General features: G+C 54.5%; 2 protein-coding genes across 4 annotated transcripts; both read right to left on the reverse strand.

The window, feature by feature from the left end:
* Positions 1 to 2,595: 2,595 nt before the first annotated feature.
* KCTD5 (potassium channel tetramerization domain containing 5) lies at positions 2,596 to 26,225 on the reverse strand. Its single transcript, XM_004750659.3, has 6 exons — positions 25,932 to 26,225; positions 16,154 to 16,262; positions 14,454 to 14,545; positions 12,614 to 12,709; positions 9,792 to 9,917; positions 2,596 to 4,267 (listed from the first exon to the last, which is right to left on the reverse strand). The coding sequence occupies exons 1-6, from the start codon at positions 26,181 to 26,183 to the stop codon at positions 4,238 to 4,240; spliced, it is 705 nt and encodes a 234-aa protein (XP_004750716.1). The 5' UTR covers positions 26,184 to 26,225; the 3' UTR covers positions 2,596 to 4,237.
* A 279-nt stretch (positions 26,226 to 26,504) lies between these two features.
* On the reverse strand, positions 26,505 to 106,963 carry PDPK1 (3-phosphoinositide dependent protein kinase 1). Of its 3 annotated transcripts, none has more exons than XM_013055220.2 (14): positions 106,415 to 106,963; positions 69,596 to 69,862; positions 66,177 to 66,219; positions 65,780 to 65,917; positions 61,439 to 61,583; positions 60,337 to 60,434; positions 50,084 to 50,159; positions 46,332 to 46,400; positions 46,031 to 46,127; positions 44,849 to 45,022; positions 41,648 to 41,865; positions 33,476 to 33,533; positions 32,446 to 32,598; positions 26,505 to 32,190 (listed from the first exon to the last, which is right to left on the reverse strand). In XM_013055220.2, the coding sequence occupies exons 2-14, from the start codon at positions 69,803 to 69,805 to the stop codon at positions 32,074 to 32,076; spliced, it is 1,596 nt and encodes a 531-aa protein (XP_012910674.1). In that variant the 5' UTR covers positions 69,806 to 69,862; positions 106,415 to 106,963; the 3' UTR covers positions 26,505 to 32,073. The 3 variants fall into 3 exon arrangements, with proteins under 3 accessions (XP_012910674.1, XP_044927937.1, XP_044927936.1); XM_045072002.1 differs by lacking the exon at positions 106,415 to 106,963 and adding an exon at positions 101,162 to 101,322; XM_045072001.1 differs by lacking the exons at positions 26,505 to 32,190; positions 32,446 to 32,598; positions 33,476 to 33,533; positions 106,415 to 106,963 and adding exons at positions 36,870 to 41,029; positions 101,162 to 101,300.
* Between the last annotated feature and the right edge of the window lie 4,878 nt (positions 106,964 to 111,841).

Genomic DNA, 111,841 nt, shown 5'->3' on the forward strand with positions numbered 1-111,841 from the left:
GCAGACATGTGTGCACATGTACGCACACACACCTCTGTACAACACATGCACCTGTGCACACACTTGCCAGCGTACACAAAGGCACAGCTTGCCCAGGCCTGGTGCTGGGAAGAAAGCGGACCTGGGTATTTCTGGAATGGATCCACAGCCACTCAGCAAGCACCTGCTGTGAGCCAGCCCCAGGGACAGGGCGCAAACAAATACGAATTCCCTTCTGTGCCCCACTTTGTCTGGGCACGTCCCCACCACCAGGCAGGAAGGACTGGGAGGGGAGGCACTGGGGAGAGGCTCAAAGGGCCCCACGTCCCTGCTGGCTGCTCCGTGGCCCTCTAGGGAACAGGTGGCTTCAAGAGCTCCTTCTCCAGACCAGATGGCCTCCAAGTCCCTTGGGTGGGGGCGGGGGTTGTGCAGCAAGTGCACTGATGGGGTCTAGGTCAGGGTGGGGGGAGAGGGTCTAATCTGCGAGTGTCTTGAGGGGAGCCCTAGGGATGAATTCTGGGTCATCCTGGCTGGGAACAGGGGCTGGTCTGGGTCCTGCAGCCTTGGAGACTGGCCTGGGTGAATCCACCACTCCACTGTGGGGGTAGAAAAAGAATTAGGCCCTGGGCTGGGATGGGGGGTGCTTCGAGGTTAACTGGCTTCTGGAGGGAGGCCCCTCTGCTGTCTCTGTGCTGAGAGCCCAGGATGAAACCGACTGTGGGAGACGGGACAAGGACCAGGTTCCCCTTGGAGGCCGTGCCACCCCACCTCTGCCTCCTCTTGTGGGCTGTTCCAGCTTTCTACTGTCCTGGGGCACTCCCACCACTCCCATCCTCCCATCTCTGCCACAGGGCAAGGGTCTGATCAGGATCCTTTGGGACACGGCCCCTATCCCCTGGCCTCCCCAAACTTGAGACTGGGGGCAGACATTCAAGAGTGGAAGAGAACAACAGGCTAGGAGCCTGAAGGGCGAGTGTTGGGACAGGAGCTGAGAAACTGCCCAGCTGTCACCGTCCCTTCTCCCACCCTGGGCAGGGTGGCAGCTCATGCAGAACTTTCCATGTTGCTGCCAAGCCTCGGAGCGATCTGCCAGGGTGTGGAGGGGGGCATCAGAGAGCGGACGGACAGATGGACATGGACTACAAGTCCGTCCACTGGCCTAGGCCAGGGCCCACAGAGAAAAGCCCATCTTGGGGCAACCACAGGAGGAGGAGAGGGCTGACTTCTCTTCGGGCTGCAGTCAAACACAGACATCCACACCCGCGCGTGCACGATGATCAGCACATGGGAGCCCCAGGAAGGAAAACCGCCGGGCCAGCTCCCCAGGCCCCTTCTGGCCTCAAGGGCCAGGGATCAGACATTGCTCTGAGGTCCCAGAACTGGTCCTGGAGCATCTGTGCGGGGCTGGCGGGGGTAGGGGGAGCCTGATGCAGCTACGCCAAGGTAAGGAGCTCCGAAGGCAGGGCAGGCGGCATGCGCAGGAGGAAAAGGGGTATGTGTGCAAGTCAAAGCCAGAGACCAACTCCCTTCCAATCCAGGGGCCACTGCCCACACAAACTCTGAGGCACACGCACAGGGGACTCGGTGCCTGGCCGGCCTAAGGGCACAGGCTCACAGGGATGGACAGATAGCTGCAGCCTGGGGCCCACTGAGCCAGCCACTGCCTCCCACTCTGGGGAAGATGGTAGAAGGCCAGAAAGACCTGGGGGGGCAAACAACAAAGCTTAGGTGGGAGAAGCCAGGCCAGGGGACCAGAAGGTTCCAGACACAGGCTCAGTAGGGGTCCCAGCAGCTGCACACTCCATGTGCCCGCCCACCTCTTCTGTCCTGCCCGCTGGAGCTACAGGGCTGGCTGCCCAGAGAGCTGTGCCCCTGCCCTCTCCACACCTTCCCCCAGCAGGTGGGCCGGAGGACAAGTTTCAAGAGGCAGGGCTCTCTCCCTGCCTGGCGCACCCAGAGTAAGAACCCTGTGTCGGGACCTGGGCTGGGCAGCTGGCTCCCCTCCAGTCCTCTCCTGGGACACGTTCAGATTTGCTGCTGGCATCAGAGCTGAGAGATGCTGAATCAGCCTGTGCAGAAAGTAAACTCTCTGAAGCAGGATTTGGAGTCCTTCCCTGCGTGTCCCCGGCTGCGTGCTGACTGCCAACCCCCCACCCCAGGCAAGCAGGCCCCGCGCCCCAGCCTGGGCCCGCAGGACAAACCACCAGGACCCTGGGAGCCCTGGCCAGGCCAGCAGCACACCTGCAAGCAGGATGGACGCTCAGATAAGGCTGGGGGTCTGTGCAACCTCAGGGAGGGCGGAGCTCTCCAGGGAACACCTGGACAGGAATTTCCCCCAAGGATAGGGGGCACGGCTCAGAGCATCCCAACAACAGCCAGCAGGGGGAGCCCGAGCAGCTGTGGGGCGGGGTGGGGGGGGAAGGCGCCCCAGGACCCACGCAGGTGGCGCTTCTGGGTGGGGTGGGCAGGGCGGCATCACTTGAAGAAGATCTTTGGATCTTTGTCCCCTGGGGATGGGGCAGGAGGCTGGCAGGGGGTAGGCCGCCGAAGGTGGGGGAGAGCCTTTCAGTGCTTGTGCAGCAGCCCCTTCTGTGTGTTTTGAGACACTAACAGTTGTTGTCATTCATAAATACACAATTTTATTTGCTATTTTCAGGGGAAACTTAGGCATTAAACTGTAAGCTGATAAAATACGGATACCTAAAAAAGTATAAAAGTATAAATATCCCCTTAGAATAAATTTTAGTGAATTAAAGTCTTAATATCTTTAAATTAAAAAACCACAAGCCTATCTATTATGTCAAGGTCATGAATCAAACGACGCTACGTGGCCAGCAGCGCCCACAGATACACCCCAAGGCCAACGAGGGGCTGCCCCTGCCCCAGGCGCACGGAGAGGATGGGTCGCCGGGGCCTCAGGGCGCCCTCTAGAAAGGCTGCGATGAATCTGAAGCCAAACATTTAACAACGTACGAGAGACCTTACAGAGAGGAGGAGGTAAGTCCTGGGCGCCAGAGAACCTGGTTCATCAGGTTGTTGGCAAAGAGGAGGGCACAGGCAAGAAGCCTCCGGAAGCACTGGAGACTGAGCACACCCGAGCCAGCCCCCACCCCACCCCACCCCCCCGGCTCTGACAGTCCCCCGACAGCTAGGGAAGGCCTGTCTTCAGAGCAAGCGGGCGGCGTTGTTTACAGGGGTTCTGGTCCCTCCGGCGTCGTGTCCCGCGGGCAGAGCCTGTACAGGGCGCATCTCAAACATCCCAAACCCCAGAGAGAACTGCATAGTTAGACGAAGAAAACGAGCGAGCCGGCAAGAGGGAGAGACTGGTGATGCACTGTAAACATTCGGGTTTCAGCGTGACCTGGAGTCTCGGCTCCGGAAGCCAGGCGGACAGGCCTCCCCACCCCGACCTCCATCCCAGGCGAGACAAAGGCACTGACAAGCAGCAGCTCCCCACAGGCCCACGGCCGGGCCACACCGAACTGCTACCCCCTCTCAATGACGTAATACATCCGTCGGAACGCAGCTGCGTTTGTAGCCGTTTCTAAGGACTAAGCACTCTGGGTAGTCCATCCACACTGGGGAAGAAGGGATGCAAAGTTCTCTTGCCTGGAAAACACAAGTGGAGAAGCCTCGACTGTTCCAGGTGGGGTCAGGCCAGGGGAGCCGGGCTCTGAAGGAGGCCAGGCCTCGGGGGCGAGGCCCGGGAAGTAGTGAACACGCAGAGGCTGCCTCTCTCAGGAGCCACACGCCGCAGCTGCGAGAAATCGCCAACCATTCCTCCAGGGAGGTTGCATGGACTCCAGGGCCTGGTGCGTGAGTGGACCAGGGCCTGGTGCGTGAGTGGGTGACCAGCGGGCACTGGAGCCTGGGGCCACGGCACTGCAGCCACGTCCTGCCAACAAGGCCCGGGCTCCGTCAGACTGTTTATGTTAGCACCAAGAGCGCTGTCCTTTAAATGACCTTCGGTGATCACAGGGGTTGGCTGGAAGCATCCTGCCTCAGGCCCGTGCAGCCTGGGGAACATGGCACGGGGACACCCACCTGGCCAGCAGGCCTGCTCCAAGTGGGGACGCCCGGCCTCAGCGGGTCCCGTCTCTCACCGCCCACCTCAGAGGCAAAAAGGATCCACACCCAGATCTCTATAGATAAATTGTCAAACACAGGTTTCTTCTCACGGCCAAGCTTCCTCCACATGGCAGATCGTTGCAACTTGGGACAAGATAAAATGCTTCTTCAGTCGACAACACTGTGCTTCTCACATCCTTGAACCCCGTTCTTGCAAAATCTGAAAACGCCAAACACAGACAGTGAGGTCCTGGATGCTGGACGGTGCTGCAGCCAGCCGCCAGCTGGGAGCCACAGGGCCCTGAAGCAAAGCATTGCTCTGGGAGCAGGGCCCAAGACCCCAAGTCCACCTGCAGGGAGCTCAGGGGCCAAGAACAGGCTGAGAGACCCTCGGCTGGGGGCCCCTCCAGATCTCCATCCCAACCCACGGCAGACACAGACGCCCCAGCCTCCCACCTCTGCAGCCAGCCTGTCCCCCACCAGGCGCCTCTAGACCACCTCGGGGAGGCCTGAGACGTGTTGGGGAGGTGCACCTGGGACTTGTCTCCTTATCGAGTGCCCAGAGGTCCCTGGCAGCACCCGCTGATGGTTGCCGCTGCTCTCCTGCAGGGGCCAGAGCCTGGCTGCCAGGCACCAAGTCCTGAGCCTCCAGCCTGGCCAGGTCTGGGCTGCAGACACAGCTGCTACACCGCCAGGGGCCTGGGGGTATGTATCAGCGGGCCCCACCCCAACTTGCTCTCTTTCCTGGTCCCATCACAAACCAAGTCCCCTGGGTGTCCCCTCAGCCCTGCCCCAGTCACACAATCCCTAAGCCTGGGCCCCCAGGACCACCCCATCACTGCCACACCCACCAGTTCAGCCCAAACGCTGCCACTGCCTGGCAGGCCTTGCTGCCTCAAGGCCGCCAGCCTCTCCTCACTGCACCCCGCAGAGTCCCCTGCCTCTTGGCCACCATGCCTGTCCCTGTTCCTCTCATTCCTTAGCGACAGAGAGGGCCCCCAGCCCCCCTCAGCCCTGAGCACGGGTGGAACCTGCAGAACCAGCACATCTGTCGCTGTTTCGACGAACACACGCAGTACAGAACCATGAGATGTGCCCAAGTCCCAGCCTGGCCCAGCGCAGCCAAGACCAGTGCTGTATGGCGGCCCGTGCCATCAGCCGCGGACAGCTAGCCTCCTGGGGGCATCTTCTGCTTGGATTCCAGAGCTGAGCCACATACAGCTCTGGGGACACTGTTTCTGAGCCCCAGACCTGGGCACAACGTGGGGCTGGGCCCTGGGAGGGGCCAGCTTGCTCACGCCAGGTCCAGGCCCACATAGACCCTCTGGCCAAAAAGCAGCTCCTGGCCACCTGCTCCCAGGCTGGGCGATAGGGGGGATGCCCAGAGCAGCAAGGCCACAGGAGCTGGGCACCGATCACTCACAGTCATGGAGGGCTCATTCGGAACCACTCAAGAAGGCCCAAGCTATTGAGGGCCACTCAGCCTCTGCCCTGGTGCCTTACATACCGCTGTCGACCTCTGGGACTGCACCTGCCACGTCTCAGAGGACTCCGGAACACCTGGCTGGCATGGCTGCGTGCTCTCCTACCCTCTGCGCCCACCTCCTGGGACCCCACTCTTCTACCTGTAGGATGCACCTCCCGCTGTGATGGGGAAGCAGCGCCCCAGACTGAACGTCCCTCCTTGGCCCATACCACGACAGGATCTTACGTCTAGTAGGATTTGCCAGCTGGCTGGGAAAGCCCAGGAGGCTCCTGTCAGAGGGATGCGGTCTGTGGAGGGGACCTGGGACTGTCACACACAGGTCCCTGCTATTCCCACAGGGCTGGGCTCAGCCCCACCATCTTCACTGTTTGCTGGGCAAGCTGGGATCTGTGGGCGCCCACGAAGCAGAGTTGTCTCTCACTCAATGGGGGCCCAGCAGAGAACACAGAGTGTCTAAGTCTGCAGGAGAGAGGATGAAGCCCTTGCCCCCAGAACGTGGCCACGCCAGAGGGGCTGCCCCACTGAGTCAGTCCCAAAACTATCTCCTGATGAGGACTGAAAACCAGTCCTAGACCTGTGACAGTCACAGCCCTTCTGCCCGGAACAGAATCTTACCTGGGCCACCGCCCACAGGGGCCCACAGCATCCCCCAGGCAGCAACCCCTTGGACAGGCCTGGGGAGGGGAACACTGTCCAGCCAGGTTCCTGTCACAGGCCGGGAGGCGTGCTCAGCAGCCAGCCGGCCAGGTCAGCGTGGCCACTCCGAACAGAGGTGGGCTGCAGATGCAGGCCATGCGTCTGCTTCCAGGGACTGACTGAGCGAGGACAATCAGACACCTCCGTGATCTGAGGTTCTGCACATACTCAATTGATAGCATTAGCTTAAGTCCACATTGCTCTTGACTTTCTCAACGTGGCTACCAGAGAGTCTGAAGAGGCAGGCAGACTCGGGCTGTGTAACTCCTGGACCGTGCTCGTCCAGGCCAGGGCTCGGCAAACTGTCTCAGGGAGCCGGGTGACGAGTGCGTGAGGGCTGGTGGATCAGGAGGCAAGACTGAATACGCTGTATGTGTATGTAGTCACCAAAAAGTGACCGAAAACATAATGCCGCTCTCCGTCTGCAGTCCCAGTTCAGACCTCTCACAGCCGGCGGTCAACCTTCCGGGGAATGGCTGGTCACACACTTCCTCCAAGCGGCTCCTAGGACGCAAGCTGAGGGCCCCGAATTGGCACAGCTTGGCCCACGACTAGGGGGGTCTGGAGGGAGCAGGGGACCCCGTGATCAGCGCGTGGCTCGCCCAGCTGCAACCTGCCCTCTCTGGGCCTTGACTCCCTGTGTGCAAGCTGAGGGCACAGAGCAGGCAGCCCCGGCTCACAGGGAGCATTCGGGCTCCGGACCCATGCAGCAGGGAGCAGCTGGGGCGTGAGGAGCGGCCGGGGCAGAGGGGTGTTTGCGAAGACCCCCCGCACAGGGCAGAGACAGAAGGTCATCACAGACCCCCGTCTACCAGCATCCCTCTCCTGAGGCTCGGGGCAGAGGTGCAGCCCTGGCTCTGGGGCTCTGAGCCCATGGCAGAGAAACAGGAGGACCAGGCCATGTCCCTGCCCATGGACACCAAAGGTGATGAGGGCATTGTAGGGCCCGATGCACAGGGTTCTCAGGCCCCCCAGCTGAGGTCCCAATGCCACCCGCACAGAGACCCTAGAGGAAACAGGCCAGCAGCCCCCACCCCAGACAGGCTGGCTCCACTGCACGTCTACAGTCAGCGTCTAGCGCGGAAGGTTCTCTGTCCACTACAGGAATCAGAAAGCGCAGCGGAGGAAAGGCTGGGGTCAAGGAGACTAAAGTGAGTGGTCACTAAAGGGTGACAGAGCTCACCATGACATTTACACTTAATCTGAGTCATCCCCATCGTGACCCGCGTCTTCATCGTCACTCTGGCCCGGCACGCAGCATGCGGCAAGGGAGAAGAAGAGAGGGCAGCGTGAGCGCGGGCTGGGACGGCGCAGCGGCTGGGGAAGGCCACGCACAGAGGCCAGGACCCACCCGCCACCCCCGTGCTGGGTAGTGAAGCAGAGATGGGCCAGTCTCGTGTGGGGGTCCTGGGCCCCAAACCCACACACCCAGACGTGCCATGGAGGGAAACCCTGGCCGGAGATGCCCCCACTGCCTCCAGGCCCGGCGCTCCCAAGGCTCCAGACCTTCCTGCCCTCTTTTTAGTGAAGAGCTGAATCTTGCCCAAACTGCGGTGAGGCCTTTGCTACTGGCCCTGGAATGGCTGTGACCTCCAGGCCACACAGACAGTCTAAGAACATGATGGGGTGGGCTCCACTGGCCGGGGGCCAGAAGTGGCGCTCAGGCAAGTGGACGCTCAGTCACCGATCAGTTCTCTATCGATCTTGTCTGTGTCACCGAACAGTTAAATCCTGCACGGGGAGGCAGGGACACCCCCAGTGGGCAATGTCGTGTATGCCCCCACCTGTCCCAACTCGGCAGAGGAGCCCTGCGCTGACACAGGGCTTGTGGCTCCAGGCCTCAGCCCCACGCTCTCCCTCTCTGTCCCAGTGTCCCCTCAGTAAGTCCTGCAAACACCCCCAGCTCAGCTCGGATGGGCAGATGGGTTTGGGAGGCCCCTGATCTGGCGGAGCTGGTCCACCCTCGTGTGCACCACTGCCCTCACTAAGCTGCCCAACCGATCCCGCCCTGCGCCAGGAGGCTGGCCCCTGGCGCCCTCCGAAGGCGTGGCACTGTACAACCAGGCTGTGTCTGGTATCCCCAGGTCACTGGGCCTGCCTGGCGCTGCGTTCTGGAGGTGCCAACCACGTTCTGCCTCCTGGGGAGCTCCTGCTACTGTCCCCGTTTAGGAGCCACAGTGACAGCCATGTTTCAGACCCAGGTATTTTTGGAGAAAAAAGCAGGGCACGTTTTCAAAAGCAAAGGATTTGGGGTCACACCTGGAGCTCCCTCAAAGCAGAGACGCAGCCACAGAGCTCCCGGACTGACAAGAGCGCAGGCGGCCATCCCGCTCAAGCACAGCGACGAAGACTTCAAGTTCAGAAACCAGAGCTTCCGCAGATGAATATCCCACACCAGGATTCTGCAACTGCTCAGAAAGATGTGGCTCCTCACGACACTTGGGGCCCCTGGGGCGGGGGTCACTTTCCACCCCAGACTCAACAGGAAGCATGTCCCTGGGCTGAGCACCGCCACCCCCCACCGAGTCCTGTCCTGGGCGGCGGGGGAGTGGCCTGGACACGCTGGGTGCCAGACAGTTGCCCCATCGTGAAGACACGGGACCGCTTCATGCTGCCATGAGCCCCGTGAGGACGGCCACCACGGGAAGGTGAACACGCACGGGAACTGTGCTGTTTGCTCCTAAAGCCACACCTCCAAGGAAGGCCCTGAAAGGGTCACAAGGCAGTTCTTGGTCAACAGCACCAACCAGGGGCCACCTGGGGCGGAGGGAGGAAGCGGAGAGTCAGGAAGCATCAGGAGCCCCCAATTTAATGTCATTGTTTATAATGCTCTGGGCTGGCTCCCCTCAGAACTGGCTTCAGGGCTGACAGGCCACCACCAGCCTCCAAGGCCCAGGAGTCCCACCAGGTAGAGCCAGCCCAGGGCAGAAGCATCAGGAGTCTGTGACCCTAGGAGCATGAAGCTAACCTGAAACCCGGCGTGGCTGCCCTGCGTGAACCCTGGGAGCCCCTGCCCTCCTTGGGAGATGGAGGTGCCTGCGCCCACCAGGGAGCCAGTTCACACAGGGACAGCCCAGACGGAGCCACTACTGAGGAGCCTGGAAATCAGAGCCTCTGCATGATCTGCTGCTCCCTGTCCAAATCAAACACGACCCCCAAGACGTGGTCGGATGTGGCTAAGACAGGGACCACTTGGGAGACCCTACTCTCCAGCCCAGATGTCCCAAGCCCCAGGAAATCCATCCACACTGGCATCGAAACACAAACTTTCAGAAGCAACTCTGCCTGTCCAAAGAGGTGTGGGCAGAGGGCATGGGCTGCAGATGCCACAAGGGCTCGCCTCAAGGGGAGCCCCTGCTCCAAGACCCCTCGCTCTGCCACCTATGGCACTCCCACCACCGCAGCCCGCAGGACCCCTGTGTCGTCCCTGTGGGACTCTGTGGATGCATCGGGCAAGACCTCTCAGGAAGGAGAGCACAAGGCAGACAAGGCCCCCCTGCAGAAGGAGCTAGAGGGTCAGCGGCTGGGCCCAGAATGCCAGCGCCTACCGGCGGTCACCCACCTTGGCTTTCTCACTGGGCTCGCTGGTCGTGCCGTACGGGGAGCTGTGCAGCTCCTTGGAGACCACGCACAGGAACTCAGCCTGGTCTTCGCTCCCGTAGTTGTAGGAAGAGCCGATGCTGACCAGCTGGGAGGAGAGAAGGGCAGCACCATGGGGGCCAGTGCAGCACAAGCCCAGCCCTCCCGCTGGCAGGGACACAGCAGCCCGGGAGCCCATGCTGGGGACACCCAGCACAGCTTGTGGCCAAGAGGTTTCTTTTTTTTTTTTTTTTAAAGATTTTATTTATTTATCTGACAGAGAGAAATCACAAGTAGATGGAGAGGCAGGCAGAGAGAGAGAGAGAAGCAGGCTCCCCGCTGAGCAGAGAGCCCGATGCGGGACTCGATCCCAGGACCCTGAGATCATGACCTGAGCCGAAGGCAGCGGCCTAACCCACTGAGCCACCCAGGCGCCCCAAGGTTTCTAATTTCTAATGAAATCCCCACACAGCCGTACACAGCACAGACATGCACACATGCGACCCCATGAGGACACCACGCACGGGACAGGTCATCGCGGCTGGGTCATTCAGCTCTCCCAGACATTCTGGTGGGGCCTGTGGGAGAGGAGGGCCTGGTGCTGGGAGGTGGGGGTGGGCAGGGGCGGCTGGCTCAGAGCAGGTGGTGAAGTTGAGGCCTTTGGCACAGGGACGATCCCTACGCATAGGCTGAAAACAAGCTCCCAGGGAAAGCCTGAGCTGACCTTCTCCCAGCAGGGCAAGTAACTGGAAAGGGCACACACTCTGGGGTGGGAGGGGAGGGAGGTGTGGGCGCCAGGCTCAAGGAGCCTGAATCTCAGAGATGGACACGGGCAGGACCTCAGGGTGAGCTGGTGTTGGTGGCGTGCAACAGGGACATACACAGCCGACCGGTCTGCTCCAGCCCGCCCCAGAGCCAGCACAGACTCATGTACTTCTGGAAGCAAAATGAGGCCAGAGGGAGCCTCGCACCACAGAGAGGCTTTCCAGGGCAGGATTGCTGAGCTGACGAGTGACTTGAAGGGCCCTCGCTCTTTGGCTGCACACGCTGGAGAAGGCCAGGGGTGGGGGGACCACGAGGCGCAGCGCAGGAAGGATGAGAACAGCGTGGGGGCGGAGGGCAAGGCCGAGCAAGCAGAGTGTGCCGGCCACGCAGCCTATCTGGCCAGAGATGGGAGAGCATGGCGGGCCGGCCGCTGGAGGGTGTGCCCCGGAGAGGTGTCTCCCTGCCTCTCTGGACAGATGTGCCCTGCCCCCTGCAGACCCCAGGGCAGCCGAAGCAACCTCGGAACTTTGTTCTCGCCTGCGCTCACCACGGGCTGACCCCGGGCTTGAAGCCAACACCTGTCAGGGCTCCTACCCCACTGTCCTACAGCAGGCCTGGCTCCTGCTTCTGGGAAGCAGAGCACTCCTCATCAAATGGGACTGGTTCTGGAGTCTCGCGGGCAGGAACTGGGAGAAGCCCATCCTCCAGTGACAACGACTTAGGGACAAGAGAGGAACCTGGCGTGTGTGAGGGGTCTGGGTCCTATTCAGGGGACCTAAGGACAAAGCCCTTAGGCTGACCACAGAGAGGAAGGGAGAGGCCCACGCAGGAGGCAGGAGATTCTCCTCCTCAGCCAGAGAGGTACAGAGGGGCTTTCCTCCCAGCGATGGTGGCCAGGTCAATCCCCTGACCGGTTTGCCTTCTCCGGGCCGCATGGCAAGGGAGGACGCCAGGGGCATGGGAGGGGGCCTCTGTCTCTGCATGGTCTCTGGCACAAGTATAACGAGGTCAGACACTACCTGGATCCCCAGCACGCAGGCAACACCGTGAAAGGACATGGAGAGCAGTCCTGGTGGACGCAGGGCCCAGCTGCTTACCCTGCTACCCTGCCAGGCCCCCCCATGGGAGGGAGAACGCAAACCCTGCAGTTATCTTCGTGACATTTTAAGGGGACTCCAAGCATGCTCTACCACATGACCCACTGTTTCAAAGGACCCAAAGAAAAGATGTGGCCTAATCAGAAGGGAGGCTGGGATGAGCCTGTCATTTCCCACCCTCTCTCCCACGGGACTGCTTGCCACAGCTGGAACCTGCACTGGACAGAAGCAGAAAGCTCAGAGGCCTGAGGGGCCTGGCGAGCCAGGCAGCTGAGACTGGGGCTGGGGGGCCAGGCCGGGTCACAGGTCCAAGCCTTAGTTCCAACCTGCCTGAGGGACAGGAATAGTGGGCACTTTGTGGAAAAGGTGCCCGCGAATGAGTAAGCATCCTGGACGTGCTCCTAGGCCACACCTAGTGGGCCACAGCTGCACAGACGGGGAGCCCGGGCTCCACGAAGGGAAGGAGCACTCGCACACCCCTGCATCAGGCCGGCTGAGTGGAGGGCACAGCTGCACCAGAGCCGAGGGCAGGAGAGGGACTGGGGGCCACAGAGCAGCCCCGTTGGGAAGGGCATCTGTGCCAACCGCAGCATAAAGGAGCCCAAGCCGCCATCTGCTCAGCCAGCGTGGGAGGGGATCTGAGGGGACGGGAAGGTGGGGTCGGGCCAGGACGCACTCAGGCTGTCAATCCCACACGCACGGAGAGGCCAGATGGGAGTGAAGAGAAGAGTCCCCGCAAAGCACGCTCAAGGAAGACGGAGAACTGGGGAAGCGTGGACGGGGACTTCCACGGGGGGCCCTGAGGAACAACTCCACCCGCCCCACCCGAACCCACGACCAATCCAGTCAGGACAGGGCACAGGCCGCCGTCTGCGAGGTGTCGGAGGACAGTGACAGGCTGCCACAGGCCCCCGACACCTCACGACTGGGCCCCGGGCATCACCTGCTCGAACTTCCAGCCGTCGGACATGGTGGACACCATCTGCGTGAGCTCCTCCTCCTGGCACTGCAGCACGCGATACACGTGCTTCACCGGCACCTGCCAGAGCGAAAGCCACGCCTGAGACAGGCCGCACGTGCCCAGCCTGGGAGCCTGGTCCCCGGGCCCATACCAGGGACAGTCCCACGGGGGACCTGGGGCAGGCTCGCGCCCCTCAGGCTCAGGTCGTGGTGTGCAGAGCGAGCCCAAACGCATCCAGCAAAGCAGAACAGGCTGAACAGGTGATGTTGTCCTCATCCACCATCAAACATCCTTCTACTTCTAAATCACAAAGTTCCGGGAGTTACGATCCTCAAACCCCAACGTACCCCGAGCTAGACGTGAGCACGCAAGGATGCGGTGACGAACGGGGACAGCTGGGAGGGCCGGCGCGGAGGCCTGCGGAGCCTCAGACCGGGCCCTCCCTCAGGTGAGGCAGCTTCCCCAAAGCTGGTGTGTCCCCCAGTGCGGCGGGCACCCACCCACCACCCTCCTGAGCTGTGTGCCGGGCACACTGCCTGGTGCGCACAGCACCCCGGGGACGTGCCCACTGGCAGCCTGCCCTCACGGCGCTGCTCCTGTGGTGGGAGGTGGCAGTTGTAACGGAGGGCTTGCACGTGCCGGGAAGTCAAGGCAGTGGCTCATGCCACAGTGGTCACAACGAGAGGGCGCTGTTGCACAGCCCCAGTTCGCTCATTCATGACAAGAATGACCTGGTGCTCCCACCGAAGGCCCTGAGGAGGGGCTCTACTACCCCCACCATGCAGAGGGGGACTCTGAGGCCAATAGGCCTCAGTGCTGCACGCGTGGGTCAGCCCGTTTATTAAGCAGGGTGACTGGACAGAGGGTAAAGTGGCAGCAAATGGCCACAGATGACCAGGGAGCCGGTGGTCGGTCTCCCGCCTCCTCCGTGGGCCCCTCCCTGCTGTCCTGGTGCCTGAGGGGCACCCAGAGGAGGGAGAGCTGGGGGCACCGTGGCCCGGGACCGGCCACTCTGAGTGGCCAGGCTGTCAGCGAGCCTCTCACAAAGGCTGACAGCTCTAGTTCAGGGCCCACCAGACACCTGGCAGGACAGCCCACGATGGGACAGGGTGGCCAAAGGGCTTCAGGTGGGTGCAGACTCCAGATACCCAAGGCGGCCCTGAAGGCACGTCCAACGCGTGGCATCCCCCCAGAGGTGCTGCTCAGCGGGAGTCGGATTGGCGCTCTGCCAGTTGCTGCGGCGCTGGCGTGTTAGCCGCATCGGCACCTCTCTCTGCAGAAGATGACAAACTGGCTCCAGCTCTGCCGACTGGCCAAGTGCACATGGGCTCCCCGAGGGGATCTGCCCCGGAAGGCAGGCACACAGAATGCTGACTGCACCCTCCTCTCCCAGGAAAAGCCAAGACTTCGTGGAACCTACACTGACCTGCAGGACTCCCACCTCAACTGTCTACCCAAGTTCACTGCCAGCCGCAGGCCCTTTGCACTTGCTGCACCCTGCTCCAGTATGCTCCCCGGTATGTCCACACCTGCTCCACACTGGAAGCCTCCCTGGAATTGCCCCCATGGCACTGTCTTATCCCCCTGGAGTAGGGCTCCCACAGGGCTGGCTGGGCAGGAACATGTGAACATACCCAGCTGGCAGAGCCACGGGAGATGGCTAGTGAGCCGGCTGTCAGGCATTAGGATGATTCCCGAGGAAACCCAGTGCGACAGGGCCAGCACTGGGGCCTCCTGCAGAGGCTGTCCCTGGTCAGCGAAAAGGGAGGGCGGGAGCTCTGCCTCCGTGGCAGGCCTTAGAAGCCACAGCCACGGGTCTTACCTGTGATGTTTTGCTGTCTCGTTCTCTAATTTTGTCCTTTACAAGTTTTATTAGTGAGGTGATATTGTAAAACTCTGCTTCCTCCAGTACTCCTAGAATAGAAAAAAGTAATTTCCAGATCCAAGAATAAACCTGCCCCGTCCCTCTGTGGACCCAGCCTGAGCCCAGCCCAGCCCCCAGCAGCTCCTCAGCTCTTCCCCACGGCCGCCGTGCAGACATTGTCGGCTCTCAGTGGGGCACCCCGGGATAAAAGGCAGAGGGCCCATTTCCTGAACACAGCCCTAGCACGTGCCACTCCAGGTGGCCTACCGGGCACACTGTCGCACACGCATCTACTCTGAGCTCTGCCCGGGGCACCCCCGGATGGAACTCAGAGACTTTCCCTCTCGCCCGCGGGTCATCTACTGCCTTCGCAGGAGGCCCGGACGTGGCAGATGGCTTCACGCAGGTCTGTCACTTGGTGCCTCAGTTTCCCCGTCCAACCGGAAGACAGGCTGGTTGAGAGGGCTGCTCCCGGCTCCAGGACTCATGCCTCTCTTCCCAAGGCTGCTGCTTGTGCTGCACCCTTTGAGGGACTCTCCGGGCCCAGGACCCCTCCTGCACATTCTGGAAGGGCCATGCTGGCCGCCGTATCCAGGCCTTGCTCTGTGTGGTGTCCCCACAGTGGCAGTGCCGGCAGCCTGGGGCTGTGGACTCTGCTCAGGCGCATTCTACCCAGGTCCCCAGGCAGCAGGGTCAGAAGAGGAGGCTGGCGGTGGGCAGCCGCACCTCCATTGTCCGTCTCAGGGTGGCGTGTGGCTGTGTAAGTCAGGGAACACGGGCCTGGCACCCACAGCTCGACACCTGTGGGTGAGAGCTGGGGCGCTCCACACGCTGTGCTCCCAGGGGCAGGCAGGCAGCCATGGCGGCCGCATGGGCCCTTCTGAGCACGTGCTGTTTGAAACTGGCCAGGAGGCCAGGGATGAGGCCGGGGGTGGGGGCCTGTCTGCAGCAAGAGCCTGCCTCTGAGCAAGCCGCCCCAGGAACCGGCTGTGAAGTCCCGGCTTGAACCATATGGCTGTGCCAACAAGACAAAAGAAGGTGCCACACAACGTGAGTGCACGTGAGGGCCAAAAGGTGCAGGCTCCGGGCTGGAGGCCAGGAAGGAAACTGACCCGGAGGCAGCAAGAGTGCAAGGAGTGAGCCCAGTGCAGTCCCGCGGTGGCTACAGGACCGCAGTCCAGCAGAAGCCAGAGCCCACACGGAGTGGAAGAGCCTGGACCGCTCAGGGCCGCGGATGCGTGAGGCTCCCCACTCGCCGTGCCCAGTGCCGGAGTGCGGAGGCACAGATGGCACTCAGAGGTGAGGCTGCAGATGGCCCTGGGAGGAGCGTGCCCGGGGCTTACCCAGCAGCCGCATCCCATGCTGTGCGAGCCAAAGTTGCTGTGAGCGGGAGCGCTAGCCCCAGCGGCATCGCTCGCCAGGCTCCTGATGCGGCCCAGAGCCTATGGGCAGTCTTCACCTCCCGGAGACCAGTGACCACTGCCCTGTGGATCACGGGAGAGAGGCAGCCGAGAGCCAGGGAGGGGACGTGGGCACCGGGGATCTCTGCAGGGGAAGGTGTGTCGGGCCTGCTCCTCGCACCCCTGTCGCTCGGGCTCCGAGGGGTCTGTGTCAAGTGACCAGTCAGCTTGTCCACTGGGCGCCTGGCCCCAACTCACCTTCCTCTGCGAGGTCTTTGTTGACGACCAGTTTCCCGTGTCTCAGGTAGTTCAGCACGGGCCCAAAGTAGGTGGGGTCTCTGTCGATTAAATAGGCCCCCGTTTCATCCTACGAGGAAGAGAGCATCCTGAGTCCTGGAGGGCAAGGCAAGGGTCCCCCAAGTGACACCAGGCCAGGCCGCACAGAGATGGCTGTAGAGGCACGCAGGTCCTGTGTCCCTTACCCCACAGGCAGACGGCCACGGCACTTCGGGAGGCAGCTGTGCACACCTCTGGCAGTTGGCAGCCTCGCACCCTCGTCTGTCGCCACCTCATGTCTCGGCCAAGTTCACCTCCCTTTATGTACTGGGCAGCATGGTGACAGTGGCTCAAGGCACGGTTTGGCCTCCGTGTGGCTCAACGCTGCCCAGCACGAAGGACCTAACACACACTCTCCCCCTGGGCACCTGTGGCAGGGACTTCTCATCGGGGGAGGGGATCAGAGAGGCACACAGAACCGTGTGGAGAGGCCTGTCTTCCACGGCAAGGTGGCCCCAAAGCCTCCCAGAGATTGCTGACCAAATGAGCAAGGACACTGCACACCTGCCATGGGTCTGCTGGGCAGGGCCTGGCCCAGGCTGCCTTCCTGTGGGGCAGTCCTGCAAGGACAGACCACACAGCAGCTGCATGTCCGCCAGTGCCCTCGGTGGGTCCTGCATCTCCCGTGAGCCCACCTCCCCTCCCCGTGGCCCCAGGGAGGCCTCCGAAACAATAGGGTGACTCCATGAGTCAATGGAGCGGTCGGTGTGGTGGGCTCTGGGGGACCCTCAGCAGGAGCATGACCAGCTGAGACAGTGTGACATGCAGAAGACAGTGTGTCAGCACCTCTGCAGGGCGAGCATAGTGGTGGGAACACCTGGAGCTCTTGGGTGTCTGTGCCTACGGACACCGGCCACAGACCCAGGGCAGCGGGAAGTGTCCTAACCGTAAAGCAATAGGCCACATGAGGGACCTACTTCTCACCCACATGTGCCAGAGGCTTCCTGACACCCCCCCCACCCCCGCTGCAGACCTGCTCTTCTTATATTAAGTCAGTTAGGGCTCTGGATGTGGGCGTGCTGTGACCTGGACCCTTGATGTTCAGTGGGCAGGACCCGGGCACTCAGCCCAACTTCCTGGCAAGAGAGGCCATGGCCTGCTCCCCTGTGGGCTTCTGTTCCCCAAGGCGCTGTCCCAACCACACACAGACTTCCTGAGTTCATCCTCGTGCTCGACCCCCTCCACCCTGCCATGGACCCCTGCCTCCCATCTCTCTGGACCCCTACCATTCTCTGAGCAAGACCAAGGAACTTCTGGAGGAAGGATGCTCTACCAGTCTCCCTACTGGCAAAAAGTGGCCATGAAGTCGGGGGCTTGTCCCAACCCTGGCTCAGGTATGAAAAGAGCCCAGTGTAAGACATCTGTGTCACCAAGCTCAGGATGACCCAACGGCTCACCACTACCTTGACAGCTGGCAGAAGGACAAGATCAGACAGGGACAGGGCTCGTGTCTGCCCTCAGGGCACCCAAGGAACCTCCTCGTCACACTGGGCCCAGGTCCCAGCAGACCCAGACTAGGGGCCCAAGAGGACCATCACAGTAGGCCTGAGCTCCGGCAGGTCGAGGCAGCATGCGCTCAGCCCTGCGACTGTCTTCATGTTGGCACCACTGTGCCGGCCCTGGAGGGAAGGCGGCTCCACTAACCAGTAGACCACCAACGCTGCCAGCCGCGGAGGGACACGCGGAGCCCGCATCCCGAGGCTGCCCAGGTGGACCCAGAATGGCGGGTTCGCTGAATGGCCTTGGCAGGCTGTGCCCTGAGTCATCTGACACCGGGGACGTGCCACCCCCTACCGGTGACAAGCCGGCCTGCCCAGCCCTGCCACCGAGGAGCAGCACTTACAGAAACTCAACAGTGGTTTCTTCCATGGAGGCCCGCCGAGGCTCTCGGACCGGTTCCTTCCTGGGACTTTGTTTGGCTCTGATGGAGTCCGAGGTTAGGCGGGGCCAGGCGGCAGCATCAGGACGCCCTACTCTCTGTACTCAGACCTGTGCTTGTCGCGGGGGTGGGGGTGGGGGGGTGGGGGGGTGGGGGGGTGGGGGGGTGGGTTTAGCCTCCACAGCAAATGCGGGGGCCCCAACGCCAAGACCCCAAAACCCCAAGACCCCACTGGGCTTTATCTCAGAGGCTCACAGACTCTCGCCGAGATGCGCAGAGTCTGGAAAAAGCTGACACGGCCCCTCACCGGCTGAGCTGGGCGTGCAGCCCTGGGTCCTCCCGCCCACAGCAGAAATAAGGAGAAACACACAACCCAGAAAGAAGAAACAAACAAAAAAAACCCAATTCAGAATATAAATCTCGGGCTCACTTCTGCAAAAGCCCAGAGAACAGCATTTCGGTGCCACCTACACTGGCGACGGGTGTGTCAGTGGGGGCAGCAAGGGCCGTACACAGTCAGCTCCACCGTGTCCGCACGCGCCGCGGGGACCCCGGTCTGCTCACACTGGCAGTGGACAGCAGGGAACGGGAGCAGGACACAAACTCTGGCTGGTGGGAAGACTTGCGAGTCCCTTGTTTCCTCTTGCCATCCTGTCCTTGGTTTATGCAAGTGTGTGCTACATGTGTTGAGTGGCCAGATTTGTGTGTTTTTTGTAAAAGAGCCTGAATTAAGCCTCCTTTCTTGACAAATCATTTCCCTCTGTTGACCTTCCCCACTTCTCACTGAATTAGCGTCTGACCTACTTGTGAAGTGCCAGCTTTAAAAATACACATGCACCTTAAAAACTTGAAACAGGGGACGGTGGCCCTGGCTTAGAGATACGTAATGAGGGCCAACTCCCCACAGACTGTCAGTCCGCAAGCTGCTGGGAGCAGGGCAGCCCGAGGATGTCCGGGTCGCCTGGATCCCTCTCCTAGGGAGACCTACTCCAAGGCCAAGCTGCTGGCCTGCACGGCAAGTCTGAAGTCTGGACCCCTAAGCTTGGGCTGCTGGGCCACTGGCACCAGGCAGGGAGGTGGCCAGGCCGGAGATCACGCCCTGGCCATGGGCCCCGCGTGCAGAGTCATTTCTCTGAGAGGAGCCAGTGAGCAAAGGTAAGGCCAAGCCCACATCACATGCTCTCGTAGGAGACACCTAACTGTGGCCCCAACAAGGACGGAGGCAGAGAGGACATTCCTCACTTGAACCTCCTATCCCCTCCCCACCCTGGCCTGTTCTTTCCTTTCCGGGCCTACTCAGCATCCTCAGCCCACACCGCTGGTTAGGAAACAACGTTCTGCAAGGGGCAGAAACACACCTGCGCCCCTCGGGAGGCAGCCCCCAAGACCTAGGGTCTCCCTACTCACTCTGCACCCAGAAGTAAAACTTCTGGCCATGAGGGGCAGGGGGCAGGATCGCACACACTGCCCAGCAAAGCACCATGGGTAAGGCGGGGGCTGCTTGTCCCTCAGGGCCAGCCGGTCCTGGAAATGGTGATTAGGAGTGAGGGTCAGGGATGCCGAACTCTCCCCAAGATTCTAAATGGACAAGAGCTCTGGGAGCGCGCGCTCTGTGGAGCCTCTGCACTTGGCCCCATTCCACCACCTCCAGGGCCTCCACAAACACGCCGGGAAGCAGGACTCTGCCACCACCTTGTTGCGGGAGGAAAAGCACAGCCACTGGAGCCTGGAAATGAGGAGGGCTGAGTGTCCTGAGCTAAATGGGAGAAAAATTCTGTCACATCTCCCTGTGAAAATCTAAATGTAAATGCACAGAATTCTCTGTGCACCGACATCTGCGATCAACCTAATTAGAAATACTCAGCTTTTACCCTAAAATGATTCGTTTCGAGGGACTGTTCCAAATTTGCACAAGAAACCTTCAACTTCCACCCTCTCCTCTGTTTCATTTTCTACAGTCCGTCAAACCCTCCATCCAGGAGAGGCCTGGGATGTCACCAATTAAAAAGGAGAGGCAGAGACCCGGAGACCAGAGAGAGCTGTGGCCTGGGATCCACCAGGGCAGGCCCCTGCGCTGCCGGGAGTGTCAGCGGGCTCTAACTATGCGTTCCCTGCGCGAGCCCCCAAGACACCCGTGTGTGCTGAGATCAGGTGCACTCCCACTCCCTTGCCCACCAGGGGCTGAGGCAAAGGTGCGCACGTCCGGGTTCCGGGTCATTCCCAACCTCAGTGCCGGCCCTGGCAACAAACCTCCTCAGACCTCCAACAGCACCCAGCTCCCAGGGCCCTGACCCCCAGAGTGTCCCAATTTAGGATGGCATACACGACTCAGATGAGGCTCGCCCAGACGCAAACAGGGGGGCCTGTATGAAAGGACCCCCGCAAGGCCCAGGCTCCTCCTGCAGCAAGCATGTCTCAGAGTCAGCTACAGCAGGTCCCCTGGGACCCCAGGAACCTGTGGGGGTGGTTCAGAGTGACCCACTCAGTGTGGCAGGACTGGGGGCGCTGACAGCAAATGCCAGGTCACCTGTGCATACACAGGGGCTGGGTCACCCTGGGGCCAAGGGACAGTCCTGGGCAAGGTGCTCAGTGGACTGGCCAGCCCAAGAGCCAGCCATCAGAGTCACAGCTGCTGTGAAGGTTCATGTCACAAAGCCAGGGACAGAGTGTCTGCCAGGCCTTTGCAGGTGCTCCCCTCCCTAGAAGGTCTAGCCTCAGAACATCTGCACCTAAGTCCTCTACACATGTCACATTACTGACTCTGGGGTGAGTGTGTGTGTTTAACATAAATCTGCTGGCACGAGAAAGCCAGCTAGTGACAGAAACGGCGGGGGGGGGGGCGCACCACAATCACCTAGGGCAGAAGCACCACACAGCGACTGACCCAGGGTCCCCGGCTGCAACGCCCCCCGGCCACCTCAGAGGGGAGGCCTCCTCAAGCCCAGAGCCCCCAGGTCCCCAGGCGCCACGCTGCCCCCACCTCACGCCTAGCGCACTGCTCCTGGGAGGCCCTCGAGCCTGCCCCGCCAGCTGTCCCCGCAGCCACCGCCCTGCTGGCTCCAAGACGGCCTCTGCTCTCTTCCCACACCCAGTCCCATGGGCAGATCTGGTGCGGAGTTCACCCTTCCTTCTTGCTGGGGCCGAAGGGCAGGCCTGTGGCTCCTCTGCTACCTCGCCGCACCTCCCCCCTCCTTGCCCACTGCACAGTGCTGGGGCTCGGCCAGTGCCCCTGCGGCCTGCCTCTCCCTGACGTGTTTCCAGAAACCTACCTCAGTCTCTCTGCTGGAGCTGACCCAGCTCACCACCTCCACAACTGGGGCCACCCAAGCCTGACTGGCAAAACCAGGCCAAGATCCAGAAGCCCAACAGCCGAGGAAACTAGAACCCACTGGAATGCGGATGATGGGAAGAGACACTCGTGCACACCCACACGTGGACGCCTCCAGCCCATTCTGAACACGCGGGCAGATGGACTGGAACCCTGAAGTATGCTCACCAGGCTCAAAGACCTCGTTTCTTGCAAGAAAACTCGCTGGCTGCCCAGGAAGCTGTGTCCCTCCCTGACGCCCAGGCTCCAGAGCTGGGAAGCCGCCCTCAGGCCTGTCCTCAGCTCGGCCAGGAGCTCTGGGTGGAAGAGACCAACACGGAGGGCCGGAGGACAGGAGGACGGGGCTCGCACACAGCGTTCGAGGCTGGCAGCGCAGACCAGACTGTGCGGAAATTCAGAGGCCGCATGCACGACACAAGCCGCAGTGAGGACAAATTCCGAAGCAGAGAGGAAAGCGCCCTCTCTAAGAACAAAACAGGGAGCAGTGTGAGGCACCTGCTGCTACAAGGACCCCGCACGGAGCCCTAAGCGGGCTGGTGTGGCCCGCACCGTCTTCCTCAACCCTCACAACTCCTCCGTACCAGCGTTGCACAGCGAGTTAAGTTCTGGTAAAGGTCCAAGTCAGGCCCAAGTCCCCAGTCTCGCTCTGCCACCAGAGAAGACGCCCCGTCTCCCAGTATCCACAGCACACCGGCACCAGCCCGGATGTTTCTGGAGCTCTGCAGCCCAGGGGGAGCCCCCCAGCCACGCACAAACCTCCCTCGGTGCAGAGCCGGCTCCTTTACGGGACTTTAGGGACTGCTGACCTGCAGCGGCCCTGGAAGGGAGCTGTGAGCACCCAGCCGCGGGTGAGAGCGGCCACGGACACCCTGTCAATGAGCCGGAATGAAACTCGATTAGCAGCATCAGCCAGGTGGGCCACGGGGTCCTGTGGTTGAGGATGTGGCTCTGAGCACAGCTCCAAACCAAGCCTAGTCGCCATGCAGGGCAGAAAGAGGAAGTGCAGTGATGACCCTTTCCGCCTGGGCTGCCCCTGCCCTCAGGCAGCTGACGGCAGGGACAGCTGCAGGCCCGTGTCTGATAACCTAGAGAGAGCTCTTCTCCCTTAATGCAAGTCCTTTCCCAGGATGGTCTGGACTAGACTGGACTCACAGGCTGCTTCGGGTCTGGGGCTGTCCACTCAGGTGCCCCGTGGAGACGTACCGTGGGCTCTGCCAGCGAGCACCTGCTGCACAGCGGGGAGGCGGGGGCCCCTCCCTCGGCCTGGGTCCTAGGCCAACCACGGCACGTGGCCAGGGCTAAGAACATGCTCAGAGCCACATCCTTGACCACAGTGGGAAATGAAATGCACCAGAGTCTCCGGTCACCCACTCCGGGCCTCAAACAGGACAACACGGCTCTCACGGGTGCCCGGGATGCCCTTCGGAATTTGAGAAGTTAGCCTTTCGTCTCTGACTTAGTTCCCTGGAGCATAATCTGCTCTTTCCACTCTAAGGAATCCCCACTTCTCTTGCCAAGCAACTTAAAAGTTTGTACTTCCACCCACATCCCTCATCGCTTGGCCGTGCCTGTAAACTCCCTTCCACTCTCTCTCCAATCCCAGCACTCTTGCCAACACCAAGCGCACCCAGAGTGAGCCCAGGCAAAGAGCTGCAAGTGACAGGTCACCAGAGGCCCTGTGATGGCCCCACCCCTCAAAGACCCATCTGCACCACAGTATCTGCAAGGACAAAAGCTCAGGTTTTCTCTAGGCCTGGCTCAGGCAGCACGGAACCCACCTCAAATCCTACTTAATCTGAGTGGTTTCCAACCACCAAGCAGCAGTATTTCCTGTTTCAACTCCTAGAGCATCTCCACACCGAAACAGGGGCTGATTCAGCTTGGAACAAATGCTACCCTGTTTTCAGCTGTGCCCGATGGGCCAGGTACCATGGAATCCAAAGAGACTTAACCCAAATGAATCACACATCAAGCATTCACCAAGCACTTCCAGGAAGGAGTGTCACACCCCGCCCGCCCCTTACGAGAACCTGGGAGAAAGATGACCCAGACAGCAGTGGGGCAGAGGCTGAAATGAACACCCCAGACGCAGCCCCACTGAGGAAGTGAGAATTCATACTTGACCGGTCTACAGAGAGCTGCACAGCAGCCATGGGGCTAGAGTCAGCACTGAGACAGGAGGGTAAGCGTTTGGAGCCCAGAGCTGGTCTCAGGCTTAGTTCCAAGAGAGGGAACACGGCCTTAGGGGTAGGGGGACCACCCTGCTCCCCACCTCCTAACAACCTGTTCATGGCCTTCAGAAAACATTCCATCACTCCACCTCTCCCACAGGCTCCCGCAGTATTTAAGAGCAGGCTCCAGGCACTTTCCCAATGAATTTCAACCCATCAGGCTCCCAAAAGGTTCCTGGTCTCCCCTTCCATGGAAAACACCCCCCCCGCCCCAATTTCCCCACTCAACCCCTATCCAAGCACCAGCTTGCTGGAGTCCAGGAGCTCAATAAACACTCACCAGGTGCCCAGCAGGAACCTTCCACCAGGTCTGTGCTGACGTCCAGCCCTAGGGACATCTGTCAGGTATGCTTTCATCCATTTTAACTATGAAGTGAGGGCTTCGAGGTTTCTACAAGTGAATCAACATCCTGTTTCTCTTCCATCATGTCATAATCACTGGTTGTCCCACTCCTCCAAACACCCCTTCCCCTCCGCCCTCAGCCTCCACTTCCTCTCACACGGGGTCTAATTATCTAGGAGTGAATCCCTGGGACATTCTTTCATCAGAGAGGCAGAGCGGGGGAAACGGCACTGAGGAGACCCAGTATCTTACACGTTGCAGCTCATCTGAAGTAAAGAACTCACTCTCTGGCCCTGACCGATGTGAATCAGCATTACTCTTTCTGGCAAACTCCCATTACGCTCGACAAAAACTCACGCTTATTCACTAACAACTATCCTATGAGACAGAAACTGTATCTATCTGCCGCATTTCCTTCGTGTTCTAAATTTCACTCTTAAAACCTGCAGATCAAATGCGGGGAAGCGCCCGACAGTTACAAGAAGCAACCGCACCAGATGCGTTCCAGTGGATTAATTACCTCCCCCAAGAGGCTGTTATTACAGTAAGCATGTTTTTTTTTTAAGTCGTTTTGAGACAGTAAAACGAAGGCACGAAAGGACTTAACTGCGAGGGCTATCGTTCGTTGGCTCTGAATCAATTGTTTTAGTGAACAGAGAGACTGGGCCTCAAAAAAGAAAAAAAAATGCAATGGACAAGAGAAATTTTAAAAAATCGGATTCAATCTACAAAACAGGAACTCTCGAGTAGAATTCCCACTGAATGACCACTGTGGCCCCGGGTTTTAATACCAAGCAAGCAACCAACCAACAGTAAAACGTACACCCTCACCATGAAAGGAAAATCACAGCAAACAAAAGCCTATTTCTGTCCTGGAGAGGTCTGCCATTTTCTGGGAGGTCAGTTCTCCACCAGCGGAGAGAGCTGGGTCAACCCGGTGGAAGCAGCTGGGGGCAGCGGCGCGGGCAGGGGGACGAGTGGAGCGCTGGCATCTCAAACCCTGATTTCTGCCAAGGACAAGTGGTCTTGTGGTGGCTCAGGAGCTCGCCTTTCCTTATCGTAAGGTCACGCCACCAGGAGGATGGGTTCCGTCAGCCTTCCCAAACTTGAAGAGGGAGCTGCATCTCTCTGGGAAGACTTGTGCCTGGCAAGCTTTGAGCCGGCGAGGCACAAAGCCAAGTGTAATTATGTACGCTCCACTGAGAAGACCCAGGAAAGTTAGAAGGTTGTGAACCGCCTGGGATAAATATAGGTGACAACTACTCTTTCGACTGAGCCTTTCCCAAGTCTCAGCCGGTACAGATCCTGAGCCGCTCTTCTCAGCCACAAAGGGTCTCACAAAGGGAATAATACAGTTTCCATTACCATCAGCACCACCGGAGGAGCCCTTAATGCAAGACAAGCTCCCCTTTCGGGAGGCCGGTGGGGACGCAGCCCGGAAAAACATCCCTACCTGGTCCCTCCTTGCCACCCCTCGGCCCGCGCAACCTTCGCTTTGAGAAATTACTCCACGGACGGCTCCTTCTGCGAGTGCTGAGTGGGCGCGTGTTGTGGCTGTAAACGACGGAGCGCCAACTCTCTAAATGCAAGTCACTGGGAAAGGCAGGTCACCCGTGTCAACACCCCCCCCCCCCCCGCCAACGTGAAGGCAAACGTCTGGAATGCGAGAAGATGAGGAGGAGGCCAGGAATCTCCGATTCCAGGGCCACGAAGTACACGGGGACACAGACGAGGCGCTCCCACGGGGGAAAAGAAAGTGGATCCCCAGCAAGGTCCGGGGCGTGGGAAAGCTCCGCCGGGGGGCGGAGGGGGCGAGAGCGAGCCGAGGCGGGCCGGCCGCGCGTCCTCCAGGGCGGTGGGCGCCCGGGCAACCAGCCGCGGCCTCCCCGGCCCGGGACGGGGAGTCGGGCGGCCCTCACCTTGTCCGAGTCCAGGTCGGGGTCGGCCTGGCACAGACGGTACAGGAAGGATTTCGGGTCCCGGCACAGCGTCTGCCGGGTGGTGAGGAAGTAGGTGCCGCCGACGTTGAGCCGGACCCACTTGGACACCCCGCCGGGGCGCTGGGTCAGGGCGCCGAGCCCCGCGCTGCAGCGGCGGCACAGGCCGGCCCCCAGCCCCGCCCCGAGGCCGCCCGGGGCCAGCGGCAGCACCTCGCAGTGATTCTCCGCCATGATCCCAGCAAGCCCCGCCACAGATCCTCCCCACCGGAAGCGTCCGGCCTTTAATACCGTCCTCCTCGCTCTGTCCCGCCCACGGGTCCGCCCTCATAAAGCGCCCGCCCTGGTGTCACGCGGCAGGCGGAAGTTCCGGTCCGGAAAAGCGGCCGGCCGAGCCCCCTTCCGGCCGGAGCCGGGCGTCGGGCTCGAAGGGCTCGCCAGCCTCCGCCCAGCGGGCTTGCGCCGCGCAGACGCTGGGTTCCGGGCCCGGAATGCAGGTGGCCACTGTGCCCGACCCGCGCCCCCGGTCAAAGAAGAGTTACGCCAGCGACCGTCTACACTCTACATGCTTTTTTATTACAAGACTACCGAGCATACGTGGAAAATTCATCATCCAGTAACTACATCTAAAGCACAAATATTTGAAAAAAAGAGAAGAAACAGATTCATTAAATTATATGATTAAATCATTGACCAAATAGAAAATTTATATAATAAAGCCAGAAAAAAAGTTGTAAAATATAGTTTACAATAATTATTCACATTCAAGGCTGTACATCAATACATACAACAACGTGGCCCCGAACATGAATTCAATCCAAATAATTCATATATTAGATTTTAAATAACACAGACTGAACTAGAGGCCAACAATAGCCAGCAAATAACCTTATATAAGAATAAAAATACAAAAGTGTATATCCTAATATCATTGCATTATTTGTTTTCATGTTTTAAATTTTTGCTTTGCCTGTACATCACAGTTACAGCTACAGACCAGGTAGAGAATTTTACACATGTTCTAACTGACTGCCACCAACCTGAAAGACAGCTATCATACTATTGATTCAGCCTATTTTGTGTAAAGGAACAGCTACAGCAGCTCTAAATACTGCAAAAATTTATTTTTGTCAACGTCCAATCAAACTTCTGATAAGGATAGAGGCTTTTCACCAGCAAAATGACCCCTATCCCTAAGTCATTCTGCCAGACGGGTTGGGACTAGGGTGCATCACACACTAAGAAAAGGTCTGCCTTTGTAAAAAGTTCTCTGCACGGGAAGGTTGGTGCTTCTTCATACTGAAGAAGTGGGTTCTGGGGAAAACAGGTACATATGCAGGCCGGTTCAGCTGCCTGTCACAGCTGTCTTGAGCCACAGAGAAAATGGCTCTTCGCTGCAACAGCTCCTTCCCCAAACCAGTTTTCCACAGGCAGTCTGATTTGCAACTCCGCAACCCGGGCCAGCAGCCTGCACCCCTCAGACGCTCTGGAAGGGACTCCTGCCCTGATTTAAGGCACTTGCCATATAGGCTGCCTAAGAGGGAAGGGCCACACCCACCTGAGTCACCGTCAGCTCACGTGAGCTTTGGATGAAAAGAAAGGATGTGGAAAGACATACATGGCGACATCTCTAAGAACAGTACCTTCATCGTATTCTGGGAAGTGGCTGCAGCCTCTGCATCTGGGGAGTGAGCTCCCTCAGTCTGTGCATCGGACAGGGGGGCGGGGGACCCGAGGTGTCAGGGGAGGGCAGAAGTCCAATTCTGCACAATCCAGCCAAAATCTCTAGCAGACTTGAGATGCTGCGTACAGCACCTGAAGAAATCTCTCATGCACCTCTCCCCTCGCAATTAGTGGACCCCAAACTACAGAGGAGAAATTAGGAATGAAACCAAACTGGGTGGCCTGGGTTTGAAGCCAGCCAGCCAACCTGCAACACCGCGAGGGAAGACAGGGAAGGAGTCCCGAAAGCCACGAGGGTCAGGGCCACCACCCTCTACTGGAGGAGGCCTGACCGCTGCGCTGGAATGAACTGCTGAGACCTCTGTACTGAGCGCCTCCCCTTGAGCAGCACGGGGCCAACAGCCTTCCTTCCGGGAAACTCAGCTGCCTCTGTGGTCTCTTCCTCAAGCAGAGGGTTTGCTCTTCTAAGGATTCCAATGGCCCAGTGTATTTTTCGAGTATGCAAACTTAATGACAAATCACCCACTAAGTGTGTGGCAAGGTCAGTTCAGCATTTGTGTATCTCTGCTGCCTGTGCAGATGCAGATTCAGTACCATTGTGCACACGAAGCACAAGCTTCGGAAAATCCCAGCAAGCGCCTGAAAGCCACGGCAGCAGGGATGGGAAGGTGCTAACATGCAAGCATAACCAGATTGTCAATGAAAATAAGGAAACGACTTTCGGAAGAATCTGTCACAAACGGACTGCAAGAAATTATATCATTTTAGCATTGTGGGGGGAGAAAAAAAAGAGCAGTCTTACTAGGACATCCTTGGGAACACACACTTTACCAGAGACGGATTTGTTCCGAATGAGGAGGTTGTGTACTAGAACTCTGAGCTTCCAGGCCTCAGGTCAAGATGCAGCAAGAGAGACTAACACCACCTTGAAAACAAACACTTTGTGACCCAAAAACACTCCCTCTAGAAACGGGGGGTGGGCTGGTGGGGGGGCATCAGAGTCAAAATCAAAGATTTATGAGGATATTCGCCACAGCATTATGTAAATAGTGAAAACCCAGAGACCATCCAAATGTTTTGTAACAGGAAAATGGTCAGAGAAGTGATGGTAAAATTTATAACCATTAAGCTCTACAATCACTAAAAACAATGTTTTTAATCATTGTTTGTGATGTGGAGAAATGCCCAAGATAAACGATCAAGTGAAACAAGCTAGATGCAGAGCAGCATGTGCTTCATGTTCCCAGTTCAGTTGAAAAAGCAAACACACGTGTGTGCATGGGGGGGGTGGTCTCTCCTCGGTGGTAAGCCTACAGGCCGTGCTCTCGGAAAACAAATGTTTGAAGAAAGTACAGAACCACTTGGAGCCCCTGGGCAGGCACATGGCCCTGGTGAGTCTGTGCCACGGGGCTGCCTCCTGCGATGCCCACAGGCCTTGGTCACAAATACTATAGACGGCTGCAGGGCCTGGAGAAGGCGCGGGTCCTGCCAGCCCTGGCGCAAGCATGAGGCGTCTCCCGCAAAGCGGGTGTGTAACGCGCTCTCCTGAGAGCCAAGATCAGAGCAGCAGGACAGCACAGGGCCATGTGCCCCAGGTGGGGCCTTGTGCGGCCCCTGGGGCCACCTGATACCACAACCCAGTGGCCATACTCCTGCTCAGGTCCTCAGAAAGAGGGAAGGAAACAGTCCCTCCCAAACCTGGCTTCCTGGAGTTCCCAGAGAGGGGCGACGCGCAGTGGGCCCCCTGAGCCCATGGAGGCCACAGGCCAGCCCCCTGCCCTATGCCTGGCGAGGCCACATGGCGTGGGACCGGCCCTGCTTGCCGGCTATGTGGTTTAGCACTGAACCTTCTCCTTGCCCTCACTGACACACGGCTCCTGGATCTAGTCAACAGCAGGGCACTTTCTCGGCGTGGCTAAATCATCTGTACTTTCACGTACAACTGTGTACACACTCGACCGACAGCCATGCCCATGTCTTAGAAGGCAAGGCACCTGCACGCCGGGGCGGGAGCTCTGAGGACAAGCTGCAAACGACAAAAGCTGACACGGACAAGCACAGGGCAGGGAAAGAACATGTATGTGCCTTTAAAAAGGGGGGAAGGGCCCAAGACTCTGAGTGAGAGGAGAAAGGTGGCATAGGGAGAAGGGCTCAGCTGTCACTGGCTCAGGTAAGGGCAGTCACTTCAACTCTGTCAGCTGCAAGCTAAACCCCGAACCCCTCATTCTCTAGTTTCAGAGGTTACGATGGAGCTGGTGGGTGAAGCCCAGGAGGTAGTGGCACCACCCAGGGGGAAGGCGGCAGCGGACACCCGTCCCCCCCCTCCCCAGAGCAGCCTGGCTGAATGCTCTTATTCAAGCCAAATGCCAGCTCCACTTGTCTCTGTAGCCAGACCCACGGAAGCATACAGTGCAGCAGCAGCCCCCAACTCTCTGAACAGCCCACCCACACACGTGGGGGCTCCGAGAAAGGCAAATGATCAACATGGGGAGAAAGCTGGAAATTATGTTCCTGAAGGCCCGGCAAGACTTACTTTTTTGAAAAGCAGGTGAACACAAAAGCAAAGAGGAGGAAGAGGGGAGCTTGACTTACGACCCTGGCCCAGGGAAGGCATGCCCTCAACAGCCTGGCATCCGCCCTGGTGCGGGCACACATGCACACGCACCCTTGCTCGTGCACAGCTCTCACACAGCAATGCACAAGACTCAGGCCCCAGATGGAGACTGCTGGCACCCTGGCCCACCTCTGCTCCCATCCAGCCCCCACACGGCCCAGCAGGGACACCTCCGCAGCCATGCTTCCCTCCCAGGCTGACAAGGGTCACTCTTCTCACTAAACCCGTTTGAGAAAGACATCTTTTGTCTAAATCTGGACCACTCTTCAACACGGGGTGTTGGATGCTTTGAGACAGGAGATGGGGGCAGAGTTGTCAGGGGGAATCTTTTGTGTATGAACCTTGTGCTGGTGCCTTCATGAAAGTTAAAGGAAACTACGAAGTTGTTCATCCCCTGGAGACAGACAGACATGTCTGTGAGTGGCCTGCAGGCTGTGGACCGCCCTCACGGGACAACCTGGGCAGGGAGAGGAACTCTGAGCCCCACTAGGCCCACCGGCTTTCTCTGTCGAGGAGGCAGCAGCAAAGAAATCAAAGGACCGGTAAATCGTGGACCCCCTGTGGTATGTGCACATACCGCATGAACTGCCTCTGAAGAGGGAAAGGCAGGCCAGCTAAAAGCACAGGGGTGAGCAGGCTGGGCGCTCGGACCCCAGTGTGGTGTTCCTATCCTTGTGCAGGGAGACCAACGCTTTCATCCCGGCAAGGCCCACGTCTTGCTGGGGATAAATGACCTGGCAGCAGGAGAAGGCTTTCAGACTTTCACTGTGGATATGTGAACGTGCTGGGAGTCAGGCTATGAAAACGTTCCCTCACCATGAAAGGGGTGTGTGTCACAGCTGGGTGACCACTGATGCCCAGAGCCCCTCAGCCCTAGCAAACCGCTCCAAGGGCCTACACGTTCCACCCTCTGACCAAACTCTCAGGGGGAGTTCATCAGGCAGCACTCCTCCACGTGGGGGACACTGGGCCCAGTCTGCCCTGCTGCGCGGGCCTTCACGGAGCAGGGCACAGCCCTCCCTATCTCCTGGCACCAGTAGGTGCCCACCTCTGACTATGCTCTTTCCAGACCCGTGCCTCCTTCTAGCTCCACAGGGCCAACCCAGCGCAGAGGGACGTTCAATCGAATAGCCTGCCGGCACCCTCCGACCTCAGCAGCAGCCCCATCGCGCACCCCGACAGCCCGCTCCATGTCTCCCCACCTGGAGCCTGCCCAACGAGCACAAGGCATGGAGCACTCGCAGCCAGAGTGATGCAAGAAGGCTAGCAGGGGCCCTGGTGGGGCACAGGGGCATCAAGTAGGGACACAAGAAAAAGAGCACACGGACCAAAGCCAAGAACCCCCCCACCCTGCAGAGATCGAAGCCGCCCTGGCAGAGGCGCACGCGGCTCCCTGCCGATGGGTTCTGTGATAACTGAGGGGCAGGAAGAGCCCAGACACACATCCCATCCCCTCGGCCACAGGAGGACTGGCCGGTGGGTGACCAGGGCGTGTGGCGCAGAGCTGGTGACTTGAGTCTGTTCCACTCGCCCGGGTGGGAGTCAGGTGGACGTGCACAGCGCTGGGTCCCCCCGGCAGGGAGAGCCTGGGGAGCCACCACAGAGCACAGAGAGCAAGCAAAGCGACCCTGAATTCCTTTTCGTTATTGGTTTTGTTCTTTGTGTGGTTGGGTATTTTTTCTTCTTTTCTTTTAAATAAAAAAGCTGCAAGGTTCCGCCGTCTGCGTCCCCCTTGAGATGGCTGGCAGGTGGTCTGGAATTGTCCCAGAGGGTGGCGAGCCGCGCTGGGGCACGTGTCCTGGCAGCAAGAGCAGCAGCTGCGGCCTGTCACTGCACGGCGGCATCCGGGTGGCTCTGGTATCTGTGTCTCCACACCTCCTGAATCTTTTTGCACCATTTGTGAGCATTCCCACTCGGGTCCATCAGGTAATACGTCCTGTTCGGCTGCGGAGACAAAGAGCGCATGATGTCGTAAGGGAGTCCCACTAAGAGCAGCACCCCACTACGGCCGCCACGGGGACCTCAGAAGGCACATGAGCGTGTGGATTTCCCCTGCCATACGTGCAGACTTCACACGTGCCCACAAGGACCCCCAGCTCCCTCGGGTCAGCCCCCTCCTGATGAACAGGCACAGGGGCCCCAGGACATGACAAAAGGGGCAGACAGCCCCCCCGCAGAGCACGGCCTGCACAAACTCACCGTGTGCACAAAGAAGGTTTTAAAATTCTTGGCCTCTGGTCGGAGCTCTTGTGACCACGGAATTTCCCCTTTCAGGACTTTGTTGACAGGATCCACATAATACAAATGGGGCCCTTCTGTAAGCAGTAACTGTCGTCGTCGTGCAAACAAGCCCTGATGCAAAAGGAAAAGGCCCTGCTCATCAGGGCTCAGAAGTGGGGGCAGGCGGCACCTACCGCAGCCTTGGAGGCCGGGCCATCACAGCAGCCTGGGCTGCCGGGACTGGCGCCAGCCCCCCACCCTCTCCCTGGGACCTGGCCTTCCTCCCCGGCCATGGCCCTGGCCTCTCAGGTCAGAGAGGGGCAGGCAGAACATAGCGCCCAGCCTGCCTGGCCTTCGTGGGCTGGATCCCAACAGCCCCACTTGGGCGTGTCTCCCTCCCTTGTCACACAGGGGAGCGGCAGCGCCAGCAGGCAAACCCAAGCCTGCTCCACCGAGCCTGCTGGGGAGACTCAGGGCGCCCCTCGTGCCCTCTGCACCATGGGCAGGGGTGGGGTGGGGGAATGCATGCTCCCTACTGCCGGTGCCGCACAGGGCCGGCGTGTGCAGCATGGCCAGGAATGGAATGGAGGCCTGGAAACGAGGAATTCAGAAAGGCCCACGTTGGCAGAATGAGAGCATTTGTGGAGCCTGAAATTTCCAACACAATTAATACATTTAATTAATCCAGAAAACAAACAAATAACAATTTTCAAAAACAATTCTAATGAAGTAAGACACAATTTGATAGGACTATCAAAACCCTGGTTCCAAGCCAGAAACGAGAGGCTGTACTTCTATTTTACCACAGCCTTCCTGTGTGGTTTCAAACAGCTTCCCCTGAGTGGCTCAAGTCTTCCTGAGCCGCCCAATCTAGAAATGATCTTTCAAGAAAGGGAACCAAGACCAAGGATGCACACACAGCCAGGGTCAGCCCGCGGTGGGGGGCCAGACCCTGACGCGGCTGAAGCGAGACAGACACTCGGGGAGGTGCGGCAGGAATCAGACTTACCTTTCGCTTATCTACGGGACCCATCTTTAGTATTAAGTTATTTTCTACAAACTGATGCCTATAAAAAGAAGAAAACAAGAGTGAGACTCGCAAGTCAGGGTCAGAAACTCTCCACACTCCTCCACTCAAACCAAACTTCCAGAGGGCATCTGTGACCCTCTCCCAAACCTCTCCAGTCACAGCCCCAACTCGCTCCAGGAACTCGGGGGTCCCCACTGTCACAGCCCACGTGGGCACCCACCGCTCGGAGCCTTTGGTCGGGGTGCAGACCGGCAATGACACACGCCAGCACCGCCGCCTGCTGCCACCTCTGGCTTGGCAGCGCCTACCTGGTAGCAGGAAAGGAGCAGCAAGGTGACACTGTCCTTCCTCATCTGAACACAGCTGGAGTGCACATGGAGCCCCGGACAGGCTGCAGGCTGCTGCGAGTCAGCCTCAGGACACACTGTCAGCCACGCGCTACCTCCACGAGCAGGGCCCCCCAGTCCGATGCTCAGAAATCACTGAGCAGCTGGGAATCACAGATCCAGAAAGACCTCGGCCAGGCTCGGTTTAAGAACCCCTTCTCCGGTGTTTCTACTACAGTCACAGAGCACGCCCACTCAAATACGGTAGGAGCTGGGAGAGCTGGGAGGAGAAATCGAGGAACACAATTTCGACTTACTGTGCATTGTGAGCAAATACTTTACACTTGGGCTCTTAGTCGGATCAAAGACGTTACTTAATGTCTGCAGGTTCTTGCTTTTGGTTAAAGTGAGCCGTGACCAGTTTATGTTCTCACTCTACTGAAATTCCTTATCTGAGGATCTACTGTAGAACACAATACTGTATTTGCAAAGGCATAAGACAACTGTCACCTCAAACAGTGACACTTTTAGCACTTTAGTATCTGAGCGCACCCACACAGGACCCAATGTGTGCAAGACGACCGGCCAGGCCGGCGGAACTGTGTCCCCCCAACTGACTCAACCTGGCCCCGCAGTCTGCCCACGCCAAACCAAGCAGACCCATGGTGGCTCCAGACCTCACGGAGGCCACGTCCCCAGGGATCCAGCCTGCATGTGAGGGGCCCCAGCTGCATATGGATTTTGAAAACTGGAAAGAATTTTAATGAAAAAAGTGCTGTATGAGGATAAGTACAGTACTTCACTCTTAGAGGTATTTAAAAACCTAACCAACAAACAGAACCAAGACTTGAAGCAGAGGAAGATAATTCAGAGGATTTTTGGAAAGCAGATGTAATGATCCACAGCACAGAGAAAGGTCACACAGAAAGCCTCTGCTGGCCAAGAGACCCTCCTGCACGAACCCTGGACATACGGCGAGGCCCGCAGGCTACCGCAAGGGGAAGACGTGGATTTAGCTGTACTAGGTGTGGGTGGCGAGGCCCGGGGCACTAGGCGGATGGCGCCATGGTGCCAGGGAAGCCGGACAGAGGCACGGAAAGAAGTGGCCTCCTGGCGTCTCCGCAGCCTCATGTGGTCTGACACGAGACACCAAATAAAATATTAACTCGAACAAGAGATTCTATTTTTCCCTGAGCTTAAGAAACCGGGGAAGATCTTTCTCGAAGACAGCCAATGCTGAGTCCAGCTCACTGGCAGCCCCAAAGCAATCTAATCCCTGGCCAGCGCAGAGCTGGGGGGACGGGGCGGGGAGTCCCTCTCTAAGCAGCAGTCAGGACCACGGGAGGATAAGAGGGCCACGGTGAACCAGAGTGCAGGCTGGAGAGGTCTCGAGCAAGCATGGCCCACGGGGTCAAGGCTGCTCTGCAGAGCACACACAGAACAAAAGGAAAGGCTTAAAGCTTCAAAAAAAGGGGAACAAAGGATACAAACTACAAATTCCCCAAAGAGGGAGTGACCCCAAGATTTTCAATGGCTCTAAGTAAACAAAACTGAGCTAGCTGCCCTTCCCACATACCCTACTGGGGCGCCCCGGCGTGTGTGAACGCCGGCTCAGCACGGGCGCCTGTGATCCTGAACCTGAAGCTCGCTTAAAAGCAATTTGGAGGGGCACCTGGGGGGCTCAGTGGGTTAAGCCTCTGCCTTCGGCTCAGGTCATGGTCTCAGGGTCCTGGGATCGAGCCCCACATTGGGCTCTCTGCTCAGCAGGGAGCCGAGCCTGCTTCCCCCTCTCTCTGCCTGCCTCTGCCTACTTGTGATCTCTGTCAAATAAATAAATAAATAAAAAGCAATTTGGAAATGATGTGTGGAGACACAATACCACCCAGCCACCTACCCTCAGAAAGTAAAGAAAAATGAAGATTACAAGCACCAATGTCCTCAATGGTATTACAGTGACACCGACACCACTGCAATGGCTCAGCAACAGAACATTCTGGCACTGCAGGGAAGCAGGTAAGCCCCTTCCTCGTACCTGCTGGGAGGACCCCACCGATAGACCCCAGCCCAACCGTGTGCACCAGCACGCTCCCAGGCCCTGTCACACGCGCAAGCGTGGCCCCCGCTCTCGCGCTCCTCCCTGGGGGGCGGGGGGACGGCCAGGGTGGGCTCCTGACTGGGTCCAGCAGCTGTGGTGAAAGGACCATGAGGCAGGACACGGAGAGGCTCAGAAGTTGCCATTATCAGCACACACACCACAATGGGATCACGAGGGTGCACTCACCAATCAGCTTACAACAGGCTGCTTGTGAGCTACCTTGAAAAGTTTAAGTACTTTTAAAGCAATCATTATGAAATTTTTACTTCAAAAAGTCATTTTCTACTCCCCTGAAAGTGCACCCCCTGAGCCCTGCATGAGGCGCCTTTTCCTCGCTGGCAAGTGGTAGATGCTGTCTGTAGACTCGCAGCCGAAACCATATCAGTCAGAGACTCTCAGAGCGTGGTCAGCAGGCAGGTCCCCACAGCCCTGCTGCACACACAGGTGACACTCACCACTGACTCTGTGCCCATGTCCACGTGGGCTCGCTCACTGTCATTTTGCAAGGGGGGGCCGGTGTCGAGATACTCCTTCTTCCTGATGGTAAAGCCTGGGTTCTATCCTTTTCAGCCTATCCCTCCTGGAACTCCAAGGCCCCAAGAAGATCATTCTGAGCCTGAGACCACAAGCAAGTTTGAGCCACTGTAAGGCACAGTCACTGCCAGGGAAGCAGAGCAAGCCTGCCAGAACCCTGAGGTGGCCCTTCTGACCACCTCAGGAAGGCTCTCCACACTGGGCTTTGACACAGGTGACAGAGGGACAAGTGACTATGACCAGTCTGCCCTAAATGCAAGCTCTGGGGACCCCTGTATACCCTCAATTTGATGGAAGATCCCAAAGAGATTTCCTTTATTGAGACTATACACGTTGATGTTTATGTGGAAGAAATTAAAATGGAGACATTTTCAAATACACGTTTAACTCATTAAAAACCAAAAATAAAACCATCATATATTAACATAAGTGATATTTTTATTCAAGAGTCACTTTTCCCCAAAACAAAGATAATTCACGGGAAGCATGACCCCGCTGTACATTTTGCAAATCTTAGCATCTGACTTTGGAAAAGACAGCTGGGCTCCTGTTGGCCTTGGCCTTCAGTGGGCTGCACCCCGCTGGGCAGGCTGGAGCACATGGAGGACTCAGCCTCATCTAGGCAAGGAGCTGGACAGGAGGGGGCGCCTTTAAAAGCCTTTTCGGACACCTATGGGCGTTCTTCTCTAAAAAAGCACCCAAACTCTACCAGCGGAGTTCCTTCAAGGTCTGCTGCCACCTGGAGTGGGGAGTGGCCGATGGCACTGTCACACTCAGACACTGGACTCCTTGGCCTACCTGGCACTCTGAACAACTCTGCCCCTAGCACCCACCTGGAAAACGGTAGTTTGCTGAGTCCCAGAAATCGTCCCAAAACTGGTAAGTTATCCCCTACGATATCAATCAACTCACTGCCGTCACTACCTCTCTCCCCAACAGTCTAAGTCCTGGGAAGATATCAGACTCACAGTGACAGATGAAGTTTCCCAAAATCCTAATTTCAATCTCATCTCTGTTAGCCAATACTGGCAGTTGTCTTAAAGAGATGGGCTCATTCCACTCCTTTTCCAGAAAAAACGGCCCCGGAGCCAAGTCTGAATAACAACAGCATGCCAGTAGAACAGAAGTGACAGTGGTCTTCCACGCGGGGAGAGGCTGGCCGGGCTCCCAACGCCAGGGCTCTGCTTCAGAGAACTCGCACAGCATGGGTGCTCCTGGCACACTTCCCGTTCTACTCAGACCGCTAACAAAACAAGGGATTTGACGACGACTCCTAAGTGAGTCCACTTTCCGTTCTTCCTGTGCGTGCGTGCGTGCGTGCATGGGGACCCCAGGTGCTCGAGTACTGACCTGCCCCCACGGCTCCTGCAGCACAGGTGCACAGGTCAACAACACATCTGCTCCAGAACAAGCAGGAGAGTCCCAGGGAGCACTCAGGGAAGACCCTACACCGAGGCAGTGCACACAGCGGACACGGTCTTCGTGCAACTCTGATGGAAAACCTGACTGCACTGCAGTACACACAACCTTCCCAAACAAGAAGATCGCTCCACTGGGTGCTGGACACGTTGGGATGGTGCGTGCTGGAAGCATTCTGGGAAACTCTCTGGCTGATGAACTTGCCCTTGTGGGTGTTTTGGAAGATCAACTCAAAGGAGAGATGATGGGTCTGCAACACGGGAACTTGTTTCTTCAGAAGCTCGAACTGCGGCGGATAGAGGTGACTCTCTGACGCCGACTCCAGGCCTGGGCTGGTAACTGCAGGCCCCCGGTGGGAGGGAGGTGGCTCAGATGTCAAGTGTCTTCCCGTTCACTGTCCCTGGGACAGGCAACTGCGGTCCTACCGGCTCTGTGGCTGTGGTCTCCAGCCCAGCAGGCGGTCTCACGTGTGACCGGGGACCCGGGGGACTACACGAGTCTGAGCGCGGTGTGGCTGCAAGGGCTTTCACTATTTCAGGGCTGAACACTTGGCACTCATCCCAGCAGCTGCCATGGATGGACTTTGAGAGAACATGGGGACTCAAGAGTGGCTGTGTGGAGGGGACTGAATGTGACAGGCATTTCTGCCCGGGAACTGAACCCAGAAATGGGAACAGATGATAAGAGTAAGAACTGGAAGGGAGCACGAATGATGGCGGCTGAAAGTGCCTATGACATCATTAAGCTAAAAGGACACACCAACCGGACCACTGGCTTCGGTCTGGCTGATCTCACTGAACCCCTGCTGCAAATATAGCCAGGATCCGTCCGGGGACACGATGGGGAAGGGAACACATGGCACCGAGAAGAAGTCTTCCTGAACCTTCCGTGCGCCGAATGCTCCAGGATTAACCAGTGTGATCAACCGGAAGCTGGATAAGGAGGCTTCTCAGCTCAAGAAACGTGCAGACACCTTGCAGGACATCCAGAAAGACCTAAAGGCTTGTGACCTCTGGCTTCTAGGCTGTAGAGAGATTCCACACCACCGTGTGATGACCCGTGACCTCCCAGTTTTTGCCCCTGTGCACTGACCACGGTTCACTGTCCTCCTCCTCCGTGTGACTCTAGGCTCTCAGACCCGATGCCCGCAGTGCTTGCAGCGTGAGCAGCACCTGGACATTTCTCCACCCATCAGGAAAAATCACAACTGGCCGGATGGATGCCAACTCACTCCTGGCATCTGCAGCCGCCTCTGTAACCTGGAGAGCTGCTGTGCCAGGACCCATGGCAGTGCTGGGACCCCCTGCCCCCCGACAGTCGCCAGGCAGGCACTCCGCCATGCCAATGGCCCAACACCCCTTGGCCCCCCAGCTGTCAAGTGCACTCTTCCAGCCAGGACATTGCAGCTTCTCTGGAAGACGCCCCGGCGGCTTCTGAAGTTTGGCTTTGCAAGAACTCCTCACGTGTACACTGACGATGAGCCTTTCCTTTATCACTCAAACCCTGAACTATGGGCCTCCAGCACTGCAGCTCCACCAGCACTGGGACCAGACGCAAAACCACTGTGTTCCGACACATGGATGGAAAGCGCGGACATCCACGCATCTGACTGGAAGAGAGACCTGGCGTGCTGTAGCTCTGCAGCTCAGTTCCGCCCAGCATCTCTGGAGCGGTCCCCCCATTCTCCCCACCCCATGCATCGCAGAGCATGGTGACAGCCCTTGGTATGGGCACGGCTGCTGTGGGCTGAAAATCACATCTCTCTGAGCCAACGTTTCCTACTTACATATGAAAAAATGTTATGAATGTCCTTTTGTTTTAGAATGTATCATTAAAACCTACAATAACAGTTTCAGATAAAATTTAGAAATGTTTTTCAGAAATCTTCAAATTTTATTGCAAAACAAGTCAGCCAAGTGCCCTGAAGTCCTGTTGTGTGTCAGGATCTCAACGCAAGGATTTATGGGATGCCACTGAGTCAGTGATTATGGCAGGCGTAACTCAAGACAGCTACTAAGAGCTCTGCAGAAACACCGAAGCCTCAAGAAATGTCTAAACTTGAACATATTTATACTGTAAACCTGAAACCGACTCCTACGGACGATTCAAAAACGACAAAGCACACAGTCCAGCAGCCGCCAAAGCAACGACATCATGGTCCAGTGCGCAGCCTCTGAAGACAGGCACTGCACACTTGGAGAGATTGGGGGGAGAACGCAAGGATCCTCTTAATGCTGTGACACAGTTACCACCATGCCCCTTGGGCTGTGCACTGAGAGCCACTGTCGTAAGAAAGAAGTGCCTGACAGGCCCTCCCGGCCAAGTAAGAGATTGCGCAACCTTCGGCCATCAGCAGCCCAGAGACTCTCAACCTGGAGGGAAGGGAAGAGCTGAAAAAAGGGAGGGAAGGCAAGAGGCCTCGGTCCTGCCCAGAAGCAAGGATGCAGGGCCCTGGGGAAGGCCCTAGGCCCACAAGCCGTCAGAGGGGGTCCTTCTGAGGCACCCCAGCACGCATGGGCCTGGGAAGTGTGGTGCACAGACCTTCCTGGAGTGTGCAGCCAGGTGGTGCCCACACCATCCAGACCAAAGCCCCTTCCTCCCACACCGACACTCCTAAGCAACACCGCTTGAGGAAGGGTAAACTCCCGACAAGGGCAGGTCATTCCACCAGGCTGACAACTAGCTGCACTTTTTCCAGAGACAGTAATTTCTAACGGTCTGCACTCCTAGTTCATTACCCACTGCTTCTGCTCTGCACCCTGCCTCCCCCTCTTATCCCTCCAGGCTCATCTAGCCCAGCCCTCCAACCAGCCCACCTTCTCTCTCCAACCTCATGCCTACCCCAACACGCCTCCCCGCTCATCCCTGCGCAAGACTCCCCTCTGCCCAAGTGAAAGGCCAAACTGTAAAAAAAGTGAAGAAAGTGTCTTCTCACCATGACCAAAATGGAAAACAGAAAATAAAAACATGGACGCGTTTGACTTCGTAAGAATTTACAACTTCTATACAAAAGTACACAAAAAAACCTGAAGGGATAAAGTGAAGAAAAATGTTTGTGAAACATATAACAAAAACGTTCCTCATGTCCACGGCTCCCAGAGTCAATTCCAGAAAGACGGAAAATGTACAGGAAGAAAAATAGTCGAAAACCACGAGTACCTTGAAAGACAAACAACACGCCCAATGACATTTCCCTCAACCAAAACACAGATGCACATTCCCATGACCCATTTTTAGACCATCAGGTTGCACACGGGAGTCAAGAGAGCTGGGAGCTGGGGGTTCCCCAGCACTGTGGCCACAGGGCACGGCATTCATGGGCTCCCCCTCACTCCACCCACCAACCCAGGGCTCCCCGTTACAACACCCAGGCAAGTGGGAAAACCAATGAGAAAAGGACAATCTGTGACAGTAAACCCTGCAATGTCCCACACGCCTCACCCAGGGGCAGCAGTCATTTGGCTGGTGGTAAATCCGCATCAGAAGGCAGATGCTGGCAGGGCCAGGCTCATGCAGCCCCAAGGGCAGCAGCCCCGAGGGTCTCAAACCACTCATCCCCAGGATCAACACCTCCAAACCCCCAATTCCAGCTAGACCCTTTGAGGGTCCTTGTTTCTGGAGCATTAATAGCAGCAAGGGAGGTGCGAGCCAGCATAGGGCCCTGGCAGGCAGTGGAGACGGAGGCAGGCGCACCGTGCTCTCGGTCTCCCGCCAGTTGGCTCCGCACGCCCCTCCACTGTCCTAAATGGAGCGCTGCTCGCGTCCGTGAATTCTTACCAAGGGTTTCCACTGGCCTGCTTCTCCAGTAGTAACCTCTTCTCATCTTCGGAGAACTCTAAGTCCAGTTCAAAAGAATTAGTGTCCAGGTCATGGATATACTGCTCGATGTTGCTGCCCGCCGTGTGTGGCAGGCCTGCATCCGCGGTGGACAGGGAGTGGGAGGATGACGACGAGGACACCTGCATGCAGCCAAACTGGCTCAGGAGGTTGTCGTACTGCACAGAGAAGAGGAAGAATGAGACCCACGTGTCACTTCCCCTGGGCCCCCAAACCAGACCCAGCAAGCTCACACCGTGGAGATCCTGAGGCCCTGCGGCCACGGACTCCTCCTGCACTGGAGGGCAGGCCCCTGACCTGAGGCGGGACTAGATGCTACCAGTTCTGGTCGCCCTCCCGATGGGCTGAGCCCCAGTCCTCAGCCCCAGGAAGAGGAGACTCAGGGCCTGGGGCCCGCTGACCTCTGCAAGCCCCTGCCCACCCCAACCAGGGGAAGGAAGAGGAGGGATGGGTGGCCTCCTGGGTGCAGAGGCACCATCCTGTGAGCTCAGGAGCCCTCCTCCTCGACACTGTGGTTCAGTGTTTCTAAGTCTGTGGTTGTCACTCTATATCCCAATTTGACTGACTGCATTCAATTAAAAAAGTATATATCCCTTTTAACTACGGCAAGTATTAAACTTGATACAGACTTGTGTGCTCTTCTGGAAAAGACTACAAACCGGTGGTGACAGAAAAATGGACTTCCTCATAGATGTGGCAAACAAGTGACGCCTGTGCACGCAGATACCCCTGGGGCTGGCGAGAGGGCCAGGGAGCCCCCAGCAGAGACCTGAGGAGGAGCGCTCGCCCTTGACGGCCTGCTCCGCGCAGCTGCAGGCCCCACGCCTGAACCCCACTGCTGCCAAATATGAGGGAAAAGAAGCCACCAGCAATCGCTGAGACCAGAGTCCGTGTGTCCTCCCAAGACCCCTGTGCCTCCACAAAGGCCTGGGCTGCCTCCCTTGAAGGTGGGCCCCAGACAGAGCATCCCTGCCCCAGCACTGCAGACCGTGCTCCCACCCTCCCTACTCACTGCTGGGAGTGGTCTTCTCCCTAGTGCTCGCACAGCACAGACAGCAGGTTCAGCCCCATCTCACTGGCTCCTGGCTGGGACTGACCCTGGAGAGCCCCACGGCCCGTCATCTAGGTAAGGTCTTCTAGCACATTCTCTGCTTCTGCTCTGTGAGGACTCCCTGGGCCAAGGCCGCCTCTGTTCAACATCCCGAAATTTACAGAGGCTTCCATGAGCACCTGTGCTGCTGGGCGTGCACAGGAACCTCCCCACCTTGCTCCTGCATGGAGGTTCTCTCCCAGGGCTCCCCACCTGGCCTGCTCCCTCTGAGGCCAACTGCCAGCACCATCACCAGCCATGGCAGCAGATCAGGAACACACAAGAGAACTGAGTGCCTGTGCTCTCTGTTCACTGAGCAAACACCATTCCCAGTTCCTTGTCCCCAGAGGGAGCCCCCTTCCTGCTGAAAAGGACCGCAGACTCTCTCGGAGCCTCACCGATGAGAACATGCCCCTGCGAGACTGTCAACGGCCACAGACCGGAAGCACCCCGTCCCGTGTGTAACACCTTCCCGGGGCTAGGTTCCCTGCACTGTCCACACGGAGAGTGTGGCACAGCGAGGGCTGTCTGAAAACCCACCAAGGCTTTCCAGCCCCGCAGCTTTGAAAGTTGAGGCTCTGCCCCACCAGAAGGAAGCCACTGACCAAGGGAGCTGGCTTTACGATGGCCACATCTGACATGGAGAAGCCAGAGCTCTTGGCGCAGTGGATGTGACGCGCCGGTGGGCAGACAGCCTGCCCAAGACTCTGACCCTGCGTGCACACGCGTGCACAGGCACATACAGCTCCACGAAGCCGAGCCTCCGGGCACTGAGCCCTGAGTCAATGACGGTGTGAGTGGCCGCTGCGGAGCCGGGGGACGCCCCGCCCACCCACTCTGACCAGCCGAGGCCCAGGAGGACAGAGTCTTGAGGCGGGGTCCGCCGCAGTCCGCACACACCAAGGCCACCGCGGTGGGGGAAGCAGACAGGGAGTGAGTACAGACGGCTACCCACATCTAACCCCCTTCAAGTCTGGACACAAAGGATGTTTTAGGACAACGAAAGGGCGATGTGTTGTTTACAACAGTAAGCAGGAGACAGAAGAAACTTGGTCCCTGGGAGAAGATATGAGCAATAACTCTGACTAAGCTCTGGACGACTTTGAGAGAAAATCTAAGCTCCCCAGTCAGTTACTGCAGCACTCTACACACGGGAACTGGCTAGAATGAGCCATGATGACAGAAGCTACGCCGAGAGAATGAACTGCGGATGCTAACACAAACACAGGATATCAGTTTTAAACACGAGGGCTCACGGTAGAGGATGAGGAGGGAGCACAGGACGGCCAAGGAGCCGGTCATGGGTGGTATGAGGGAGGTGCGTGCCACTCGCTGGCCCCCTCTGCCCACTCCTGTGTCTTCACCTCCCCCATCAGGATGTTTAAACAATGAAGTATACTCAAGACCCCACCTTGACCAGACAAGCCAAAAGTGACCAGTGTCCAGCCTCAATGCCATGTCCCCCAGAAGTTCAAAACAGCAGCACCTTGGGCTTCTTGAACATGAGAAGCATTCCAGAATGTCTTCAGACACAGGATTACAAGGCACCACCCAAAAGCAGAAGACAGAAGCCCAGGGGGACAGCATGGAGGGCTCTGCTCCCACAGGCTCCAGTCCTCTCAACCCAACAGCAGGCTCCTTCTGGGTGAAAACTAACTACAGGAAGTGCCCTCACTCCCTGGGCCTGGCAATCTGTGCTTGGGGCAGATGGGCAGTGGGTGCTTCCCTGGCTCCCTATTGGGGGGACTTGGCTGGGGGTACACAGTGCTCAGCCACCAACAGATCTGTGCCAGCCTCTCCAGCCATGCGTCCCACAGGCTGGGCTCCCAGGGCCCCAGCACAGACCCACTGTGCACCAAGGAATGATGGCACACGGCACCGTGGGGCTGTCCCCGACACACACATGCATGCACACACGCACACCCAGACACACCCACGCATGTACCCACCCCAGCACACACATAGTGTGCACACTCGCACACATACACCACACACTCACAGACGCACACGGCCACACTCGGGTGCGTGCGGACACAGGCCAGTGGGCTCACGTTTCCATAGCAGTCCTCGTCGTCCTCTGACATGGCCGGCAGGTAGGCGGTGAGCTTCGGAGGCGTCTGATGCTGCAAGTTCTCCCACGTGATGGACTCGAAGAACGGATGAGCTCGCAGGGGGCCATAGCCTCCCATTTCCTCACAGCCTAATCGCTTGGTGGCATCTAAAACCTGAAACAGAAGCCAAACGTGTCAGTGTCCGGACCGACTCTGACTAAAACATTCTCTGAACACTCCTTTTCCTTCCGTGTCATCTCAGACACAGGAGGCCTGTGTCCTGTGGCCTGTTCCGCTCCATCCCACGGTGTGCTGGGGATGGCAAAGTCACCTTGGGGCCACATCTATTTCTCTCAAGCTCCTAGCCTTCCCCTCACGAAGGTGAAAATAACCCAAAATCTAATGAATAGCAGCAAGTGTTCTTTTAAAATACACAAATTAAAAATGCTACAACCAAGCAAAAAATGAACACACTGTCTTTAAGAACAAGGAGACAGAAGAGTCTGTCCGGACAGCGAGCTACCACAGACAGAACACAAATGCCGTGTGCTCCCACCCGTGTTTCACCTAAAAGTGAAGCTGTCCCCTCCCAGGTTCAGCTTTGTGCCCCTAAACCCACCGAGCGTCAGCACGCTGCCCACTGATGGGCCAGGCCGAGCCGGGACCGACCCTGTTCCCCAGGATGAAGGGAAAGTGAAGGGGGGTCCGGCAGTCATGCGCGGGGGAAGGGGCTCTGCGACTGCTCAGCACAGACCCACAAGGCTTTCCTGAGCACACGCCTGCCTTGTCCGTAGCACCCTGGTGACCCTTCAAACCCCCTGCCGCAGACGCTATGGCTGACGGCCAGAAATGTCACCGTGGAGGATTTACAGCCACCTGCACTGTGACTTGCCCAGCCACTCCAGCAACCAGTAACTTAAAATGCTCTGTGTGCTGACAGACAAGTGCGAAGCGACACAAAGACTTCCTGTCCTGCTAAGTCAAGAATCGGGCATCTGAAAACTGAAAAGGACTTACAGAGATGAGACAGAAGACACCAATCTACCCACACTCGCTATCAACCCGAAGACACTCTTTGGTTAAACACAGGGGCCTCCAGGAAAGCTGCTCTGACCACAAGTTCAGAGGGACTCAGCGTGTGTCTGTCCAATCAGCTTGCAGAAGAAAATTCAGGATATTTACCAAAAGTTTTTCCACAAGGTCTCTTGCCTTAGGGAAGAATTTTTCAGGGAAGTCATATTCCAACTTAATGATCTTCTGAAATATAAGATACTCATTTCTGTAAAACAAGAAAAGCCATCACTTTGACAGAGTGCACGAACCTCCCCAACACAGAGCTTTAACATTCCTGGCCCAGCAGTTGCCCTCTCTCCCTGCAGAAGCCCCTGAACCCTGGCCCAGCCCTGGCCCAGCTGCAGGGGCTGCCCCCTCCCATCTCTGTTGCATCTGCTATGATGGGCTTGGGGGCGGTGGGTGGGCTTACCCTGCTCGAAAAGGCGGCAGTCCGGCCACAAGCTGGTATATTATACATCCGAGAGCCCAAAGGTCTGAACTTTAAGGGAGGGAAAAAAGGGAAAAGAATGACATTTGTAAAATGTCCGTGACAAGCACAGTTCACTTCTGACCACCCCGTTTTAGCCTCTGATCTACTTCTGTCCTTTAAAACCAGGTCAATGTGAGGCTGGGAAGCTGCTTGGGGTCCTTCTGGAGGGGGCCCCTGGGGACCTGGATTCCGAGGATCCCAGGCACGGAAGGCACCCTGGGGCCAGGCCGTGTAGCCATTCCCACAGACACACCACTGCCCGTGGGGGCACCCAGCTTCCTCACAGGGCCCGTGTGGACCTGAAGAGGCAGCAGAGATCACTCCTGACTAAAGAAACACGGACAATGACAGAGAAGCCTTCTTCCAGCGCGGGGAGGCGGGTAGCGGTACTGGTGAGGGGGCCTTGGCACTCGCTGCAGGTGGGTAGGGCGAGGAACCAACTTCCATCCTCTCACATCTCCAGCGTTTCCCCACCGTATGGCCGAAGGAGACAAGCCATACAGGTGCACAAAGCAATCTTTAACTCTATCCCTTCTTGAACTTGTAAAAATCCCTACTCCTCCTTTATAAACATTTTAATTCCACATTTTACAAGAAACAGTTCTAAACTTCCCTAAGTTGCTTCCAGAACCAGCTGCCAGGGACCCTGGAGGGGGCACTCTCCTCACCCGTGATGCTGCCACTCCCTTCCCACCCCACCCTGCTCTCGTACCCCTCAGCGCCCCTCAACACCCTCTCAGAGCTCGCGGCTGACACTGACCTTGCCTATCTGGTTTCCTCGGGACGTCTTTCATTCTATCCCCAGCTCAGCACTACAAAGGCATTGAGACACAACTCCTCCCGTACCATCAGCTGCCTCCCTCAAGCCCCCAGTGTGCGAGGACACAACCAGCTTCTGGAAAAGGCCACAGCCTGGACCTCAGGAGATAAGACCGTAGGGCACAGGTGGAAGGACCCAGCCAGCTGCAGTGCCGAAGGACACGTGACACAGGTTAGAACATAAAACAGATCAGAAATCTGAGCCACGACATACAAGTGGAGTGAGGGGCACTTAAAAAACAAATCTACATTCTACCTAATAACTAGTTTTATACTCGGTTTTCTCTACTGTTTAGTTAAAGCAGTGAAACACATAAAACAGACACCAACAGAAAAGCCTTGGCCCTTGGGAGTGGCAGTGGCTGGAGACTAGGCGGCAGGCTATGGTGGGGCGGCGGTCTCCAGAAAACAGGACTGTCGGCACAGCCAGGCCCTGGGCTCCGCTCGCCGTGTGCATTATCTCAGTGTCTACCACCAGCAGCTCTCCTACCATTTAAGATGGTTTGTTAATACAGTAAACCCTGAAGAGGGAAGCTGGTGTAACATTTCTAGAAAGGATTTTTTTAAAAAATTATTTATTTGACAGACAGAAATCACAAGTAGGCAGAGAGGCAGGCAGAGAGAGAGGAGAAGCAGGCTCCCCGTTGAGCAGAGAGCCTGATGCAGAACTCGATCCCAGGACCCTGAGACCATGACCTAAGCCGAAGGCAGAGGCTTAACCCACTGAGCCACCCAGGCGCCCCCCAAGGATTTTTTAAATGCTAACTTAGACCAAGTCATTCCTCTTCCTGCAATCCAAGCAGAGAACTGTGAGGCAGCCCCAGCAGACTCGGGACAGGCAGGGATGCCCTTCCATGTTGGGGCCTGGCATATGTTGCAGGTGGCAGTCAAGCCAGATTGTGCCACGGAAAGGAAAAGCACCTGGGTGCCAACAGTTAAGGAAGAGCTCAAGGAACTACAGTAAATCCACATGCTGGAAGGGCACAGGTGTCACAGATGTCTACACATGACCTAAGGGACACGGAGAGATGCTGGTGCCATAACCCCAGGGAACAGGCTCAAGCTGAAGGGTCACATGAACCTGCAGAAGCACGCACGCAGCTGGAAAGACATGCCAGGTCACTATCTGGCGTCCATGAGCAGGCGGGAGACTCTGAGTGTTTCTTGCTCTTTTACCTTCCATGTTTTCTAAGCGTTCTTTATAAAACACAGGTGTCACTTTTAGAATCAGAAAAGAAATCTTAACTATATTTGAATAAATATCATGACTTAAAACATTTAAAAGTGTAAGAAGATACGCAATGAGGTCTCCCTCACAGAACTATCCCCGCAGGCCCCCTGAAGGCCACTGTCCCCACTGCTGGTGCACCCACCCAAGAGAATTTCAATGACGGACAAGTCAATGTGGGGTAGACATTCTCTTTCCAGTTTTCACACAGAAGGCGGTGGCCACTGTGTCTTCCTAGCTCACCCAGTAGAGCCCCCATCGATGCTGCAGGGCTGCTTTATGCTAAAAACCCCAAATCGAGGGAAAGCTAGCCCTTAGGCAGCCATGAGATATGCTTCAAGAATCTGGGCCACAGCACCCACCACCCAGAGGAGGGTTTCCCAGCCTTGGCTCTATGGCCCCCTGGGGCCAATTCACTCCTGCTGCGGAGGCGCATCTGCTTCTCACCACACCGAGCAGGGTCCCCGCTTCCACCTACTCGTCAGCAACAGCACTCCCCATCCCACCCCTGCCAAGTGGTGACAGCAGAAGCGTCCAGACAGGGCCAAATGTGCCCCAGCTGAGAAGCCCTGCCCTACAATTACGTCTGGCCCGTGGTAAGAGTTCCGAATCTGTTGAGTATTACGAATAAAAAACAAAAACAAAGAACCCAGAGACGGCTAAGTGGCTCAGCCACCTTCATAGGCTCCCTATGGCTCTACCCCCCGGAGAGTCGTTAAAAAGCGGTCACGCTCAGCAACAGAGCCACCCCAGAACCACTTAGTCCTCTGCTGCCTCTGGCAGGGCTCCATCTCTCAGGGCAGCGGGTCCTTGCAGCCGGTCAGTTGCAAGGTCTCAAAGTGTCAGTACAGGACACTGACCATGCAGCTCTCGGGCAGCCCAAGTGAGCCCCCACCCCATGCCCCAGCAGCAAAGAGCCAGGGGGAAGCTCCAGCCACAGAACCTGTCATCCAAGACAGCTCTCCACACTGAGACCCGACTCTACTGCCCCCTCTCTGTCCTCCGTCTGCTTGGGCCCACGCAAGGCAGCTCGCCCAACGTCTCCCTGCTCCTAGCCATCAGCTGCCTCACCCCCTTCTCCCACGCTGTCCTGCTGACTCTTCACTCTCCAGACCTCTTTCTGTGAGCAGAACCTCACTTATGCACCTCTCAAGACTCAGGCCCTCAACCCAGGCCCATGCCAGTTCTAAGGACTGGATAGGGAAAGCCCGCACTGGCTGGGCCCTGGCAGTGAAACCAGCTCCAACCCTCCCATACGGGCTGCTTTCCCGGCCTGTCCCCACATTCCGAGGAGGCCAGTTTGCTCGAGCTGACCTGCCACCTGCCAGCGCCAGGGAGCACCAGCCGGAGGCAGCGCTCAGGATCCTGGGGCTCAGGGGAATGGCAATGACCACAGACCTCCTGGCCACATGTCTTCCCCACTGTATAGTTGCTCCTAAAGGAACAAGATCAAATCTCACAGCATCAAGCTGCAGTAGCCCCAGGAAGCGGAACACAGAACAACAGAGCAGCACACAGGTTATCCGAGAAAGATACCGACAAAGGTCGCAAGAGGCACTCTCGTAACTGTTAACTGCATGAAAAACAGACGCAACAGCTACTGTGGAGAACAGAAAACAGTCTGGATCAAGTGAAAGCAAGTTACCTTTTACAGGCCGACTTCTCGGTGAGCAGCTCTGGAGACACGTACTGGGCTGTTCCTACAAACGAGTTGGCCCTGGCTGATGAGAAGAGGAGAAAGGAAGGACGGTCACACACTGAGACAAGCATTCCGCAGTGCTGCACCAAGGGCACTCACCCACCGGGACTCCCGGCTCGTTGGCAGGACTGTAGCTCTTGGGCACAGCACGAGTCCCCTGGAATCGGACTGTACACTCCCAAGCCCCTCCCCGGTCCAGGGCCCTCCCGTCAAACCCCCTTTCTTGGGGCTCTCTCCTCCAAGAGCTGGCTCAAAGGTCAACCACTCTGTGACACCAGCCCTGATAACCAGGGAAGTCCCTCCAGGCCACCCCGCCGCGCAGACACACCAGAGAGGCGTTCGCCCAGCCTCCCGTTACCTGGGAGCATCTTGAAGACAGGTGGCCAGTCTGTCTGGTTCACTATTGCACCTGTGGTGCCTAAAACAGCCCCAGACACACAGCAGGCACAGATGGGACACGTGCAGATGTGGGAACAGACCTGACCCCCTGAAGGCTACGTGTCCCTAACAGAGCCCACGGAGGTTAGGGGCAATGAGGGGAGTGAGACCCAGGAGCTCCAGCCAGGGAACCTTCTCCACACCCGCCGCTTCCAGTAGAAGAGGAGAACACCAGGGCTGGGGAACACCAGGTCTGCCAAGCTCGACGTACAGACCCCCAGGGTCAGTGACAGCAGGAGCCTCCGGACCTGTCCGACACACAACAGATGACGCAAACACCACCTGAGCCATCCCAGCACATTGGGTGTCCTCTGACATAGGGGGCAGTAAAGCTATTCTGCCTTTCCCTGTCACCGACAGACACAGGACCAGGGTTTCCATGGGACAGCTGCCCACTGTGTGAGCATTTCTGAAATGCTGTGTCACCTGCGACACCCACCAGGAGACGCCCCCCATCACTTGCCATGACATGCCATGCATGGTCTCCCACCCCAGCCCCATGTGAACAGCACATGCATGGAACAGCTGTGGGCAAGGCTTCAGCCCTGCTCGGGCAGGACCCCAGAGGAGACTACCTTTCCCAGCAGCAGGGTCCGGCTTGGCTCTGTCTCCTGTCCAGCACCCCGAGGCAGACGGGAGACCGAACCACAGATTAACATCATTTTGCTCCAGGCAAACAAGCCCCGTGACTGAGCCTGACCCTCTAACAGATCAAACGGTCTTTCTTCTCAGTATCTTTAATTATCCCTGCTAGAAAGTAATTGTCCCTGAGGACACATTTTCCTGAACTGACCTGAGAAGTGAAACATCACAGCAACACACCTACCAGTGAACAGCCTCCAGCCTTCCAGGCCACAGCTGAAGCCAGGGACACAGGAGGCAGCAACCAGCCCCACGCAGGGCCCTGCCAGGTGGGCTTACTGACAAGTGTCCAAGCTTCTCTACTCAGGGTTCTCAGCGGGGGACAAAGAGGCCCCCGGGGGACATCTAGCCATGCGGGGAGACATTTCCTGCTGCCACAGCAGGGGCGTGAGGCAGCTCAGGTCACCTCATGGACAGACCCCATAGGGCTACAGACAGCAGGAGCACCCCAGCGCCACACGTCCCCAGGCCCTGGGTGGCCTCTGGGCAGCCTCCCTGGGACAGGGCTCTCCCACCCTCTGGAGGCAGAGCCGCAAACAGAACAGGTGGAGACAGCCCCGTTCTGGGACATTCTGGAGGACGGGGAGCTGGGGAAGGAGAAGAGCCAAACATCCCTTCATCGTCCCTGCTCGGCTGCGTGTCTACTGAGGCGGGGGAAGCAACCTTCTCCTCCTGCAATGACTGGAGACTCTGAACTGGGCACCTCAGCCTGGTCCTGACAGAGAAATGACTTGAGGTTACAGCTACCTGGGACAAACACAACAGACCCGTGTTTGGTAGGTCTGCAAAATTCTTGACCGTATATGGCTATAAATAACACAACATCTGAATTAAAATGCAAACAGAAACCAGGGCGCCCAGCCACAGCAATGCGGCACACGGCGTCTGGGCTGAGAGAGGCCGTGCATCCCCACTCATCACCCCCCTGGGGCAGCCTTGAAGCGTGGGGGCTCGCCGAGGGGGAGAGTCCCTGACTGCCGTCCAAGGCCTCTGAGGCAGATACCCAGGAGAAGACACAGACGGAGCCAGTGTGTTCCCTCTTCCCCACGTGTCCCCAGACGTGGTCTCTGTCTTCGTCAGCGCTCCAAGGGGCCATCCTGGGTACTGGGGCCCTGGGGTCAGCAGGAGCCCCCGGGGAAGAGCCACAGACGCTACCCTTCCTGCCTTACACCACGCCGCACCCCTCTCCCACCACGATGCCCACACCTGCCCCAAGAGCGAGAGGCTCACAGTCCCCCTGTGGGGATCCAGCCCTGTTGCCTCCTCGGGCCTGCTCTCCTCAACTCTCCCCGCAGCCAATCACTCTCCTGCGCAGGCCGCGGCTGCATCTGCATCCTGCCAGGACCCTGAGTGACACTGCCAGGAACGCTGAGGTGACTGAGAAGAGGGAAAAAGAACCTGAGAGCCAAAACCAAATGAAACCATTCAATGATGCAATGAATCAAAGAACTGGAAATGAAAACATGATGGCCTTCAAATCAGCAAAGATAAAAAAAGGAAATACACACCATCGGCAAGGATGTGAGAGGACACACACACCCAGTGCTACCGGTGGGAATATGGGAGGGTGTCGTTTTCAGGCGAGCAATTTTACAAAAAAGCACCAAAATCCACAGAGAACAAACTTGCCCTCTGAGCCAGCAGCTCAACTCCTGGCACCTCATCCTTACGGACAGATCCAGCACAGGCAGGAGACCGACATGGACCCTGGGAGCCCCACTCGGTAATTCATGGCCTCCACTGGGTGTCCATTCGGCACGGGAAGCATGCGCTGCTTCCGCAATCTGTTTTTTTTTTTTTAAGATTTTATTTATTTACCTGAGAGAGAATAAGAGCGCGCGAGAGCACAGAAGGTAAGGGAGAAGCAAACTTCCTGCTGATCAAGGAGCCCCACACGGGGCTTGATTCCAGAATCCTGGACCACCACCTGAGCTGAGAGTAGACGCCCAACCAACTGAGCCATCCAGGCACCCGAGATTCGTTTTTTTAATGCTATTATTAAAAAGTTCTAAAACTGTATTTTTGTATGGACAGATTTATGCATAATTAAATAAGTAATTCATAAGTAAATAAATAATTCAATAATTTTGCCTTTAAATAGCTACACGATACACCAAATATAGTCTAGAAGTCATACACCGCTCCCGCCCCAGCCCGTGACTGGGCTTTAAACAGTGAATCAGGATGTTATTAGGGCTGCGTGGTTGCTGCAGGCTCTCTGGGCCTGGCATGGCTTGTCTCCCATGACACCTGTGGCTTCCTCTCCCCCAGGAGCCCATGCATACCTTCGTAGAGGTGGGACTCCAAGTCCCCAGGAAGGTATGAAACCTACCCCCCAGGACAGGAGCTCTCTTGTTAGTCATGAGATGATGTGGAAGAGAACAGGAATACCCTCAGAGTGATGTTCTAGAGGCATAAAATAAAACATGTAGGATGAGACAAAGGACGAAAATACCAAAATATTAAAGCAATGACCGTGAGATGTAACAGTATGTGATTTTCTTTATCGATGTAACAACGAGATCTGGCAGGTCTAACAGAATTCTGAAGCCGGAATGGGCACATGTAACAGATCAAGAAAGTGACAGCCGAAGGGGCGCGTAGGGGGCGCAGTTGGTGGACTATGCTCTAGCTCCTGGTTTCAGCTCAGGTCATGATCTTGGGGTCGTGGGATGAGCTCAGCGGGGAAGCCGCTGGAGACTCTCTCTCCCTCTGTTCCTCCCCCAACTTGTGGGCGCTCTTTCTAGAATAAATAAGTCAATCTTAAAACAAACCAACCAACAGAAACCTGCGACAACTCTAAAGGAACAGAGGGACGCGTGTGACTGCCCTGGATGAGCGCAAGCACTTGCTGCCTGCCTTCACACCTTCACAGTCAAAGAAACGTTTCATTTCACGGAAAGTTTGGGGAAAATATACAACTTTTCCCTCTCAGCTTCACGGACAGCCAACTTTTCTGCATGACAACCAGGGTGAGAGCCGCAGAGAGACAACCTAGTTCCCTCCCCCCAGGCTCAGAGATGAACCAAAGGCCAAACTGCTCTACCAGTTAGAAAACCAGGCCTACAATCAACCACCGGCCGAAACGCAGCCGTTTGCATGCCACTGACCCACTGGAAGCAGGCCACAGGGTGAGGGTAAGGAAGAGGGTCTTGGGCTGGGCTGCTGTGTGCACTCTGAAAGTGATTCAAAGAAACTGACCAGCATCTTGGGCCGTGGAGCACTCTGGCCACCACCCTGGACTCAGAAGTGCCAGGGACGAAGGAGAGACCTCAAGCGATGTTCCTGCGGTCAGAGAACACCTACACTCTCTTCAAAGCTGGCGGCGCAGGCTGCTGGTCTCTTACCCGTATGCCCACAAGTGAAGCGCAGCAAACATGCTCCGCAAACGGGCCACACTCTTGACCAAGGATGAGTGAACTGAGCATGGTGACGCGTGAGAAGGAGTCTGCACCGCCACCAAGTGGCGTTTATCCTGGGAGCACAAGAGTGGTTCAACGTATAAAAATCGATCAATATACTATGTGACATCAGCATAAAGGGAAAAAAAACCCCACACAATCATCTCAACAGACTCAGAAAAATGTTCTAACGAACATCTAACACTCTTTCACGACAAAAATACATCACAGAATAAAAACAGAAAGAACCTCCTCACCCTGATCAGGGTGTCCAGGAAAACCCCACGGCGAGAGTCCCACTCGATGATCAGATCAGGAACATGACAAGGACACCTGCACGGGCCCCGCCTGCTCCACATGGTCCTGGAGCTCCAACCACGGCAGGGAGGCAAGAAGAGTTAACAGGCATCCAGAGCAGAAAGGAAGAAAATGAAACTGTCTTGAATCACAGATGACTTGATCTTACATACACAAAGTTTTGAGGAATTCATTAAAAATGATCATAACTAAGAACGAAGTCCTGCCAGGCTACAGGACACAAGATCAGGACCCCCAAATCAAGTGTATTTCTGTATACTTGCAGTGAATAATCAAAAATGAAATTCAGAAAACAATTCCACTTACAAGAGCCTCAAAAATAAAATATTTAAGAATTTCCTAAAAACAGTGCAGAGCTTGAAGGCTGAAAACTATGAGAGGTTTTTGAAAGAAATGACAAGATGAATAAAAAGACCCCCTATGCCGAGGGACCAGAGGACTTAGTACTGCTGTGATGGTAACAGCCCCAGACAGCTCCCCCACATTCCCACCCCCATTGCAGGCCTTCGCTCAGCACAAGGCTTCCAGGCCCAGCAACACTGCAGGGAGTACCAGAATGCCACTCCGTCTAAAAACAATGTTCCCGGGTGAGGACCGACCACGTTCTATTTACCCATTTGCATGATCACCTAACGGACACGAGTTGTCTCCATGTTCTGGCTATCAGACAAAAGCTGCTCTCAACAGTCCTATACACCTTTTCTCCATAAACATGTTCTCTGCTCTCTTGAGTATGCGCCAGGTAGTACAACTGCTGAGTTACACGCTAACTATGGCTAACTGCCACCTGACTTTCCATAGGGACTGCACCATCTCACGTTCCCACCTGCAGGACACCAGGTTTGGGCTTCTCCACACCCATGCTAAGGTTTGTCATCACTGTTGGTCACTGTGATCACAGCCGTTCAAAAAGCAGTGGCTCAGTGTGCTTTTGATCTGCATTTCCCCAATTACCTTGAACATCTTTTCATGCATTTACTGGCATTTGTTTGTCTTCTTTGAAGAAACATCTATTCAAACCCTGTGCCCACTTTTAAATTTTTATTTCGTTTTATTTCTTAAGTTACGATATTTCATAAGTCCCTTAAGATATACAATTTGGCAATATTTTTTTCACTTTCTCAATGGTAACACAGCACAAAAGTTTCCCAACTGGACGCAGCTATTTCTCTTCTGTCGCTCATGCCTCAGATGGTGTATCTAAGAACCACTCCCCACCGACCCTGAGGTCATGGAGATTTACACCTACGCTTCCTTTCAAAAGTTTCAGTTTCTGCATTCTATATTCACATTTCTGCTCTACCCATGTTTAACTTCGGAGTTAGCTTCTGTGCATATGGTGTGAGGAAGGGGTAAGTCATGTTTTTGAAGAACTGGTCAACGCTGAAGGATGACAGCGAACCAGTTCAAGGTTGTCGTAAAGGGCAAATAAAGGGGAAAGGAAAGCAAGCACTTATCCTGTTTTGTCTCTGTAGTTAATACCACCATAGCTAACCAAACAGTTACTATGGGGAAGTTGTTCTTTAAAGAATTCCAGCCCATGAATGAAAGAATTAGACTGTGATCATTCTGCATTCTCTAGAGAATTAATGGATCTAGGCCATTATGGCTAAAAAGGGCTGCTGACATCACAGGGAGAGATGACAAGGTGTTATGAGTGTCCTAATGGAGAACACACCCCAGCCTCTGGTGTGGGAGGACAGAATCTGCATGTGATCTCAAGGGGCCAGATCCAACTTCCCATTTCCAGCACACAGAGGAGACAGGAGCATTGTTACAGGACTCCGCAGAGGTGCAATCAGGAAACTCTGTAAGTCAAATGACCTGCTTTCTTCAACAGACTACAAGGGAAAAAATAAAGAATGAAAAAGAAATTTAAGAAACAAATCAACTAGGCCCACTGTGGAGCTTTATTTAAATCCTGATTCAAGCAGACAACCACCAAAAAATCCTGATGTAGAATTATGACACCTGGAAATCTAACACAGTATCCTGGGATATAAAACAAATACTGTAGTTTCTCATTATGAAAATAGTTTGCTGTTGCAGTTCATATATATATATATATATATATATATATATATATATATTTAAATTTATTTGACAGAGAGAAACATAGTGAGAGAGGGAACACAAGCAGGGGGAGAGGGAGAGGGAGAAGCAGGCTTCCCACCCAGCAAGGAGCCCAATGCGGGACTTGATCTCAGAACCCCAGGATCATGTTTAAGTGGGTTAAATGATCATGATCAGTGGGTTAAGACAGAGGCTTAACCCACTGAGCCGCCCAGCCACCCCTGCAGTTATACTTTTTAAAAGAGACTTTATAGGAGCACCTGGGCGGCTCAGTGGGTTAAACCTCTGCCTTCAGCTCAGGTCATGGTCTCAGGGTCCTGTGATTGAGCCCCATATTGGGCTCTCTGCTCAGCAGGGAGCCTGCTTTCCCCTCTTTTTCTGCCTGCTGCTCTGCTTACTTGTGATCTCTGCCAAATATATAAAAATCTTTAAAAAAAAAAAAAAAAGAAACTTTATACTTTAGTGATAAATACTAAAATATTTAGTGGGAAAACTAATCGATGGTGGAAATCAGTCAAAAGCATGCTCTGAATTTTACAAAAAGCAACTACTCTCATGTATCACAGCTATGACTAAATAAACACCAATACTGAGAAGACCAGAGTAAACCATTTCTCAATATAAAGAGCTGTACCTGGGGGGTCTAAATATAAGAACCTGACTCTGTCCTCCAACATGTGAAGTTGGCTTTGGGGTGGGTGGAGATGTCCTGCTCACGCACACTGGGGGCAAGGCAGAGGCGCTTGGCCAGGGTCCAGAGTCCATAGCACAAGGCAGAGGTGGTCAATATTGGTCTGAGGGTCTGGAATATGGCCATCCATGGAAGGTACAGCTGGAGTGAGTGACAGAAGGGACTTCAGCTCCGCAGTCTCCCTCCCCACCCCTCACGGCCCCTCTCCCATCACCAGCCAGCCCTCCCCTCCTGTTTAGTGAATGGAACTTCCACATCTGGCTGCATACCAAAAAGGCCTACATGGCTCAAGACACATGTTTCTAGACACAAACCCTAACTCTGAACCTCTGTGGCATCCTAAGCTCCGCAAACGTCTTACAAAAAGGGCAAAGACCAGGGCCAGGGCCACGGCCACGGACAAGGGGCTTACTGGCTTACTCTGCATGATTAAGCTGTCCCCACTCGGACAGGTCTGGGACCCTTGTTAGGGTAGGTTAGAAGTCAAAGTCCTCTGTGCCAGGAAGTCTTCCACGGTCCCACATACCTTCTTCCACAGCTGGCTGCTGCTTCCTATCTCTGCCTCTCACAGCCACAGGGCCACGCGACTCCACAGGAAGCAGTGAGAGACACAGGCACAACCTGTGTCTGTCTGGGAAGACAGACAACCTGCCTCTTGCAGGAGGATGCAACAAGCTCACGTGCACAGCACAGCTAAGGAGCCTGGACCATGTTCCCACTGACACCTGCTTTCTGCAAGCTTAAGATGTCCTCAGGAATCCATCTCTGCATGAAAGGTAAAAGCTAATGCAAGAATAAATTCTAAGATTCTGAACTACTTCAAACAGAAAGTGACAGCAAGTCAGTATAATGAATCCTTCGTGTAATTATACATGTTTTCCCCTCTTTCTCTAAGGAGGAAAAAAAAAAAGCCAACTCCTCCGTATATATGAGCTCTCCCTGGTTTACAGTGTAAGCACTTTCAGACTTCTCCTTCTAGAAAAAAAAATATGCAGGTATATTTCACTATTTCACCCAGGCATTTACATTCTTCAATTTTCTAAACGACTACAAGGCAGCAGGACTAGCTTGTGCCAAGTATCAGATTCTAAAGAGAATGTGAAGGGCGGGGGGGACGGCCAGAGTAGACCCGTGAGGGGGCTGGCTTCTGAGGCTTACTGGGGGGGCCCACAGGAAGTCACAGACAACATGACAAGAACAGGACCACGGCATTTCCTATTCAGTTCACCCGGGTCAGGGGCAACACTTACAGCTACCGGTTACACCATACCCACAGAAACTCAGCTGCCGGCCATCTCTATGTGACTCTGCAGTAGGAACGAGTCCAAACGATCAAGGTTTCAGGGCATCTCACAAGTGCCCACAGGACACTTGTGAGGAAAGGGAGCCGCAAAAGGTGGGCAAGTGGCACCAGGATTGAAATTTGTTGAGAAATAAGCATGTCTTCCTTGATTGCAAGTTTTGTTTTGGGCCCCAACGGGTGGTGCCCTAGGAGTCCCAGAGAAGTGCCCAAATCCCAGACACCGTCTTGGCGACTCAGTGAGTATCTGCACAACAGGAAGGCACCAACTGGGTCCCCACATCAACACTGCGAGTGAAAACATGGGGCTGCGAGAGCACCCGGGAAGCAAAGATAAGGCACCCTGCGGAGAACTCAGAGGCCCAGCCAGGTGCAGCCGGAGGAGGGGACCCCAGACACCAGCCTGCCAGCCACCTGGGAGCGTACACTCCCCGAAGAGGCCTCCGTTCAACCTGAGGCAGAGCAGGCTGCCCGGCTGAGCTAGAGGGCTCTCCCGCTGGCACGTGGGGCTCACGGCTCCCCTCTTCCGCAGGAGGGCAGCTCGAGCAAGCTGGGTGCTTCCACCGGAAAGCCCAGTCCTTCTCACGGGTCCCCACAGGACCTGGCAGAGGCAAGCACATTGCCCAGCCCTTCAGGCCAGACTCAGAGTAACTCTGTTGCGGACACTTGTCCTGACTCAAGGTTCATTTTCAAGGTCCCTTATTAATTTCAAGGTCCTGGCTGACTAGCCAGGGCACCCCAAGGCACTCTTGTGGCCCACTTTACAGTTAGTCACTCCTCAGGCGATGGAGCGGTCATGATGCATAAACCAACACCAGAAATTACCCTAATGGAACAGTGATAGGAGGGTTTGTAATTATAAACATGCACCTGAGGAGGTTAGACTTCAGCCCCCATGTGTTCTGTGACTTCACAGAACCTTGCTCTGACCAGTGTGCTGGATCAACTACACAGAGGAGACGGGGAGACAGTGGGGGCCGACGGCGGGCACCGGGATACTGGGCAGTGCTCTCTCCCCATTACAACCAACAGTCCCAACGCAGAGGGCTGGGAGCGGACTCCATTGACCCCACACTCCCACGGCAGAACACCAGGAACGCATGTGGCACCTGGCATCCCTCCACCCAGCAGACCAGGCGCCCACTGCCCAGGCCTTCAGGCAGAGCCACCACGGAAGCCAGGGCCTGCCCCATGAAGGCTTAAGTGTGTATAACAGCAGGGGTGTGGCAAGCACGTCATGGACAGTGAATACAATGCCATTCGACGCATTTCTGAGAAGGTGTTTTCGATCTGGAACACTGAGCTGGGACGTGCTGGGAAGAGGGCACTCACACACCTTGTTTACTCTCTGGGGATAGCACTTTTGCTGTTCCAAAATCCGTGATCTGGATGTGCATATCCTCATTCAACAAAATGTTTTCTGGCTTCAGGTCCCTGTAAAAGCAGATTTGGTCCATCTGAGATGAAATATTTCAATAGCAATGTTATCACAAACACTAAATTTGCTGAAAACAAATGAGCTGATTAAATACTTCTAATCTTTATGGACTAACAACCAAGAATGAGAGTCTACAAAGTTCACACTGAGCAAATACCAGTTGCATCTAATGGGTTTGTTCCCAACACGTCACTTCAGAAATGCATCTGTCATTTTCTTTCTTTTTCTTTTTTTTATAAACATATAATGTATTTTTATCCCCAGGGGTACAGGTCTGTGAATTGCCGCATCTGTCATTTTCAATACACTTTTTGGTAAAACTGTATTCCAGAATTTTTAACCCATAAAAGGCAGATCTTGGGAACCTGTTGTGGTCAGGTAATCATTTTACAGTATATATAAATCAGCCACCACGTTGTTCACCTTTGACTTACACAGTGGTAAGTGTTCACCGTTTCTTGATAAAACCAGAAAACAGGATTAAAATATTAAATTTTGTGGGGTGCCTGGGTGGCTCAGTGGGTTAAAGCCTCTGTCTTCAGCTCAGATCGTGATCCCAGGATCCTGGGATTGAGTCCCGCATCAGGCTCCCTGTTCAGCAGGGAGTTTGCTTCCCCCCATCCTCTGTCTACTTGTCAGTCTGTCAAATAAATAAATATTTTAAAAAGTCTTAAAATGTTAGATTTTGTTATGTGTATTTTGCCACAAAAACCATCTATAACAGGAACAAGAGAAAGAGAGCTCGTACGAACACTTTCGATTTGACAAAATCAGACAGTCAAGGAGACGGAGATCAGAAACGAGCACACACACGAGCTCCAAGGTGGAATGGACAGCACCAGTTGGGACGGCCAAGGGTGCCACTGGCAGCCAGCGTCACCCGGCTCTGGGAGGCCCCGTGAGTCTTAGCACCGAGTGACGTCAGCTTCTCCTCAGTTCCTACCAGGAGGACTCCCATCCCTCCAGGCACCCCCGCAGAGCTGAGCCAGAGGCCTGGTACCTGTGAATGATGCCCTTGCCATGCAAGTACTCCAGAGCTGACACCATCTCGGCCGTGTAAAACCGGGTGCATGTCTCATCGAATGAGCCAATTTTGCGAATGTATTTAAGTAGTTCTCCATTTTTGGCATAACTAAGACCAAAGTCTAAATGTTGCATCGTTAAGGAAGAGTACAAAAGTCATTTTTTTAAAACTAACTTTACAGCCCCATAGGAATATTTTTAATTAATGAAAACTGAAGGTACCCGTGTCCCGAGACAGCAGTCCTGCTTCAAGTCAGGCCCTGTTGTGATCACACCCACAGCTGCTGGGGCTGATAGGACGCCCTGGCCCCAGCCCCAGGCCCAGGCCCCAGCCCCAGGCCCAGGCCCCAGCATGGGTTTCTCCCTGAGAACACAATGACACACACTCCACGGCCCGACTGCTCCTTCTGGACCCCACCCTCTCCAGAAGGTGACGGGCTCAGGAAAGCGAAGCCACTGGAGCGGAGTGGCCAGAGCCTGTGGCCCACGTGCCTCTTGGCAGGCTTCAGCAAGGAGAAGGGGGGCCCCATCCTAATTCAGCCTCCAAACCTGCACCACGGTGGGCTCAGAGCATTTACTGAGCACCAACCACATTCACAGTGTGCTAAGAGTTCACTCACGTAAAGGTTTCTCAAATGCAAGCTCCTGTCCAAGTACGAAGTAACAAGTCTTGTAAGAGAGCTGCCATTTTATTATCTTCTCAATTTTATCAACAGGAGAAACAGAGACGTTTTTCCCATTCACACTGTGGTGTGATCTGCTTCCATTCTCCCTTCCCAGAAGGATTATAGGCTGGAACAGTAACACAGCCCATACACCAGCTTCCTCTTAGAAGCTCCGAACATGTGCACCTATAAACGGAACCGTGCAGGCTGACTTCACAGCTCCCTAGCTGCCAGGGCCACAGCGACAGGAGTCTTCATTGCCCTAGCTAGTGGCTCTGAGGCAGGAAGGGGTGGCCCACGCTCGAGGTCTTCACCAGGGCACTGTGGGCTCCCATCGAGGACAGTCTGATGCTGCAGGGCCATGAGGACAAGCCCGGGATGGAAGGGACCAGCGAGCAAAACTGCCTAAACCTGTCCCTGATTCAGCCCCAACCATGACCACCCACGTCCTTCCAACCAGGACAACAGGAACCTGAAGGAGGGAATGCAAAGGGTCCCAGCCAGACCCCTTCACAGCTCACCCTGCTGGCTCCTCTCCAGGAAAGGCTGGTGTCCATGGCCCCCTCGGCAGTGGCCCCACCTGGACTGGCCACTAGCCTGAGCACTCAGGAGTGCCAAGGAGCCTGCAGCAGACCCGAGAGGCTCGCCTCCATGCAGGGACAGCGCCTCTCTGAGCTTCACGTGGTTTGCCCCTTTCTGACCGCTTCTGGAGTTCCTGCTTCCTGGGTGAAGGACACTTCTAGTTCTTCACTCAGCTTGAGGCTAAAGCAACCAAAGGTTCTGAATATAACAACTGTTGAGGGTCCTGGCTCCAAGCCCACATTGTCTCCAACCACACACCTGCCTCATCCCCGCATCTCTCGCACCGCCTGGGTCCGCCTCATAGCCCAGAAAATTTTCCCCTCCCTTGGCACAGCCAGTGGCCCAGGACAGCAAGGAGGAAGCTGCTCTCTCCCAGGAAGTGGGTGAATTCCCGGAAGGATGTCACAGACCAGGCCTGTGACATAGCCCGGTAAGCTAAACCCCTGTGACAGAGCCCTGGCAAAGGGACCTGGCCCAGAGAGGTTAAGCAACTGACTCAGGGTCATGAAGCCAGGAGGGACAGAACTGGAGCCCAGCCTCCTAAGGTTTAGAGCACTACTCCTGTCCCCGAGCCGCAAGAGGAGACACACGATGATATGCAGTCAGTCCAGACAGCCTCACAGGTGAGAGAGACACTGAGCAGCCTCGAAGAAGACTCTTCAGTGTCCTCGGGGAGCCATAAGCAGCGACGGCAGAGTGGTGGGGACACGGCTGATGCTGGAGCCAGGCAGAAGCACACGTTCTCTAACCCTGAACAAACCAGGCAGGACCCTCTGCCCTACATGCCAGTGGCTATGACACCCCTTGACTGCTCCCCCATGAGGGCGGAACCACTGGGCAAAACGCACCACAGGTGTTGCCAGGACCTCCTCAGCTCTCTCTCCTGAAACTCCCTTCCCACCCTGAAACAACCTGTAGGGGGGCCATTCCACAGGGGAGACCCAGGGCCCAGGGGCTTGGCCACTCCATAGCCCCCGGCTGGCCGCCAAGCAACCCACACTGGAAACCGACCAGCCCTGCGCCCCCCAGGTCTGTCCTCTCCACTCATGGGCAACGCCCTGCCCCCTATGTGCCGGTCCCTGTGTCAGGGTGACTCGGGCTCAGGCCTCAGAACTTTTCCCTGCTGAGGGCCCGCCCTCCAGTGGCCGGCCAGCCTGCTGATGCCCCCTGCCCCCAGCCCTCAGTTCGCACACTGCCCTGACTCCTGACCCAGCAGCAGTCAGCACCCACAGATGCATCAAACGCCAACCCCACACACACCTCCAGCCTGGTCTCACCCTCAGTCTCTTCTGGCTCGCTCCCAGCACCCCCGGGCACCCCAGCCTGAGGCCCCACACCCAGGAGCCAGGCTGACTGCACCGCCCCTTGCCCAGCCCCCTCACAGGAGCCTTCAGGGTGGCACCAGCCACGATCACAGCAAATGGCTGCTCTGCTCTAGCCCCTCCCGGCTCCTGGCGCACTTAGAAAAAAATCCGTAATTCTTATCAGGCGTCTAGGGGAGGAGAAGCTGGCCCCTGACCAGCCTGTCACTCCAGCTTCTAGCCCTCACTCTACCCAGGTCTCTGGCCAAAGTCCATGTCCCTGCAGACCACCAAGCTATGAGAACAGCACTCTCCTTCACCCTCTTACCTGCCCTCACTGCCCTGGCTCCCTCAAGTCTACTGCACAGGCACTGACAGTCTGGGTGTGTCTAACTGCTCCTGGGTACGCAGACTCCATGACAGCCAAGCCTTCTTCACCTTTTCACCAGCATACCCCCATTGCCGGGCACTCAGCAAGTACTTCTCAGTCAGCGAAAGGACAAATTCGGCCGACAGCTGAAGGAGCCAGAAAATGGTGCTGGGGCCGGGGCGGGAGAGGGAACGGGAAGAAGCAAAGTTCTAAACGAGAAGAATCTGTGTAGAAAGAGACAGGGGAAAGCCTGGGGAAGGGGGGCAAGCCAAGCCCTTACGGGGACTGGCTCTGTAGGAGTAGGGCACAAGCTGAGGACACGTGAGGGCAAGAGGGACAGAATTAAGGGGTCGAGGCCTGAACAAGCCCTGAGGCAACTCCACATGACAGCTGACCTCTCGGTGCAGCAGAAACCAGAAGAGCATCTACTGGAACTGGGGACAGAGTCACGAGGGCACAGAGGGGCTGGGCAAGTCCTGGTTAGGAAAAATGACAGGAAAGGGTTGTGAAACGAGGAGAAACTGGATAGCTAGGCCATACAATGGGCAGGCCCTGGGATGAGTGAGACAACACAGTGTGGTCTACCCTGGAGACCAGAGTACCCTGTCTGCCCTGCTCCCTAAGCAAAGATAAAAGAGGGGGAAAAATCACTACTCCAGGGGTTAGGGGAGAAATCAGGGAGCAGAAGAGGCCCTCAGAAGAAGCAATCAGTGGTGTGTGACAGCCTTGCTGGAGAGCCAGAGGCACTGGGTGACCAGAGCCATGCACAGGCAGAGAGCAAACTGAGGTGGGAGCCACGGGGAGGACGGAGGGCAGGAAAGAGGGAGGGAGGCTGGATGGTCTGGGGAGGAGAGCGTTCTGGGTACTGTGGGAAAGACTCTGGACTCCTGTGGGTGGCTCCCTGGACTTCTCACTTGGGGGCGACGCCTGATAAAGCTGTCCCTTCAAACAGACCCCATACCCCTGGGCCAAAGAGAGCAGAGAAGGGCCCTGAGCACCCAAGATCCTTTTCCCTCCCTCACTGCCCTGCTTTGATCGGAGGACCTGACATCTGAGGGATATCCCAAGGACACCAGTTAGAGGAGGAAGGAATGCCTCTGAATAAATGTCTAGCAGTCACAGGGTTAAAAATCCTAACAATCCTTTAGATTGTTTATGAACAAAAAACCTCAGAAAGGTTTGTGATGTTTTCTTTTGAAGTAACATTCTACTTCAGTGAACACCAGCAATCCCAGGGGCTCCCAAAGTAAAGTGATGTGAATTCATCCGCATTGAGAATATGCCACCCTGTCCTTTCCGGGAAAGAAACGACTTGTGAACATACACAGAGGGGCCATGACTCCAAAACCATACGGGGTAACTGGTGTGACTTCAGAAGCCTCTGACTGTTCAAAGGATACATAGCTTTTCATCATCCTGAAATGTGAAGTAAAGTTTAACAAAGAACGGGTGATCCAGGCGTGACATCACGTCTCTCTCTCTGGTTACATACGGGACCTTGTTCTCTTTGATAATGTGACGTTTCTCTAGAATTTTAACTTAAAGTAAGAGAGAAGCAAGTTACTACGATTGATAATGGCTTAAGAAAATATACTAAAAACAAAACTCATCAAAGTAACTGATACAAATCAAAGTTTTTCACAAAACCTACCCACCCAGTTTGTGTTCTCTAAGACCACCAGCATCCCACCCCTGAAATCAGCACAGAGCCTCCAGGTGCTGGGAGGCCGGGCTGCCGCGCGCTGGCACACGCCCTCGCCTGCACCCCGGACGCACAGCCCCGGGGTCAGTACTTACTAGCATATTCCCTTGAGGTTGCCAGTTCTCGGGCCAGGACAACCTGGTTTGGGAAGAAAAGAGGGAAAAAGAAGAGAAAAAACACTCAGTATAACCCGGGCATCAACTCTCACAGGTAACCTTGAGGCTAACCTGCCCCCACCATTAAATTACATTTAAATATTAGAAATTATGTTAAAACATATTGGTCCTGTGCTAAAAATCTGGCTGGATGTTAACGATGAAGTTACTGTGTTCTAATAAACAGCAAATGCACAGATCAGTCAGGGTCCTCAGAAGGCTTTCTGTCTCTGCTCCTGCTGAGTTCCCAGGGCGCAGTGACGTATGCATTCAGGAATATCCGGGACTAACGTCACCCCCACAAACAGAGACAGAAACAGCAAATAATAGCCCAGATGGGTCCTGGGAACGCCTTCAAAAAATAACTTTTAGAATATGTTCTCAGTGTATGTTCACTGTGATAAGCTGCCCTGAATTTGGGCTTTTACAAAGAACTGTGACCACACATTTCAGTGGGTCCTGCACTCGGGGACGGTAAACCCTGTCCCTGCTGTCAAGGGCCCAGGAAACCAAGGCCCATGAGGCCCACGGAGAGTGCCCCCTGCACAGCGCGCCTCCCACCCAGGATGCAATCCCACACCTGGCAGGCTTTCTCGGCCGCACACCTAAGGCCTATAGTCACACTCCACCTTGCAAACAGAGAGCCAACAGGGCACAGCACAATGTGGAAAAGAGATTTCTACACAAGCAACCTTTGGCACAAGTGGCCACCAATTTCCACAGGCCTGATGAGGTCCGTTGGCCAGGAAGCTGGGGCACCCGATCCACCACAGCCAGCTGAGGCGGATGACGCCCCCCAAGACACCTGCAGGAAGGATGGTCCGAAGACCAGAGTGCAGACGGAAACCTGTCCGAATCCTGGGGGATCGCTGGGCCTCCCCTCAGGGAACACCTTCGGAGGCCAGACTCATCGAATTACAGAATTCTCCAAAAGACTCACCAGAAGCTATCTGGGGAAAACACTGTGTGAAATGACCTGCAATGATTAAGAAGAATGGGTTTGGATTGTATGTGCTCAAAGGGAAAGATCTCAGAGATCTTGCCAAAGGAATGCACTGTGTGGGCTGTTCTGAAGCACTGGGGCATGTGTTTATGAAATGTGAAGTTTCTTCACAGGAGCATGTGCTAGCTACAAGGAAGGCGGAAAGAGGAAGAAAGAAGCATCAGAAAGCACTAGTACTTAACGAGATCTTCTCTGAAGTCGGCACTTAAGGAAATCTCTCTTGTGTGAATTCAACATTTCACGTGCAGGTTTCCCTATGGGCACAGGGCAGGGAGTATCCCTCTTCCAGGGAAAAAGGCATGACGCACCCCTCTGTCACTGTGGAGCCAACAGCAGAGCTCATCGGGACGTCAACATCATCCCCAGGGGGCCAGGCAGCAGCAGGCTGGGCCTCCACACTCTCCGGGGCCAGGCTTGGCTAAGTGCAGATCCTGCTCAGGCTGGGAACAGCCGCTTGTCCTCCCCCTCCCCTAGAAATCTAATTTTAAGTGGTCTCTATTTCCGGAGCGATGAGGAAGACCTGAGGGTAGCGCATATCATCTGAGGCCCAGAGCATCGGGACTATACACAGCGCCAGGAAGGAGCCTGCAGCTCCCGGTGCTCCTCCCGGGCACCCGGCTTCGGAAGGCGCAGGGAGACAAGCATCACAGCTGGGCCCTTCCAACATCAGGACTGCATCATCCAAAATGGGCGGGGCCTACTTTTATCTGCTGTGCAGACCCACAGACAAGGGGGAGTTTCATAAATAAGTCCTCATTTGTGAGTCGAGGTAAATGTCCATGAAGCAGAACTGAGAGAGGGAGAACGCTGCTTCTTTTGCTGGACTCTTCAGTAACTGTGCAGAACAGCCAAGGTTCTTTTCAGAATAGTTTCTTCTTTCTGAAAGATCTGTGAGTACCAGAACAACTGGGGACTATCCTCATAGTTGAAGACTATTATCACGTGGGCACAACTGTTTCGTAATTTAAACAGAAACAGCCAATAAAAAAAATCTAAATTTAAGGGGCGCCTGGGTAGCTCAGTGGGTTAAGCCGCTGCCTTCGGCTCAGGTCATGATCTCAGGGTCCTGGGATCGAGTCCCACATCGGGCTCTCTGCTCAGCAGGGGGCCTGCTTCCCTTCCTCTCTCTGTGATCTCTTCCCTTCCTCTCTCCTACTGTGATCTCTCTCTGTCAAATAAATAAATAAAATCTTTAAAAAAAAAATCTAAATTTAAAATGTAAGGGGAGGCGCCTGTGTGGCTCAGTCAGTTAGGTGTCTGCCTTCTGCTCGGGGCATGATCCTAGGATCCTGGGATCGAGCCCTGCATCAGGCTCCCTGCTCCCTCTGCCCCTCCCCATTTGAGCGCGCATGCTCAGGCTCACTCACTCTCAAATAAATAAACAGAATCTTAAATACATACATATATATATATATAAATACATACAACTATATATATATATTTGTTCCCCATGTGTGTATATATATACACATGTGGAACAAAAAGTTAACACTGATTAAAACCAAGTTGGGAACATAGGTGAGCTATAAAACTTCATGTTCTTCTTTATATTTTGTGACATTTCATGAATGTAAAAAGAGAAAAGGGAAACAGGTTTCGCATGAGGTTTCTCCCCAGAGGCCAGTCAAGAAGGCCCTGGCCATCTGCAGGGCGCGCTGCTACCCAGGCCGCCCCCGAGCCTGCGCAAGCCCCCGGCCCCATCACAGCCACGTGGGGCTCCCACCTCCGCAAAGCGGCTACTCTGAACCTTCACTTCTTTGCTTGAAAAGGAAAAAAACACCACAAGATAGGCACAACTGGCTCAGGTAGCAAACAGAGGTGCTGACTGAAACGGAGACCAAGAACCTGGAGGCTCACAGGTCTGGGGCTGTGCCTCCAGCAGGGGTCAAGGCTGTGCTGTATTATGCATTGTTTTAAATAACAGAGAAATAGTAAAGGTCATTAAATGTTTCCCGAAAGGTCTGAAGAGACATTGATACTGACACTTTCAAACGAAGGGAGAGCAAAGCTTCCAAGATCGTGCTGACGGGATACAGGATGCAGGATGAAATCTGTCGATGACTGGTTAGGGTAAAAACTAACTGCATCAAACCCCAAACCAGACCAAGAACAGAAAGACCAATAAACAGATGCCTTTTACAGCTTTCGTCTTCAAAAATCATGGCGTAGGGATCTCACCCATGTGACTCACCTGGTGGTAGGCGGCCCCAAATCACCCTCGCAACCAGAGTCGAGACCCTTGCCTGGGGAAGACCACCACCCAGGTCACGGGGTCCCCTAGCTCCAAGCCCTGAGGAAAGGCAGCCTTCCCAAGGAAAATATACTCATTGAGGAAACAGCAGCAGCAGGTACTCACTGTGGAAAAAGAGCCTTCACCAAGAATTTTCCCAAATTTGAAGTCTTCAGGCCGTTTCTTCCGAGGCTGTGGCGGTGGCTGGGCGGTGTGCTGCAGGGAGCTCGCACTCGGGCGGGGCGCAGCTGCGGTGCTGTCCATGGTAGGGCCCTGTCTGCTGCCGCCGCTTGGAATGCCAGGGGCCGTGCTGGACTCAGTCTGGGTCCTCACCATTGATGGGGACGGGCAAGCACATAACACCACGCTGGACTGAATAGGAACGGTGTCGTACTGGTGGACACAGGAAAGAGGGGTAAGATTCACAGTGGCTCACTTTTCCTACATGTATGAACTGAAGTGGTAACACTGTTGAAATACGAACACCAAGTACAGGGCAAGGCATCTGATGTTCTACCACAGGGTTCAGGCCACTGCTCTCCTGCAATCCCTTCCCTGCTCAAATCCCAGCCCCCACTCCCTGTTCCGTGTGCCCAGCAACCCCACCATCCAGATCCTATCCGCCCTCACTCTCCTCCATCAGCACCCAGTGACTCTCCCTCCAACCAGCCCCTGCCATGGCCAGTTGGGTCTTCCCATCACGTCCCAACCTCAGTGCCCCCAGCAGCCAGCCCCAGCCCCCAGAGGAAGCCGGCCCGAACTCTGACCACAGCATCCCCACCCGGAGCTCCTCACCGACTCACCCACCCACACCTCATACAGGCTGGACACATGGAAGGTACTCAGTTAGGGCTTGAATACACAGACTGGCTTAAAACTGCACAATGAAACAGAATTTTAACCTAGCAGTGCTAGAGCACGGAAGCAGAACTTCATGGGAAGAGGACTCCAGGACTGTCAGCTGTACATGAAAGCTACAGCTGAGGGTGCCTGGGTGGCTCTGCCAGTTCAGTGCCGGACTCTTGAGCTCAGCTCAGATCAGGATCTCAGGGTCGTGAGTTTAAGCCTCATGTTGAGTCCTTACTGGGTGTGGGGCCTACTTCAAAAAGAAAGTTAGATTTGTTTAAATAAGCTTCTCAAAAAAGACAGCAGTGTGGGGCGCCTGGCTGGCTCCGTGGGTTAAGCCGCTGCCTTCAGCTCAGGTCATGATCTCAGGGTCCTGGGATCGAGTCCCGCATCGGGCTCTCTGCTCAGCAGGGAGCCTGCTTCCTCCTCTCTCTCTCTCTGCCTGCCTCTCTGCCTACTTGTGATCTCTCTCTGTCAAATAAATAAATAAAATCTTTAAAAAAAAAAAAAAAAAGACAGCAGTGGAGTAACTGGTTAACACCTGGGAAACTACCTGTTCTAGAACCCAGTGGCTCACTCCAACCAAAGGTACCTCCAGGCCAGGTAGAGTTTCTGGTTTTTAAATTATTTAAACAAATTCAAAATTTAGCAAATTTTATTTTTTTTTTAAAGATTTTATTTATTTATTTGACAGAGAGAAAGTACAAGTATGCAGAGAGGAAGGCAGAGAGAGGGAGATGCAGGCTCCCTGACGAGCAGAGAACCTGATGCGGGGCTCGATCCCAGGACACTGAGATCATGACCTGAGCCAAAGGCAGATGCTTTAACCCACTAAGCCACCAAGGCACCCCCAAAATTTAACAAATTTTAAAACTTATTCCATGGATCTCTACTAACTCCCCGGCTGGCTTCTTTGCAGAAATTGTAAGCCGGTCCTAAAATTCACATGGGACACAGAACAAACAAGCTCAGAAATGAACAAAGCTGAACCAGCTTACCCACACGACCTTAGAAACAAAGCTACAGTAACCAGAACAGGGTGGTCATGCAGAGAGGAGTGGAGAAGAGTTTAGGAGAGGAGGCCTAGATGTCTACAATCTTCTTATATTTGAGAAGGGCACCATGACCCTTAGTGAGTAGGAACATTCTTTTCAACAAACGCATAGCCACATACAAAAAGAATGAAGTCGAATGCCTTTCCTGTATCATATACAAAACCTAGCTCAAGTTTACCAAAAATATACACGTAAAAACGAAAACTATAAAACTTTTAGAAGAAAATATATGAGTAAATCCTCCTGACCTTAGCAATACCTTCTTAGATATGAGACCAAAAGCACAAACAACAAAAAGAAAAAACAAAACAAAACAAAACCACGGATCAAAGGGACTTCACCAAAATTAAAAACTTCTGTGCTTCAAAATCACCATCAAGAAAGTTAAAAGATGGGGGACGCCTGGGTGGCTCAGTGGGTTAAGCTTCTGCCTTTGGCTCAGGTCATGATCTCAGGGTCCTGGGATAGAGCCCCGCATCAGGCTCTCTGCTTAGCAGGGAGCCTGCTTCCTCCTCTCTCTCCACCTGCCTCTCTGCCTACTTGTGATCTCTGTCAAATAAATAAATTAATTAAAAAAAAAAATCTTTTTTTTTTTTTTTTTAAAGAGAAAGTGAAAAGATGGGGTGGCTCACTGGGTTAAGCCACTGCCTTTGACTCAGGTCATGATCTCAAGGTCCTGAGATCCAGCCCCAGATCAGGCTCCCTGCTTAGAGGAGAGCCTGCTTCTTCCTCTCAGTCTGCTGCTCTGCCTACTTGTGCTCTCTTTCTATGTCAAATAAATAAATAAAATAATTTTAAAAATAGTAAAGTGAAAAAACAATCTACGGAAGAGAAGAAAGTATGTGCAAATCATGCATCTGCTAAGGGACTTGTATGCAGACGACATAGAGCTCTTACAACCCAATTAAAACACACACAAACTCACTCACACACACTTAAAAACCAGGCAAGGGATCTGAATAAACATTTCTCTGAAAAGATAGACAAATGGCCAATAAGCACATGAAGAGATGCCCAACAGCACCATCACTATGGAAACGCACATCAGAGCCGTGAGGAGATTCCTCCTGACACCCACGAGGGTGCCAGCATCACACAACAGACAGTAACAATTGCTGGTGAGGCTGCGGGGAAGTCGGGACCTCCAGGCTGGGCATGTGACCTGGCGCCGTGGTTTTCGGCAGACAGTCTGGCAGTTCCTCAGGAGGCAACAGGCACCACGAAAGCAAGGAATTCTCAGCCTAGGTGTGCACCCGGAGACAGGCAAACCTATGTCCACAGGAAACTTGTACGAAAATGCTGACAGCAGCAGGACACCTAATGGCCAAAAGGTGAACACAACCCAGATGTCCACCAACAGATAAATGGATGAACAAACGCAGTCCAGCCGTGAAAACTGAGTACTGTTCAGCTATGAAGAGGAAACACTGGTACATGCTATGACTTAAATGAACGTGGGAGACACCATGCTCCATCAAAAGGGCCAGACACAACAGGCCACGCACTGTGGGATCCCATGCCCGTGAGCTGTCCAGAGGAGGCAGACCCACAGACAGAAAGCAGATGGGTGGTCTGGTCATCAGGGGCTGGGGGCAGGACACAGGGTGGGGGGCGGTCTGCTAATGGGTCTTGGGTTTCTTTGTAGGGTCTTGAAAATGCTCTGGAACTAGATCGTGATGATGGCTCTATGATGCTGTGAACACACTAAAACCCACTGAATTATTTAAATAGGTGAACTGTACAGTCCACAAACTGCATCTCAATAAACTGCTAAAACAGCTGTATCACATATGACTGCATTCAGTTATATACAAGAGCTCATTCAAATTTATTTATAAACCATCAAGACTTTAGATGAAGAAATGGACAGCAGAAAGGCACCAAAAAAACTCAAGCCACCAAGAGATGAAAACGTGCAAGGTGGTGGCGCCTGGGTGGCTCAGTGGGTTAAAGCCTCTGCCTTCGGCTCAGGTCATGATCCCAGGGTTCTGGGATCGAGCCCCACATCGGGCTCTCTGCTCACCAGGGAGCCTGCTTTCTCTTCTCTCTCTGCCTGCCTGCCTCTCTGCCTACTTGTGATCTCTGTCTGTCAAATAAATAAATAAAATCTTAAAAAAAAAAAAAAAAAAAACGTGCAAGGTATCCAAAGACACCTTAAAGAGACCAGAGATGGCACTGGATGTTTGCGATTATGGGAGAGGATGGAGGACAGACAGATACATAGTAATGACAATTAAATATGTTCACCACACACAGAAACACCAAAAGCTGGCAAAGCCACAATAATACAAGGCACCTCTCTACCTGCGGCTGGCATCACGAACCCATGATGCTGGTACCAGGTCTTCTGGAAAGCAATGTGGTAATGTGTGAACGCAATGACGGAACAGTTGCCAGTGAGACACAAAGAAATACTACAAAGGTGGGAGAAGAAAAGAGGAGAAATTTAGGTGGGCATTAAGAAAGGGTTAGACACAGGGGCGCGGAGGTGGCTCAATGGGTTATGCCTCTGCCTTTGGCTGAGGTCATGATCTCAGGGTTCTGGGATTGAGCCCCGCATTAGGCTCTCTGCTCAGCAGGGAGCCTGCTTCTCCCACCCCTCTCTCTGCCCGCGCCTCTGCCTACTTGCGATCTCTGTGTCAAATAAAATCTTAAAAAATAATAAAAATAATAAAAACGAAGGATTAGATGGGGCACCTAGGTGGCTCAGTCACTTAAGCGCCTGCCTTCAGTTCAGGTTGTGATCTCGGAGTCCTGGGATCGAGCCCTGCATCGGGCTCTCTGCTCAGCACGGAGCCTGCTTCTCCCTCTCCCTCTGCCCATCCATCTTGCTCGTACTTGGTCTCTCTCTCAAATAAATAAATAAATAAAATCTTGGAGAAAAGAAAAAAAGAATGAGATAGCCTTAAAGTTAAATCAGAAATACATACACACTCACCCATAAGCAGGAAGACTGCCCTTCCCAGCTCTGACTCTGGAGTGTTCCAGCAGTGACATCACGAGCCTACCCACAGCCAGACTGTTGGAGAACTCCATGAAATGAACCCAGAGCGTCCAGACTGCTTCGAACAGCACTCCCCATGAAAAGAACTCAGGAAAACACACACACACACACACACACACACACACACACACACACAGACAACACAGGGCAGCAGTTAACTCCATGTCTTAGAACAGAAAAAAGAGAATACAGTACCAGAATCCCTTGCTATGTCTGAAAAGGAGAAGGCCTTTGTAGGAGAAAAGAGTGGGGAAATGGCCTACAGGGACTGTCACTAGCCAAGCTGTGATCCTGCAAACCCTGAAAAGAGATCAGCCAGTACAGCTAATGAGAATAAGCCCAAACGGGTCCTGAGTCTGTAAGGGTGCACACAGGTGATAAGAAGTCTGTCACTACTCTAATTATAAAAGCAGGCTAATTACAATGGAACATTTCATTTTATAAATCTGAGTAACTAAGGGACTGGTCATACAGAGCTCTGTTTCTTATATTGTTTGTTCATAAAGGATAGACATTTCCTCTCCATTTAAACAGGGAAAGGAGACACACAGGAAACTGAAGAAACCAGAGTCCTGCAGAAAGCGTGCCACACACAGGAAGGACAGGCGGGCCTGGTAGCCAGGGTGACAGCTCAGCCACCACAAGAGGAGAGCCAAAGGACAAACTCATCCTGAGATGCACTAAACACACCAAGTCAAAAACCAATGTAAAGAGAACATGTTGTGCCCCAACACGATGAGGGCAGAGGCAGAGAAGGCAGCAGCGGGTGGCAAGAAGAGGCAGGAGACCGGGCAGCACCCACAGTGCTGCCTGAGCCCCTCTCCCTGCAGCAGGCCAGCCCGGGAAGCCTGACTCAGACAGGGTCAGCTCTGAAGACACACTATGCCCAGCCAAGGAATCCCCATCAACGCCGGGGGTGCACCACGTATAGGTCTGCGGAGAGCATCCAAGCTGCAGGCAAGGAGCAGGCCTACCTCGGACATACTGGGGGTTCGATTTCAGACCATGGCAAGAGAGTGACTGTCACAAGAAAGTGAGTCAAACGAAATTCCTGGTTTCCCAGTACATATAAAATTATGTGTATGCTCTACCATGGTCTATTAAGCATCCAGTAGTATTATGTCAAAAAAAACAACGTCCATGCCTTAAATAAAAAATACTTTATTGCTAAAAAATGCTAACCATCAGGAAACCTAGCTAGCTCGACTGCCGGACCATGAGTTCAAGCCCCACACTGGGTGCACAGAGCTTACTTTAAAAAGAGAGAGAGAGAGAGAAAGAGCGCGCGCGCACTATCTTCTGAGCTTTTAGGAAGTTGTAATCACTAATCACGTATCACCACAACAAAAATGGTAATAATGAGAAAGTTTGAAATGCTGTGAGAATTACCAAAATGTGACGGAGACACACAAAGTGAGCAAATGCCATTGGAAAAAGGCACTGACAGACTTACTCAGGGTTGTCACAAACTTCCAATTCGTTACAAACACAGCACAGCACCAGTGAGAGGGAATAAGGAGGAGCTGCGCTGTGACCAGCGCGAAGACATGACCCAACACCCAGTCCCAGTGAACATGTGGAGAATGACTGACTGGGTAAAAACACCTAAGAGAATCTGAGTTTTTAAATGAAGCACACAGCACAAATGCGACCAAAGGGACAGGTCCTCCAGCGGGACTGCGAGCCCAAGTGCACCCTTTATTTATGGAAAGTGGCCGGGTTCTTGAACACCCTACGGCTCACACATTTCACAACACTCCACCGCACACACAGAGGGTACCAAGGGTTGGACCAAGCTGTGCCCTAACGGTTTGTTCCTTTATAAGAAAGCTTGCAACTCAACAGAAGCATAATCAGATCCAGTAACTTCCCGCCAGAGATGAGCAGCAACTTCTCTGCTCTCGGGGACAGTTCAGTGGGGAAGAGTCAGTGTGCAGGCAAAGGTCCAGCAGGAACCGTGACAGGCCTGGACTGTCCTCGTAAGTCAGGCCAGATACACAGCCAGGGAGGGCTATGCACACAGAGCCCTGGGCACTCATGGGACTCCTGGACACAACTAAGGATACCTGCTTGCTGGACCTCCAGGGTCATCCCAGGTGTAGACCCCTCAGGCCCAGGGCTGAGGAGGACACACACAAGGGAAGGGAAGTGGGAAGGAGCCAGCACTTCCAACAGCACAGTCCCGGGCATGACAGTGGTGCTGTGAACTAACCTGGCCACAGGCCCCCATGGGGTAAAGGAGGGGAGAGTGAGGCCTGTCTCTGTCGCCCCTACCCCCACCCCTGCACCTATCCCAGCAGTGTGTAAATCAGATCAACATGACCTCACCTCAGTCCACATGTATGCCCAGCCTCCTGGCAAGCATGCCTCAAGAAGACAACACGACACCGTGACACACACCGCTTTTAATTCAAAACCAACAAGAGAAATGCTGACCAAAAAACCCCCTGAAACATGAAGTTAATAAAGACCGACATTAGGACCGGCTGATTCCTGAAAATGTTAATTATGCGTGAACAAGATTCCGGACTCAATGACAGTTCCAGCAAAGGCACTGACATATATCTTCATGTGGACGGGTTGGCACAGGTGGGGGACAGCCCATGGCTTCTTCGAGGTGGGCAGAACCTCAGGACTGGGATGTGTGGCAGGAGACATCCAAGAGCAGTGAAGAGTTTGCCAAAGGTCAGCCACAAGGCCTGAGGCGGCCGCACACTGCAGGAAGCAGCTGTCCATGGCCACAGACAGCAAGAGGGCACTGAGGACCGGGACAACCCCCACCCAGCAAACTGGCTGCAGTGAGGACAAAGAAGCCTGATATCAAACACTCCGCAAGGGACACTAAGAAGGAGGCTGGCTGCAGGAGCACTTACCGAGAAAAGCTGCCTTCAGCACTGACATCCTGACTGCAAACTGCCCAACACCAACAGCAGACCCCCAGAACGATGACCAGGCATGTCTGGTGAGACTCTGGTTTATAAGCACGTGCTCCCGAGAGCTTTCTCTCATCAAAGTGATGTATGTGGCTGTTAAAAGGTCTCCAGGAGAGATCTCCAAGTAGAGCACTGCCCCCTGAGAGGTCCCCCTAGGCAGGGCAGCCCGTGGTACATGCCTCTGCCTATTCCCAGGCTCTGGGGCACACTGGAAACTAATGGGTCGGGTTTTTGTTTTTTCTAAGATTATTTTTAAATTTATTTTTGTGGGACACCTGGGTGGCTCTGTTGGTTGGGCATCAGCCTACTCTGCCTACTTGTGCTCTGTCAAATAAATAAATTTTTTAAAGGATTTTATTTTTTTATTTGATACAGAGAGAGATTACAAGTAGGCAGAGAGGCAGGCAGAGAGAGGGGGAAGCAGGTTCCCTACTGAGCAAAGAGCCCAATGTGGGGCTTGGTCCCAGGACCCTGAGATCATGACCTGAGCCAAAGGCAGAAGCTCAACCCACTGAGCCACTCAGGCACCCCAATAAATAAATATTTTTTAAAAATAAGTAAAATTTATTTTTTGCAAGAGAGGGCAAGCACAGGCTCGAGTGAATGCACACAAGCAGGGGGAGAAGCTGACATCCTGCTGTGCAGGGATCCCTAAGTGGGACTTGATCCCAGGATCCCAGGATCATGACCTGAGCGGAAGACAGATGCTTAACTGATTGAGCCGCCGGGCGCCCTAATGGGCTGTTACGGTGGACGCAGACCTGACCCAACAGACCCTGTGTCACGGAGCAGCGTGTGGCCTGCTGCTGCTGTGGAAGAAGTAAGGCATCATGCTGGAGACGTCCGCTCCCATCCTCTCCGCCACTAGTCTGCAAGTAAAGGCCGTACGTACCACAGAACAAGCCCAGGCCACCTGAGCAGGTGTGAGAGGAAACTGCGGTTCGAAGGTCAGGCGGTGTGCATATTCGCCAGAAGTGGCAGAGAGCTGCCGGTGGAGGTGTGCAGCAGCCACTCTCCCTGCACACCCACAGTGCCCGGGGGCCCGCGGTGCATCCACTCACCGGATGAGGGGCCTCCAAGTCTGAGGCTGCGGCAGCCCAGGGCCAAGCACATCTGATCGGCCCACACATGCTACCAAAGCCCCTTCCCCAAATGAGAGCCTGCTCCCTAGCCAGGAGCACTGAGTGTGAGAACAGCTCCATCTCTTGGCTGCCCCAAAGTGGGGCTCATCCTGGGAGTCACCAGGGCCACAAGGAAGCACAGCCCGCTACGGGGGAGCCGACCACTGTGAGCCCCCGGTCTGAGGAACTCTGCAGCCACTGACACATCTTCTATTCCAGTGGTTCTCAAGTGGGGTGGTTCTGCCCCCAGGGGACCCTCACAGTGTCCAGAGACTTTCCGGGGGAGAGAGAAAGTGGTGCTGCCTCTGGTAGGTAGGCACAGAGATGCTATAAACACCCCACAACGAACAGGACGGCCCCGTAACAGAGAACAATCAGGTCTGAGCGACCACAGTTCCTGGGGGAGTCCCTGCTCTATTCTGGTAGACCCCATGCTCCCTTCCCCAGGAAAAACCCCACCAAGTGTTCAGTGACCACCCCCCCCCGAAAGCATGTAGCCCTCGGGGGAGGCCCCCGTGGGCCCTTGGAGCAGAAGGGAGAAGTAAAACCACCAGGAGCTGGAAACCATGGAGAGCGACAGGTGTACCCAGCCTGAAAAAAGCAAAAACCCTAATGCCACGTTTGGGGAACAAGAAACCCCCATGACCTAAGCAGTGTACACGGCAGTGCTGACGAGGCTTCGTAGTAAAGCCTCGCAGCCAGGGGTGTGGCTTCACACTCAGTAACACCAGACTGGGGCAGAAGAAAGCACACGGCCAGTGTGCTCCCAGCCCTCCTGGCCCAGTGGCAGTGCAGGGACTCAGGGCAAGTGGCTGGCTCGGAACTGGAAGAGATGGACTGGAGGGAGCGGCCCATGGGCATGTGGGGAGTAACACCCCACTCTCAGCAGCCAGACCCACATTCAACCTTCAAGAGGGTAAGAACGGCAATCCAACAAAGATGCCCGACTCTGAAATACCTCCACACAACCCCCGGCTCTCGGGAAAGCAGTCAGCAACTCCCAGGGCAGCTGCAAGGCCTGGGCTGGGGAACCACAGAGGCACGAGCTCTGGCTTTCTCATTCAGTTTCTCCAGGACTCTGGGCTCTACTGGCCAACACACAGGTTTTGGCTGGAACTCTGTTGACAACGCTGTTTCCAAATGCCAGCCTTTGACATTTCACTTGCTGTAACATTATACTCAATCATTTCTGTGATTTAAGATATTTTTTAAACTAATGAAATAAACTCTCAACTTGGAGCTGGAAAAGTAAAAACAGCTAGGAGCCCACTTTGATGGCCAGAGAGAACACCATTTACCCCACGGTAAAGCAGGCATATGCAAAATAACACATCCAGCCAGAACTGGCACACGAGGAGAGAAGCAGCTGAGCACGCCTGACCTGCAGCCTCTAAGCCTGTCCCAGAATGACCGCTCCCGCAGGGAAGCACCTCTCTTGGAAGGAGCCCCCTCCGCCCAGATAGCAGGTAAAGGGAGGGGCATAAGCATAGGACAATCCCGGACAACTGGGTGGCTCAGTTGATTAAGCATCAGCCTTCAGTTCAGGCCCTGATCCCAGGGTCCTGGGAGCCCCACATTGCGTTCCCTGCTCATCAGAGAGTCTGCTTCTCCATCTCCCTCTGTCCTTCCCCACACCCAGCTCGAGCTCACTCTCTCTCACAAATGAATAAACACACTTAAAAAAAAAGACTTAAGACAATCCCACACACATTATTCTTAGCACTGTACCCTGCAGGTGGTCTAGGACTGACATCTTGGGCAGAAAAACACTGTGTTCTGTATACGTCACAGAGACTGTCACGAGATAAAAGCTGAGACCTGGTCTTCCCCGCCTGTAAACACAAATGCACCTGCTACTCTTACCTTTCCTGGCAAGTCCTCCTTGCCCGAAAGCGCAAGTCCAGTAGGAGGCTGGAGGGCCTAAGGAAGGCTCCCCTTTAAGAGACCTGGGGCGCCTGGGTGGCTCATGGGTTAAGCCTTTGCCTTCAGTTCAGGTCATGATCCCACAATCCTGGGATCAAGTCCTGCATCCTGCTCCCCGCTCAGTGGGGAGTCTGCTTCTCCCTCTCCCTCTGACCCTGCTCCTTCTCTAATAAATAAATAAATAAAATCTTAAAAGAAAGAGAGAGGGCGCCTGGGTGGCTCAGTGGGTTAAAGTCTCTGTCTTCAGCTCAGGTCATGATCCCAGGATCCTGGAATCGAGTCCCGGATAGGCTCTCTGCTCAGTAGGGAGCCTACCTCCCCTTCTCTCTCGGCCTGCCTCTCTGCCTACTTGTGATCTCTGTCTGTGTCAACTAAATAAATAGAATCTTTAAATTTTTAAGTTAATTAGTAAGTAAGTTTTATCAGTTAATATCAACCAGTCAGTCACCTTACTGCAGTGCTGGCAGCTGGCTAAAACCATTAGCCGAGCTGCGCCCACCATGCCTGCTTTGGTTTGGTGGCTACTGAAGTGGACAGCTTGGCCATAGAAAGAAGAGAGAAACAGGGCACGGACTCCAAAGATGGAGACACAGGAGGGTGGTGAGTGGCCCTGAGGCCAGGCTGAGCAGGGGAGGGGAGAGGACATCAAGCGCCTCCACGCAAACCAGCAGGCAGCACACAGTCACCCCCTCCAACCTTTCATTCTCAGGCCCCACTGCCTATCCCCCGACCCCCCGGCTCAGCAGATTCTGTTGTTTGCCACAAATCAGAGCACATCCAGCAACCCCTGTCCACAGTCCTGGGGGTAAGGGAAGCTCCAAGACCTTGAACCCACCCAGTGCAGACAACTCGGGCTATTGGGGAGACTCTGGTAAGTCCCTTAAGTACACCTTCCTCTCCAAAGCCACGGGTTCTCTGTTACTTCATAGGAACACACATACTCATTTTGCCCATCCCCCCCCCTTTTAAAAGATTTTATTTACTGACAGAGCGAGTGTGTGTACATGGTGTGGTGCGCGGGGGGGAGGGGGGCAGAGGGAGAGGGACGAGCAGACTCCATGCTGCGCAGGGATCCAGACGCGAGGCACCATCTCACAACCCCAAGATCATGCTCTGAGCGGAAACCAAGAGCCGGACGTTCAACTGAATGTGCCGCCCAGGCGCCCTGCGCATCAGAGTTTCTTAAAGGAGGTAAATTAATTACATCATTAATCCGATTACTCAGAAAACATTACCACTGTGCTTACAAGGGTCCAGGGACATGGCCATAAGGCAGATGCGGTCCCTGCCCCTAGGAAGCTACATCCTTACAGGGTTATGGGCCTGATGTCATTTACAAAACTGGCTGGCCAAAGCTGGGAGGGTGGCCACGACAGAGATGGGCCAGAGCTGGAAGCACGAGGCAGCCAAAGCAGATCTCTGGCTGCCATGGGGCTGAAGCGTGAGCTGGCAGGAGGCGCAGCAGTGGGTGTCTCTCAGGTGCTGGCAGTGGTCTCGGGTGGAAGGCCGGGGTGCTGGTGGCTTAGACACAGCTGCATGGCAGGGAAGAAGTATTCACGTACAGAAAGTAAAATGTAATGACAGCTAATCATGCATCACACTTTTTCAAAGACTTATTTATTTTAGAGAAAGAGAGAGAAAAAGAGAGTGCACGCTTAGATGGGGGTAGGGGGGGAGAGAAGAGCAGAGTCTGATCCAGGCTAATTCCTTAACCCTGAGATCATGACCTGAGCCGAAACCAAGATCCAACTGCCTCACCGCCTTCCCCCAACCCCCAGTGCCCTGCATGCATCATATGTTTTAAAGTTTCACTTTCCTCTAATGTTTCAGATTCAAAATACAGCAGCTGTCACGAGTCAGAAAGAAAAGCGAGTCATTCTGAAATCAACATCCACGTGAGGTGTAGAAAGAACTCTGGATTTCTGAGATGGCAATAACAGATGCTATGAGACAGAGACACAGACGGACACCAGCTCTGCCATTACATGATTTACGTGAAATGCCAGAGCCGCACTGCAGCTTCCGCAATCTGAGGCAAACTAAGTCCCCTCAGGACCACTCTGCTCTACCCACCTGACATCAACAAATGTTCACTGAGGGCCTACTATGCGCCATGCACTGCCCTAAGTACTGGAGATACAACAAAGAAACAAGCCAAGTCCACTCCCTACACTCTGGGGCACCTGGGGGGCTCCGTGTCTGCCTTCTGCTCCGGTCACGATCTCAGGGTCCTGGGACTGAGCCCCGGGTCAGGCTCCCTGCTCAGTGAGGAGTCTGCTTCTCCCTCTCCCTCTGCCCCTCCCACATGCTCATGCTCTGTCAAATAAATAAATAAAATCTTTTTTTTTTTTTTTTAAAGAGTGGCTACATTCTACTATGGCACACAGACACTCCAAAAAACAAACAACAGGTAGTGTTAGTGTTGGACAATGATAACTACCATGAGAAAAGAACAGCCAGAAAGGAAGACAGTAGTATTTGAGGTAAGCAGTTGTAGGATGTGCAAATTTAAGCATAGAAGTCCTTACTGGGTAAGTGACATTGGAGCAAAAACCCAAGGAGATGGGGGAAAGCCCTAAAGAAATCTGGGGAGAGCCATCTCAGCAGAGGACTGGCCAGTGCAAAAGCCCTGAGGCAAAAGCACCTCTAGACTCAGCAGCCCAGTTGACCCAAAGTACAGGCCACCTCCAGACAGAACCCCTGGATGCCAGGCAGAGACCTCAGTGTCCCTGAAACACTCCTTCTGGGGTCACTTCTGGTAAGTTCTGGGTACCTCAAAGTGCAGGGGCAGGAGCCTGAGAAATGAGGCTGCCCAGAAGGGCCTAAGCATCTCCTGATCCAGACTGTGACGCTAGTCTAGCGCCAGCCGTATTGTCCTGAATCAGTCCAGGGTTCTGAGATGCTGGCCACCAGATCACTGCTGCTCTGGTGTCCCCTCTGCTCTAGCAATTATGGGCATAACCACACAGGAACCTCTCATGGGCAGCCTTCCTCCTTCATGGAATTCTGCAGTTTCCTTCCTGCCTCAGCCACCGCATGCCAGCCAAGCACGTCCATGCAAAACCAGCTCTTGGGGACACCTGGGTGGCTCAGTGGGTTAAAGCCTTCTGCCTTCAGCTCAGATCGTGGTCCCAGGGTCCTGGGATCAAGCCTCACATCGGGCTCTCTGCTCAGCAGGGAGCCTGCTTCCTCCTCTCTCTGCCTGCCTCGCTGCCTACTTGTGATCTCTGTCAAATAAATAAATAAAATCTTTAAAAAAAAATCAAAAAACAAAAAAACAGCTCTTGGGGCCCCTCCCTGATGAAGATGTTTTTAGGGTCAGACGGATGCTCGTCCTTGATTAATTTTCCTTCTGTAGTTAAGAAAGATAGTCACAGTGTGACTCTTTGAAGCATTTAAGCATCAACTGTGAAACAAAAAGCCTAAGAGAAAAGGCCCTCTTCCAGGTGAAAAGTCCAAATGCGTGTTATTATAGTTGTTACTCTTAACAGCTAATTTCTTTCAACATCTCAAGGTAGCATTCAAGCAGCATCAATAGCACGCACTGAGGCAGTCTGCCACAATCTGGGGGACACAGGCTGACTGGCAGCCCCACAGGGTGGGTTCTGGTCCTGAGACACCCCCTCCAGCTAGCCAGCACTCCGCCCTACAGAGGCACAGCCCAGGGATCCCAGGTGACCCAGGACCTGCCGGTGAGTCATTCCCTCCCAGCACAACCCAGTCAGCTTGCCACCCATCTGATGACCCAAAACTGCGATAAGTAAATAGTTCTGGTTACTCCATAGCTTCTGAAATTTAAATTTCTAGAGAAATTTCAAGTAACAAAATCCTAGTCATGCCTATCCCCCAAACCCATCCTCCCTAATCAAATGAAGCTGACCACAAGAGAAGTTCTCCAGAACACAGCCCACAGGGAGTTAGGATCGCTCGCCTTTCCCATACACACGCGCACACCCCAAATCCACGCCCCTTACACCCCAGGAAAGGCTGGGTGCTGCCACCTGCTCCACCAGCTTCACACGGTGGGCCAGCCTACATCAGTGCTGCTCCTGCCCCACCAGCACCGCCCCCACCAGCATGCCCAACCCCTACCGTTCCTCCCCCACTTCCCAGGACCAGCACCCCCACCCCGGAGCTCCCCTCCCTCAGAAGAAGATCCCCTTCTGCGTTTCTCCCTCCGACCTCCTGCGTGGCTGGTCAGGACAAGCTTCAGCAACTGCCTCACCACCGAGAAACGTGGCAGCTACCTCTGTGGCTGAGCTAGCTTGAGAACGAGGAAGGACAGCTGTTCTCAACTGAACCTGCCTCCAAGAATCAGTGTCACCAACTTCTGGCACCGTGAAGCCTCTGGAAAAGGGGTCACCATGTCCCCCCCAAGTCCTCTCAACATGACTCTCAATCTGTACAGATGAGTGTGCAGACAAGGAGTGCCACCTGCTGTGCTCACCTTACCTTTTCCGAATGGGGACCACAAGCTGCCCTTCACAAGAGCAACTCTGACAGGAAGCAAACATGAGTCTTAGCTGATTCCCAGGGGCACCTGGCGGCTCTGACGGTTAGGTGGCAGGCTCTTGATGTGAACCCCCATGCGGGACTCCATGTTGAGTGTGAAGTCCGCTTGAGGTTTCTCTCTCCCTCTGCCCCCCAACCGTGCGCATGCACAAGCACATGCTCTTAAATAAATCTTTTTTTTAAAGGTACAACATCTATGTATTTTTTAAAAGATTTACTTATTTATTTGTTTGTTTGTTTATTTGACAGACAGAGATCACAAGTAGGCAGAGAGGCAGGCAGAGAGAGAGGGAAGCAGGCTCCCTGCTGAGCAGAGAGCCCGATGCGGGGCTCGACCCAGGACCGCGAGATCATGACCTGAGCCGAAGGCAGAGGCTTTAACCTACTGAGCCACCCAGGCGCCCGGTTTATTTTTATTTTTTAAAGGTTTTATTTTTTAACTAATCTTTACACCCAACAAGAGACCCAAACCTACAACCCTGAGACCAAGAGCTACACGTCCCACCAGGTGAACCAGCCAGGCAGCCCTGGAAGTTTTTTTTTGAAAATACAGAGCCCCACGTTTGTAAAGCACACCTCAGTCAGTAATCAGTGGTGCCAAGATGGTCCTCACTGGGTGGGGTGGGGGTGGGTGGGGGCAGTGCAGGTCACAGGAAGCTACCGCCAGTGTCTGGGAAGAAGCCACAGTGACTCCCAGGGCTCCCAAGTCTGCAAAAGGGACAGGGGATGGGGTTCAAGCTGTAGAGGTGCTCTTGAGCCTTAAGTGGGTTTGAAGTGGTTTGAAGGTGGTACTTGGATGGGAAACTCATGGTTTCTCCTCTTTTGTTTGAAAAATGGTAACTTAAAACACTTCACAAGAAAAAGTGATTCATCCACTCATCCGCTACCACACAGTTCACTGAACACCTACTAGGAGCCCAATCCTACCTGTGCCCCCAGGACAAGGAGAAAAGGCAAGAGCACCTGGGTGGACAGCAGACTGCAAAGGAAGGAGATTTCCAGGAAGAGGACTGACTGGCAATTCTCAGATCCCTCCAGCTGCTTCTTTATCTGTGTCTTATCTTTATCTCTTCAGGAAGGATAAAAGGCAGGGGGCGCCTCGTTGGCTCAGTGGGTTAAGCCTCTGCCTTCGGCTCAGGTCCTGATCTCAGGGTCCTGGGATGGAGTCTCTGACCAGCTCTCTGCTCAGCAGGGAGCCTGCTTCCCCTGCTCTGTCTGCTGCTCTGCCTACTTGTGCTCTTGGGCTCGCTCTCCGTCAAATAAATAAACTCTTTTTAAAAAAAAAAAAAAGGAAAGATAAAATGCAAATTAAGCAAGGATTTCAAAGAAGGGCCTTGGGGAGTCTGAGGCTGGACTCAGGCAGGGGGATGAAAGTCTTTCACCTTGAGGGGAAGGCGGTGTCCCTGCCAGAGCCCAGGATTCAGCACTCTGGGCCTACACCCTCAATATCTGAGCAATGCAAGTAGCTTCTTTAAATACATCTTGGCTCCCGAGGGTTTTTACATTTCTACAAACATGCTGAGGAAGAACCTAATTCCGTGAAAACACAAAAATAAATATCCAAGCTCTCTCTCTCTCTCTTTTTTTTTTTTAATATCCAAACTCTTAATCATTAGTTACTAAGCTGTCTAAATCTTCGCATCTGAACTAGGAGTCTGGGCCTCGGACAGACAGACAAGTTACACGCAGGAGTGGAGAAGCCCCAGCATGAACTGCTAACTTGCACTGCACAGGTTCAGATCTCAGCTCTGCTCCTCGCTGGCCGTGTGACCTTGAACAAGTTTGTCAGTCACCTCTCAGTGGTTCACACTGTCCACCTCATAGTCAGGGATGAGGAGAACCACAGCTCCCAGCTTGCTGTAAGGATTTTTTTTTTCTTTTTTTAAGACTTATTTGAGAGAGAGTGCAGGAACAGGAGGGACAGAGGGAAAGGAAGAGAATCTTAGGAGCGCAGAGCCTGACACGGGGCTCGATCCCACCACCCCAAGATGATGACCTGGGCAGAAACCAAGAGCTGGGCAAAGCTCGGCTGCGGCATTCAGGCGCCCCGTGCCGCAAGGGTTTACTGAGTTAATCCGTGCACAGCGCACCAGCCGGCCTGCTCAGAGGACGCGCACTAGAGGCACTTCCACGACTAAACACAGAAGACACAAAAAGGTTTCCCGTCCAAAGGTCATTAGATCATAAAATAAGCCTTCCGAGGCAAAAAATAAAGCCCATCCCCTTCCCAAATATGGCTGCCAAGTCTGAATGAACAGCATCAACTACACACTGCATTAGGAGGCCCGATGCTAACTCTGAGGCAGATAAAACGATACTGGAAGGCTGAGCCTTCCCAGCCACCAGGAGAGAAACCACCATCAAAATCAGGCCCTTCTTTTGGGGCGCCTGGGTGGCTCAGTGGGTTAAGCCGCTGCCTTCGGCTCAGGTCATGGTCCCAGGGTCCTGGGATCGAGTCCCGTATCGGGCTCTCTGCTCAGCAGGGAGCCTGCTTCCCCCTCTCTCTCTCTGCCTGCCTCTCTGTCTACTTGTGATCTCTGTCTGTCAAATAAACAAATAAAAAAAAAAAAAAAAAAAATCAGGCCCTTCTATGCTTAAGATGCAGCCTCACAGCTTACGGCTCCAGCCAGCAACCTCTCCTTGGGACAGGATCTCAAACTCAAAATGCTAAGTGCTCTTCAAATGCTGCCTGGGCCGAGTGTGCTCTGGAGCTCTGAAACCCCCAGAGACAGGCACAGTCGACATGCCACACCGTGGGAACACTCCCTTCGAGGGGGACAAGCTGCCCCCAATCCAGCCAGCTCTTCCCCAAAGGAGCATTGCTTTCATTCAACGGGGCTCCCTGGCAAAGAACACTTCCGTAAGAACCCGCTACACCTCGACAGCCTCCACAAAGCTAGGCCCAGCAACCACTGCTGCCTCCCCCCACTCCCGACTCCCAGCACAAGGACTGCAGTGGAGTACCAAAACCTAAGACCCAAGTTCTAGATGTGTGACTTAGCTGAAACCAGGGGTAACCATGGGTCAGCCACACTCTCTGAACCGTAATTTACTCTTCTATAAAATGAGGCTGATAACACTGACCCAGACCTTGAGGCTGCTGAGTGCCTTCAAGAGACAAGGGCAGGAAGCACCCTGGGAGGTGTGGGGGGTGTGGGGGCTCCCGGGACAGACTGTAGGGCAGACCACGCGTGGCTCCAACCGCGCATGGCTCCGGCCTCAGGTGGCGGGAGGGCACTCTCAGCCCGGTGCCTGTCTGCCTGAGCTCCTACCACACACCGGGCCACACGCTCTATGGGCCGCACAGGTCTTCAGCCGCAGCAGTCAGGGAGCTGCTCACACAAGACAAGTGGCCACCAGTGCTCCGGAGCAGCACCACACACAGCAAAGCGCAGGGGCCACTAACCAGCGCACAGCCTTGTGCACCAGCCGAGCTCCAGGGGTCAGCGGGCTGGATTCAGAGGAAGACCAGAGGAAGACTGCTCCCCCTGTTCCCCAGAAGGGGGTGCAGAAAGGGCAAGAAGGAGGGGAGAAGCATTCAGTGGGTGATCCCAGAGGATGCCACTTCACCTGTCTTCCCACTCTGTCCCCCAGCAAGAAGCAGATGAGGCAGGCGGCAGAACACAAGGTCAGGGCGGTCTGAGGTCTAGTCCACAGGCTTGACAGATGGCAGCCCTCAGCAGACACTGTCTCCGAACTTTACTAACCTGCATCCTCAACGTTACTGTGGCTGTACGTCACCACACATGCAAGCGCGCGCACACACTATGATACGCTGCTGAAGTACCGTCTTGTGTGGACACAGCAGCTCTGCTTCCTGAATTTTGGAAATCCCTAAAAGTAATCTTCACACACTATTAAGTTAATTAACATGAACATCAGGGTGCCAGTTACCCCTGGACCGCAGGGGATAAGATTACAATCAGGAGGGTCACTCCGAGGGCTCCTAAGAACTTAGCAAAACCCTATGTTTAATGCAGGGTGGTGGGCACATGTGAATCTGTTTATGTGTTCATTCTTGAAATTCTCCATGAAATTATATACACCCGTTACAGATACAACTTTACCACCGCTGAAAATAAAATTAATGAAATGCCATTTTGTTCTCTACTTCTAAAAATAATGAACATGCTTCCTCTCAACATTTTACACATACATTTTACACATACTATCATGGTCAGTCCTCAAAACAACTCTCAACATCCACCCCCCACCTTTTTTTTTTTTCAAGATGCAGACACCAACACACAAGGCAGGTCCCTGCCCACCGCTGAAAATAAAATTAATGAAATGCCATTTTGTTCTCTACTTCTAAAAATAATGAACATGCTTCCTCTCAACATTTTACACATACTATCATGGTCAGTCCTCAAAACAACTCTCAACATCCACCCCCCACCTTTTTTTTTTTCAAGATGCAGACACCAACACACAAGGCAGGTCCCTGCCCATAGTCCCCCACCCAGCAGTGAAGCCACATTCAAACTCCACCCCAGTTGGCAGAGGGTGTCTCAGATGCTCCTGTTCCATATCAGGGAGATAAGGAAGTAGTGGGGGCACTAACCAGACCTTTTGAACTTCCAGGTTCACCAGCTCACTCACTCAACAAGGACTCCGACATGTGATAACAGTACTTCCTAACTAGGTGAGTGAGCTAGTTATCTTTCAGACACAGATCCTCTGAGTGGGCCGCCTACCACTGGGGGCCCAGCGTGGAATTCCTATTTCTGCTTTTCAAGCCTGTCATCCCGGAGCTATACCAGAAAAATTGCAACATTTCAAAGACAATTAATCCATATACTTCAGATTTCATTTCACAGCCAAATAACCTTGGACAAAATCTAGAATGAATATGCATTAAAAGCTTTACTAAGTAAAATCTATTATTAGATAGAAAACAAAAACAACACACTCTTGTCTTCTGTTTTGCTAAAATTAGTAATTTAACATATTAAAGTTGACAACTAAGAAAGACTGGGTTTCTAATCTAAAACCACATTAATTATACACCACTTAAATACGAACCTCTCACTGGGAATTAAATTCATTCAGCAAACGTTTCCCCCCACAACTTAGCCTGGAAATCTCAGTGATACCTAACTCGAATCAAAAGGTTACCTCGTGAAGCACTGAGGCCACAGATATTGAGCGGTTTCCTGTCAGACCCAGGAGAGCCAAAGCCTGGGGGCCTCCTCTTTCCCATTCTCTGGTTCCTGACCCCAGTTCCTTAGGGGAAACCTCCCACAGCCTCCAGAAGTCAAAACTTAAAATCTAAAGCACATGGGCGCTTCCAATAAAATGAGGCCTGGGTGGCTCAGTGGGTTAAGCCGCTGCCTTCGGCTCAGGTCATGATCTCAGGGTCTTCGGATCGAGTCCCGCATCAGGCTCTCTGCTCAGCGGGGAGCCTGCTTCCTCCTCTCTCTCTCTGCCTGCCTCTCTGCCTACTTGTAATCTCTCTCTGCCAAATAAATAAATAAATCTTCAAAAAAAAAAAATTAGGTCCTTTCTCTGAGGTTCTAGCCCTATTATCCCCTCCTCTACCCTCCACAACTTCCTCCCTCTCCTCCAGTGCTCTCTGCTGGGCTGGGGCCCCTCAGTGCTTCCCACACACGTGCTACAGCTGCTCCCATTACATCCCCCTCCCCGATACTAACTCACTAACTGTGCCCTCTCCTCCTCCTGTGTCCTTCAACCTCATTGTGGACAGCGCTGCATCCTTGCGACCTCGAGGCTCCCGTACCCGCACGGAAACATCTCCCAGAGCAAGGCGCAAGGTTTTTTTCTTTTCTTTTCTTTCCTTTTTTTTTTTTAAAAAGTTTATTTATTTATTTATTTATTTAACAGACAGATCACAAGTAGGCAGAGAGGCAAGGCAGGCAGAGAGAGAGGAGGAAGCAGGCTCCACACTGAGCAGAGAGCCCGATGCGGGGCTCGATCCCAGGACCCTGAGACCATGACCTGAGCCGAAGGCAGAGGCTTTAACCCACTGAGCCATCCAGGTGCCCCAAGGCGCAAGGTTCTTGAGAGCGGTAAAGGGACCTATGGGAACTTCCCACGGTTCCTTAAAATGTCCTGGTCTTGTTTATCTTCCATCAGAGTTCCCCACACATAAACACAATCACAGTGGTATCGGTAACTGTTCTCGCAACCCTAACAGATTAGCCTGTAAGGAAAAGGCCAGATTAATGTGGTCAGACGTTTGATTTTTAATCCTCTCAAAGTTCTTGCTCCTTGAAATAGGAAAAAACAAAAACACCAGCCCCCAGAATGTAACTGGCCACAGGAATAAATGTCATCTGGCAGGAACACCTCTCCAGCAGCAGACACATGCGTGGTTTGCAACAGCAAAGAGAATCAGCGATTTCTTACTGCGGATGCCACCTCTCCGGACACCTGAAAAGGCACCATTGGCAGCTGCTCTCCCTTCCTGGGCTCCCTAGCTACAAATCCTGAATAAAGAGTTTCTTACTGGGAACAGTAATAGCCAACTGAGACACACAGAAAGACTGTCCCAGTGTTAACGGCTAACTCCCACAGCAGAACTTCACGACACCATCAGCATGCAGAGAAAGATCCATTTTGTCTAGCATGACATTCACTCACACCTCCTCCCAAAAAACAATTAAGAGACAGAAAAGGAAAATGAACATAGGAAGGGCGGACAGGCAGGTCTGTTTTGGGCCTTAGCCTTCAGGCAGGTCAGAGCCCAGAGGCCCACCTGCCCACTGCCAGGTGCCACCACGATCACTTTATCCAGACTGTTCTCCCCTTACACCTGTGCCCCGTTCTTTCTTCCTATCAATTCCTACCTTTGTAACAGTACCATAGGTGCTGTAGTTACATGGAAAGTAGGTGGGAGAGGCAAATGTGTACACGGGAGGAAAAATAAACCAAATTCACAATTTTCTGGAGATGCTTACCTTCTGAGTTCCAGCCTAGACAAAACTCCAAACTCTGCTCAGAGTTCAATCTCAAAGCCCCAAATAACAGCTCACAGGTTCTTCTGTGACTCAAGATGAAGGCCTTCAAACAATGAACAACTGTAGCTTCACAAGAAAAGGAAGAAGCTAAAAGAGAACGAATCAAAGCCAGCTGCATACTTTCACAAAGGCCAGGTGACATAACTCCAGCCTCCTGCCTGCAAAGAAAGGAGGAAAGGACTGGGCACAGAGGACCTGAGCAGACTGTGGCAAATGTCCACTGGATCATCAGCAGCAAATACTCCAGAGGGACACGGGCCTGGCTCTGAGTAGAAACCAGTTCTAGCAAGGAGTCTGGGTTCACTCTGCACCTGCAGACATCTCGGTCCCGTGGTATCCCAAGAGTGTCTGTGCTGGCAGAAAGCAGTCAGAAACAGGCAGGCACCTGGATCTCATGCCAGTTCTGACCCAGTCTCTAAGTTAGAAGCCCTCCAAGTCCCAGGTATCTTTATCTGGAACTCAGGAGGACCCAAGAAGGTAAGCATGAAGGTCCCTTCCAAAATGGAAATACCGAGGTCGTCCTAGGACAAAACAACCGGTTTCAGAGAGCAGAGCAGGGCCATGGGCCTAATTTCAATCAATAAGAACTAATTCTGTTTCACCTCACCAGGGCTAAGTCACATGGACCCCTGACAGGATGCCCTCAAGTCACCCCACCTCTGTGGGATGCTTCCTGAGCCCCAAACCCCAGTGTCATTGCCAAAAAATATCCAACAAACCCAAAATAAGGGACAATCTTCCAAACACCTGACCAGTACTTTTCATGAAAAGCAAGGAAAGACTGAGAGTGTGTTCTCCACCAAAGGAGACCAAGGAGACGAGAGAAAAACTGAGTGTGGCTGCCAGACAGGGCCCCGGGGGAAGCTGAGGGAGCCCAAACCAGTGCTGCATTCACTTCAGAGCCTGGCGCCCAGGCCCACTCCTTAATTCTGACACAAGTGGCATGGCCGCATGTATGTTAGTATCAGGGAAGTGGGATGAAGGGTCTCTCTCAAATAAATAAATAAATAAATAGTCTTTAAAAAAAAAAAAAAGAAAGAAAGAGATTTTATTTATCTGTCAGAGAGTGCGCAGGGAAAGCAGCCGGCAGGAGAAGCACGCTCCCTGCCAGGCAGGGAGCCCGGTGCTAGATTCGATCCCAGGCCCCTGGGATCATAACCTGAGCCAAAGGCAGACATTTAACTGACAAGCTGCCCAGCAGGCGTCCTACCCCAAGTTTATTTTAAAAATAAGTTTGTCTGGGGTGCCTAGGTGGCTCAGTGGGTTAAAGCCTCTGCCATCAGCTCAGGTCATGATCTCAGGGTCCTGGGATCCAGCCCCTCATCGGGCTCTCTGCTCAGCGGGGAGCCTGCTTTCCCTCTCTCTCTGCCTGCCTCTCTGCCTACTTATGATCTCTGTCAAATAAATAAATAAAATCTTTAAAAAAAAAAAAAAAAAAAGCTTGTCTGGAGGCTACTTTCATAGCTTCAAGAAAACTTAAAGGATCTGAAAACATCCTGTCATTTAAAAACTTGATCAGAGTCAGTGCCTCAACACTAATTTAAAAAATGTAGTTAGGGTTACTGAAGGAAAGTAATCTTGAAAGATTAAAAAAAAAAAAAACTAAAAAAGTTTAGAATACATTTCCTAATACCACCACCTTCTTCAGCCTGCACTGCCCAAAAGTCTTCCACTTTTGGAAACAAGTTTCCCAGCACTAGAAATGGTGCTCCCTCCTCAAACTTCCCCCACACTTGGCTGCGCCCCTGCTCCCCTGCCCTCTGGGCTGCCCTGCCTGGAAAGCCCTTCCTGCTCAGTGCACCTGGGCCCAGGTTCTTCTGTGCTCCTCTCTGGGGCAGCCCCATAAAGGCTGGCAGGGCAATGCTCTCCCCTTGGGACACTGTCTCCCTTCAGCCCCTGGGGCAGGGCTGTGGTTAGTGGGGCTCACAGGGGTGGGAGCACATGGAGGCTGTCCCCCACCAACTAAGCTGCCATCATTTTCAAGCAAGGATTCCTTCAGGCCCTGAGCGTGCAGCCCTGGTTCCGTCCACGTCTCTTCTCCATCATTAACCCATCCTCACCCCCCTTCACCCCAGAGACATACAACACAGGGCCAGCACCTTCTGTGCAGGAGAGTTTTCCAAGATTAAAAAAAAAAAAAATCATTTAAGTTATGAGTTTTGTTTTCTTTTTTTAGGAATGAGAATAAAATGCATTCGCAAATAAAATCTATATTTAGATACACATTTCTAAGCTGTATATATCTGATAATAACCAGCTACGTACATACAATCAAGAGAAGACTATAATTTTGACCAATGAAAAAACCCCATGAAAGAAAAATGCCAAACTGCAGGAAGAAAAAAACAAGTTAACGATGGAAAAAGATGGCAGTAAACGCTGAACTTCAGAGGTCACGCACTGAGGGTACAGATGATTCTCTCTGCCTCCTGGCGGGCCTAAGTCACAGGCCCCTCTAGGAGAGGAAAGAATGCAGAACAGTCCAGTGCTTACCCTCAAGGAAGGAAGCCAGTCAGTAATGACAAGAGCCCGGAAACGAGCAGTTATCAAGCTGCTCAGCTTTCTAACTAAGTTAGCCGGTGACCTCACCTGCTCCCAGGGTCTGGCTGCAGTGACTCTCCAGATCAGACCTTCCTAAGAACACAACTGAGCAGAGTCAGAGTCCGGGCACTTTTCCAGAAGAATGGGCTGGTCCCATCATCTCCCAAAGGAGGCCTCCACGCAGCACTGCTTAGTGGCTAGCGCTGGCACACGCCAAGTCTAGCATTCCCGTTGCTTCCGCCCTCCTCCCAGGATGGTGGCTCTCTCACTCACTGAGCATGGTGGCTGAGAGGTGCAGAGGTCCCCTGAAGGAACCTCAAAGACAAGGCGGGCTGCTTGGACATCCCCAGGACCATCAGCCATACAACCATCCACGGAGGGTGGCACGGACGGACGGGACGTGGCTGCACCCAACACAGAGCACACGCCCCTTTCAGGACTGGACACTTAGAAATCCGCGCAAAGTCGAGGTCTGGGGAGACCCTCACGGATCCTGCCCGCAGCAGCAGAGAGCGCTGCCATTTCCCCATTGCCCTACATCATACGGGATCGAAGCTTGGCTTCTGGTCAGAGGACTGGCAGGGTGATTCGCAGGGATCTTTTAAGAAAACAGTCCTCCAGGGGTGCCTGGGTGGCTCAGTGGGTTAAGCCTCTGCCTTCATCTCGGGTCATGATCCCAGGGGCCTGGGATCGAGTCCCGCATTGGTCTCTCTGCTCAGCAGGGAGCCTGCTTCTCCTCATCTCTCTCTCTGTCTCTCTGCCTATTTGTGATCTCTCTCTCTGTCAAATAAATAAATAAAATCTTAGAAAAAAGAAGAAGAAGAAAAAAAAAACGGTCCTCCTGAGAGGTAAGCAGCCGCCTCTCGTGCGGAGTCCACGGATCCGACGCTGGCTCTTCCACAGGTCAGGCACTCAGATCTGGCGACAAGAGGACAGCGGTCGCAGCAGGGCTCACCCCCCACGGCGGCAGCGCCAACGGGAAAAGCCCCCGCGTGAGTGCGCTCACGCTGCGTCCGCGTCCAGGTTTATCCCAACAGGTGGCCGAACCCTGCCAGAAGAGCTGCAGTATGAGAACGGGCCAACCTTTGAAACACAGCCTTTCGGGCTCCAGCCAGTGATGATGCAAAATACGTACAGGAAAACCAGACACCCCTTCCTCAGTTGTATTTCCTTAGAAGATGGAGGAGTGGGACGCGAATCCATGTTTTTAACCCTCCGACTGCTTCCTAGTTCGGAATGCTGTCGTACCGGGCATTAAACAGGCAAGAGTTCAGGACGAAGCCCTGCCCCGCTCAAGGACACACATATCTAAATGGAAGGGCACCGGAATGCACAGAATCAGACACGTTTTTGTTAACCAATAACAAAAGTGGAAAGACAGACAGGTAAGTGACAAATACACCACAGGAAGCCCAGGTAGGAGAACCATGAGGAGACGGCATGAAAGAGAGACAGAAAAGCCATCTAGGGGGTGGTTTCCACTGAGGGGAATTTCTTCAGGCAAAGAGAAAGAGCCCGAAGAGGAGAACCCGGCAGCCCAGATGGTCTGGACACTACCCTGTACAGGCTGGGAGAGAGGGCGCACGGCAGGGGCATCTGCGGAGGGACCCTCGTTGAGGAGGAGCAAAGTGACAGGCCACAAGAGGCAGGGGAAGCCTCAGGAACGATGCTACTGGGCACCCTTCCAGCAAGTACTCACTTCTCGATGCCCGGGAAAAGGGGGCCAGGGAGGAAGCATGTCGAGAGACTTTGCGACAAGAGCACAGGGTAGCCGCCCTCCAGCCGGAATCACTTCCTTCACTGCGCAGCAGCGCCCACAGCCAAGCCACAATGAGTCCACGCACTGGCTTCACACTGGGTTCAAGAGCAAGGGTCCCCCCACCATCGGGGCAGCGGGAGGCCCTGTACTCCCCGTCTCTCAGAAACAGGGAGGGTGAGCAGAAAAGTTAACTCGAAGCTCTGCACCTCACAGGTCACCACTGCAGGTCAAAGCACGTCGCAAGAATTTCTGTGCGAGTCAAGCTTCCCTGCAAATCTTATGGGCCTCCCCTGACAGCACCGGTATGTAGCTATCACTCTGAGATACAACTCCCACTGCAGCACAATTAATTCCAAAAGAGAAAAACAGGTTGAAGAATGAGACTTTAACAATGAATTCATTGTAACAGCTAAGCTCTCCACCTGATGAATTCTGACTGAAATACCGCCGAGAAGCACACACACAGCCGTCTGCGCGCAGCCTTGCCTCAGCCCTCTCCGACGTGGGCAGACCTGCCACCGGCTCCACAAACGTGCAGAAGACACAGACCTCCACAATGAACCTCCTGGCACCCAGACATACCTCCACATGACACCTTTACAGGCTCTGCTTCCCTGAAGGCCGCAAGCAGATTCAAAGTGCAGTGGCTGGTCCACAGGGCACCGGATCCTGTCTGTGGGGCAGGGGAGGTCACTAGGCCACGAGGAACTATGTGCCCACCTTCCTCAGGCCCCCGACAACACTCCAAACGAAAACCATACTTGTTTGTTCTTCTGTAGGCTATGCACCAAGGCAGGGGCTAGGATAGGGCATGTCCCATCATTTCCACGCACAGACCGCGTTGCGCAGTTGGCCCTCCTTCTGTGGGCCTGCAAGCCATCCAGCTATTTAAGCAGAAACCTCCATCAGTTGCTCTGAGGAGGCATATGAAAGCCACAAACATAGATCCTTTATAACAAACTACCTCTCTTAAGACATTCAAAACGGGGGCACCTGGGTGGCTCAGTGGGTTAAGACCTCTGCCTTTCATGATCCCAGGGTCCTGGGATTGAGCCCCACATTGGGCTCTCTGCTCTGTAGGGAGCCTGCTTCCTCTTCTCTCTCTGCCTGCCTCTCTGCCTACTTGTGATCTGTCTGTCAAATAAATAAATAAAATATTAAAAAAAAAAAGACATTCAAAACAACTTGGAATTTCTTGGGGAGTAAAAATCTCAGTTAAAATCAGGAAAATTTCCTACACTAAGAGGATGGAAACAGATTTTGTGCAGCTACAGAAACGCAACCAGCCAAGCACTTGAAAACAGACCAAGGACCACCATGAACCCAAAAAGGCCTTTCTCCTCTAAGGCACTATCATCAGACCGTATTCCCCATTAATCTTGAAAAAAATGCACTCTGCCTCTTGTTCGGCTAGAGACTGATACACCACTGGTTCTAGGTATTCAAACGATTTTTTAAAGGCTCTGGTAACAAACATGAGCCAGTTACACAAGACGGCACTGAGGAACAGGCCTGAACAACACATGTCCAAAACTTGGTTTCCACACCAACACTTTCTCCCCGGTGACCTGCCCTTTGAACCTGCCTTCAAGGCAGCTGCACTGCCCCACCATGGCTGGCTGTCATGCACAGGGCAGGCACAGAGCTCACACACATCGCCGGCACCCTCACACCTGCTGAGGGCGTCATTTTTGCATCAAGTGATCCTCAGCAGAGTGTGGAGCTCCAGCAAAGTCCATTTCCCGAGAAGCTACTCCTCAGGAACGGACAAAGTCTAGTGCCGGGGAAGGTTCTCCACACTCCAGCAACTCGGAGGGGACTGAGCTGCTCCCCCGTTTGTGCAGCTACTCCCCATTCATCACATCTCTGCTTGCACGCACCAGAACCCTACGTCAGGCGGCTCAGAGCGCAAGGGCACTGAGTGAAGAGGATGACACGCCCAGGACCTACCTTTTCTTCGTCCTCCAAGCTCTGCTAAAGGAGCCCAGAGGCCAGGACCTGCTCTGAAGAGCCGCCCAGGACCGCTCTGTCGGCCCCACAGCTCGGAAAGCTGCCGCCGCTGCTGCTGCGATCCTTCCCACGAAACACTCAGAGAACAGCACCACCCTCCACTCCCATCTCTGAGTACAGGGACCTTGCCCTGCCGGCTCCCAAGTGCAGCAGGAGTGTCACAGGGACAGAAAAACATCACACCACGCAAGACTCAGGAGGAGCGGCCCAAAAAAGGAGGGTGGAAATCAGAACCCATTTCTTTCCATGTTCCGTATTTCCCCAGCCACCTTCCCGCACGGAGGCAGCCACCCTCGCAGAAGCCAGAGCCGCCCTACCTACAGCGTGCCAGGGGCCGCTCTGCCTGATCTCCCGTTTTACCTTTCTCCAAATCTCTGCCCAGTCCTTGTTCCCCAAAGGGAGGATTCCAAGCCTCACCCGCTCAGAATATCAGCGCTCAAGCACAGATGGAGCGCAGCCTCTTTCCAAACAGCTGCTTTCTGACAGCGTGAGGCCGAAACAGGCTCCAGGGGTCACAGAGTTCAGCCATCTGCCCGAAGAAATAAATAAGCGTGCTGTCCTCCCGTGTGAAGATGGCCCTCCTGCCTCCAGGGCAGCACAGTCCGCACATTCAGGCACAGCTCCCAGGGAAAACGTTCTGGGCAGTAGCACCAAGCACTTCCTCAAGCCAAATGCTGCACTGTGCTGCCCAGGAGACCCTCCCTCAGGACCCTCCTCCTATGGGGGGTTAGAGTGCTGCCCAGGCCAGCCACCACTCAATGGAGGGTTCACACTAAGCAGATACGATACCTCCCCACATCCCAGCTTCCACACCTGTAAAATGGGAAGGACACTGACCTCACACAACACTGCTAACAAAGTCAAGCAATACAGGGTGAGCTATCTGGAAGTGTCTGCTTCTACAGTAAGTGCTCAAGAAATGGTTCCTCCAGTCTCTGGCCCACCTGAAAATCAGAGTAGATTAGACCGTTTTCACACTTCATTTGTACTGCTCCCCCTGTTGGCTGTACACGCTCAGAGAAATGGGAAAATTCAGTAATTGGGATGGGGGCTTCTCCACACAATGCCACCTTAAAAATCTAGATGCAGGGAGGTCTGGGTGGCTCAGTTGACTGGGCTTCTGCCTTCAGCTTGGGTCACGATCTCAGGGTCCTGGGATCGAGTCCCACATCAGGCTCCCTGTTCAGCGGGGAGCCTGCTTCTCCCTCTGCCTGCTTCTCCCTCTGCTCGTGCGCCTGCACATGCACGCTCTGACAAGTAAATAAATATATATATGCAGGTACACATACACACATAAAATCTAGATGCAAACCCACTTGAACCATGCATATCTGTCTGCAGGTGAAAACCCAATACTGGGGGCACCTCCGCCATTCCTGAGGGGAAATTTGGCAAATTCTTAAGCAGGGAGGAAGGGGATCTAGCTGAAGACACAAAAGCCTTGTCCCTCTCACTTTCAGACAGGGAGATCTATCCTTTATAGTACGATTCATTTTCTCTCACTGGATTCCAGCATTTTTGCACCAAAAGGGTGACTTATGCAAAGAAACTCCAGATGTCCCAGGCCCATCATGTGGTACAACCAAGACCATAAGGAAATGTATTCTTTACCTCTTGCTATGACCTCCACCGAAGTACACACCTTGCACTCCAACAGCATCAGTGTCTGAAAGTTAATTTTACACACTTCCATGGCTGTCGTCACCCCCGGCCTCCACTGAGGCTCGCCAAGAAGCCCAATTCGTGTTTTTGCCTGTTAGCCCAGACACCCCAGGGTACAGCCACATGTCGCAACAGTCAAAGACGGCCCCTCCGCCTTTCACCATTTTCTCAACCAAACAGGTCCCTCTTACACTCACTCCGGAGCGTCACCAACCTCTACAGTGTTCTTAGCCTCAAGTCTGAGGCTGAACTGCAGAAGGTTCAAGAACCGGCTAAATTAACTACAAAACGCGGGGTAACTCAGCGTTTTTTCTCAGGAGAGGAGTTACACCTTCCACCAGATTCTCACAGGAGCTCAGACTCCCCAAAAGGATTAAGAAGGACTACCACAAAGCTGTATACTGGAAAACACGGCGTCAGGTAAGCTTCCTGGATCTTCACTCACTTAAGCAATTTTGATTTGCCTTTTGAACCAAATTTTGCAAGCGGTGCCGACGTTCTTCCATCACCCACTTTCACAGTCGCGCCCGAGGTATAAATTCTGAAACCACCTTCGCGACTCCCAAACTCAAACACAGGGAAAACATCAGAACACCGAGGATACTTTTAGCAACAGAGAGAAAAACATGGAAACACTAACGATACTTTTAAGCAAAACGTTTCACCCAACAAGTGCTTTTCCTTTTTCTTTTTCCCCTGCAATCCCTCCTGCTGTCACGATCACTCGCCCCTCGGCAGCAGGTTCAAGTCCGACCTCCCAGGGGCTTCACACACTCGATGTCACTGCTGGAGAAGAGCCCCAAGGCAGGAAAAGCACCCAGTGCCGCTCCGCCGGGCCGGGAAAGGAGGCTACCAGATCCCACCCTAACCGTGAATTTGCGGGAAGCCTGGAGCATCAGGTGCTCTGAGCAAGAACTCGTCCCTCCCGCTTCGCTGCGGTAGAGGCAGTGGGACCCCGTTCCAGGTGAAGGCCCAGAAAGGTTCCTCCGCAGACGGAACGAAAGCGAACCCCGGAGGCTCAGCTCCAGGCCGCGGCGCGCCGAAAACAAACTTTCCGAGCACTTCCACCGCGACAGGCCAGTGACACCTCCCCGGCCTCCCCCGCCCTCCGCGCGTCTGTCAGCGCCCCCGCCGGGCAGGCGCCCGTCGCGCCGGGGCCCGGGCTCCCCGTGGCGGCCGAGAAGCGCCCTCACGAAACCCGCGGTCCCCGGCCCGGCCGACCGGCCGCAGGTGAGGCGCCGCCCGGCCCTGGGGACGCGGGGCCGCCCCGCCTCGCCGGGCCCCGGCGGCCGCCGCGCTTGGCTTGGTGACGGGCCGGCGCGCCCGGACGGCCGGCGCGCACTCACCAGCTGGCTGGTGGTCCTGGCCATGGGCCCCGCGACGGCGCGGGCGCCTCCCCCGCAGCGCTGCGCGGCTCGGCGCCTCCTCAGCGTCCTCCTCCCCGCGGCGGAGCCCCAGCAATGGCCGCCCTCATCCTGCGCCCGCCCCGCCGCCCGCCCCCCTCCGCCCCCGGCGCCACCCCGCCCCCGCGCGACGTCGGGCGGGACTTCCGCCACCCTGCCGCCGCTCCCCGCGCCCATTGGCCGCGCCCGCCGTCGCTCCGCCGCGACTCGGCCGGCCTCGCCGGCGCCCCCGAGCCGCATTTCCGGGTTGGGGGACCAGCGGGCGGGAGCGGCCCGGCCCCGCCTCGGAGGGGGGGGGCGGCCCGCGCGAACCAATCCCGGGGCTGAAGGGCGGGGCCGGGTGGGAGCCGGGGGGCGGGGAGCGGGGAGCTGTCATCCCCGGAGCCCACAGGGGAAACTGAGGCTCGCTGGGGCCCGCGCTGGCCAAGGTCATGCCCCAGGCAGCGGAAGGGTCCCGCGCGTGGCTGGACCGGGAGCCGGGCTCTGCGCAAACACCGACAGGTGCAAGTCGGCTGCCTACGACACGGGCAGGTGCTCCCGGACAGAAACCCGGGCTGGCAGATCCCATTTGTAAGGCAGCACCGACACCTTCGGAGCTCTCTTCTTCGGTTATGGCCTCGTGGATTTTTCTGGTCGTCGTTACCATTGATGATGATGTCGAATTCTTTTTGTAGTTGTTAACGACGATGGTGGTGGTGCTGGTGTTCGCAGTTGTGGGGAAATATACATACAATTTACTTCCGTAACCATTCTAACATCTGCCATGTGTACAGCTGAGTGGCATGAAGTGCATTCGCACTGCTGTGCTACGACCATGCTGCTTTAAACAAAATCTCCATCATCTCTGCTAACTCAAGCTTGCATGCTTTTATTTTTTTTTTAAAGATTTTATTTATTTATTTGACAGAGAAATCACAAGTAGATGGAAAGGCAGGCAGAGAGAGAGAGGGAAGCAGGCTCTCTGCCGAGCAGAGAGCCCGATGCGGGACTCGATCCCAGGACTCTGAGATCATGACCTGAGCCGAAGGCAGCGGCTCAACCCACTGAGCCACCCAGGCGCCCCTTGCATGCTTTTAAATAACCCTCTTTCTACTTCCGAAAGAAATACATGTTTATTTTTTTTTTAATGACAATTCAGACAGTACAGAGATTAGATAAACGAATCCATAAGCCCAGTAACTGGAATTAATTCTTGAACAGCCGTGATCTCTGCTAACATTGACCAAGCAATTACTTTTTTTTTTTTTTTTAAGCACTTAACTCTTACTAAATAATTTTCCTGCCTATGGGGCGCCTGGACGGCTCAAGTCTGTTAAGTGTCGCCTTCGACTCCAGTCATGATCCCGGGGTTCCCACTCCCTGCTCAGCGGGGAGTGCGCTTCTGCTTCTCCCTCCTCTGCTCCCCCTGCTTGTGCTGTCTCTCTAATAAATAATAAAATCTTAAAACAAAACACAGAGAGAGAAGCATCCGTGCTAGTGTGGCCTGCTTTCAGGTGAGGAAGCTGAGGCATAGTGGGGTTCTGTAACTTGCTCTGGGTCTCACAGTGCCAGAACCAGGATCTTGATACCCATATGCCAGAGGCTATGCTTTGAGCATTAGGCTCTACAGCCTCTGCCTGTCCAAGCTTCTAGTCTTCTGTACACAGATGCACCTTGAACAACAGTAAAAAAGGTCAATATAACTCTTACTCCCCAAAAGGGTTTCTGCAGTTTTGATGCTTTTTTCACTTAGCCACACATGGTCCTATACCCTGTACGGCTCTCCTGACATCTGGTCACTATCTTCCCCAGTGGCAAGGGTTGCAGAGGACTCCACTGGAGACACCCTATAACTTCTAGATCCACGCACTTGATCGAGCTCCCTCCAGACACTGAACTGGTCCTGGACTTCCTCCTTGTACACAAGGCCCCGCACTCAAATTCAGGCACACCTTTATTTATTTCTATGGGATAAATTCTCAGCAGATGGATCTGCTGGGTCAAAGTACAGGGATCCCTCTCGGCACTTCTGCTACAGGCTGCGAAATGCCAATTGCTTACCTCACTCCGGACACTAATCCTCAGTGAACATAAAGACAAGGTCAAGATCGAGACCAGCTCTTACCACCATGCCAAGCCACATGGAACACTCAGGAACCCTGGGAACATTATCCTACATCATAATCCTTAGCACAGATTAAAAGTAGCACATCTGATTTTGCCCACAACAGCTCTGTGAGCGGCAGGCAGCTGTGACCAGTTCCCTCTTTCGCATGAGGGAACCGAGGCTTTCATGCCCTGCTTCCTCTCAGTCATAGAGTTTGCAGGTCACAGAGCACAGAACTCAAAACCAAGCCCCAACCAGCAGCCTGGGCCTGCTCTCAGCCACTGCACTCAAGTGCCTCCCAACAAACCCTTCTTTTGTGTTTACTGTAGTCCTCACAAAGCAATAACAACTTGTCCTCAGGGAACGCTAACCATTTTTAAAGATTTATCTTAATTCTCATCACAACCCTACCAGATACTTAGTATTTATTACCGTCTTACATGGGAAATTTGCCACACCATACACCAAATGCAATTGTAAATACACAGCTTTAGATTCTAAAAGTAATGTATCTATATTTATGTATACACACACACACACACACACACACACACACACGAAGAGCAACCTTTCTCAGAAAGTCACTAATGGATGTGCACCACGAATTGACAGTTGTAAACCAACAAAGACGATGACTTGAGATCTGGGAAACAAGAAGGAACAAAACACGTAGGAAGGTGATGAAGGGGAAGTCCTAGGGTGTGTCCACTCAGCAAGGATGGGTTCGGTCTCCCCTCCGTGCCAAGCACTGTGCTAGACCTTGACAATTCCCTGGTAAGCGAAACACAGAAATCTCTGAAACGCTGAAGCCACAGGTCAGAGGCAGGGCTGGGGAGACAAATAAGCAAATGTTGGGGAAGATCAGAAGTCAGTGAGTGCTGTGGGGAAGAAAGAAATCAGCATGGACTCAGGAGTGCCTGGGGGAAAGGTGCAATTCTAAACGGATAATGAGGAGAAATCCTGGGATAAGAACAGGGAGCACAAAGACCCAAGGGAACCAGGCTTTGGAGGGCTCCAGAAAGATGCTGAAAATGATAGATCCTCTCATGGCTTTCACCACATAAAAAACTAAATTAAGAAGCCAACAGAGAGGGGCACCTGGGTGGCTCAGTGGGTTGAAGCTTCTGCCTTCGGCTCGGGTCGTGGTCCCAGGTTCCTGGGATCAAGCCCCACATCGGGCTCTCTGCTCAGCAGGGGGCCTGCTTCCTCCTCTCTCTGCCTGCCTCTCTGCCTACTTGTGATCTCTGTCTGTCAAGTAAATAAATAAAATCTAAAAATAATAATAATAAATAAAAAGCCAACAGAGAGACAGGAAAACTCCAGAGGAAGAGTCCTATCAGGGAGGAAGCAAAGTCACCATTCGTTCTCAGCTGTGAGGGATACTCACAGTCATAAAACAGGAGTACAGATTAATCATTGTCTGCCTCAGAAAGACCCAGAGAAGAGAAGGGGCATGAGACAGCTGAATCCTCACCTCTACTAATAGACAGGCAAGAGAAAACAGCTGGAAGTGATGGTCCACACATAAAGGGGCAGAGTATTTGCTAGCCAGATAGACGTACACAGCAGGAAGAACACTTAAACCAGGAATGAGTGCGATATGAGTAAGGGGAGGTGAGGGGCTGCTGTTCTGCATTACAAGCCTTTTTATTTTTATTTTACTTTTTAAAACATTTTTATTCTTATTTATTCAAGAGAGAGAGAGAGAGATGGAGGGAGGGCACACAATCAGGGGGAGCAGCAGAGGCAGCGAGAGAAGCTGACTCCCCGCTGAGCAGGGAGCATGATGCAGGGCTCGAATCCCAGGACCCTGAGATCATGACCTGAGCTGAAGGGAGACAATTAACTGACAGAGCCACCCAGGCGCCCCTACAAGCCTTTTTAGATCTGGCTTCTTAGACAGTGACGCAAATAAAAATAAAATGGGTGTATCTTTTCCTGGAGATTTTAAGCTCTCAATCATGAAGGTAAAACTGAGCAAGAATGTTGGTGACGACGATGCTTAAACGCGAAGCAAATAACAAAAGAGAAAAAGGAAAAAAAAGAACCACACTATCAACAAAAGAAACGGTAAAATAAATCATGATATGTTCATCCTGGAGAATTCAACGCAGCTACTGGAAAGAAGGGGATAAAGGTCTAATGGAGAGAGTGAAGGTAAAGAAGCAAGTCACAGAATATGGGGCGCCGGGGTGGCTCAGTGGGTTAAGCCTCTGCCTTTGGCTCAGATCATGATCTCAGGGTCCTGGGATCTGGCTCTGTGCTCAGCAGGGAGCCTGCTTCCTGCCTGCCCCCCCCCGCCCCCACCCCCGCCTGCTGGTCTGCCTACTTGGGATCTGTCAAATAAATAAATAAAATCTTTAAAAAAAATGAATATAAACCGAGGTCTTTAGCTTTTCTTTTTCTTTTTTTTTTTTAAAGATTTTCTTTATTATTTATTTGACAGACAGAGATAGCAAGTAGGCAGAGAGGCAGGCAGAGAGAGAGGAAGGGAAGCAGGCTCCCTACTGAGCAGAGAGCCCCATGCGGGGCTCCATCCCAGGACCCTGGGATCACGACCTGAGCCGAAGGCAGAGGCTTTAACCCACTGAGCCACCCAAGTGCCCCTAGCTTTTCTTTTTCTTTCTTTCTTTCTTTCTTTCTTTCTTTCTCTCTCTCTCTCTCTCTCTCTTTCTTTCTTTCTTTCTTTCTTTCTTTTTTTTTTTTTTAGGGTCAGTTATACCAAAGCATGACCATGTAGTTCTCTTTGGGAATTCAAAGAGCAATAGGGGTGGGGAGCATGAGGGACAAGTTCCTGGAGAATGCTAGAGCCCCTGGAGCAGCAGGTGGGGGCAAGCATCCTCTGCGGCTTGGGAAGGTGTGAGGCAAGAGGGGCATGGGGCCCTGCAGAGAGGACCTGAGCAGCCAGCCAGGGGCAGGGCACGGAGCCCAAGTCCAAAGAGCAACAAAGACAATACTCATTTCTCATGGGGCCTTGATGGCAGCTGGTGGGCAAGTCACAGGCCGGGCCAGGCCACCCCTCTCACCTAGCAAGAAGCAGGGCACCCCTGCCATGGCTCAGGTCTGGCTGCCGATCCCAGGATAGCAGGCAGGAGGGGACATAGACTCACCTGGCCCTACACAGCACTCTGGCTGGCAGGAGAGGAACGGGGGCCAGCCCCTGACTCTTCCCTCTCCCTTCCCTCCCCAGGGCTTCTGTCCCCATGGAAGGGTGACCCCAGGCCAAGAATGCGATGCTCAGCTTGGCATTGTGAGGTCATTTCCACCCCAGGAGGAACGGGGATGCCCAGAACCATCCTGGGAAGGGCCGGGAGGCTGCCATTCATACAGGGCTATGTGGGGGGAGGGGAGCACCAGGTTCCATCCCCATGGCCTGGCGCATTTCACCGGGCGCCTCACTTACTTCTATAACCCGTGGCAGGAGGGAGGAAAGCCTGGTTCAGAGGCGACCGAAGCTGCCCGGCATCACTCAGCGAGTGTGTTAGCAAGCTAGTCCTGTGCAACAATTATCCCCCAACTCAGAGACATTAAACAACAGACCTTTACAATCTCCTGGTTTTTGTGGGGCAGGAGCAGGAGCAGCCTTGCTGGGTGCTTCCGGCCGAGGATCTCTCAGAAATTGAAGGTAGCAAAAGCTGAGTCATCTAAAGCTTGACTTTAGATGGGGGGGGGGGCACCTGGGGGTCTCAGTCCACGAAGCTTCCAACTCTTAGCTCAAGTGGTGATCTCAGTGTCCTGGGATTGAGCCCTGCACGGGGTGCTCAGCATGGAACCTGTTTGGGCTTCTCCCTCTCCCTCTGCCCCTCCCCTCGAGCCCATGCTTGGTGCTCTGGCTGCTCTCTTGCTCCCAAATCAATCAATCAGATCTTAAAAATTAATAAAAGACTTGGCTAGGTTAGGAAAAATCCCTTCCGAGGTGGCCCATTCACTCAGACGCTGATGGAGGTCCCAGCTTCTCACCAAGGGGGTCTCTCCACAGCTTTCTGAGTACCCTCATGCCACAGCAGCCAGCTTTCCCTGAAGCGAACGATTCCAGAGCAAAACAGCACACCCGACAAAGGACCTGCAATGACTTTTATTATAAGTTTTCAGTTTTAGTTTTTCTTACTATTTTTTTTAAAGAGACTTTATGCCCCATGTGGCACTTGAACTCATGACCCTGAGATCAAGAGGCACATACTCTACAAACTGAGCCAGCCAGGTGCCCCCTGCCATGATTTTTATACCCTAGCTTCTGAACGGCACCAGCACTGCTTCTAGCCCATTCTCCCAATTGCACAAGAGCGTCTGGCACCACGGGGGGATGAACTGCCCTGGGTGTGGAGGTGGGATTGCTGGGGGCTGTCTTCAAGACAGCTATCTTCAGAAAGCGGCGTCAAATCTCAGGCGAGTAAACCTCCTTCCCTAAATCTTAACCTTCCCAGCCCAACTCCAAAAACTGATCAAAATCCCAAAGACTGAAAACATCCAGTGTTGATAAGCATGTTAGAGAAACGAGCCCCTTCATACACTGATGGTAGGGATGTAATATCTCCTTTCCACCGAGGCAGTAGGGAGCCATGGCCCAGGCCCCTCCATCTGGAAGAGGTGGTAGGGGAACACCAGACCCGCCAGAAATGACCACACCCTGTTCACCCAACCTGGGAATATGCTACATCCCATAGAAAGGAAGGATGACCGATGCCCATAAGCTGACCTGAACAGAGGCCGATTATCCAGGATCATCCAGCTCGGCCCACTGTAATCACAAGGGTCCTTAAAAGATAGAAGAGAAAGAAAGAATCAGAGCCTTAACAAGGCAACACAAACTGCACGACTGGCCAGAATGAGCTTTAAAAACAGGAGACCTTGAGACAACCAGTGTGGGCAGCATCTGGGAACTGGGAACAGAAGATTCCCCCCACCCCCCAAGAACCTCCAGAGGAACAAGGCTCTGCCACCCCTTTGATTTCAGCACCCTGAAACCTATTTCTGACTCCCACCTCCAAAGCTATAAATGTGTTCTTTTGAACCCCTAATTTGCGGTAATTTGTTACAGGAACACCAGAAAACGAATGCGGGAGGCCCTCCTGTGATCCCCAGAAACCCAGAACCCAAAGAGCCTAAAGAAGTGCCCACACCGGGCCCCCTCCTGCCTTCTAGACCGGCTGGACCATCTGGGGCCCTAGGGCTCCCTGCCTGTCACTCCATGGTCCCTCCTCCTGGGGGCAGCGTGGGCGGCTGGTGGGGTGGGGTGGGTAGGAGCCCAACTGGTCCACGGTGGGATCTGGTTAACGTTATGAAACATCCATCCTACAGAACACTGGGGACCTTGTTCAAGTAGAGACATTTCCCTGTGTCCCCGCCCAGGCAGCTTTCCGTTTCAGGCTGCTTAACTAAAAAGTAGTTACCAGCAGAGCAGTATCACCACTACAATTCCAGGTGATGAAACAAATCAAGACATAAACGTAGGACAAAGTAAAGGACCACACCAAGCTCTTCACGGTGGGGGAGTGGGAGGCAGGCAAAACCCGGAGAAGGCAATCGCCCTGGGCACGAGGCTGCCGCCCACCCTGGCGCTGCCTGGGGACGACAGGAGGCCAAGGGAGGAGGCCGCACTCGGCCTACCTTCCTGGTGCCACACCCCCTGCTGCACTTCTCGCACCCCGACACCGGTCACGCTCCGAGCTGGTGCGAGGCCAGGAGAAGCAGTGTAAGGGGGCCAGCGGGCAGCCCCACACCCAACTCCCAAACGCCAACGAGGGCGGGGCGGGGAAAGGAGGCTTGGGGCGCAAGAGCGGCAGAGGCCCGCGATGGGAAGGAGGGAGGGGCGCGGAGGGCCGGAAGGAGGACACAGAGGCAGACGGGCGCACCGGGGCCCAGTGGCGTCCGCAGCAAGCGAGGATGCCAGGGCCCCGGCTCCCCTGCGCCCGCCGGGCCCCGCGTCCCAGGACTCCCGGCTCCGGGCCGGTCCCCCAATCCCGAACTGGGTCAGGGGCGGACGCGCGCCTCAGCTGCTCCGCCGCGGCGTGTCAGCGCGCACGCCCGTCCTGATTGGCCCCGGCAAGGGCCCGCCCCCAGCAGCAAACCGCATCCACGCACCGCAGCTCTTACCGGACCTGCGGGTCCACTTGGACCCGGCGCCTGGGCCGCAAGCCCGCCCGGCGATGGGGAGACTCGGGCCGGATTCACCGCGCCCAGCGCACCGCGGTAGATACTGTCTCCCCCCGCCTCCCCAAGCCGGCTTCTCCGGTCTGGACCACCAAGATCCTCTGCACGAATCAGCGCCCGAACGCTGCGCCCTGGAGCCTACGGGGCGCGTCAACCCGAAAAAGAGCCCGAGGCTTCGAAAGGGACGACTCAGCGCCAGGCCTCGAACCCTGGCACTTGGCGCACTCGGTGGGGGGGGAGGGGGGTCTGCAAGGGACGCCTCCGCGGCTCCCAGGCACGGCCGCCAGGGGGCCCTCGCCCCACTCCCAGGAGCCGCGACGCGCCGGCCGCTGCACAGGGTCCCCCGGATCACGGACAGCAGAACAAGCCGCGAAGGTGAGGGCTGCACGCCAGGTCACCTCCCCGAGGATCCCACCTCAGTGGAAGTCACCCCCGCCCACCAGTAACTCAGGCACAGCCCTGGCAGCCCACTGTCCACCCACACCAGAGCACGCCTTGCCCTCCGCTTCAACTGCCTCCAGACCCCGCCCCCCACCTGCCCCGCTACAGCCCTACCCCCGAGTCTTCTTGCCAGGGGTCTAGCTTAGAATGGCAGCACACCTTGTTTGAAACCCCGCAGACTCAAGACTCAGAAGTGGAATGGGCGCTGGCAGGCTGGGGGAGCGGGGACAGGGGTGGAACTTCGTGGGAACAGAGCTGCTCTTAGGAGCAGCGAAGTCAGGCAAGTGGTGCAGAAGACTGCACCCCTTCCCCAGGAGGGTGACCGGAGATCCCCACCACCACACCAAGCCTGTGCCATTGGAACGGAGTGGGGTAGTTTCCCCCTGCCTGGAGTGCTCTTCCCAACCAGCATGGTGCCTCACCCCTGCGACCCCGCGTTCAACCAACCCTTCCGACCTCTTCCACCCAGCCAGGCAGCCTGTAAGGGAGGGCCCCAGAGTAGAGCAGCCAGGACAAACACAAGCTCTGGAGCTCACTAGCTCTGCAGTCGGGTGCCCCCTTGCCCACCTGAGAATGGGGATGACACACCGGAAACTCCTTTAGATATCTGGCATGAAAGAATGGGGTCACGCTGCTAGTGCATGTAGAGTCAGGCCTAGCCCCAAAAAGACAAGTGCTGCCGCTCAGCTTTTGGATGTGTTTTTGGAGACCTTCATTTGCTCCTCCAACCAGGGCTGCCCCAGTAGTCCAGTGCGGTGCTGCCCCGGGTCCTGGGAGCAGGCGGTTGCCTTACAGGAGTTGTCTGTCACCTGCTAGGCCTAGGATGTCTCTGCACCCCTCAGGCATCTCCTGACCCTTGCCTCATGGCGACAGTTCTTCCCAAGCTGCTCAGCCTCAAACACAGCTGGGATCTGTGTCCATTTTTGTCACTTTGGACCCGGACACACTTCCTATAGAGGGCTCTGGGGCAGAGGAGGGGAATGGTGGCCAAGCCACATAGCACAGTGTCCTGGAACACTTGGCTTCAACTTCCTATTCCAAGGACTGCAGCCATGAGAAAGTGGGAAGGGGCCGCCCACCCCAGCAGACAATGGGGGAGAAAATCAATCCCGATCTGGGGCTACACCAACCCCTGCCCTCCGAGTGCCATGTCACGGCTGTCCTCAGGACCTGCACGGCTCCCCAAAGCTGTCCTACCCAGGGAATGCGACAGCCCACGCTCCCAACATGGGGGCACCACTGCCAGGACCGAAGGGACATGGAAAGCTGCGGGATGACACTAACAGGCAAACAGGTGCAGGGCTCGGGACACTGGTGACGCCCAACCTGCCCACCAACACCAGGCAGGGTCCCCCCAAGCTGTGTAACCACTACAGTGCAAACAGGTCTTTCATGTCAACCCAGAAGCTGAGTCAAAATAGGCTGTTCAGAAAAAAACGCCAAAGGAAGTGAAGCCCTGATTATCGCAAGGGCTCAAAGAGGTAGGGCTTCGGGCTGGGCAAGCAGCAGCAGCCAGCATGGGCTCAGGTGCCCTGGGCCACTGCTTCCTGCACTTACTGCCAGGCAAAGTGGGGTCCTGAAGCTAGCACGGATTCCTCCTGAAGGCTGGGAGGAGCCCCTGGCACTGTGCCCACACCCAGCACTACGGCCCCAGGCCCCAACTTTGCTGCCCAACTCACGGGTGCAGAGTGAGTCCTTGGGACTTTGTCACACAGCAGCCTTCTGAGACCTCCACGCTGCCCACCCAAAGCCCCCCCACACCCAGCTCCTCCCAGCCCAGGCTACTAACTCAGCTCCACAATCAGTTCTCTCCTTGTTTAAAATCCTAGGAATTACCCCATCCCTCAGTCCCCTGACACGTGAACTTCTGAAGCTGTCTGTGCTCGCTGTCCCCAAGCCCCTTCCTTTCCCACTTCTCAACTAGAGCCCAGGGCTTCCCCTCTCAC

This window comes from Mustela putorius, unplaced genomic scaffold (assembly GCF_011764305.1).
Source record: "Mustela putorius furo isolate JIRA1106 unplaced genomic scaffold, ASM1176430v1.1 tig00004007_pilon_pilon_pilon, whole genome shotgun sequence".
Lineage (NCBI taxonomy): Eukaryota > Metazoa > Chordata > Mammalia > Carnivora > Mustelidae > Mustela > Mustela putorius.

What these genes read in the sequence shown, in the direction of transcription:
- KCTD5 (XM_004750659.3), bottom strand. Translation starts at nt 26,183, where the DNA reads ATGGCGGAGAATCACTGCGAGGTGCTGCCGCTGGCCCCGGGCGGCCTC. An exon ending in CAAAGACCTCGCAGAGGAAG is followed by an intron (nt 14,546 to 16,153) that starts GTGAGTTGGGGC and finishes TTTCTATTCTAG; the next exon opens with GAGTACTGGAGGAAGCAGAG. An exon ending in GAGACAGCAAAACATCACAG is followed by an intron (nt 12,710 to 14,453) that starts GTAAGACCCGTG and finishes TCGCTCTGGCAG; the next exon opens with GTGCCGGTGAAGCACGTGTA.
- PDPK1 (XM_045072002.1), bottom strand. Translation starts at nt 101,185, where the DNA reads ATGGCCAGGACCACCAGCCAGCTG. An exon ending in GGCAAGGGCATCATTCACAG is followed by an intron (nt 60,435 to 61,438) that starts GTACCAGGCCTC and finishes CTGCTTTTACAG; the next exon opens with GGACCTGAAGCCAGAAAACA. An exon ending in CAGGCCAGTGGAAACCCTTG is followed by an intron (nt 33,534 to 41,647) that starts GTAAGAATTCAC and finishes TTCTTTTTATAG; the next exon opens with GCATCAGTTTGTAGAAAATA.